Here is a 144,179-nt window from a genome sequence, read left to right as displayed (position 1 = left end):
TGCAGCCAGTGAACAGGCCTGGTTCGGTATTTCAGTTGACTTTTTTGGTTAATTTCACAAACACTGTTAACATAGTCTCTTTTCCCTTTTCTGTGATATGCAGGAAACAAAAAAGGTGGGTGACATTTTTACCAACTACTAGTTCGTATCTCCTGATTTTTCTTGACTGCTTAAGAAATTAGTCTTGAGTTAAACAATTTTAGTTACTTCCCCTTTTAATAGGCCTCCATCCCCTCGTTGGCTGTCTCCTGGACTTGGCCTTGCCCAGAGACCACAGGGTTACAACCTTAAACATAAAAATATTTGTATTGTGCCGGTATATTGCCCTGCACTTTGTAAGCCTGACTTTGGCCTCTGATCACTTGAGCTTCACGACAGGCTCACGCTCCATGTGGTTGGCAGGGCAGGGTGTGTTTATTTGTGTTATTTTCCTTTTTAATCCCCATTTTCCAGGTAAGGAAGCTGGGGGCCAGGGAGGAGATGTGACTTGCCTGGTAAAGGCAGAGCTTGGAGTGGGACCATTTTTCCAGCTCCCAGGCCAGGGCTCTGGGAGTCAGGGGTTGGGGTGCAAGGGGTGGGAAGCTGGGAAGGAGTCAGTGGGCACGGCACGAGGACGGGCATTCCCTCCAGGGCACGCAGCTATCCCACGGGCGCCTCCTCCCAGTGAACAGCAAGTCTTCTGCTCCCCCAAAGACAATGGCCCCTCTCAGGGCAGGAGGCTGTGAAAAGCCCCTCAACGGCCAGAGAAAACCAGAGGCCTGCCAAGCTCAGGCCCAAGGCTGAGACCCGCTCCAAGCCCAGAACAGAACTTCGCTTTTATCAAGCCATGAGCAAAGGGCCAAAGAAAACAGAACCGGGGGGGCCGCCCCCTGGAAGCCAGGCCCCTGCCCATGGCCTCTGCAGAGGGCTGGTGGCCGATTCCAGTGACTCACCATTCCCCAGAGAGCAGCCCTGGGAGGAAGTGGCCGCGGAGTGGACGGAGCAGCTTTGTATGGACGAACCTCAGGAAGGTCCCTGGTCTCCAGGAAGGAAAAACAGAGCAAGGACTAAAATCACAACAGTTGGCAACAGTGATAATCTCCAGGGTATGTGGGCGCTGGTGAGTGACGTGCAGGAAGTCCAGCGAGGGGGCAGGGTCCCCGTGGCCAGCAATCTCTCTGCTGACCACCCACCAGGGAGGCAGGAGGCGCAAGGATGGAGCAGGGCCCAGTGGGCCTGTCTGCTGCTGCAAGAGCAAGGCGGAGGGTCCACCGGCTTGGAGCGGCTCGCCCGTCTCTCAGTGATGCCTGTGGACACAATGACTCCGAGGTTGCACAGGTGAACATTTTTAAGGACTTACATTCTGGACGTCCTAACCAAAGAAAAGGCCATGGCCTGATTCTCCTCCCTCTCATTATTAAAGCCCACTTTTGCAGAAGGCAATGCCTATGGTAATGATAGAAACAAAGAAAGAATACAGACATTCAAACCCTTGCTCTCATTTTGCTAACCCTTGGTCCCAGAACCTCAAAGGTTTTATTGAAACACACATCTGCCCTCTCGGTGTTGGCACAGTCAGGAAAAGGGGATGTCAATGCTGGTGGTGCAGGGCTCCTCATTGAAAGCTACCTGCTTGAGAAACAAGAGGCAGAGGATGGGGCCCTTGGGTGATGTAGCACCGTGGCAAAACATATGCTCTGCCCAGCTGTACTGGGCCAGGAGGGCAGGAGTGGACACTTGGGAACAGAGCCCATACCAGGGTCCAGACACAATGCCAGTCACTGCCACACACTACAAACGGCTCCCTTTGGCCCAGAGCGATTCACACACCTCACACAGAGTCCCTCATTCAAATATGTGCTGTACACTACCCAAGCCAAGCTCCTCCCAGGGACAGGGGAGACTGGGCCCCACCACCAAGAATTCCCTGCACGAGCTCCTCTGGGATGGGCTAATCCCCATCCTTGGATAATGGATCACGCTTTTGGAAATAATACAGGTTTTCCCAACATTCGTTCATTCATTCGAGCATCCAGCACATGTTGACTAAGAGCCAGCACTGCTGTAAGTGTGGGAGGATTAAGGTGAACAGAAGCAGCCCCCGTCCTCGGGTAGCTGACATTTTAATGGGGGCAGATGGACGGAAAGAAGATTACCACAGTAGGCTTATTTGCTCCAAGTAAGTAAATGATAAAAACTAAAAAAAATTTTTAAAAAGATCATTTCTCATTAGGGTGCATGGTAGGAAGACAAGAAAAGAAGCTGCTGAGAAGGGTAGTGATGTTGTAAGGAGTGGAGATTAGGGTTAAAGACAAATCAGGGAGGATTTCAGGGAATCGGGAGAAATTCATGAGGCTACAGTGGCCTGGAAGGGCTCCCCCAGAGAAGGCTGCTGGGCTAAGGCAGCATGCTTAGAGGAAGTGTGGGTTCGCCTTGGAAGGGTCCGACGTTCCCTCTAGATGAAAGATGTAGTTAGTTGATTCTAAGATACCTTCTGACGCCAGATTTAGACATAAAGTTCTCTAACTTTCTATCTAAAATAAAGTTTTACAATGTCTTATTTATGTATATGTCTTTTCTCCCTAATTGATTGAAAATTCCTTGAACCACATGCATTTTTCCTTCTTTCTCTCCTCTCCAAGGCCTTGCACAAGTCCAGAAATGCATTCATTTCTTCCTCTGTTTGTGCATTCTTTCATTCTTTCAGGTGCCAATTGCCCTCTTGGTGCCTGGTGCTGTGCTGGGCTCCAGGATAGATCCAGAGAGGAACAGGACACATCCCTGCCTGCAAGGGACTCATGAGGCCAGAGGAAACAGACGCCCGAATAACACAGGAAGTCGGAACAATCCAGTGCAGAGCAGACCACGTGTTGTCTCGGGCACAGGGCCACAGGGCTGGGTGGCCAGAGCACGTGCCCAACATGTTCCTGTCCTGGGCCTGGCTTCTCACCGCCACTCTGCCTGGGATACCCACTCCCTGGCCCCCTGCAGGTCCCTGCTCAAATTCCTCTTTATCAAGGAGGCTTTCCCTGCCCTCGCCCCCACCACTCCCTCTCCCCTGACCCTGCCCTCGTGGTAGCATTTATCACCCCAGATACTGCTTTACATCAATGTATTGCTTTGTCCAGAATGTCAGCCCGTAAAGGCAGAGACGTCATCTCAGAAAAGAAAGAAGATGCTGTGACTCGCCAGCCCTGCAGATGTGAGGAGGGCGCCGGGTGGAGGTGCCTGAGGTCCCCTCTCACGGAGGATTGCCCTGGGGGGAGGGGGGAGGGACCGGGCAGGCCGGGCAGAGGGAGCAGCAGCTGCTAAGCCGCAAGGCTGGAAGGAACCACAGTGCTAAGTGCTCAGGGTTTGGAGCAGGCCAGAGGGGTGGGGGTAGGGGGCAGCTCCCGAAGGGCTTGGGGCGGCAAAGGCCTTCTGAGCTTTGTCCTTGGGCTGTAGAGAATCATGGAGAGCATTTAAGCAGAGGAGGACAAGGCCGATTTGTTTGGGTGGTGACAGAGTGGACAGGGAGTTCTGGGGGAGGGACAGAGGCAGGGAGAGGGGCTTGTTGGCAAGGGCCTACTTGATTAAGCAGCTTTCAGACCGTGTCAGCAGAGGCAAGTCCTAATGGGCCAGAGGGGCCCAGAGCACAGAGGACACAGCCCTGGGCAGGGTGTGAGAGGCTTCCTGGAGGAGGTGAGCCCTCCACAGGCCTCCAGAGGCCTCCAGACCTCATTGGAAGGAAGGGGTCAGCAGGGTGAGCTCGAGGCCAGGGGTGGGGGTGAGGGGTTTCAGGGCAAGATCCCAGGGGCAGAGCTCTCAGGGCCAACAGCTGGCCGCCTTCTCTGTCTCTGCCTTCCAGATTAACACATCACCATCCACACATAAAGCTGGGCCCACGGGGGTGGATCACCCCTGAGATGGATTTAGGCTAATAATTCAGCCCAGGAAACACCTGCTTTGACATGGTCGTGCATGTCTCCTGATGTGGGCCTGCCATTCATTGCCTTCTTCCTGTCCCCCACCCCTGCCTGGGTGGGCCTTGAGGGTTCTCTGCCTCTGCCTGGTGCCCTCTCAAGGCCAGGGAGGCACCCAGACACAACTCAGTCTTCCCACTCCACTCCCCAGGGCCCTTCCTTGGCTCCATCCCCCAGGCCAGGCCCTCTCTCACCCACCTTGGAGGAACTGGGGTTCGGTGATCTCCCATGGAAGCTGGGTCTGGGGGTAGGGAGGCAGGGGCTGGGTCTCCCGCATCTTTCTTCAGGTCCCCTCGCTGTATTGCCCTCCCTGATCCCTCCTGCCACCCCACACAGGAGAAGAGGGCGAGATACACCCCAACACAGAGGCCTCCCCTCAGAGCCACTGCCAGTGAGCCCCCCTCCCCCCACCCCATCCCTACCAGGAGGCCTTGGAGGAGAGACACAAACACCCTGAAAATTAGGAAAACCTGTAGGACCCCCCACCCCACTTTGGACATAGAAGAGAGACATATTTTTTTAAGCACTGCTCCTTGTAGCTCTCAAGTCACATTCTTGGTGCAAAAACATGAAAATGTATTATGTATGACTTGGTAACACATTTGATATATTTAGATAATTTTTCAGAAAAGAAAACCAACCAAACCTTTCTGGGAAAAAAAGTCTCTTTCCTCCACATTTTCAAGTTTTTCTCAGAGCCTCTTAAGCTCTCCTGGGGCGAGGGGCGAGGCCGAGGCACCCCGGGAGCCGACTCTGGGGAGGGGCCAGTGCAGGTCTCGGGCTGATCCCCACCCTCGGAGCAGGCACACCCCGCCGAGGGATGTCAAATTGATTAACTTCATCATGGTCATGAGCTCCCTAATGTTTTTCTTTAAAATGTCTTGGCTCTAAACGATCATGACCCAAGGCAATTTACAGTTACTTCCATTTTTTTTAATGAAGTCTGATTTAATAGTCGGAATGGTTAATGGCCTCGTCTGTCACACATAATAAAACAGAGCCTAATTGTGTTTTAAAAAGACCCTTTTGGTATGAACAGAAGCAACAACTTGATTGAATTGTGAGAGGGTTTGGTGTGTACTAAGATGGCTTCCCAAGGGCGACGCTTTCTTCCCGAGTCGCCCCATTTCACCCTCCTCCCGTCACCAGCTCCTCACTCCCACCCCACAGTCCTTTCTTCTTAAAGGGATTTCGTAATTCCCCCAACCGTGAAAACCCTGGCCATCCTGCCAGGTTCCTCAGGACGCCCCATTCACGGGTTCCCAGGGCTCCTGTACCCTTCTATAATTATCGTCCTCCAGGCCCGCCCACGGAAGAAAGTGGCCTGACACCCATTTTACGCCTGGGAAAACCGAGGCCGGCTCACCCTACTGGTCCAGAGCCCCAGGGCAGTGAGTCAGCAGCCCTGGTAGGCAATGCTGGCAGCTTGAGCCACTGGCACTGGCCCAGCCAAACGCCCCACAGGCCCTCCAGCCTGCAGCAGAGGGGGCCACTGAGGGCCATCCCAGCAGCGCAGGCTCCTGTCCTCTTCATTGGCTCTAAAACCCCCAGGGAAACTGAGGCAGAGAGAAGCGATTCACCCAAGATCCTAGAGCAACTTCAAAGGGACCTGAGGTTAAATTTGGGGTCATTGAACAAATAACTCACTTGCCTTCTGTAAAACACAAAAGCACCAGGGCCCTCCTGCAGGAGAGAATGAGAACCCCACAGAAGTCTGGCTGCCTCCCCGGGACCCCCATCCCCACTGCCTGCTCCTCCGCCCAGGGCAGACCCTGGTGTTCTAGCACTTTCTGAGGGAGCCCATCCAGGGCCCCTGGGTGAGGTTTGCCAGTTGGCTGAGGTGGAAGTCACTAAGCACACAATGGCTTCCCTTGGTATGCAAAGGGTAGTAGGAAGCAGGTTCTCCACCAAGCAGCCGTGCTACCTTGAGCAGGTGCTGCCCTCCCCCAGTGCCAGCTTCCCTATGGGGAAAAGACATCCTTGCCCTTCATACTCACTGGGCCACCCTGAGGATCGCTTGACATAAAGGCTGTAGGAATCTTATAATCAGAGCATGCTGTCACATGTCCCGTCCACACCCCACAGCCATGGGGTCATATACTCGAGGCCCCTGCCTGCAGCTCTGCCAACAGCAGACAAGGCCCACAGAGCCTGGAGCAGAGGCAGATTCCTGGGGAAGAAGTGCCCAGGCCAAGCAGGCGGCCAGGCTCATCTTTTGCAGGGAGCCTCTTTGACAACTGCACCCCAAGCAGGGAGGGGCCTCCGGGGAGTAACGAGTAAATACTCTCCCGCCCAGGGCCTATGGCTGCTCTGAGCCTGGCTGGGCAGAGAGGCCAAGCTGGGACCAGAGCTTGCAGTAAGCCCCTGGGGTCAGTGCCCAGCCGTCTGTCGTGAGCTGGGGAGCCTTCCAGTCCCCCGGCAGTAAGGAGGGGCCTAGAGTGAAACAGGCCCGGGTTGCAGTCGCCCAGCTTCCAAAATGAGTGAAGTGGAGCCTCTTTCTGGCCGCCTGGAGCAGAGAGCCAGTGACCAGAACGTGGAAGGAGTGGCCAGATCAGGCAGGGCCATCCTCATGCAATTGTCCAGGGAGTCTGCAAGAAGCAGAAATTCCCACCGGCCCAGCAAACAGGGAGAACCACACCAGGAAATGGGGAGGGAACTCGTACCTTGGCACCTCGCACACACTCACAAACATGCTCGCCAGTCTGCTTCAGTCTGGAAAGGACAAAGGCAAACGGGTGGCGGGATGGCTGTGGCAGAGAGCTGCTGGAAAGGAAAATTAAAATAAGACCTCTCAAGAAGAAATCTTGGTGACTCTCCATACTGGGTTGAATAGTTCAACGCCCCCAAGTTCATTTCCACCCAGAACCTTAGAAATGGGTTTGTGGAAATAGGGTCATTGCAGATGCAATTAGCTAAGTTGAGATAAGGTCATACTGGATTAGAGTGGACCCAAAATCTGATCCGACTGGTGTCCTTCTAAGAAGAGGAGAGGACACTCAGAGACACAGAAACTCAGAGGGAAAGTGGCCGTACGAAGATGGCAGCAGAGACTGGAGTGACACGGCCACAAGCCAAGGAATGTCAAGGATAGCCAGCAACTTCTAAAAGCCAGGACAAGGACGATTGTCTCTAGAGCCTTCAGAGGGAGCAGGCCCTGCTGAGGCCTTGGTTTCAGGCTTCTAGTCTCCAGAACTGTGAGGCGATGAAGTTTTGTTGTTGAAGCCACCAAGTTTGTGGTACTTCTCTATGGCAGCCCCAGGAAACTAAAACACGCTCTTTGTTGCCAGAAGTTCCAAATGGACAGAGGGACAGGAGCTGGGAAATGTGTCAGCCCAATTGCCCCGGGAAGACACGTTAGAACTAGAAGGGAAGGAGCCTCCAGGTGAGTCTAAGACTCTCCCCACTTCCCTTCCCACCCAGCTCAGGCTCCAATAAATAAGCCCTCAGTTTCCTTGTCCCTCCCTCCCACTGCCATGCCCTTCTAGCAAAACCCCAATGCTGGTGAAGTTCCAGAAGATGGTCCTGACTCCATCTTCCCTGCCCCTGCACTTAGGCAGGTGAATGTAACAAGAAAAATACAATCAGGCTGTATCAGTCAGTGTTGAGCTTGCTACAGTAACAAACAGCCCCCAAATCTCAGTGGCTTACCCTGCAAAGGGGCACTTACCACTCACAGCACAGGCCCACTGCAGGCTGCTGTGGCTCTGCTCCACGTTGTTTTCACCCCAGCACCCAAGGCGTCAGGCTGGGGCAGGATGGTCCTGGGGCGGAGGGGAAAGGGACCGGATGAATCCTGCTTTGTCTCACAAAGCTCCTGCTTGGAAGCGACACACATCACTTCCATTCACATTGCACGGATCAGAGTAAGTCCCATGGCCACACCTGCTGTTGTTAGGGCAGGAAAATACAGTTCTCCCTCAGGGAGGGCTGGGGAATATTATCACAAAATAATTCAGTCGACCAAACAGGCTGGCCTTCCCACTTACAAGGCATGCCCAGGCCCCTCAAATCGACTTGGAAGGCCTCCAGGCGACTCTTCTGCATTTCCCTGGTCCATTCACCTTCCCACTCTGCTAGATAACCATTTGATGCCTTTTCCAAATATCCAACACCTCCTCCATTTTCACTCCAGCTTATCAATACTTGTCTTTCTTATTTCACTGAGGAAACAGAGGCAACCAGAAGAGAACTTTGAAATGTTTTCACCACCAAATCTACTGGCTTAGCTGCACCTGCGTGCATGTCCTCTGCCTTCTATCATCTAGCTGTGCTGAAACCCTCCAAGCTCCCGCCCAAAGCCCCTTCCACTTGGGCACTAGATTTTATCCCCTCTATCTTCCTTCAGTCCTGTCTCCCTGACAGCTTCCATTTTACACTCCCTGCTGGTTCGTTCTCTTTAGGTCCTAACGTGTTGCCTCATCTATCTTTAATAAGCCCTTGCTCGGCCCCACCTCCCTCTCCAGCTACCACCTCATTTCCCTGATCCTCCAAAACATAGTCTCTATGGTCTGTCACCAGTTCAACTTCCACTTTCTCTTGGCCCACTCCACTCAGGATTTTTGTTCCCCACCCAGAGAAACTGGTCTTTTCAAATCACCAATGACCTCTGCGTTGCTAATCTAATGGCCAATCAGTTCTTACCTTTCTGATCCACCAGCATTTTTCAATGAAGACAATCATTCATCCCTTCCTGAAACTTTTCAGGTCAGGGAGAAGTTCTTTTGTTGACCTGTTATTTCACTGGTGACTTCTGCTCAGTCTCCTTGCTAATTCCAATTCATCTTTCCAACCCTTAAACTTTGGAGAATCCCAGGCCTTAATCCTTACACCTCCTTTCCATCCACACTCACTTTCCAGTGGGGCTCATCAGTCACCCAGCGTTAGGTACCACCTGCATCCTACTGATTCCAGATGGACATCTCAGCCCCTTATCTCCCCTAAATTTCAGATTTATATATCTGACTACCCACCCAACAGGTCCACTTGGATAAGTTAAACATGCCCAAAATTAAACTCATGATATTCACCCCCAAACCTGTTCCATGCCCCTCCCCCAAGTAGTAGTCCCCATCTTATTTAATGGCAGCTCCATTTTTCAGGTTATTCAGGTCAAAAGCTCTGAGTATTCTTTGACTCCACATCCAGCTCATCAGCAAACCCTTTTTGCCCCAACTTCCAAAACAATTCAGAATCTGACCACTCCTTGTCATTTCAACTTCTGCCATTGGGATCTAAGACCCCATCGCCTCTCACCTGGATACTTTTGCAAGAGCCTGGTAACCAGGCTCTCTGCTTCTGCCCTTGCCGTCCTCCAGGAAGGAGGACTCTTTAAGACCAATTTAAATCAAAGCAATCCTCTTCTTAAACCCTCCAAGGGCTTGCATTGCAGAGTAAAACCCAGTGTACCTACAAAGTCCTACAAAGTCCTACATTATCTGGCCCAAGGCTACTACCTCACTGCCTTCCCCTTCCATTATGCCCCAGTCATCCTGATGTCCCCAAGCTCACTAAACACAGCATACTTGCTCTGCCTTCAGCCTGGAATATTCCTCTCCAGGATATCTACATGGCTTGCATCCACAGGCCTCTGCTCAAATGTCACGTTATCACAGTGTCTTTCCTGACCATTCTATATAAAAGACTACTCACAATTGCTGTCACTTCATAGTCCTTTGCCCAGCTTGATTTATTTTTATGTCACTTATCACCATGCGCATGTTATATGTTTCAATTTTTTTGTCTCTCTCCCCCAAATAGAATGCAAATGCCAAGAGAAGTGATTTTATTTGTTTTGTTCACTGACGTATCTCCAGCCCCTAGAGCAGTGCCTGGCATGAAGTAGGCACACAACAAATATTTGTTGAAAGAATGAGTGAATGCATTGTGGATAAATTAATGGGGAATAGCCAAGCACTGAGGCAGGAAGTAACTTAGTCCCTTGCAACATAAGGCCTAGGCTACTTTGGGACTTCCTATGTTGTAAGACATTAAGCTTCCTTAGTATTTAGGCTATTTTAAATTGGGTGTCTGTTCTTTGCAGCCAAGAGCATCCTAATGGAATCCTTTCTACTTAGGTCAATGAACAGGTAGCGAGAGTGCAGAGGCCCAAAGCAGGGGAGTCCTGCCAGCAGCCAGGCTGAGTTGAAGTCCCTCCGTGGCAGTGTAGGGTGAGGGAACTGCCACCTCTGATATGGCTTTATGAGCCTCTCCCCGGGCTTACACCTCATCCAACAAGACAGTGCCTCAGAATCTGCTATCCATGCTAGCAGTGCACCACAGAAGCCAGTGGTCACCCAGGCTCTGGGTTCCCAGTAAGGAGCCCAAGGGAGGGGGAAGAGGCCACAATAAAATTTTGGTACTTTGCCCACGGGTCCCTAAGAGCAGCCCCCTCAACCCTGGCTAATTCCATTGGCAACCAGATCTGGCTCAGCTTCCCTCTAGACAGAGATGGGGAAACAACTAATAGTGGGCCATGACTAGGAGCCAAGCATGCGACATGCATTTTGTCATTTAAACCTTACCCAGGAGGGGGTCTTCCAGAGACCACAGGTTATCTCCCAACATCTACTCTGTTTTTTTCATTGGTTAACCTCTCTTAAGATCACTCTGATCATGCTTTTTCCCCATCATTCCACTAAAATAAGCTCTTGACATCATCACCAATGCTAGGTTGCCAAATCCAGTGATGATTTCCCGGTCCTCGTGTAACTTAACCTATGAGCAGTATTTAATGGTTAACCACTATCTCCTCTGGAACACCACACTTACCTGGTTTACCTTCTCCCTCACTGTCAGCTCCACCTCCACCCAATGCCCCAGTCTCCTTTGCTGGTTCCTCCTCACCTTCCAACCTCTTATTGTAGGAGCACCCAAAAGCCCAGTCCTTGTCACTCTGTCTCTATTCAGAATCACTTTCTTGGAGATCTTATCCATCTTGTGGCTTCATATTTACCCTCACATTTACCATCTCCAATGCTCTTCATCCCTTTCTACCTGGTGTCATTTCCATTCTGGCATCATTTCCTTTCAGCCTAAAGAACATCTTTAGCAACAGGCTGAGGACCCTTGCACAGTATAGTCTGTCTGCAATACCTTGTACATCTGAGCGGATACTTCAAAGTGACTACCTCTCTTGTCGTCCCTCAAATAAACAGCAGCATCTCTTGTGGTGAAAGGTAAGACAAGAGCCATGACAGCAGTTGGATCTGTTCTTATGAGGTCCAAAACCTAGGTACATTTAATGACACAACCAGATGATCTTGCATTAAAATTTTCACTTAAACATCAATGTAAACTGTTCAGGAAATGTTAATTCATTTGCTCATTCATTCATTCATTCATTCAAAAGATATTGATAGAGCACAAGTAAGTATTGGGCACAGTACTAGCACTAAGGGATTGCAGGTGTAAACAAGATAGATAAAGCTAATCCAAAGTTTCCAACTTAACACTAATACCTCTACCCACACAAGATTGCAGTGAAGATAATGGTGTTTAGCGGACATAATACATTCAAACCGGCACAACTGGGGGGAGAGGGACAATAAACAAATATCCATCATGTCACCTGGTGATATTGCTATGAAGAAAAGTAACAGAGAGTATGAGGGATAAAAAAATCAGAGTTGGGGGGCTGTAACATTTCATTAGTGTGAATAGAGAAAACTTCACTGACAGGGTTTCTGTGAAGGAACTCATTTCTGGCATTTCTTGGGAATTTATATGATTTTCTGAGTCCTGAGGAAAATCAGTAAAGAATTTGGGAAAATTAGATAAATCCAGTTAGAAATTACAGTATTATGGTTTTCCTTTAAGAATTAAAACTCAACAATCAACATAGAGAAATACTGGTTTGAAGAACTCTGCTGACATCAAATTGAAAGCAAAATCAGGAAACCCTGACAGGTAGAATTGAAGATTAAGGTCAACATATCTGGGACTGGGATAAGAGCATGGAAGAGAGAGGTGGTCACCATTTAATTAGTCTTACTTTTGTTGCCGTATTATGTGTATCGTCGTGACCCTCTCTCCTGGTGAAGGTGTCATTCTTGCAAATATAATAAATATTAATAAGTGTAAATGTATACGTACTTCATACAAAAAAGAGAACTTCTTTAGCATCTTTTGTATTGTGGATCTGGTAGAAACAAATTCTCTCAGCATTTGTTTATCTGCAAATGTCTTTATTTCATCTTCATTTTTGAGATTTATTTTTGCTTGATAGAGAATTCTACATTGACTTATTTTTCCCTTTCAGTTCTTCAAAGATGCCATTTCATTGTCTAATGACTTCCATTTTTTGGATGAGGTGTCAGCCATCATTCTTACTGCTGTCTTATATGTCTTCTTAATGTGTCTTTTATCTCTTACTGTTTTAAAGATTTTTTTCATTTTGGTTTTTAGCAGTTTGACTATGTGTGCCTAGATATGGTTTTCTTTGGATTTATCCTGCTTAGGGTACACTGAGATTATTGGATTGTGGGTTGTTGTTTTGGAAAATTTTGGAAAATTTTAGGCTAATATTTCTTCAAATATTTTTCCTGTCCCATTCTCTCTCCTCCTTCTGGTATTCCAATTTCATGTGGGTTACACTTCCTCATGCAGGTCATTGAGGTTCTATTGCTTTTCTGAAATATTTTTTCCTCTCTGTGGTTAATTTAGATAATAACTTCAAGTTAATTGAACTATTCTTTGGCTGTATCTAATCTTCTGATAATCCTTCTCATTTATATTTGATTTCATATATTATTGTACATTCCAGTAGTAGGATTTTCATTTCATTCTTTTTTACAGTTTCTGTATTTTTCCTGAAATTTCCTGTCCTCACCAATTAATCCATTCCTCCTATTGATTCCTTAAAATCTTCATCAAAGCTGTTTTAAAGTCCTTGTCTGTTAATTCCAGCATCCGAGTTATCTGTGTCTTTTTCTATTGACTGATTTTTCCCTGACTGTGTGTTACATTTTCCTGTTTCTTTTGGATTCTCTGTTGGGTATTATGAATAATATATTGCAAGGACTCTAAATTCTGTTATCTTCCTCTGAAGAGTTTTGTATATTGTTCTAGCAAAGCAGTTCCTGGCAGATCATCTTTATCATGAGATGGCTTGGTTACAGGTTCTATTAGGGTAGGTCTATTTTTAATTCTGGGGTGAATCTTGTAGTCTTGGGATGTGGGCTTTTAGAAATTTCAGTTGAAGTCTGAGATGCTTACCAAGCCCCTTTAACTTGGGAGGACTTGAACTGCAGTATGTAGCTGAAATCTTTGCTCAATGTTTTCAGCCTTTCAGCTATTGATTTCCCTTGGAAACCCTGGAAATTTGCATACACCCCCTCCCATGGACAATTGAGTCAGCCAAGGATTTGAAGGAAATTTATGAACAGATGATAGGGTTCCCTCCTCTATGAATCCTTCTTTCCTCCTCAATTTCCAGCTTCTCTAGAAACTTCATCACAGTAAAACTCTATGTTCTGCTCAAATTCTTTTTGCTATATACAGTGTGGACCAGTGAGTACACCCTCAGCAAAAAAGCTGTTTAAACACAGATCTCACCCACTGTGGTTCTTGCCTCTCAAGGGTTGAATCTCCACTGGTTTTTGCTTGCTTTTTGTCACTCTCCCATGCCTCTGGATTTTACACTTGCTATCAGCAGTTGAGTTAGTCTGATAAAAGCTACTCTGTGATTACAAGAGGTGGGAGATTCAGTCTTTCAGCTTTACTTACTATCTATAATCTGACAACTCCCCAATTTATTATATATATACATATACCCAATCCCTTCTGATCTTCAGACTTGTCTACACAACTGCTTCTGAAATGTCTAATAGGCATCTCAAACAAAAATGAACAAAAGTGATCTCTTGATCATTTCCTCCACAAAATTACTACACCTACAGTCTTCTCCATCTCAGTAAATGGTACTTCCATTCTTACAGTTGTTCACAGAAACTTTGTAGAAATCTTTGGCTCCTCATTTTTCCTCACATTCCACATCCAATCCATCAGCAAATTCTGTTGGCTCTATCCTAAAAACATATCCAGAATAAAATGATACATCTGAGATTTGCATAAAAATAAAATGGTAGATTCAAATTCTAGGTCTGTCACTGAAAACCAGGTGACCCTAGGCAAGTTACTCAGCCTCAGTGAGCCTCTGTTTCCTCACCTGGAAAACAAGGATGAAGTATCTGCCTTACAGGGCTATTGTTAGGATTAAACAGTACAGCTAAAGTTCATCCCCAGCACTCATGGAGGTTCATACAATGTAGTCCTCTTGCAGCTTCCTCTCTACCTTTTGATTCCCTTTGCATTTGAGTGTACCAGCTCTATGAGATGCAAATTAGAAGAAAGAGCCCCTGCCCTCATCAAGTATAGGAAATGTGACTATAAAATAATATAATCATTCTTAAATCAATAGACCTATTATACTGATGCCCTTCAAAGTGGAGAGAGGCAATGCAGTGTCATGTTAAGCTCTGACCTCAAAGAAGTGGGGAATCAAATCCCTCCTCCACCACTTACCAGATGAGTGACCTCGGGCAAGACATTTAATCTGTGTGTGTTTCAGTTTTCTCATCTGTGAAATGGGGTGTTGTAATAATTAAGAGAGATGATGTGGGTGTTCTTCTTTACTTGTATTTTTATTCTTATTTTTATTTTTTGGAGTAATGAAAATGTTCAAAATTTGATTTTGGTGATGAATGCACAACTATGTGATAGTACTGTGAACAATTGATTGTACACTGTGGACAATTGCAGAGTATGTGAATATATCTCAATAAAATTGAATTGAAGGAAAAAAAAGGCATGTAACCCACAGAGTAGCACTACAAATATATATATATACATAATATATATAAAGAATTGAGGGAAATAATGTGTGCAAAGTCCTTAGCATAGTGCCTGGCACATTGTCTACTGATGTCCTAAGACCATATTCATATCTGTGATGGTTTGAAGCTGTATGTACCCCAGAGAAGAATTATATTCTTAAAGTTAATCCATTCCTGTGGGTAGGCAGACCTATTGTGGGTGCGATCTTTTGATCAGGTTGTTTCAGTTGAGGCACGCCCCAGGTGGATTTTAATCCTTTTACTGGAGTCCTTATAAGAGGATGAAATACAGAGAGACACACAGAAGCTGACAGAGAAAAAGATACAGAAGCTCAGAAAGAAAGCCAGACAGAGCATCCAGAAGCTGAAAGTGACAAAACCCATGAGAGAGATGGACCAGTAGACGCCACCATGCGCCTTGCCATGTGACAGAGGAGTCCAAGATCACCAGATTGACTGTTTATGCCTTGGTTCGGACATTTTCACGGCCTCAGAACTGTAAGCTTATAAGCTAATAAATCCCCATTGGTAGACGCCAGCTCATTTCTGGTATATTGTTTTTCAGCAGCTTTAGCAAATTAAAACAATGGCTCAGTGAGCTTTGCTTTGTTCAAAATACTCCTGGACTTCTCTTTTAGAACTGATATCAGGAGTTAATTTATGATCCACAAACAAGAAATTTCATTGCTAAATTCCACCTATTGCGAACACCAAACAGCACCTGATGTGGTAATCAACTGAGTGATTCATGGCTGTTTCCAACAATCTGCCCACTGACCTGGCTCATACTAAAGAATTGCTAAGGATGCCAAAGGCAGTGCTCAGGAAGAATTCCCAGTTCTCAACAAGGGCATCATGGGAAGAAGCACCCAGCCTCCGCAGGCATCTTTGTGGGAGATGGTGGTGCATGGGACGCAGCAGTTCTGGTTTGCAGTGGGAAAAGGCAGTCTCTACTTCAGGGTTAGATGTTAAGCACTTTTCTTTCATTTTCCCCTTCCCCCACTCCTTTTTACTCTGTTCCCTAAAGCATATATGGCAAATGTTGGCTGGTGGTAAAGGGATGTCACAGTTTTCCAGGCGGGGACAGGCAGGGTCGGTGTGGGGGTAAGTGGATTAGGGGCATTCTGTATCCTTCAAACTGAAGACTGAACCAGATAAAGGTTGAGGAAACTGGGAGGGGGGTCTTAAAGCAGACCAGCCCATCCATATATGGGCATTCATGAAGAGGCCCACCAGGCCCCTCCCTGGGGGCCAGTGGACTCAGAATCAGCAAGACAAATAAGCACTCTCCAGTCTGCACCGGGTCTCCCAGACTCCTCTTCCCTCCCTACTCTAAGCTGACTTCAGGTCAGAGCTCAAGAAAGAGGCAGTGACTCCAATCTTTTAAGAGCTTTGTTGGATGACATCCAATTTTCAGTCTTGTTTGTAATTCTCTTTAAATCTTCTGAGGTTTCACCATTACTGAGCACTCCCCTACCCCTCTCCTTGACTAATGATTAAGCATTTAGGGATATGGCATTCTTTCCCATCATGTACCTATTATTTGGGTGGAGATTTCTTTTTAATTCCAAAAAGGACTACCCACTTCCTTTTGACTTATGGTCTGAAACATACCTGGATATGGGGTGGTGTGGACTTGCTGCAGAAAACACTTTAAAGAGAATAATTTGAGTATAATTTAAATGCATAATAGATTTCTACCCCATTGGCCAAAACCCATTGCAAAGAGGGCTGATATAGATGTTAAATGCTAGTAATTATATAGTTGAAACAAGTGCCCTTTCAGACCTGAAGCCAGAGGGCTTCTGCCATCCTGCCTGCCTAGACCAGCTGGTGTGAGCACAGTCCCAGAGGAGCTGCTGGGAAATACCAGAGCCCAGGGGAGCAGGGCCTGGGAAAAGGCTTCTCAAACTAGAGAAGGTCACCTGACCTGGGGATACTAAGCAGCAAGCAAATGCCAAACTGTACACATCTGAAAATTAAGTGGCCACCAACCAAGTCATTTACCTGTTCCAGAACCTCCTGGGCTTTTCTTCTTGCCCAGTCTGTCCCACCCCCCAGCACTCATCCACTCCTGATGTGTCGCTTCTCAGGCCAAGTTCTCCAAGTCCCCCTGTTTTCACGCTCCTTGTCCATCCTAATTGCCCCCTGTTGGGATCCTCTGGTACCTTGTTCATGCCACAGTCAGTGTTTTTGACCTATTGATTCCATGCTGCCTTATGATCTGCTCTGGTGGCCTCCCCAAGACACATCAAGGTCCCTCTAAATAAGGAGTATCTTTCTCCTGCAGTGCCCATGGTGCAAGCACAAAATCAGTGCTTAAAAAGACTGGCTTGGCCACCCAATGTAGTTTGATTTAGAAATGCATCAGCAAGAGTAGCCCTGGCTGCGGTTTGATGTGCTGAGCCCTCGATCATGGGACATGCCCTTATGAAGCTCGTTACCACAAAGGAGAGGCTAAACTTGCATGTAATTGTGCCTAAGAGTCTCCCCCTGAGTACCTCTTTGTTGCTCAGATGTGGCCCTCTCTCTCTCTAACTGAGCCACCTTGACAGGTGAACTCACTGCCCTCCCCCCTACGTGGGACCCGACTCCCAGGGGTGTAAATCTCCCTGGCAACGCAGAATGTAACTCCCGGGGATGAATGTGGACCCAGCATCGTGGGACTGAGAGTATCTTCTTGACCAAAAGGGGGATGCAAAATGAGAGGAAATAGTTTCAGTGGCTGAGAGATTTCAAATGGAGTCGAGAGGTCACTCTGGTGGACATTCTTATGCACTATATAGATAACACCTCTTAGGTTTTAATGTATTGGAATAGCTAGAAGTAAATACCTGAAACTACCAAACTCCAACCCAGCAGTCTGGACTCCTGAAGACAATTATATAATAATATAGATTACAAGGGGTGAAAGTGTGATTGTGAAGACCTTGTGGATCACACCCCCTTTATCTAGTATATGGATGAGTAGAAAAATGGGGATAAAAACTAAAGGACAAATGGGGTGGGATGGGGGGATGATTTGGGTGTTCTTTCTTCACTTTTACTTTTTATTCTTGTTCTGGTTCTTTCTGATGTAGGAAAATGTTCACAGATAGATTGTGGTGATGAACGCATAACTATGTTATCATACTGTGGACAGTTAATTGTATACCATGGATGATTATATGGTGTGTGAATGTATCTCAGTAAAACTGAATTTAATTAAAAAAAAAAAGAGTAGCCCTGGCTGAACCTTCACACTCTTGCACCATCTTCTGGATTCAGCAACATCTTCCTTGCACTGTAGAATGCAAATCATGGTTTTCTCATGCCAAAACAACTCCTGTACTTGTTCGGTTCTCTAAAGACAGTAATTATTTAGAGGGCCCCTCTTATAGAACTATCCAATAAGTTTTGATATTTGGAAGAATTAGATAGTCAACTTGGGATTTTTCTGTTTGAATGAGTAAAGCCATACCCAAGGAGAGGAATGCCATGGGGTGTCCACTAGGACCACACTGGAGTAGCTACAGCTTCAACCTAGACCAGTCTAATCCACAGCCCCTAGCCTAGCCCAGAACGTGCAGTAAAGAAGGTGAGAACTAGTTGCTGCCCACCTGACTTCCAGGGACAGGGTGAGAACTGCAGAGCTTACAGCCTCCCAAATAGGAAGGCCTATGCTACTTTGAAATGGAGCTAACTTTGAAATCCACCACAGCATTTCAGAACTCTTAAAGGACCACTTTACTTCCATGAACTGGACTGGGTTGGTGTCCACCCCCAACCCCCACCCCAAACACACGTGTCAAGTTTTGTCAAGAGCTGTGATCTACAAAGAGAAAATGAGAGCAGCTGACCAAGATGGAACTCTGGAAGGTAACAAAAGGGGGCAGGGAAAGGGGAGGCGGAGGAAGCAAACCAGGCATTTCAAGGAAAACAACTTAAAAATTAATGAGCTCTCAGGAAAGGAAGGTATCACAAGAGAATCAATCTGGTTAGATCTGCCAGTTGATCAGGAAGCATTTATTGCACACTTGCTATGTATAAAGCATGGCTGGAAATGCTGAGGTGGCTGCAAAGACACATAGGTAGCATATATTAAAATCTGTTTGCAAAAAATGAGTTAAATCTTTCACCTGAAGGAACATATAACCTAAGTGGTGCTAATCAAACTCAAATCACTCCTCCTGAAGGCCCCTATACTTAAGCAACCATTGTGTAGCTCACCAACTTGCTACATTGAGGTTTCTTTCAGATCTATGTCACTGTCTCCCCAACACCCCACATGCGTTCTTGTGTATGTATCCCATGAACATCCCACGAAGATACCAGCAGTAAGGAAGTGCTATAGCTGCCAGCATTGCTACCAGCTAGTGCTGCTACCAGTTACTCAATAGGGGTGGGTAAGGGAAGGTTTTGCAGGGGAGATAGAATTTAAACTGGGTCTTGAAGAACGGATAAATTTGGAAGCACAGAGAAAAGGCAGGAATGCTTTCCAAGGCAAAAAGGAGCTCACAATTTAGCAAGGAAATTAGTATACGTAGGTCTGATTATGTAACATGATGAATGTTCTCTCACCAGTATAAACAAATTATAAAGGGAGCTCTGAGAAGGGGCAATGACATTTGGGGCGAATGGGAAAAGGTTCATGGAGAAGGTGGTATCTGAACTGGGCTTTGAGGAATTGTTCATGTTATATCAGGGTGTCAAGGGAGGAAGGACATCCAGAATAGGCAAAAGTATCGAAGCCAAAAAGAGCAGTGAATAGAAGTCTGGGACAAAAGTGTCTATGTTGGGCCAACATGTTGATGATACTGAAGATTCCATTTTCCTCATACATGCCCCCAGCAGTCTTTCCAACAAGATTAGGCCATGAAGTTTCTAGTCTCAGGAAAGGAGAGGTGTATTTCAAGATAATAGCATAGTCATTGCTCAGTTCTAACCCTCAGAGTCTTTGTTTATTTTATTTTACTATTTTTTGGCATCTTTAGGAAGCCAATAGTCTTTTTGGCTTTATTAAGAATGAAAAGGGAGTTCTAGATTCTAAGGGCTCCATTCACATAATATTAGCAAGCTTGGACAATGAACACATTTTACTCTAAGCCATAGATGGAGGGAACTCAGGGCATGATGTAAGAAGAATCACTTCCTTTGAAAGGAAGTGGAATGACTCCTGGAGCAGGGAGAGAGAAAGATCCAGAGAGGAAGAGGAGGTAAAGAAGTAAGAACACCTGTGATTGTACCGTCCTTCCCTCTCATGGGTTGTGCTGGTTTGAATGTATTATGTACCCCAGAAAAGGCCATATTCCTTGATGTAATCTTGTGTGGGCAGACCTATCAGTGTTAATTAGATTGTAATTCTTTGAGTGTTTCCATGGAGATGCGCCCCACCTAACTGTGGGTGATGACTCTGATTGGATAATTTCCATGGGGGTACTACCCCACCCATTCAGGGTGGGTCTAAATTAAATCACTGGAGCCATATAAATGAGCTGACAAACAGAAGGAACTCAGTGCAGCTGACATTCTGAAGAGGAGCTACAGCTAAGAGGGACACTTTGAAGAAAGCAAAAGAGCTGCAGATGAGAGACATTTTGAAGATGGCCGTTGGAAGCAGACTCTTGCTCCAGAGAAGCTAGGAGAGGACAAATGCTTCAAGAGCTACCGAGAGTGACATTTCGAAGAACAGCTGTGGCCTAGAGAGGAACGACCTGGGAGAAAGCAATTTTGAAACCAGAACTTTGAAGCAGATGCCAGCCCCATGACTTCCCAGCTAACAGAGGTTTTCTGGATACCATTGGCCATCATCCAGCAAAGGTACCCGATTGCTGATGTGTTACCTTGGACACTGTATGGCCTTAAGACTGTAACTGTGTAACCAAATAAACCCCCTTTTATAAAAGCCAATCCATCTCTGGTGTTTTGCATTCCGGCAACATTAGCAAACTAGAACCTCAAGAGTGTATACGTGGTGTTGGGATTAAACAGAAATTGCCAGATGAGTGTGGGAGAGGCTTAGAGCATGAGGGTTAGTGGACAACTTCCCCAGGCATGATCTGGCATGGGGAAGTCTGCAAGACACTGAGTCCTGTTTGCAATTAGAGGTATAGCTAGTAAAGCATGGAAGCAACAGCAAGGCATTGGTGGAGAGAGTAGTCTAGTTAAGTTTGAGGGATACTGCTGGCCTCCCAGAGCTTGAGCAAGATGTTCAGAACATCCCCAAATTCCAACATCCTCCTTACCCACCCCGTCCCCAGAGGCTGTAGAGACGGGTAGGAATCCAAGCAGTTCTAAAGTTAGAAAATGGAGACCTTGAGACCAGCGGCAATGGCAGAGCTGTGGTCAGCAGCAGGGCGTGCCAACGTGAACAGAAGCCGGGGAGCCACTTACATCAACAAATTCAGCAAGGATAGTGGCCAACGAACAAGGAAGCAGAGAAAACTCCAGCAGTGGGACTGCCCAAGGATCTAGCACAAGCACAGAGAACCTGCCTCCCCTTCCACCCAGAAATCACTTATACTCCCCCATCCACCATCCAGATGCCATCACAGTGAGGAAAACAGGAAGAGGCTTTGAAAAGCTGAGCATTTATTCCAAGGAGGCAGTTCTGAACCTGAGACAAACCATTTCAATCAGAAAAGAATGAGTTATCTTTGATTGGCACGTTTAAGGCCACCCTCCTCTTCCCACACCCTCCCAAAGCCAGATGGGCTCAAGAGAAATATTAAATTAATGATATTAAATGAAGAAACTGCAATTTTCTTTCGCATGGTCTATGTGTGGGAGGTGGGACGAAGGAAGAACATTGATAGAGCAAGGTCTGAAAGCCCACGGGGCATGTGGTCTAAAGCGGTGGTTTAAAACCTGGCTGATAATCAGGTTGGGCTTTTAAAAAAACACAGATCTCAGGGCTCCATCCAACTCAAACTGCTAGCTCAGAAGCCCCCAGGTGAGGCCAGAGAACCTGCATTTTTAAAGTTCTCCTAGATGGCTCAAATCTGGAAATCACTTCCCTAAGCTCTGGTGCAAGAATTAGCCCTGGACAGGGCATCACTTCCCCGAGTCTGGGGGGAAGGACACGTGCAGCACCGAGTGCAAGCGCAGCAGATGGAGATGGAGAGGGGCCTGCGGTGAGTAAAGAGGGAGTGGGACAAAAAATGGAGGCGTTTGGTGTAAACTGGTCTTGGCACACTTGGCTAGGAATTGTAGAGGCGTTCCCAAGGCTGCAAAGAAGTTTTTTTCTTAATTTCTCTGTTGTCTTTGAATTATTAAGCCTATCTTCAGGATATAGGAAGAGACCAGTGGAGACTAAAATTGAAAGTCTCAGAGAAGGAATAACTGACGGAAGAGTTCTAGAGAATCTTGCAGAATTAGGGCTCAAAGCACATGGCCTAGCCCTGAAAGGAGAGAGAACTTTTCCTCTGCCACTGGGCTAGGGAGGGCTTGAGGAACAAGAAAATTCTGGAGAGATCCTGTGGGGATGGGAAAGGCATGCGTCATCTTGGGGCCTCTCAAAGCCTGGATTTTAGCTTCCCTTGAAAATGTTAGCACCCATTCCACATTTAACAAATACAAAAATACCAAAAGGCTTGCTTCAGAGAGGTAGTGGAAATGGGGTGGGATAGAATGAAATTTCTTTTTTTTTTTAGTGTATCTATATATTGTACAGAATTTTTTTTATGAGAAAATGTTCTTATGTAATTGTGTAGCTTTAGAAAATATCAAAAACAATTAAACCAACTTAAAAATAACTTGGAGATAGAGCTTAGCCTATTAACTGGCTGAACAATTTATCAAACATTAACAAGGAAGTAATGTTTTAATTAATATTACTAATTCATTAACTTGGCATATTTAATACAGTATATACTCAATATACTTCCTATGCTCTTTATATCTGAACACTTAATGCCAGCTGATCAATAAAATTCCTTGGTTCCACTGCACACATTTTGGGTTGCTTGCAAACAGACAAGAGAAAGAAACATTTGGGTCCAAAAATACATCAATCAAAGTGTACTCAATTCAGGGTAACTAAAAAAAAATCACACATGAAAATTATGTCTAAAGTATCTGTATTTAATTTCAAACACCAAATCTGAAGTAGACCAACACAGATCCTGAGGAGGCAGATAACACATTGCTCTGGTTTTAACTCACCTTCCTGGTGTGTATTTGAATAGGTTTCTATTTAATGCTCTATGAATTAAAAACACTTGAATCAAATAGGTGACTACCTATCAAGACCCAGCTTGGGATCTCTACACCTTATCCACATTTCCCATTCTTTGCTGGCAAAACAAGTACAACCACCTCTCAAACACAAAGCAGGGGTGTGGTAGAGTGATTGCATTTAGGGCCCCAATTCTTCATCCCTTCCTCTAGCCTCACCCGTTGTCATTTAACTCAGTAGTGTCTTTCCGCCCCGTTCTTAGCCACCTGCCTTGCTTCTAGAGTGCTGGTGAGCATTCAGCAGGCAGACTTGAGAAGTGCTTGTGGGACTGGACTTGGCTGCTGTTGCCCTCCACTACCTCCATGAAAACATTCTGGGTTAGTCTGAGGGAAGAGGCAGCACAGGGAAACGGGCTGAATTGCTCCAGGTGAGGCTGACTCCCCAAACTGGTAAGTCAGCCAGCCAGGACTAGAATACCTGCCCAGCCTCACTCGCCAACCAGTCAACTCATTAATGAAAATGAATGTTTATTGTTGTAGCCACTGAGGCTTTGTGGCTGTTATGCATGATTTTTGTGGCAACAGATAATTACTATGCTTGGTTTTAATTTGACATCTCTTTGACAGCTCGCTTGCAACTTTTCAAAAGAGGAAGATTTGGTAGCAAAGACCTTCACTGTTTCCATTGCAGACTGCCGATCCAGTCATCTAATACTAGCACCTGCTTTGTGCTAAGTGCTTTCATTTAATTCTCACAACTGCTCGGAAAAGCAGCCCCCATTTAGAAAATGAGGAACTTGAGGTAAACTGATTAAATGCTTTAGCTAATATCTGCATAAATTGAGTCCTGATTAGGACTCAAACCCAAGACCTCTGATTACAAGTCCAGCTGCATTTTCCACTACATCAGAAATGGTAACCAAGGCTTAAACCAAGCAGAATGTTATTCTGCCCAAAGTCATTAAAGACTGAAAGTCTGTTCAGACAAGGCAATTGAGAGTTGATTTTTAAATTCTATCATCCAACATAACTGCATTATTTGACCATTACAGGGCTGTTTTCTTCAAGCATTCCATCCTTAGCATTCTTGCTGGCTAAATGTCCTTTAAAAGATTACTATTCCCAGTTGAGAAATACCCAGACAACTGAAAAGGATAAATCTTACAGATTCCCCATTTTTTGCCAGTTTTCTGTTAAAGGGCTTTATGTTCAATATTCCTCTAGGGCCAATCACTGATTAAACAAGCCAGATTCTTAGACCTTTCTTTCCTGATTTTGGCTCTTAAAAGCAAACTGATTAATATTCTGAGATAAGGCAGTTTTCTAAGATTTTAATTGCAAGGAGGTAGGGGTAGACTGGAAAAAAAGGGATCAGGGTATACAGAAGAGGAAGGAGTAAGGTGACACTTGGGCAAATAAGTATTGTGCTACATGCTATATAGGCATTGCTAGAAACTTTGAACTCCAAAACTTAGTTTGTCAAATCTAGCTTAATTTTACTAACTTATATTTGATTCTATACTTATGTTAAATTTAAGCACTTGGATACTGGAATGATAAAGAACAGGAAAATACAACTTCAGTTGGAAAGTGGTTAAACTTTTGGAGTGTTAAAATTTTGTCAATAGTTTTCATTTTAGAATTTAAAAAAAATCAACTTCCCTTTGCCCCACATTTCCTTTATGCAGATAGCTCATAACCAAAAATTCACCCTTTAACAACTTCAGAGCATGGCAAGATACCACAGTAGCTTGCAGGCCACTAATTCTGTTACAGATGAAAGCATTCAATTATTTCTAGAAAATCCAATTCCTTACGAAATGTTTTTGTGATTGACTAAGTACATTTTAAAAATGTGGTGATACCACATGCTATTATTCAAGATCTTGATTTAAAAGTTGGAATGAAGTAGTTTGTAGTTCTTGGATAAAACAAAGACAGTAAAATTTGAGTTGTTTTTTTTTTTTTTTCTCAATATAAAATGGCAATCTATATATTCCTACAAAATACTTTTATTCCAGATGTTAAGCTAGGCTTGTTTGAATCTTTATCTTCCCAAGTGCAGCACATACTTTAAAACTGCAAACAGCCATTTAAAAGTGGGTCAGCATTTGTATTAAAATCTTATTTACATGGCACATTTAAGAGAGTGATCAAACACTGCCAATAACAAGTCAATAAAGTGTTTACAGATAAGATCTCACATGAAAAAACCTTACTAAGATTTAAAATCAGAGCAAATTAATTTCTATCTCAAGCTCAAGATAGGTGGTCTCAATGGAGAAATCACTGTAGCAGTGGTTGTTAATATTTTTCAGGTCACCCTGTGAGGCCTTTGATGATTGCTACTTCTCAGGAGAAAAATCCACATATACACAAAATTCTGCTTAAAATTTTCAGGGGTTCTCTAGACTAACAATTTCCAGCTGTAAGGGACGAAAAGGTTAATAGTTTCATGTAACACACACACACACAATTGGTGTGTATGTAGCAAACTGCCCCCATCCATGACCCCTCTGTAAACACGTAGCCCACCCTTGGCCTGGGGTTATGGCAGGAATTCTTACAGCTTTTGCCCCAAACTGTCTGCTCAGTAGCACAACCTCACTATAGATTATGAAACTCAAGGTGTACAACTATGGCTTCTACTTACCACCTAGGCTTTACTTTTAGATGTGTGCTTCACAGTATACTGCATCTACAGAGTTTGTGGTTGTTAGCTTTCTGCTCACAATACACAGCAATAGCTCGGTAAAGCTGTCCAGTTTTCCTGCACATTCAAACTGACAAGCAAGGGTTGTTCCAAATGTCATTTTGACTAGCTTCAAAAGTCTTCTATCTAAATTCAATGCATCCTTGAACAGAGCCAGAGCTTAAACTGTATTTCATCCATCCCTTCCCACATCATATTGTTCAGGAGCACTTTTTCCTTCCTTTGTGATCACATTTCTTTCCCAAACTATTTTTAAAAAATTTTAAATATACTTTATTAAATAATCTTATTACCACACGGTGTTAACAAAGGCACAGAGGCAGCAAAAAAAAACAAAAAAAAACAAAAACAAACCTAACAAACAAAAAACCACAGCCTACCAAGACAGATTGTAAAACTTGTGGCAATACCTTTATTGGACCATAGTAATGCATCCTTCTACCTTCCTAAAAAGCAAGACTAGTCTGTTGTTGGCTTATCATTGAACTTGCTACCCACAATCTGATTCAATGTTCTTGCCTTTGATTAATACAGTTGATTTTCAAGAAGAATGTAATCATTACAAGTCTTATTCTGTGCAAACTAACATGTTATTTGCTTTTTTGTTTGTTTTATAAATTGACCACCAAACAGATTCTACAAATACTTCTAAACCTATTCATTGTAGTAGTAAAATAAGACAGCTTTTGTTACATATGCCAGTGACTACTTTTGTTTCTTTTGGAATGCTGTATTTGTGAACTAATATTTAGGTTGGGTTCATCTTGTATATTTTAACGAAAATAAGACTTTGTTGAAAAGGAAGTTGGACTACTGCATAGTGCAACTGTGTACATAAGTAAATGAATACGGCCATTACTCTGACACTTGGACAGACCAGGTGCTTCAAGTGCACTGGAGTACATCCAGAAACCAATATGCCTGCTTCTTGCATAATGGGGCTTCTCAAACTACTTTGACGCAAAGGGGGAGAAAGGATATGCCAATGGGGATAAAGCCCAAACATATGCCATAATACTTCCCTACTCTTCAGCCACTTGACAAACATTGGGAATTAAGGATACTAGGTTTGTTACAAAAATCTCCCAGTGCAAATAACCAGTGTCACTACAGCAGGCTGATCGGCAAGAAGTGCTGCTTCCAAGGTGAAGTGACAATTCAGCAAACTCCTCTATCCATCTGTCAACTGAAGTGATGCTGTAGTGCAAGTTTAAGAGGTTCCTTTTAGATTGTTTATAGTTGTGTGGTGTAGAAATTAAAGTAGGATTTGTTTAAATGTTTTTTTTCACCAATTAAAAAAAATGTTGATAAAACCATTAGTCCCTGGGCTGTTCTATGCCAAGTACAGTACAGTATTTTAGCTTTTGAGGTCCCCTTTGCCTCATTCTAAGGCATGTCTGTTTAGATAGTTTGAAGAAAGCAGTCTGCTAATAAAGAAAATATTGATTCATCCACAGAATTGAGCTCTTGCAAGGCACAAAAGAAAAGTTTTGGTTGATCTGAAAAACTTCTCAACTATTTCATGAAGATAATATAACTATCAGTAGACTATGTATTACAGTAAATTTTTCAATGGAGCCTTTTTTTGGTAATAGTATTTACTTTTTTTTGCTAAGAGAACATTTCTATTTTGAGAGTAAGCATGAATTTCACTGTCTAATTTGTTTTTGCTTACAACATATATCTTATGTTTTTGGCACAGACAAACTGATACAGACCAAAATGCATAATTAGTAGCATTTGTGGGGTGTGTGCATTTGTGGGGGGGAGGGGTTAGACTAAGCAATGCATGTCTGCCTGCCAGACAGGTGGGAGGTGGGATAAATATTTTATGTAACACTTAAAAAAAAAAAGCACTCTTGAAATCATAATTCTATATGTGAAATATACACAACAAAGAAATATATGTTTGTTTCCATATAATTTAGGGTGTGGACCCCAAAATGTATTCTCCTTTAAAAATCAGTTTAAGTTGAAATAAATTAAAACAATGAAAAACTAGTCCCATAGTAACATAGTAAACAACTCAAATGGCTTTTTTTAATGCTAGGAAAGAAGTCACCTTTCAACGGTGAAAGTACTGTTAACACAGGTTGAGAGCAAACAAGGTAAAAAGTGAAAGCACATACATAGACACACAAATATATATAAAAATTGACCAGAAATCACAGGACATTTAAGCAATGTTTTCTTAAGCAGAACAACTGTTTTTTTGTACTTTAAATAGACTAAAATATTTGGTGTGGGTGGGGGGAAGGAAGTCAGTATTTCACAATATTTTAACTTGAAAACCAGCTACAATAAAGCCTCAGCTCATTGTTTAATTTAAAAAAAAAAAAAAAGAACCACATCATACTTTTGACAATCATACAATTAAAGCTTACAAAGAACACATCTATATCACAGTGCACAGAGGATGCAGTCACCAAGAACCACCATAGGAAAACATTAACAGACACTGCATCCATCAGATTGCATTACAAAATTAATGCCACACTAGAAAATTCTCACCTCCCACGGTCGGTGTTTTAGCTGGTAATGGAGGTTTGAGGCTATAAGAATTTAGAGCAACTGCTCGATCCGTATAAGGACAACCAATTCCTTCACCTGGCTATTGGATAATGCATTTAATAATTTCAGTACAACATTCACTGAAAATAAAATACACTACTACTTTCTGGCTTCTTGAGCAAGACAGAAAGTCTGGGAAATGTAGGAGAGACTAGAGCGCCAAAGGTCCTACTTTCCCTCAACAGAGAAGAAATTCATTAATCATACTTAGTTTTCTTTTACTGTGAAAGATTCAAATTTCAGATTAAATTTAACCCATTAAGGACATATGATTTGTACTTACATATACATACATATTCTGAAGAACTTAGCTATCTAGTTGCCTCTTCTCTGTTCCATTAAACCATCTGTTACCTTGCCTGGATCACCAAGTGCCTTTGGTCTATTTGTTATAAATCTTATCAACATATCAAGTGATTAGAGGGCACATATCCCAGTAAGTATTGGAAATGCTGATAACCATGGAGCAAACAAATTTAGTCCCAACTAATATAATGTAAGGGAGTGAGGGTAAAACACAAGAACATCTAGGGTAATCAACTCCTCCGTTGTGCCTGCCACATTCCTCAATTTAGCATTGGAACCCCAGTCGCAGGTCAAACAGAACAGTTGGCCACCCTAAGAATACCACTCACTCCTTCCATAGCATTGCTAGAGAAAACAAGGCTTTTCAAGAGCATAAGGCTACCTTTAAGGGCATCAACTCCCCAAATTTTTAGTAATGCCTAGTTCCTCCATAATTTCTGCTTAAAAGGCCGGAAGTCCAGAAATATAAAAGTGTCAATTTTAAGAACACTTGGGAGTACAGAAGCAAAACAATGAGCAGCATGTAAAAGTTCACCCTCAACACCTGTTTTCAGACAAATCTTCTAAAGTGGAACTGGTCTGATAATTAGCCAGAGGTTCTTCTGGTTTTGTCCAGTCATATAGTGTTTTACTTTACCGTTGAGATTTTCAGAGCTAAATGAATAATCCCGTTTTGTATGCCTTTTCACATTCTTTGTTTTAGGTGAAAATATTCTATGCCAACTATTTCCCACATCCTTGCTTCATACTGAAAAGACTGCCAACTGGAGATATTTCCCTCAGATAACAAAGCCTCAGAATTACGTTAATTTTAACCATGCTCCATGAGCAAGTCTGGCCTTGAGAAAAGATGGCAAAAAGAATATTCTGATATGAACATTTTTATTTTGCCCACAGTGCCGTGATCTAGTTCAACAACTACAAGACTGCTTCCATCTTCATCTCTAGTTTTTCTTTTTCTTACCCTTTTGTATAAAAGTGTTACAGCTTTACTGTCAATAATAAAGATATAAATATTTTTGCCTTAAAAGTTAGGGTAAAAAAGTAAAAATAAAACCTGAGGTAAAGTTGGTTATTTTGAGTTCTGCATTTTGCCAAAACTCATGAATGTTACCTATTTGCTGCAGGTGATAATTAGTTCTCCTGGTTTAAATCATTCTATATACTAGTTACATAAACCAACAAATGACTACATTCTTAATGTAGGTACATATATTCACCTTTCTTACCAAAACTTTTTTTCAGTTTGAACAATCCACGAATATGAGTAATGAATGGCAAACGTATTTTCTTAGGGACTTATTGAGGAAAAAAAAAAAGTCTTTTTGGGAGAAAGAACAAAGACTTTAGTTACGACTTCTGTTCCTACAGTCAAATGTTGAAAATCAACTTTATGCTACGGCATTATAAAGAGTAGAACTTAACGCAGAACCAGTAATATGGGAGGTTACCTAGTGACTATCACTGTAAAAGAGCCAAAAACTTTGAAGCCACAGGGAGAAAGGAGAGCAGTTGGGTATGAATTGGAAAATACATAAAAGTATTTTTATAATTTTAAAACTTCATTTTTGTCCTTAAATCAATATATTATGGATTTTGTTTGTTCAATAAGTTATCTTTGTTAATTAGAAACAAGAAGTACACCCCCATCTCCCACCCCAAAGAGCAAACTGCAAATTTTAGAGAAACTAAGAGTTCTTTTTTTGGGGGAAAGGGTAGGAGAATGTTTCTTTTCTTGAAATTTCATAGAAAAATTAAAAGTCCTTTGTGTGGAGTTAATGAACTCTTCTCACTCCCATGGCAGCAGCATTATTCTTCCAAGAGGTCTTTACTTCTCAACCCATGGTGAAATTCTGTATCCATTATGGTTCTCAAGGCAGCAAACACAGTGACACTGAAGTTACCTTAGGCCAATACGCTCTGGCTAGATGCTTGCTCTGTGAGTCATGGATGGCCCAAAGAACCCGGGAAAGTTCCTTTGTGTTAACCACAGCTAAGTCAGGTGTGAACCACCTTCAGGTTATCCTTAAATAAGGAGAACTTGACTTGGTAGTGGTACTTCCCAGGGTATCTTAAAGCAGCAACCTTACTTACACTAGCAGGAAAAACAACAAAAAAAGTTAACCCTAAGTTAGTACCTTCCAGGGACCACTGGATGTATGATTTAGTGGAGGGGTATACGGCAGAGCTTTATTTCATGTTAACAAATTCCAGTTATCCTTCTTAGTTGTCAACCTGCCTAAAAATGGTATACTAATTAAACTGCCAAATTAGCACTCTGGCAGAATTACCCAAAAGAAAAAAAAAATTACTCTGATAAATTTCTGTCCATGAAAGGAAAATGTCTGCAAACAAATTAAGAATGTTTTACTGAGATCTGAGATTTAAACAACTGACTGATTCACCACTCCTAAAATGACCCCTATTAGTTCTTCTGAGTGTATAGGTATATATGTAAATTCATATACACACATTATATATTTTATTTCCTACTAGAAAGATTTGAGGCAGTTCTGCTATATATATATATATATATATATATATAGTTAGCTATAATATCCAAGGTAAAACAAATCTGACTCAAGAAATTATGTGAACACATTAGACAAGTTCTTATCATAAAAGCTATCATGAGGCTATCTAGAATAGCTCACATTTCCTGGTTGAGATGGTCAGAACACAGGAATTCCATTCCACGAGTTTGCCCCCCATTCTCTACACATAAAAGGTAATATGAACAAACAACACACCCATGAAAACTTGAAAAGGAAGATATAAAAGGAACTCAATAGCAGTTGCTGACTACCTCTGGAGAAACACTCTGACATCATTACTCTTGATTACAATTCAATATGCCCCAAGACAGAAATAGGGCTAGTATAATAGGGAAATCATTGGCTACAATTGCCAGAGAAGTTCATAATCCTAACCATAATTTAAAATAGAATCTAATGGTTTATGCTATTTGCCAGTTACAAAGACATTCCACTGGATAGAATTTCTGAGTCACTTACTGTAAGATTTAAGTGGTTGACCAATCTGAACAACATCAATCCTCATGGGGAAGAAATCAGGATTGACTCTGGGCAGAAAAAGCGCCCCCCTTTTTGGTCATTAGGAAAGTTCCAAGGAGAGAAACATTCTGATGTATGCAGATAAAACACACTTTGCAGGGGAAAGGGCAACTACCAAGTACCACAAGGGTACACGTATGTTGTCAGAAAGAGAGGAAGAATAAAATTCAGTTGATGAATACAAAGGATTTCGCAAAATAAAGCATATGAAGGAAAGAAATGAGGCAATGAACTGGATAAGTCTAAACATCAATGCATTAGAGATCAGAGTAAGAGAAAAGATCATTCTTTGCTCATGTCCACAGATCACTTAGTTCTCTAAAGATACTAGGTGGGAGGCAGACGGGGGAGAGGGAAGAGCTGTGAAATTGGAATGTTTACCTATTAAAGCAAAGACTGTACATAAAGACTGATTTAAGTACAATGAAGATTGTCTTGTGTTATTTTATACTACACCATCAACTCATCTCACCCTCAGCTCAGGAGGCTGCCTAATATTGAATAAATGATCAAAGTATTTAGTTATTAAAAAAAAGACCTTAAAGATATATCTGGACCACTTTTGGCAGAGGTAGAGAAACCAAGTGTGTGTGTGTGTGTGTGTGTGTGTGTACATACACATACGTACGCTCTTAAAAGTTTGCTTTCAACTAGCAAGAGATTGTTTTTCATCTTCCAAGTCTTAGTCTTGATGAAAATTGACAAAAGGCACAAATAAAGTGAATTTAAATAATATTTTAAAAGGAGAAAATCTGATAATGTTTAAAAGATAAATGAGGCAAGCAAAATTGGATATGGTTTAAAAGGTTAAAAAAACCTAAATATTAAACAATTTACAAGTATATATTTGGAATATAGAATAAGAACATTCACCTTTCAAGAAAAATTAGGATAATTTCTTTCTGGCAGTGACAGATCCTTAGAGAGAGAGAGACAGTAATTAGACTAAGCACAGCTTGAGAGTAAGGACCACATTCTATGCATCTTTTACCACAACATCTATCACAGTGGCTGGGTAAAGAATAGGCATCAATAAATGTTTACTGAATGAATGTATATCATAATGTATAATTAGCCAAGATGTTCTATTGGTATAGTTCAAAGCGAATAAGGAAAGCTTCTTTAAAGATGAGAAAAGAGCACAATCAGTGGTATTCCAAAAGGCTGGCCTTAATCTGGTTACATTTCTTAATTTTAGCGAATGATTTTAAAGACTTCTCAAACTTCTTTAAAAAAGCAGTGAAACTTTTTATTCAAAAGAAACCTTAGGTGGAACTCCAATACAGAATTAAGATGAAGACGCTACTGGTTAGACCAAATTCAGAGGGAACTCCACCAGCCTCCAACCCCTCAAAGCTATACCTAGGTGTTCTCTGTGGAACTCACTTTGAAAACTGTCACTGATCTTAGAAATGTGATAGAAAGCATGGTCATTCATTTCTCATGTTATTAAACTGAGGAAATTACTAGCACTGTAGAGAGTAAATTCTAAATAATGCTGTTAATTTAAAAAAAGACAAAATAAACAGAGAAGACCCCTATCATTAAGTGAAAACAATCTCCATGGGGTGGGGGGCAGGGGGGATGAGATAGTAGTACGTCATAGTAGACAAAATGGAATGCTAAAACAGCATCTCACTAAAAAGAAAATATGATTCTTAAACATAGTCACACAAATGTTAATCACCACTATGAAGTCAACTGTTACATAAGAATAACTGCTCAATACAACAGGTGTTTCCAAAGAGTTGAGTCCTGGTTTCATATTGTACAGGAAAATCTCACCAGAGTTGTAGATATGTACTCCACTACTGAAATGCCACTTAATGTAATGAATCCAAGAGTAACTACCACGACCTTCCACCACTTTCAAAGTTGTTCCTGCTTCTTAACATTCCTACAAGTTATCAAGTAAAAACTTCCAAAGAAGTGGTAGAGGTTCTACTAGTTTTCTCCAGTAGGTATGATGGTGGCAAAATGTGACATATTTACTGTAATCACAAGATGCATAGTAGCAGTAATTCACTGATGGCAGCAGGAAGTCTGATAGCAAGCAGCTAGTCACTACAATGGTGAAAATTTGCCCAAAGGAGATTTAAAGAAGGGGTTGTTAAGTGGTGTTGACCTGGTGCAGATGACAAATCTCTGCAGCGAGGGTTTGAGGAGGAAAAAAAATTAGTGAGAATGACAAATGAAACAGTATATCACAAAATAAGGCCACCTTCAACATATTATGAATTATAGAACCATTCTGATCCTCAAGTTTGGATCTGTATAGAGGTTTGTACATAAAGCATTGAAACCTAATAAGTGAGTTTCCTTTAAGATGATCCTTTGTGTTTGATGCTGTTTGCTGCCAGGAATGCCTGTCTCTTTTGGGTATTCATTTGGCTTGTCCTTCTGTCAGGTGTTAGATCAAGTCTCACTTCCTTAGAGAGGCCTTTCCTGACATTCTTATCTGAAGCATCCCCCTCTGTTATTTTCTGTCACAGTACCCTGTTTAACCCCTTCATGACAAATAAGATGATTAAAGGTTAAAATAACTGCTGTCTCAGCAAAAGCAGGGGCCATATCTGTCTTATTCACCTTTACCAAAGGCTAAGGAAGTTCCTGGCACATGACAGGTGAACAATAAACACTTGTTGGAATGAATAAAAAAAATTACTTTGCCAAAACTGACATGAACACATGCATATACACACAAATATAGGAAACTGGAGAGTATTCAAAACAATCAAATGCTCAAAATATTGAAAATGACACCTGTGCATACAGGTGAATATGGTTTCGAAGAACAAGTACCAAAGATACCTATCTTCAAAAATATGAAAATTTACTAAAAGGGAATCAGGAGTGGTTATTTTCCATTTCTACTGAGATGAAAACAAGAAAAAATGTTTAAAATGCAATGAGTTAACATCAGACATAAGAATTATTTGCTGCATAATGGACTACCAAACACAGTTCTGGAATTTTCTCTTACTGCCAAGCATAAAATATGGTTGGATATAACATCAACCACATATCTAAGATTAGTTTAGAACAGCTCAGACTGCAGGTAATTATAACTTTAAAAAACAAACAAACAAACAAAAACTGGCTAAACTGATTCTCCCCCAACTTTTTAATTCTGAATTCATAGTTATATAAAATAACATAGATTTCATAAATTGAATACAACATACTTTAAAAACAGATGGCCCTTATCTGCAGTTCATACCTCAGCATTACTTTTCTAGGTATTTTGCAGGAGCAATTACATTTACAAAAGGTCCATTTCATAATACAATCTGGTAACTAAATCAAATGAAAACAACTCAAATCTAAGAGTCAAGGTCTGCTGCTGAAATATTTTAAAATACCTTAAAACAGGGTATTTACACCTGCAGACAGGCTTTTAGAAAAGGATAAATATCTAGCATATCCCTGAAAATAATTATACTGCCACTGTGCATTTTTTATGAGGTGTAAGAATAAACCAATAGACTGCTAGATTTACACAAGTCTATTATTATCTATTAAAATTTGGTTGTAGGACAAGGAGACTTGCTTCATATGCATTTTTAATATACCCAGAATTAACTTGAGCCGGCAGTTATCAGTGCACCATCACTGGCGAGAGATGTCATCCTACTCTGTTTTGGTATCAGGACAAAAATGGGAATGGAGAAGAGGTTTAGAAAGATTTTCAGTATGGTTTCCATGAGATTAGCAGTAAATAAACAAACACAAAAGGAATGAATGGTTAAACCCCACTGAACACATTAAGGTAAGGATTTAAAAAGTTAATCCACTTTTCTCCCCCACTAGTTTATTTTTGGTAAAAGTCAGAAAAATTAGTTTTTCTACAAAGAAAATCTGCTTCTAAATGATAATTTGAAAATCTTGATATATATTATATATTAAAAAAGACACAAAAATAACAGAGAAATGGGAGTAACAGATTAGGTACTGTAACTTTATAAAGGCTTGCCTAAACCAAGAAGCAGCACACACACACCTAATTTATGCAAACTAAAAATGTATATAAACAGTACAATACTGTGATACTGGATCATGATACATTACCTGTACACATAACTACTACTGCTATTAATAAACCTTTGGGACACTGAGTTTTATGCCCAAGAAGACATCATTAAGTCTTTAAAATCTTCTCTTCCTCCTTTATGGGAGGGTATTTCTAGACACGAATTTTCCCATCTAATATTGGAATATAGGAAACAGATTCCACAAGGTGCTTTAATTGATGAGACCTCAAGTGCTGTTTTCTCTCTTGAATTTCTGGACAATAAACAGTCCATGGGAACCATACACAAATACTATGACAGAAGAGTTGTTACATTAAGTCTTTTGATGGTATTGGATTGGTGATGAAGCTTTATGACATGCTTGAGCAACGCACTGAAGGGGATCCCATCTGAGTTAATACTTTGTCCAACCACTGTAGAGGTCCATTCAGATGAAGTTCAATCCAGCAAGGAGTACTTGTTACTGTCTGCCTTCTATTAAACAGAATACAAGAAAATAATTAGGAAATTGAAATAATAATATGGTTATGTCTAGGTACATGCATTAAGAGTTTAGAGAAATTAAAAGGTCATATATACTATAATCTAAATTCATTTGAACAAGTATTAAATTTGGATCTTTATTATTATTTTGGAAAATGTCTGGTGCTAAGGTCAAAGTACTTCTGTTGCCTTTTTTTCTCTTAAAGATATCTATAAAAATATTCTTTTCCCTCAAATTAAAATTTATCAGTAGAGTGACATTACTTACTATCCAAAATAGGATACTTATGAGACAGAATGCAGGCAGTTATTAATAATCAGGCCAGGACAAGAGAGATTAAACCAGGACTGTCCTAAGCAAACCAGGACATATGGTCACCTGACTTAGTAATCAACCACAGTATAGGGATACTTAATTATCAAACTGAGTCTAAAGAGAACAAAAATTCATATTTAAAGACTAAAAAAACATAATGGAATTCTGACCAAAGCTAAAAGCTTATCACAGAAGGTTAAGAGGTAGAGTTCAACCTTCTCCTGCAAAGCCTATGAGCAACTCTCTGGGAATAACAAATTGCTCAATGACATCATGTCACTTCCATGTACTGATTTTTTTTTTTTTTCAAACTGATGTAATTATTTAATGACATGGGGAAATACACATCATGAAATATGCTGGTTATTACAAAGTAATGGGTAGAGGATAACTTCACTTTTGCTAAAAAAAAAAAAAAAGTTAAACGTATCAATCTGCCTAGAAAAACTGTACAGTTAAATACTCAAATATCAGCAGTGTTTTGTTCTGTTCAGTGATTAAATATTTGTCCTTTTGTGTTTGTGTCTTTCTCGAAACATGATTATTTCTGAAATAAACAAACAGAATAAGCTACTGGAGGGAAAGTTATTAAATACCAGGAGTCGGGAGCCCAGCAGCCCAGGTCTGATCTCCAGGAGGCCATGTACTGATTTTACTTTGTCCTATATGCTCTTTAGAGTAAGTCAGTAAGTCTGCTTGCTTCTTCAACATGACAGCCCTTCAAACATGAGAAATGTCCACCTCTGAGTGACAATACAATGCCCAATATAATTTTAAAAACTGTATTTCAAAAGATGTGGTCTTCTGTAGCAGGTGGTATCAGTGCCCCACCTATATCCTTTCAGATTTTTTAGTGTGCTCTAGCCAATTTCCAATCGCAGGTACCGGAATTCTAGGCTGAGAACTTCTTTGCTCTGTTCACATGTGCAGCAGGGAATTAACATCCCCAGGAGCTGCTTCAAACAATGACCAGGAAACTGGCATTTAAATACCCAGAGATCCCTTTTCCCCTGGGTGGGATAACTAAATGTTCTGTACTATTTCTCAAAGTTTCCTTGAGAGAATAAGCTCCAGTGACCCACCCACCGTGGTGGATAGCTTCATAATGATACTTGGCTGCTTTCCACTCACTGCCTCACTTCCCCACTTCCTCCTTTCTTACCCACGTTTCCTATATTTCCCAAATAAACTACTTTGTACTCAAATCCTTGCCTTGATCTGTTTCTAGGAGAACCCACACAAAGACATTTTAATATCTGATTTCTAAAATATGACACACAGAACATAAGACAACAGTCCTAAATCTCATAACTTCATTGCTTTATTTTGATTTAGATATATATTTCTATTCATGCAGCTTAAAATTACACTAGCACACTTCACATATTGAGTCATATCATCCCTGAGGTATAAGCAACACTGACTTTTCTCATCTCCTCCTCTATTCTTTTCCTCCACATAATGTTTCTCCTAACTTCTATCTTTCCCTTAGATCAGGACTTCTTTAGTACTGATGTCAATATCTCTTCTAATTTTGATTTTGCCATTTGCTGAGTTCTGTGTACTTTCCAGTTTGTTTTTAATCAGATCAGTTACTTAGCTTAATTTAGCCTTCAGGAATAATTGTTAATCCAGGTCACCAAAGGGGAGTAGGTTTGGCTGCCACTACACTTATTTGGGCACAGAATGGCACCAGAGGGATTATCCACCCCCCTACCTTGTTATTCATTTTAGGTACTGATTTACTCAACTCAGACATATTTCTCAATTAATTATGAATTCTTCACACATATTTCCTGTTTACTATATTTCCTGATTTTTATGCTGGCACTTAAATTGGCAATAAGGCAATTGAAAAACAGTTTAGAAATGTAACTATTAGGTCTACTTTCCCAGTTCCCATGTCATTAGGACAAAAAGTTCCTGGTGGCTACCCACAGTTCACAGATATATGGGTATCAGATGTTATTTTGATCTGTAAATGTTAAAGGAAATTACTTTATTATCTGAAGTCAGATGTACTTGTCTCCAAATACTCACAAAAAAATACTGTAAATCACTGCTTCTCGTAATTGCAAATTTTTACTTTTCTCTGAGTTAGAGAATGGCAGAGCCCACAATGAATAAAAGGCAGTATCTTTCTCTTCCAATTAAAACTGCTCTTAACAGAAGACCTACAGATACATACAGTCTTCACTGTCTTATGTAGTTCATTTTTATCCATTGAATTCCTACTGTGTTCTGAAGAAAAAAAGTTGCCTGGCCTAAAAACTTAATATAAGACAGTACCATTTGAATCTAATTTTAACATTGCGATGGTTAATTTTATGTATCAACTTGACTAGGCCATAGCACCCAATTATTTAATCAAACACTAATCTAGGTATTGCTGTGAAGGTACTTTGTAGATGTGGTTAACATCTACAATCAGTTGACTTTAAGTAAAGGAGATTATCCTTAATATGGTGAGTAGGCCTCATTTAATCAGCAGAGGGCTTAAAAGCAAAAACTGAAGTTTCCAGAAAAAGAAGAAATTCTACTTCAAAACTGTAGAATCAAATCCTGCCTGAGTTTCCAGCCTGTTAGTCTACCCTACAGGTTTCAGGTTTGCCAGGTCCACAATCATGTGAGCCAATTCCTTAAAATAAATAAATCTCTTTATACATACATAATGGTCTCTATTGGTTTTGTTTCTCTGGAGAACACTGACTGACACAAATATCAACTTAGGTCAATTCAAGCCCAAAGGGGAAAAAAAATAAGCATTCAGCATTCCTTAAAGGTATCAAATTTCAAAAGGGAAATGATTAAAACAAGAGAGTACAGAAGAATCATAAAATCAAGTATTCTACCAATATAACTTCAACAAAATAATAACATGTCTTCATTGGGATATAAATACATAAAATACATGTTTATAAAAGTATTCACTAGCAGAATTCATATCACACCATCTTAAAAGCCATACACCTCACAAAACTTATTTAAGATATGCAATCAAGTCCAAAGCAAATGAAATAAATTCTGAAGAAGGGCCCACATTGCTAAATGAAACAGGAATACTATTATGTGAATATTTTCATAAGCAGGCATTTAAAGAGTAAGCAACTTGAGCTGGAGAATGACTAAGTATTTTACTTATTGTTCTATCCTTTAATATGCTGAAGAAGTATTCTGTTACTATGATGTGGAATCCAACCTATTGCTTAATTGAGAAATAACCTAGTCTATTTTATACACTGATGCCAAATTAGTTTTTATAAAACTCAATTACATAACTGTTATTACTATCCTCAGAAAAGAGATTAAGAGTCAAGGAAATCTCTCATTCTCATAACTACAACTTACAGTGTGATCTTAGAAAAATTATCAAAATTTTCTAAACCTATTTCCAAATATGCATTAATAGGAACTGTTTTTTTTTTCACCTACAAAGATGGCAATTTCATATATTTCAATCTTATAAAGAAAAAATAATAGCAGTAACAGCAATGCTTAGTCTTGTTGAAAGGCCCAAGTGAAATACTGCATTTATACTAGTACCCAGTACCTGACACATGGCAAGCAACCCTTTCTGCTACTGAATGAAGTTCTAATCAGGTCTCAATTTATTTATCCAGTCTTATGTTTCTCTACTTCCTATAATCCAAACTAAACTGCTCTTCTATTAGCAGGATTATCATTCCCCAACCCCCAACCACCCCCACCACTACCCCCCAAATATCTATGCCTACTGAAATCCTATTCATCCTTTAGGACTTAGTTCATGTGTTATCTCCAGCAGGAAACTTTCCCCTGAAGGCCAAGTAAAAACATCCCTCCTTCCATGAACCCTTAATAAAGACCCTTTTATGGTAGTTAACACTCTGCATTATGTTAAAACTCATGTCTGTGCATGTTTTAATCATATCTCTTGATGCTAGAAAGTTTTGAATCTGGAGACCCCTGATTTTCATTCATTATTTTACCTAAAAATCTGCTGATTCAATAACCTAATACAAGTGAACTCCATATCATGCAAGGAATGGAATAAAAAATAATTACTTCTTGAAAATTTAACAACTAAACATGTATTTCATACCGGTATTCTGCTCCCCACCCTTTCACAAAACTCATTCTTATGGTGCACATTCTAGTTAGCTGGTACACGGCTTCAAAACCCTGATTAACAGACTGAGCCAGAAGAGCAGCAAATTCCTGGTTGTTGAAGATCTTCAGATTACAGCCTATGATTTATAAAAAACAAAACAAAACAAAAAAAAAAAACAACTGTGTAATAAGAGTATCATTATTACAAAATAATTTAAAACTGGCTAGAAATTTTAGAATAAGAGCATGCACATCATCTCCTGATTCCTAAAATTATTAGCAACTAGAAAAACTAAGCAATTTGCCGTGACAGGTTTATTTACATTGTTGCATCCATACCTGGTGGAATTTTACACACTGTTGCAGGGTGCCAGCCGTATCTCTGATTACAATTAGGGCTCTGCACAAAGATTGCACTATCACTTAGGCACTCAGCAAAAACTTCCCCACCTATGTAATATAAGCGCACTCCTCTTCCTATAACAAAATACAAATGGGGTTAGTTCTATAACATTTACTATTTCAGTGTGATTTTGGAAGAAGTCTTCTTACAGGAATACTAAATTGATACAAAACACTTCCATGACCTTTTGCACAGCTATGCTTTGAAATACATTCCTATGTGTAATTTTTTAACAATGATTTTATTAATTTGCAAAAATAATACATGCTTATTAAAAGTATTTCAACAATGCAGAAAAGTACAAGGATAGAAAAATTTTAAACAACCCAAACTCCCACCACCCAGAAATAACAGTCATTTATATTAATTAATATAATTTTCGCTGCCTGTACATTTATTCAGATTGACGGAGACATAGACTTTCATATAAATTACATATTTTTAAATAAGTAAAAGAAATTGAGTTGATTTAGAAGGAATTAACTAAAGTTTAGATAAGTCTATATTCAATACAATAAACAGTATTTCCTTAATGATCTCACTAAGGCTAAGAAAAAAATACTAAAAAACAGTATAAGGTTACAGTCATTTGCCTCTTTTTAAAACTATATGTTATGGTGGCAACCAAATGCATAGATATGTAAGCAGAATTAGATAAGAAAAATTATATTGGGAGATTTTAACATACTTCTTTCAAAATTAACAGATCAAGTACACAAAAAATATTAGAGAGATAAGGATTTTAAGAAACCAACTATGAAAGGTAGAATTCTAAGATGGCACCTATGAGTTTCACCAGTTGGAGTGCATAAATCTTTTCTATTATTCAACCAAACACATAATAAGATGCTAATGTTAAGGGACTTTACATATGTAATTAAGTCCCAAACCAGCTGACCTTAATAAAGGGAGATTATCTTCAGTGGGCCTGAAGAGTGATCCCTTAAAAGGGACTGGGCTTTCCCAGGTGAACGGGATTCAAAGCATGCAAGTAATTGAATTCTGCCGCAATCACGTGAGACTGGAAGAGGACCTCGATCTCCAGATGACACCATGACTTCAGCTTTGTAAGAAGAGTCAGCTAACCCATGCCTGGACTCCAGACCCAAGGAAATTGTGGAAAAACAAATTTCTGCTGTTTTAAGCTACTGAATTTGTGGAAATCTATTACGCAGCAAAAGAAAACTAGTAAAACAAACAATCAGCCAGATTTAATGTATACAGGCAGAAGCTGGTACCCTGTTTTCTTATGGCTGTGGAATCTTTACAAAATAATCAATCATGTACTCGGCCATTAGAAAAACATTAAGTCCAAAAAGTAGGCTACATTTTCTGATCAAAAGCACCCAGTAAACTAGAAACCAAAAGCAAAAAGATGATCTAATAATTACAGCCAAAAGTTTAGAAGAGAAGTAGATAGGACAAAGGAAACCTGTCAAACAAAATTTTATGTAGAATCCCAATTTAAAAGACAGAAAAAAACGAGAACTGTTTAAGTAGGGAGCAGATATTCAGAGGCCTCACTCACCTACAATGACCCCTGGGTTCCTTAACAAGACTATCCAAAGTTTATACATCAAGGACTTGAGAAACTCTACATTTAGCCAAATAACCTGACTTCCTAGTAACCGGCATTTTGCATTTTCACAACCACTCTTTACTAATCAGGATTATTTCTTACAGGAGGTGATGGTCACTCAAAGGGAAAAAGACACAAACTACTGTAAAGTTACTTAAAGGTGATAAAAATAACCTCCAATTTTATCAGTGGCTCTCAAATATTTTTACTATAAAAATTACTGATGACCCCAAAAAGATATTCTTTATGTGGATTATATGGAAATTTACCATAGTAGATATTAAAACTATTTTTAAAATTTATTAGTTCATTTAAATATAAAAATAATAAATCCATTACATATTAACATAAATGACATATTTATGAAAAGTGACTGTATTTTCCAAATAAATAAATAAATAAATGAGTGGCAATGTTCTACATTTTTGCAAACCTCTTTAACATCCGGCTTAACAGAAGCAACTTGGATTCTCCTATCAGCTTCTACATTTAATCTCTTGCAAAATCATATGTCACATAGTCTCTGGAAAACTTCGCTCTATGCTCATGAGAGAATGAGAGTGAAAAAAGGCAAATAGTCTTATTATCATTGTGAAATAGTTTTGATTTCATGAACCTCCTTGAAGGGTTTCAGGGACTCCCAGAGATCCCCAGACCACATTTTGAGACCCTCTGAATTATACTTTGAACTACATTAAATGGTAGCTCTTGTTTCAACATCTTGCCTCAGATTAATGTTGGACAGATTTCATTTACTTTATGAATCACTGAAGGGGAAAGAAACCAGAAGATGTAAACAAACTGAAAAACATTCATGATTTGTTAAAATTGTAAACCCAAAATCTGAACACGGCAATTTTATGACTGGCAGAGGCTCGACACATTAAGTTATTTTAACACATATTGACAAAGGACTTAAAAGCAATGAAGCCTGTGCACTTAAACACTTAAGACAGTACTTGACTGGCTGAGAAAGGATTGGCTATTTTGCACAAAATGCTTAACATTATGTATATATGGTACTGGTTTTGGAAAGGCAAAAGATTACCAGTATCAGCTAGAAAATATGCAGCAGTCAGGAACAACTTTTGAATTCACACGAGGAAACAAAAACATACCTATGTGCCTTCTTGTCATTTCTACTGTAGCATTTCGGTTGACATTGGAGAGTAAACCTAAACAGAACCTCTCTGAATTTGATGGATCTGTAAAGCCATCTACAGTCAGTGAGGGCTGTGATGCATGGAAGGTCTCTCCAACCCTCTGGTTTAATTCATAATATGCTATTGAACACCAAAACGCAGGTTCTGAGTAAGTAACCGGCTGCAAATCTGAAAACAAAACATAAAAGTACAAAATACCGTGTGAACAATTCAAGCCACAAATAGCCTTCAAATGCTCTATGCCAGTCTACGTTGGCAAAAAATTATGAAGCAGACTTAACATTTACATCATGGACTCCAGTTTCCAGAGATCATTCCAGGTTTCCAGATTTCCCATATCTCAAAAAATCATCCAATTGTCAAACATCTTTCCTAGACTTTAGGTTGTATCATTTATTCTACACCAGAAGTTTCACTCTAGATCCCATTTAAATATAAAACAAATACAGGAAAAGTAAATCAATTGACTATCTGCCTCAAGTTGTACATTTCTCAATTGCATAATAAGCTGATTTTTTTAATTGGATGAAGTGGAATAAAGCTAAAGCAAATAATTTACCTAATATGAATGATGAATGTTCAAAAGCCAGGAGAATAAAAATTTTATGTCATAATAAGGGGATGCAAAATATGACATATTTTTGACATTTGTATATTTTAACACGAAATTCTCGGTGAGTTACCCTATTACAAAAATAGAAATCTCGCACATATGCAAGAACAGGAAAGTAAAAAAATGCAAAGTTTGTAAGCAGAAACACACATGGAATCAAAAGAGTCTACATACTACATGGGAAAACTAGGGCTTTATGTATTTCACTTCTGTAACTACTGACTAACCTGAATCACAACAAATAGCATAGAAGAAAAAAAAATGATTTTTATAGCATAAATTCCAAAGGTGTAGAATCTGAGGAGAAATTGTGAAATAATTAGGTAAAATGAGGGACAAGAATGAATGCACAGTGATTAAAGTGGCAAAATTTTATGTTTTATATATATGCTACCACAATTAAAAAAATAAACTTCAGAAATGTGTATACATATGACATATGCACATATAGTCACATATATATAGTCACATACCACATACATACATATTTATGATATATATCTATATCTCTTTTATATATATATATATCTCATATTAAAAATTGCTATTACAAAATATAAGATAAGCATACCCATAAAAATCTAGCCATAATAGGTCATAAAATTTTCCATGAATAAATAAGAATGATTTCCATGAATAAAAATACTAATTTCTTAATCTCATATGTGCCAGCAGGAAAGTTTTAATAATATTAAGGAACATTATCAATACCTTTTGTAAAAAAGCACTAATACAAACCATCTGAACAATTATTTGATTATTCATCATACTCTCTCTCATATATGTGAAAAATAGTTACCAGGGAGGACATTTTACTAAATGTATGTAAGAATGGTGGGGGGGAGTATTTGCAACTTACCCAAGCTATGATTAACTGGGGAAAGAGTAGTAGGAGACAGTTCTGCTGGAGATCCTGAAACAAAGAGATTCAATTTTATAATAGATGCTGAAGTATTTCCAGAACTTCTGACCAAATAATAAAATTGGTTGTATTTGGTTGTAATTTAGTGATTGCAAATAATACACAAGTAATTTAAATTACAACATTTCAAAATACACAACTGCTTTGTTTTAGTTTATTGGGGGGGGGGGGGGTTTGCTCACTACATAAAACATACTCCTGGCTTCCCGCCACCAAGCTCCCCTCCCCAAAGGCATCCAATATTACCAGTTCCTTGTATACTTTTCCAGAATCACTTCATGAACCATACAAACAAACGTATTTCTGTTCTGTGCCCTTTTTTATATACAAATGCTAACATGCGTTTCCAAACTTTCCTTTTATAACACTTATTCTATCAAAGACTGTTTATGTTGATACATATCCTTATTTACTCTTCTATGTATTTACTGATTTTATTCACAGCTATTATTCACAACATTACATTATGGTCCCATATCCATGGATATTCAGGATATTTCCAATATTTTGCTATAAGAAACAGGACTGCAACATTTAACCTTGTACATTTTGCATACTTTTAGGCAGGATAAACTCCTAAAGGGGCAAGTGCCAGGCAAAAGGGTTTGTGTATCTGTAATTTTGATAGATTTTGCCAAAAATGGCATCCATAGAGGTTGAACCAGTTTATGCTCTTGTTAACAGTGTGTCTCATGATGTTATTGTTGAGAGATGAAAATGTGCTCTTTCAGTGAGTATAGTTTTAAGTTGCATTTCTCTTATAGGTGAGCATGAGAAGCTTTAAACTTGTTTTGGTCATGCAACATTTAAAATTGTTTATTTGATTTATCAATCATTTTGGGGTTTATGTCACAGATTGCCAACAGTGGGTATTTTTGTCTTCTTCTTGACTTTAAGAGAAACCTTCTATAATCGTCCCATAAGCACAACACAGGCTGGAGACTGAGAGAGAAACAATTACTTTACTTCGAAGTTTTACATCAGTATTCAAGCAACATTGGTCTATAGATTTTGTGTTTGTGCTGTTTGCCTGGTTTTGAGACCAATGTTATGCTGCCTCAAAAAGACAATCTAGGAGCTATTTGTAAAAAAAAAACAAATAGTTTAAATAGCACTGTGATAATGCATTCTTTAATTCTCCTGTGGAATTGCTACAATTAATAATTTTCTAAGGTACACTTTGAGACCTTTATTTCTTCTATAAAAGACTATTAGGATAGCTCTACCACGTGGAGTCAGTTTTGGTAAATTACATGGTCTTGGAAAATTATTCATTTTTCCAGTTTAAGATAAGTGAGCTAATCTAATCAAATAGGGGGGTGACAAGTATAAATATGCAAAATAAGAGAAAGAGGGAACAACTACAGACATAGTAAATAAGAATTATGAGGCTACTTTGCTCAATTCCATGCAATTAAATTTTAAAATACATTTGTTGTAAATGTTGTCAAATGACCTTATTATAATTACAGGATACATTTTATGTTTTATGATCATCATTCTCTACGCTTTGGGGAAAGTTAGTTATCTAACAGAGTATGACATACAGCTACCAAGCTTCCAATGCACACTAATAACACAGATGTAGAATAATACAAGTCAGACCCCCTTGGGTGTCGCCTGCCCTCCCCCAAACTCCAAAACACATACCATTATAACCATGAGATAAAATACCAGGCAAGAAAGGTAAAATAGCAGCCCCTACATAAACTGACGAATCAGAAATAGAGAACAGGTGATAATTTTTAGAAGACAGAACAGTCTTCTGTAGCAAAATTAAGTTTCTTTATGTTCTTTTTTTGTTCCTCAGTTTGAAAAATCTGTTGGCAAACTAAGAAAGGTCAAAATATATTTAGAACAATGAACTAAAACTCACTGCTGTTTCCTGAAACAGATATAACATAAACAAAGCCACTATTAGAAATGGAGGAAACTGCCCAATTATTCATATCTTTTAACTGTTTACTCATCTGTTAAATACTCAATATAGAAGTAACCAGAAAATCAGTAGGGTCACAGTTCATAAGTTAGACCAATAGGAATTCAGTCAGACATGATAAAAAATTAGAATTATAAATTATAAAAAGAAAGGTTCATTAAAACACACATAAAATAAAATTTAAATTAAGCAAACAATTTGCCAGGTATTAGAAGCTTTGAGAATGTTTAAAAAACTGAGGCAAATAATTTATAATTAACCTATTAATTATTAAAATATAAATGTTACTACTGAATTCTGGCCTACCAAGGGACATCCAGTTATGAAAAAAATATCTTCACAGTTTAAGGGCAGTTCAAATCAGTGATTTGTTACTTGCAGCTAACACATCTAGAGAAATCACTGGCGCATGCATCTTTGTATACAAATTTGCATGTTTGTAAAATACATTCATCAAATTTGTCAAAGAAGAAATATTAGATCAAAAGGAATGTGCTCAATTTTTATAAATAAGTGCTAAAATACTCTTCAAAAATTATTTTGTCCCACCAATGGATGAGTTAATGTTTCTTCACACCCTATCTTCATTGTCAAATAGGTTGACATCTGCCAACCTGAAAGTTTTAAGAGGCAACTCTTATGTCTTTGTTTCAAGTATATTCACGTTCTTTTTGGTCCATTTTTCTATCAACTACTGTCTTTTTCCTTTTGATGTATAAGAGTTTTTAAACATAGAAATCAATTATTAGACCTGTCATCCCTCTGCAAATATTGCCCCTAGTTTTTTGTTTGTTTTCTTATATCTTTCAAGGTTACATTCTTAACCTTACTTTTAATTTTTTTCAAATTTACCAATCTCCTATGGTTTTATGTCTTGTACATTTCTTGCTCAGATTATGAAAAACATTATTCAATGTCAAGTCCTAGAAATTGTAGAGTTTCATTTTTCATGTTTAAGTGTTTGCTTCAAATGGAATTCATTTTGGTATGAGATGAGTTACATGTTTAAGATTTATTTTGAGGGGTATTAAGTTAGTTCAAATTTCCTGAACAAAATTAATGGTAAAGAAATATATTGTCTTATAAGCTTTAGTGTATTAACAAAATCATAAATTAATATCATACAAATGAAAAAATAAAAATACTTTCATTCTTTCAAAAAAGCAGATATAGTAAATACAGGCAGAAAAACTAAAGGACTCACAATCATTTATTTTATCTCCTTTGTTTTCATATTACAGAAATATAATCCTGAAGAACTAACATTCAAAAAAGGTTTAAAATATATGCTTAAAAAAATCTAATTTACTGAGTAGAGATCAATTACTTTCACAAACCTTTCAGAAAACTGGGAATCATGCTGTGTTAATCCTATAACCTTGTCCCTACCTAAACATCAATTGAGTCCTAACTCAGAAACATATCTCAAAAGCACTCATTTCTCCCTGTGTCATCTGAAAGTAACCAAAGGTAGTTCAGTATAGTAGTAGACACCAGGCTTTCTAAAATCTGACATCCTAGGTATGAATTCCTCTGTCACTTTCTAGTTGTTTTTCTATGATGTTCATCACAATGCTGATTTTCTTTTAGTAAACACTCAATATTTTAAAATTAAAATTATTGACAGATGATATAATTACATGGAATGCTTACACATCCTTCTTTTACCTAGCTGTGCTTTCTAATTTTTTATACTGAACATCCATTTGTTGTGTAATTCAAAATACTGTGTCATAACTAATCTATAAAATACTGTTCAACTTTTTGACATGCAGTAATGGTAGAAATATGAAGGTAAGCTCAACTCTCCCCAAAAAGGAATATAACATTACATGTAGTTTTATCTATAAAAGAATCTACAAAAATAATGGAATATGTCAAAATCCAGCTTGACACACAACATATGATCATTTTCCTCATGTTTCTTTATTATGTTCTATGCATTTCCAAGTTTCTATGAGCATGAATTCTGTTCATGATGAAAACAAACTTGCTTTTCCTTTTTTTTTTATTTTCAAGAACTCCTACAGTATTCCAATTATTGTAGAAGACTGGGAAAAACCCTTGCACCCATAATAAAAATAAGAAAACATCAAATAAGCTAAAAAATCATATTTTTCTTTTAAGAGAGCTATGGATGCAAATAAGTCTAAAGCTAAATAAATTATTTAAATCATGCATCTAATTCAATTAAATAAATGCATCTAAATGATGCAAATAAGTCATTTAAGTTTAAATCCCTATACAGAGAGAGATGAGCTCTTTCTAGGCAAGGAGAGAATGATAACCACTTTCATTCTTGGGGGCACCTGCCAGGTCAGGATACAGACAGCTGCCAAAGGAGAAACTAACCAAAATTTTAAGAGCCTCCCACAGGTAATCTGAATCTGAGAAGCCCTAAGCCCTAAGACAGTCCTCTTTACTAGCCAATCCCAATCACTACATTTTTAGCTAAGTATATCGCAACACAAGAAGTTTTGGGCAGGGGGCAGGACTCCCACCCCAAATCTAAGGTGATCTAATACTAAATGAAGCATCACATCATCAACCATTCACCTCAATTCCTAATTACCCCTAAGAGATCAGCTCCTCAACCTGGCTGGCTGAAATGGCTTCTTTCAGAGGGAAAATATTGTCTGCACTACTCTCTACATTTATTTTATACACAGTATCTGGTATCAGATTTTTAAAAATGAGAACAAGAAGTAAAAATTGACTCATAGCTAAGAGAACTAACAGTCAAACAGAAGCAGACCAATAAATAACCAAGACACTAGAATTAGCATATAAAGACTTTAAAATGAAAATCATAAAACTGGAAAATAGAATATCTGAAATGGAGAATTCATTAAATGGACTGAATAGTTGACCAAAAGTTAGACAGAGATAAACATTATCACTAGATTTTCAACAAATGAGCCAAGGCTAATCAATGGAAAAAAGAAAGTCTCTTCAACAACTGGTGCTGAAACAAATGGATGAATGTCTCCAAGAAGGAATGAAGAAAACAAAGACAATAAGAAGAAAACAAACAAAGACAATAAGAAAAAAACTAACAAGACAAGAATCAGTTCTTGAAAATATTAATACAATTGATAAATCTCTGGAAAGAATTAGCAAGAATAAAAGAGAAAACTCAAATTACCAATATTAGAAATAAAAAATAGGACATCAAACATTTAAGAAAAAATACCAATCTTACATAAACTTTTTCAGAAAATAGGAGAAAACCCTTTCTAATACGTTTTATGAGGCTAGATCATCCTGACATTAAACTACATAAAACATTATAAAGAAAAGGAAACCACAGACCCCAAATCCCTCATAAACATAAATGTAAAAATCCTTAATAAAACATTAGCAAACCAAATATATAAATATTTTAAAAGGATAATTCACCATAACCAAATAAGGCTTTGTCTGTCATTGAAAAATCACTTAAGTGGAATTCACCACAAAGAATAAAGGAAGAAAACCATATGATCCTTTCAATAGATGCAGAAAAGCACTGGACAAAATTAAACAATCATTCACAAAAAGACACTCAGAACACTAGGAATTGAAGGGAAGTTCCTCAATGTGATAAAGGAAATCCATGAAACATCCAGAGCTAACACTGTACTAAATGGTGATTAACCGAATGCATTCCCCCTAAGATCTGTGATGATACTAAATCTCCATTCTTATGCCCTTTTTTTCAACATTTTACCAGAGAGTCTTACCCAGGACAGAAAAAGAAATATGACATAAAGATTGGAAAGGAAAAAGGAACACTGTCTTTATTCACAGATTACATGGTTGCATATATAGAAAACCTCAAGAATCTACAAAATATACTAGAACCCAAAAGTGAATTTAGCAAGATTGCAGGAAAAAAGAGATCAATATACAAAAATTGATTTTTTTCTATATCCTAGGAACAAAGAAATGAAAAATAAAATTTATAAATAACATAATAAAAATGCAAAATACTAAGGAATGTATCTAAAGTAAGATATGCTAGATATCTACATGGAAAACTACAAAACAGTGCAGAAAGATGGCACAGACAATAAGATTATTATCTGGAAGTTCTCAAAACAGACCTCTCAATCTTGACTAATAACCTACTTTCCTACTTGACAGAGGTGATCCTAATCATGAAGGTGAAATGCTTCTGCCTCCGGATGTCAATTCCTCATTTTCCTTCAAATCTTTGTATAATCAATTTTCTTCCTTTTTCTTAAGGGTTTAACCTCTTATACACTCATATAGTATAGTATGAGCTGGGAATACTTTTATTTGCTTTATAAATATTAACCCTCTTAATAACCCTATGAGTTATGTGCTATAATTATCCTTATGTTATAGATAAGGAAAATCAGTGTCTAGGCTATCCAGCTACTATATGGAAAAGGTACAATTCAAACACAGGTACTCTGGCTCAGAGTCTGATCATGCCATCCTAATTATATGCATTTGGTTTTAATAGCGGTCTCTTAAGTGGGGTATGTAAACTCCATCTAGAGGCAAACAAAATGATTTCTTGGCTTACAGGAAGAAAATAATAAAAAAAATAAATTATTTTTATTTATTTCAACTCATTCTTTAATTTCTAATTTGTGTGTAGGCTTTAGAATGTACAGTAAGTACATATTTAATTTATAAATACTAAACATATGTACATTTTTAGTACATTCGCGTAAAAACTTACCACTGACATATACAGAATCAAAAAACATATGGATCCTGCACTATTATATCCTAGACAAGCACAGTTACATTTATAATTCAAAATTATTATTCAGATTCAAAACTGAACAATGGATGTTGAATTCATATCTTAGTATCCATTAACAGACACTATTTCTCTGTATACCAGTTTGAACAAACATTTCCATAAAAATCAACCATGAGTTGAAAAGGGGCTGTTCACATCAGACTACAAAGGTGAATCCAACTTTTAAATTTTTATGATACCCAACCTGATCGCTAATGTCCAAAAGACTTTAAATGAAGACTTGACCAGAGCAATTTAATAAAAATAAAAAGCAAAACAGTAATAGGTGCTGGTTCATACTGTTCCTTATTCCGCTTAATTTGTCCACTGACAGACCTTTTGAAAAATATTAACTCATTCTATCCCAAAAGGGGGTAAAAGATGAACATTTAATTATCTTCCTCACCAGGGGACGTATGAACTGGAGAGTTTAGAAAGAGGCCAATTTTGTTCTACACTGGGGCCCTGAACCAGTTGGAACTCTTTCTTGCAGTGGCACTGTGAAACAAAATCAATGGCAGGCAAAAGACCGATAGGCAAAATGCCTTTTGGCATTTCATGAATTGGATATTCACATTATCATTATAGGAAGTAACTTTAAATGTGTCATTTTGAAAGTCAATAACATTTCCAGCTGAAACAGCATAAGAAATATTAGCTTAGGTTTCTAAGAAAGCCCCCAAAATTTGATCAATTTTGGCTGATTCAGCTTGTTTTCTTTTTGATTCATTTACCATAAAGCAGTGATTATACTCACTGATCCTCTCATGTTCCATCAAGGAGGTATCTGTGCATCAACTGGAATCCTTGAAGCCTTTTGTGCATGGTTTCTTTCACTTAACAATATGATTTCAAGGTTCATCCATGATGCAACATGTATGAGTACTTCATTCTTTTATATGGCCAAATAGTATTCTACTGTATAGACATAACTCATTTTATTTATCCATTAATCACTTGATAGACATTAGCATGGTAGTATTCTACTGTATAGACATAACTCATTTTATTTATCCATTAATCACTTGATAGACATTAGCATGGTTTCTACTTTTGGACTATTATGAATAATCTGTTATGAACACTCATGGACAACTTGTGTGGACATACTGCAAGCAAGAAAATGAAATTTCTCTTGGGTATATAGCTAGAAGTGGAATTGGTGGGTCTTAAGGTAACTCTTTCATTTTAGAGAACAGCCATACTGCTTTCCAAAGCGGCTGCACCATTTCACATTTCCACCAGCAACACATGAGGATTCCAATTTCTCTACATCCTTGCCAACACTTGATATTGTCCTTCTTTTTATTATAGATGTCAAGCAGTATCTCAGTGTGATCTGGATTTGCATTTCCGTAGTAACTAACTGTGTTAAGCATCTTTTCATGTCATTCACTTTGAAATGCCACACAGGTTCAGGGAGACAGTTCTTCAACACCCAGTCATGTTAGCAAGGTAGTTTTTGAAAGCCAAATATAGACAATTGCATTAAAAACTTGCAACATATTATTTCCAGTGATTGTCAGTTATCTACCTTTCTTGGTTATCTGATGCTACCAATAGCCATAATTATGATTAGCTACAACAGAAGCTTCTTTACCTGGGAGTCTAAATAATGGAAGGATTTAAACAATAGATTATTATAAAAGCCCCCCACCCTTTTCCAGTGTTAATCCATTTAAAAAGAACTTAGATTATAATAACTGTAGAATGGACTAAAATGCGTAGAAAGGCTTATGGTATTATGATATTAAGGTATTCAACCTTAATAAACAGACAGGATAGATATGGATCAAAATAGAAAATTGCAATGACATCACAGCTACTTCACTGGTAACCTTTCAGTTCTGGTGGGTTATACATTTTATTATATGACAACTATTTTAAAGCTTTTTCATCATCACTGTGTTTGGAGTTGAAATATCAGAAAATTATCAGAATCAGGACAGGTATAAGGTATTTTGTGAAAACTATCTTCTACTGTAATTAAGGATTTTCCATTAAGTTAAAGAACACTGAAAAAGTAATCACCTCCCTCACTCCCAAATTCAACTGAAAACCTGTTATCAGGCTAATTAGGGTATTTATCACAAAGACACGTTTATTCACAGGGCAACTAAAACTTTAAACAGAAGCACAGAATACTTAAAACCAAAAAACATCTGAGTGTCCGCAAATTTTCATTTACTCTCACAACAGATAATCTAATAATTATTCTGCAGGGTAGCATAAGTTAATTTTTCACTGACACATTTCCCCACCCCGACACCCCTCCTATGACGGCTCAGATATGATTTGATAAAGATAAAAGATTCCTTTTTTTGGTTCATTTCCCAACTTCTCTAAATTTAAGAGAAGTAATTCTTAGGAGTTTTTAACAAGGCAAGAAATGTATATCTAACTATTGAGGAATTTTGAAAGACACTGTTTACCTGTATCCATGCTTTGGTTCAACTGTTGATCACTTGTTTCTCCATCTTCACTGATATATCCAGGAGGTGGCGTTTCTATAAAGATTAAGCACCAAATCAAGTATAACTGCAACTTAATCTTACCACCTTTTCTCCCAACTATCAAAATAGCCAACCAATCACTCCAAATAACACATAAGAATGTTACATAAAAACAATATTGGATGCTAAAGGTTTCTGATTCAGTTTTTGATCCAAGCCTTGTAGGTAAATCATTAAAACGTACCTGTAATATAATCAAGCTCTCTGGGCATATTTTCCTAGCCCTTATTTACACATCTGGCTAATTCCCAAATGTACATTTTCTGGGGCAAGAGCCAAAAATGTAACTTGAAAGATGCCTCAGTTCTGTATCAGTATGCTTCAAAGACATTAGTAACTACAGTGTTTTTTAACTAATGGACTTCATGGATGGGTACTTAGGAGATGATTAAAGGATATACCACACACACATAATTTCAGATTACAAGAGAAATAAAAATGTTTTTACACTAAGTTTTATAGGGCAAAATATGGTAATATGGCCCAAGACTGGTCTAGCCTGAATTCTACCTAAAAAGTACATTTTCCTAGGAATTTCTAACTGGTGAATGATGAATGTCTGAAGCAGGAAATTAAATTCAAATATAGACTCTTGCACAAAACATAGGTAAAATAATCCCTGAAAATAAATACTGGAATTCTAATGGGTCACTTCCAACATACTTTATGACCAAAAAATTTATGTTCAGGAATATATGACTTCATAACTAAGTAAGCTTCAAGTAATATAAAAATATTTATACAAAATTTCTTCCTCTCCACTGATTACAATTTCAAAGAGGTAAAATAAGTTGAAATGATTTTCAGCACTTTAACATTGCTGGACAGTTTTAAGCAATTCAAGATAATGCAGACACATAACTAACTTTTCAATTACCAAAAGGGGGAGCAGGGAGATGTGGCTTAAGGTTTTTCATTCATTGTCCCTTTACAATCTCCCTTTAAGAAGTTAACCCATAAATTTTATCTTAAGTATTAAACCTTTCATTCAAATGTCAGTACCCCAAAATTTTAAATACTGCGATTCTAAAAATAAATTAAGATAAGTTCATATAACTAAACACTACTAAAATGACACAAAACTGAGAATGATAATATACATTATTAGCATAATTTTAAAGGTTAAAGCTAATAAAGAGTTAAGTTTTTCCAGTTTAACCATCAAAGTCTCAAAGGTCTAAATAAAAATACTCAACTTCAAAAAGCTTTATTCTATTGCATTAAAAATTTTTTTCTCCATTACTATTTATAAAATATTAAATAATAAAGCTATTACCATTTTGGAGAAAGTGTTATTTTGAAATAGAATAAAAAGTGAACCTAAGGTCTTGCTATCAACTAGAGCTGGTAAAGCCCTAATGTCCAGAAAAGCAAACAGGTATAGTTCATTTTTTATTTTCTACTTTGCAAAACATCCAAATCTAAATAAATAAAATAAAGAAGAAAGGAAATATCAGCCCAAATGTCTCCACAAGGAAAGCCATTAAATATTGTGATTAACATCTTTCCAAATAATTATTGGGCATACGTCTTACAAAACTGTATGCTTACACCTCACTTTTCTAATATCGTTGAATAATACTGATTCCTCCAGACTTAAAACGCCTCTTATGCTCCCCCTCTACATACATACACATAACTCCATTCCCAGACAAGTCCATGAAAGAAAGACCAAATTTTTCTACCTAAGAAATGTCCTATTTTATGATCCTGCTTTTTTACCATCATCCTAGTACATCACACTATATCCCAATCTACCCTCTTCTAACTTCTCAAAAAGTCTGTTTCCCAGTTACCCAAAAAGCAGTCTTAAATCCTTCTTTAGAAAATAGTAATCAAAGAAATGCTCATTAAAACAATCAGAAATCACTCTCCATTTGTAAAATTAGCTATTGAAAAAACAATTTACTCTTTACTTATGTTGTTAAAATTGTCTTCAATGAACAAATATTATTTCCATGATGAGAAACATTAAATATTTTTAACGTACTTGAAACTCTATATTCTTTACATATTTTCAGTTGTACAAACAGAAACAGGAATAGAGAAACATTAGCAAAGAAAGGAGAAAAAAAGACACTAAAAAAACAATTTATAGCTTAATCCTCGTCCTAAAATAATACCTTCACTTTTGCTAGAAACAACAACAAAAAGAGAGACAGACAAGGAAAGTAAGAAAATATTAGGTGATCTCTTAAAAAATAGTGAAAACAAAATGAGCAGTTACTGCATTGTGGAATATTACTCAGCATCACATACTACAAGAGTTGGAAGAGGAATTTGAGAACCATTAAGTAAGAACATTCACTTTTCATCAGGAGTTACTGAGGCCCAGATGAAATAGAACTAAAAGAGTTTTCCTGTTTTTGTCCAACATACAAATGTCACTATGTCTACAGAACTAAAATATTTATTTTATCTCCTGTAGGAATGCTAAATGTCTCTTTATAATCAAACTATCAAAGAAAAAGTGATAATTTTGTCAATTCTTAATTTCCTTTGTTTCAGGAATACTTTTTTCCTGTACCATTTATTTTGCTTACATTCTGCATCTCTCTCAGCTTCAACAACTGAGACAAACTTACTAAGATCTTTTCCTTTCTGCTTCTCACAGTACTTTGATTAAAGCCACTGCAAAAGAAAATGAAATATAAAGTAAAACTTTCTCCAGACAAAAATGTTTAAAGCACTAGGCTTACACAATTCACAAAATAATGCCAGCAAATCATATTTTTTCTATTCAAAATCTAAAAGCATTTTATTTAAGTCAAACCACAATTTACTAATATTTGAATATTACGAACAAAATTTGTATCAATACCAAGCTCTGGAAGATTCAGAAGCCAAAACGTACCTGGGATATAATTACTCTGTGGCTCAATTCCTGCTGGGAAATTAGTGTTTTCTGGAATGGAATGGGTGTAATCATCTAGAGGTGGTAATTCTGTTAGGATTTCAGTGTGCCGAGGCACTAATACCGGAGGCAAAACTGAAAGGGTAAAAGAAATCTAAGTTAATGGTCAAGAGTTAAAGGGGGGGGAAGTTTATTAATAAAGTCTCTCCCTAATCTCATCATATTTCCCTCCACCCCCAAAAAGGAAACTGGCTTAATTTTTAAAAGTTAGGATCCATCTATTTTGTATTATCATAGCTAGAAAGAAATTGACAAATCTGATTATAACCTTAACTTAACATGTAGTCCACAACCTAAATTTCCAAGTGCCAATTTATCCAGCACTCTTGGGGACAATGAGAAGCTTGGAAAATTATTTTACCATAAAAGTTCTTAAGTCCCCCACTGGAAAAGCTGAGGAAAAGATCTCTGTGAATTTGTAAAGTCAGATTTAGGGAATTTTCTAAAAATATAGCGACAAGTAATTCTTATTATTCATGGTAGTTATGTCACTACCAATACTACATTAGTGAATACTGAACCACTCCTCCTAGGGGTTTAGATTCCTGAGAGCCTCTGTTCACAACATGTCCATCAACTGACTGATACACAGCCTTGTTTTATGTGAGTTTCTGTTTAAAGACACTTTATTTAATATACAGTTGATTCATTATCACTGAACTCATGGCCAGCAGCACTGTAACTCATGCCTGAACAAAGCTTATCTAACACACATATTTTTCTCCAAATAATATAATGAAGTTAAAGTGATTTATGAGAATTTTACACTAAAAATTTCTCTGGGTCACAAAAGTATCCAAATATAGTTAAGTTCAAGCATTTAATTAAAAACAAGGAAGTAAAACTGAAATTTTCCTACCTGGTGTCTCAACTCTCTGATAGTGGTAAGGGTTTACGCATACTTCATCCTTTTTAAGGTTAAAAGCATATTCACAGTTTTCTATTGCTTTGAGTTCATGATGACTGTGAAGATCAGGCCAGCGCCATAACCGGCAGTATATAACATGTGGCAATCCTTTTCGATGAGATACCTGAAGACGGCCATCAAGAGACCTGTTGGGAAGCAAGGGGAAAAGAAAGGAGGATCTTTAAAAAAAATAGGTGTAGTATATTGGGCTAAATTATTAGTACAATAAGAGTATGAAGAAAGGAATGACAGACATTTAGTTAGTTACAGTAAGAATAAGGGAGAAAAATGTGTACTATTTAATGGATCTGATATAAAAGTAAGCAGCAGTACTAGCAGATGTTTCTTATAAATATGCTTCACAATGGTTCAAGTGTCAATGAATGGCTAACCACTTTGGAAAAAAATTGATTTTTAAAAAAGAACATCATATAGTTATATCTGAAAAACTTTTTGTCAACTTCTACCTTAATTTAAAAATCAAACTCTGAGGATGCTTTTAAGGGCTTTAATTCTGCAAATGGCTGAATATCAAAAAAAGGAATTAGTGTGAATAATGGCAAATACCAACAATGATGTGACAGTAAACTTACTCAGACTAATGTAGTCCATTACCCAGCTGCTGACTGTTTTGAATACTAAGGTATATTTATACAGCTCACACAAAAATGCAGATGGTGATGAATATGATGAGATGAAATGGACAAATACCAATATGCTCAAAAAGGAGAATAAAGTGATTGATTTAAAATCAAAACAAAACAAAAAACCACATTAGCCTAGTGTTAATTGTGATATAAGGGGTTCAGTAAATAACTTTATCTATTTATTAGTATAAAGAAGATGATATTTAGATGATAGCAAGAAATTTAGAGAAAACTAGTTACGTATCTACTTAAAAATTAGGCCAACAACAGATTATAATCTAATCTCAAACTAAAATAAGTTATATTGTTACCAAAGCTCCTATTCTTTAGGGGATATAATGTTTTAAAGAAAAATCAAAACTCCAATTTCATTGATCAAAACATCAGCTGAAACATTTACTATACTTTTAATACTGGCAAGCAGATATTTTAAATGCTATGCCAAATTTTACATAAAGGAAACATCCTTAGGCAAAATTATACTAAGCAACCCACTATGGGCCTCCAAAACACCGCCCCCTCCCACAAGATCTCTAGGATTTGATAGAGGGCAGAATATTCACCTGGTTTGTTCAGAGAAGCTGTAAAGGCCTGTTGTATCCCACTGATCTATCGTATTTGGTGTACTCAGTCCCCAAATTTCAGAGCAAGTGCTGTGCATAAATTGAAAAACAAAAAATTGATGTGAACATGGAAGCATGGTTATTCAAAATACCATGATGTAAAACATGGAAAATGTACAGAATACTTCCTTCAACCAGAAAATATACACTTCATTTTTTCACAGGCATTTAGTACCGGTTACTATATTTTCTATATGAAGGAAGCCAATAAAATGAACATGTGACTCCAGCTATGATCATGCTTTTAAAATGTGAACACCAATGTCCTCTAGCTTAATGAAATTACAGCTATTATGTCCTCTCCAATTTTCTCTATCCAAAACAAAAGATTATTTAATGCCATTACACCTACTAACAGTGAAATCAATCAAGATTTTTTTTTTTAATTATCTAATTTAAAAATGGATGTCACCTGGTATTTTTTAATATAGGAAAAATTCAACTTAAAATAGACACATATTCACAGTTAAGAATTTCAGGTTATTTTGGCTGAGATATATTCAGTTTCATTTGATATTATTATTGCTCTTTTATCACTAGAAAGGACAGAAAAGCAGATTTCAAAGTCATTCTAATATAGTACCACCATAAAAGACAAAAAATTGCTGTGAGAACTGAACAAGGTATGTGAGTGCTTCAGTTAGCTGAAAGATAGTATGAATATGAAAATTTGATACATCCCAGTTTTTTTTTGTTTTTTTTTTTTTAATCAGTAACACCTAAAAAACAAAGATCTGAAGATCTTGAAGATTTTCTTCTATGAATCTTTCAGACCATGGGCAGCCCAGAGAATAATTCTGCCTATTTTTCCTTCAACTATTTCATTTCAAAGTAACTTCCAGTCTGTGGAAGAAGGGAAGAAGAAAGAGTTTAAAAGGCAGTTTGGAACGGAACTTCTGACTGCCAAGGTCTTGCAGGTAATAAGTTGTACTTTTTTTAGTTAAAAGGAAATTTCTGCAACTCAACTCCATCTCTCACATATTTTAAAATCATCAAGCTGTCAAGGAGGAAAAGGGAAAATTTCAAAATAACTTCTGAAAATAAAATCAAACAATTGATAAAATTCCAAATTTACATATTGCTAGTGATCTAACTGAATTAACATTTCAAAGGGCAAGGGTGAAAACTGCTGACTTCATATGGCTGTGCAACACAACCTCATGTTATGCTAGGCTTCAGTGCTACCTGGACGACCTGGATGCAGGAAAATTTTATGCCCTGCTTTCAGGGCTACAGTAACTATGATACTAGATGTTTCTATTGATACTAGACTTTTCAGAAACTTTCCAGCACCTTCTTGAGATATTCTGCAGGTTCTCTTGCTTTTTAGGCTGCATTAGTTTATCTTTCATTTATTTGGACTACAAAAATCAGAAAAGCCAAGAAATTGGAAGATGATTAAGATATTCTTTTTTTCTCCAAAGATGTACACTGCCTTAAAAACCATGATATAAATGGTTCCTTTATTTAAAAAACTTTCATCAAATATCTACTGGAAGTATAATATATAGCATGATGTAGTTTAAATCACAACAGAAACAATTAAAATCCAGAGTCTTGTGAATCTGACTTTACCTCAAAATGAATAGCAAACATAAATTTAACGTTCTGGGAATGCCCAAGAATGACTACAGTCTGTTAATTTCTGATGAGTATGGTAGGAACAAGTTCACAGAAATGTTGCTATATTAGGTTACTTTCTTGGGGTAGAGTAGGAACATGTTGGAAATAAAGTAGTTATCTTAGGTTAGTTGTCTTGTTCTTACTCCCCTGTTGTGGTCTGTTCGAAATGTTTTTTATTGTATTTTATTTATTTATTTGTTTTTTATATAGTTGGTTTAAAAAAAAAGAGTTCAAAAAAAAGGAATAGTAAACAACTGACTCTTCTTACTTGGAAAATAACTAAAAGAAAATGACTAACAAAAATACAGATCAAGAAGCTATTCTTAAAAAAAAAAGATTCTAAAAGAACAAATAAAATTGTTTTTATGCCAAAAAAAAAAAAAAACAAACAAAAAACAAACAAACAAACAAAAACCAGCATCTATTCTGCTCTTATGAGACTAGTAATAATATTTCACTCAAGTAGCTCTGGGACTAACAAAAAAAGAACCAGAATCTAAAGGAGGTATAAAGAACTAAACTTGAGATTTATTTAACCCTTGAAAGCAATCAGAGAAGAATAAACAATAGTCATAAGGAATATATAATCAACCTAGAGGCAGAAAGGCCTGGATTCCTAAGTCAGCCACTTTCCAACTGACCTACATTACAGGTACATTTATTTAAGCCTCAGTCCTCTCATTTATTGTAATACCCCCCTCACAAAAATTTTTATTGAAAAATATCACATTATCTTCTGCCTAGTAAAATTTTTATGCTTGTTTCTGCAAGAATATTTTTAAAAAGAATCCAATTCATAACAAAATATACACAACACCCAGGATAAATGTAATTAGAAATGTGTCAAAACTACACAAAGAAACATGTTAAACAATACTAAAAAACTGAGAAAGAGACTGAGCAAAGAGACAAACATGCATGCTCCTAGACAGGAAGACATAATACAGATTTCAGTTGTCCCAAATTTATATACTAATGCAATCCCAGTAAAGGTATCAAATTGTTTTAAAATTCAGACAATATTACTCCAAACATAATATACCAAAATAAACAAGAATAAGCAGGACAACTCAGACAAAGAAAAGCACTCTGAAACACATTATACACAAACAAATAAAGTAGAATGGAGATTCTGCTTCCAGTACTGACGGAATAGCCTCTATTAGGCTAACCCACCTTCAGATAACGATAAACTCTTGAAAAAATATAATCAATTATCTGAAAACACTGGAGAGAGAACAAAAATAGACAAAAATTGAAAGGGAATCAACCTGTAAAACAAAACTGTACCAGGTGAGAGCTGCTTTTATATAGCTTTGTACCTGAGGGCACTCCCCAATCTGAGCTATGCAGGGCACTTATACTCCAAGTAGAAAACAGTTTTACTGAGCTGTAGATTCAAAGGATGGATTTGAGGCTGCCAGAGAGACTGGGAAGAAAGGGGTGGGGGTGGAGGGGGGCAGGAAATCCTGTAAAGAAGGGAGCCATAGGAGAGTAAACATCAATATATGAGTGCGAACTCCGGCCCAAATCCTTCACTGAGCCCTAAACTGTACCCATGAAGAGACTCTGTAGGGCCTGCTGAAAACTAACACTTGTAAGGCTAAAAGAATTAAACTGAGATTTCAGCTTTGCCTAAATACGAGGCAAATGTTTAAGATTTTGAGGCCACCAAAGTTAACTACCTACTAGAAAAAAAAAATCAACTTTTCAGAGGAAGACAACAGATTTCAGAAGTTCTACAATGTTTCATACATAATGTCCAATATACAAACAAAAATTACTAAACATGAACAAACAGAAAAATGTTACGCTCTAGTCAAAAGAAAAGTCAACAGAAACAGACCCTAAGTAAGCAAGATGTTAGAATTAGCTAACAAGGATTTAAAATAACTATTCGGAGTATGTTCAAGGATTCATGAAGAGACATGGATACTAAAAACGAACCAAATGGAAAATCTGTAACTGTAAATTACAAAATCAGAAATTAAAAATTAACCTCATGGTTGGAGATGGCGTAAGAGTCAGTAAATTTGAAGATGTACCAATAGAAATTACCTAATCAGAAGAACAGAGAAAAAGAAAAAAAAACTGAATAACAAAATGAACAGTCTCAGTAACCTGTGCAGTTCCACAAGGAAAGAGAGAACAGATCAGAAAAAAGATATCTGAATGGCTGAAACACTTTCACAAAACTATATAGATCCAAGAACTTCAGAAAACACGAAGCACTATAAATACAAAGAAAACCACACCTAAATAAATCACTGTCAAACTGCTAAAAACAAAAGATAAAAAGAAAACCTTTGAAGCAGCCAGGGGAAAACAATCTATTACACATAGGGCGTAAAGACATGAATAATAATTTCTCAACAGAAACAATGGAAACCAAAAGACAATGGAACAAGATCTTTAACGAGTTGAAAGAAATAAAAAAAACTCTCAACTTAGAATTCTATAACCAACTATTGGGCACTGAAACATATCCCTCAGAAAAGGCATGTTCGGGTCCCAACCCCTGGTTCTATGGGTGTGAACCCATATGTAAACAGGGGCTTTGAAGATGTTATTAGTTGAGGTCTGCCCCAATGGAATGAGGGCGGGCCTTAATCCAATATGACTGAAGTCCTTATAGGCAAAGGAAACTGGATGCAGAAAGAGGAAGCCACAGGAAGAGCAAGAAACCAAAGTCAACAAAACCCAGAGGAAAAGGAAAAGACATCACCATGTGCATCCCCGTGAGACAGGAAAGATGAGAAGGAACACCGGCAGCTGGCTCCAGAAGGCCACAGTTTTGGGGTTAGAAAGCACTGCTTTCTGATGTTTCAATTTTGGACTTTCCTACCTTCAAAACTATGAGGCAATAAATCCCCACTGTTTAAACCAACCCACTGTATGGTGTTTGTTTTATCAGCTATGAAACTAATACACCAACAAAGATATCCTTTATAAAAGAAGTCAAAATAAAAGCATGCTCAGATAAACAGAAACCAAAGAATTCATTTCTAGCAGACTTGCACAAAAGAAATGTTAAAGAAAGTTCTTCAGGATGAAGGGAAATGACACTTGAAACTCAAAGTAACAGGGAAAATTAAGAGCACTGGAAAATTTGTAAATGTGTAGTAAATATAAAGGCTATATTCTTTTTTTTTCTTCTCTTAATTATCTCCTTCAAAGGAAGATGACATTTTGGCAAAAAGTATAACAAAAAGTATATGGATGTAGTTTATATGCAAACAGTAGCACAAACAACAGGAGGAAAGTAAAAGGAACCACATTTTGCAAAGCTAAAGATGAATACTGCAATTCAGAAAGCAACAATAACAAAAAGGGCAAAGTAGCTAAAAAAACATACAGAAAAATAATACTAAAAAATAATTAATTAATCCCAAAGAAAAAAGGAAAGGAGAAAGAAAACAAAAGATAGATGACACAGAAAACAGAGTAAAGTGCCAGGATTAAATCCAACCATATCAATAACAATAAACATAAATACACCAAATCCTCCAATTAAAAGACAGACTTTGTTAGAATAAATACAAGATGCAAAATGCCCTCAAATGATGTACTTTACATTTAAAGACATAGATAGATTGAAAAATAAAAGAACAGAAATAGGCCATGTAAGCAATAAGCTTAAGGTGCTGATGAAGGTACACCGGTATCAGAGTCAAGACTTTTAGACTTTAAAACTGAGACTATTACCAGAGATAAAAAGAGACACTTCATATAAGAGGGTTAATTCATCAGAAGATACAACCAATCTCATATGCATGTAAAAACAGTTTCAAAATACATGAATGAAAAACTAAGCTCTAAACAGGAAGAAATGAACAAATTAACAATCAAAGCAATCTCAGTAACTGTTTGGACAATTAGACTCCCTCTGCAAGATTTTAAAAATACATACGTATCATAGAAAATCTGTAAAATATTATCAATCACCCTGACCTAAATGACATTTATAGAATTCTTTTCAAGTGCACACGGAACATTTAAAAAATAGACTACATGCTGGGGCCACACAGACACAAAAAAAAGTCAATGAATTTAAAAATTTTAGAATCATATCGATTATGTTCTCTGGCCACAGTGAAATTAAATTAGACATCATTAACTGTAAGATATTTAGAAAAGTCCCAAATATTTTGATGCTATTTACTGTGCAATGAACACAGATGTTACAAATATGTGTTCAAGTAAGAGTCAATAGACCAAAAGTCACCTAGGAAGATGTCACTGCATCAATACTCAGACAGCTCAGCAAGCATAATCGTGTTATAGTATCTAAGGAGTTAGTAATAGTATCCATATAAATCTAATTTTTGTAAAGAACACGTTTCTTAAAGGCAGATTATCCCCTCTCAACTTAACTTTCTTGCTTACATATCTAGCTTGAAAAAAAACTTCGGGGAAAAGAGTTGGAAAAGCCATAAAACCATCAGGACACTAATGCGTCTAACAAGGTAGTATCAAGTATATTTTTAGTTGATCACTGGACTAACCAGACGACTTGGTAGTAAACCTGGCAAAAAAATCTAATCTGTTTTCCCTCATATTCATTTTTACAATTTTATCAATAAAATTAATACTTTAAAGCTCACCTATGAATAAACTCACCTACGAAAAATGAAGTTACAATTTAAAATCCAGTCTACAATTTACCAATTATATACTCGACAAGAATTTTTATCACACATCTAAATTAACATCTTACACTTTGTTTGGCTCAATCATTCACAGACATTATATGTTTGGATTCATATGCTTTTGGTATGAAGGAAATGCCTATTTATTAATGTATTTGTTATCAGGAGACAAAAGACAAGCAGTGAAAACTAAGTATAAGAAAACAGAAGACTGACTTTTGGCAAAAGAAGGCCCGTATCACAGAATCATATAAAGCATTAAACTGGTTTTACTGTTCCTGAATATTTTCATTATTTACTGCAATTATACAACCACTGTCAAAGTAATAAACCTCATTGATTTACTAATTTATTTTTCATGACTTTCTGCCTAAAAAGTATATATCTCTTCTACACTTCAAATGGAGCAAGGATCCACACTGTCACTGTGAAAAGATTAAAACATGCTGAACATTTTGAATAAAATCAAAAAGGTTAACAAATTAGCAGAATGGTAACACAAGAAACTTTACTTAAGGCTCTAGCTGTGGATTACTGATGTGCTCATGAAATAATGGACTTCCAGAGAATCATTTATACCTACCCATCCATAATTATTTCTACTTACAAAAGAATGTTCCTTTCATTTTTATATAGAACTAGCAAGACCAAAACTGTATTTTAAATAGCTCAGCACACATGAGCTGAGTGACACGGATCATTCCTAAGACAGACCACATGGTAGGTCACAAAACAAGTATCAATAAACTCAAAAACTGAAATCAATCTACCTTCCCCGCCCACAAAGGAATGAAATTAGAAATTAATAACAGAGACAGGAAAATTCAAATATGTGGAAATTAAACAATACACTCTTAAGGAAATAATCAGTGGGTCAAAGAAGAAATCACAAGGGAAATTAAGAAATATTTTGAGGTGAATAAAAATGAAAAAACACAGCACACCAAAACTTATGGGATGTAGCAAAGACAGTGCTAAAAGGGAAATTTATAGCTCTAAATGCTTACATTAAAAAAGAAGCAATATTTCAATTCAGAGAAGTATCTCAAACATCACAACTGGAGGATCTAAAAAAATTAGAGCATACTAAACCCAAAGCAAACAGAAGGAAGGAAATAATAAAGATTAGAGTAGAGATAAATGAAATGGAGAATAAAAAGAGAGAATCAACAAACCCACAAGTTTGCTTTGAACAGCCTAGTAAAATTGACAATCTTAGCTAGATTGGCAAAGGAAAAAAAGAAAGGATACAACTAAAATCATAAATGAAGGAGGTGGGTGGGTGGGTACATTATTGCTGACCCCAAAGAAACAGAAAAGACTATAAGAGGATATCATGAACAACTATATGACAACAAATTAGATAACCTAGGTACAGTGAAAAAATTCCTAGAAACACACAACTACCTACACTGACTCAAGAAGAAACAGAAGCTCTCAACAGACCAATAATAAGTAAACAGACTGAATCAGTAATCAAAAACTTCCAAATAAAGAAAAGCCCAGGACCAGAGGGCCTCCCTGGTGAATTTTACCAAACATTCCAAGAAGAATTAACAATTCTTCCTCAAACTTCCAAAACATTGAAGAGGGAACACCCCCTAACTCATTCTATGAAGTCACCCTAATATCAAAGCCAGATAAAGAAATCACGAGAAAAGAAAATTACAGACCAATATCTCTTATTAATTCAGATGTAAAAAACCTTAACAAAATACTAGCAAACCAATTCTAATAGCACATCAAAAGAATTATGCACCAAGATCAAGTGATACTTATCACAGGTATGAAAAGGTAGTACAACATTAAGAAAATCAATAATAGATCATTTCAATTGACACAGAAAAGACATCTGACAAAATCCAGCATGACTTCCTGATAAAAACATTTAGAAAACTAGGAATAGATGGAAACTTCCTCAACATCATAAAGGTCATACATGAAAAACTCACCACTAACGTCATCAATGGTGAAAAACTGAAAGCTTTCCCTCGCAGATCAGGAACAAGACAAAGATGCCCACTCTGACCACTGTTCCTCAATACTGTACTGGAAGTTCTAGCCAGAGCAATTAGGCAAGAAAAAGAAAGACAAGGCATCCAAATTGGAAAGGAAGAAGTAACACTTTCCTTATTGCAGATATGATCCTATATTTGGAAAACTCTGAAAAGTCCACAGCAAAGCTACTAGAGCTAATAAACAAATTCAGTGAAGTGGACGCATACAATACCTACTACGAAAATCAGTAGTGCTTCTATATACTAGTAGTGAACAATGTGAAGAGGAAATCAATTAAAAAAATTCTACTTACAATTAGCAACTAAACAAATCAGATAACTAGGAATAAATTCAACTAAGTTTATAAAGGACCTGTAGATGAAAACTATAAAACATTGCTAAAAGAAACCAAAAAAGACCTAAATAAATGGAAGGACATTCCATGTTCATGGGTTGGAAGACTAAGTATTGTTAAGATGCTATTTCTACCCAAACTGATTACAGGTTCAACGCAATCCCAATCAAAATTCTAACAGCCTTCTGTGCAGAAATGGAAAAGCCAATCATCAAATTTATGTGGAAGGATATAAAGCCATAACGAAAAAGAAGAACAAAGTCGGAGGACTCAGACATCCCAATTTTAAAACTTATTAGAAGGTACAGTAATCAAAACAGTATGGTACTGGCACAGGACAGACACACAGACCAATGAAATAGAATTGAGAATTCAGAAATAAACACTCACATCTTGGGACAACTGATTTTTTTTATTGTTTATGGTTCATGTTTATTTCATTTCCCAACAATAAATAACACCCATTTCTAAAGACCAAACATTCACTAGAGTAAAGGTAATGTGTGTGTAGTGTAAAAAAATAAACAAACAAAGTAAAAGGATATTATGAACAACTATATAACAAAAAATAAGATAACCTAGGTGCAGTGAAAAAATTCCTAGAAACATACAAACTACCAACATTGACTCAAGAAGAAACAGAAGACCAATAATAAGTAAACAGACTGAATCAGTAATCAGAAACCTCCAAATAAATAAAAGCCCAGGACCAGAGGGCTTCAATGGTGAATTTTACCAAACATTTCAAGAACAATTAACACCAATCCTGCTCAAACTTAGTGCAAAGGTTTGGAGTATACATACTTTGCTTATTTGCCAGAGTATGGATTAAGGACATGGGTGTTTTGTAAAACATCCACGCATCAAGGAAATTAAAGAATTTTTTAGCGTATTTTAGGATCAACTTTTATTTTTTTAAATATGAAAATATACAAAGAAATGTGGAAATAAGCCAGCCAGTCCGCAAATAGTGGCCAATTGATTTTTTTTTAAATTCAGTTTTATTATATATTTACATATCTTACAATCATCTGTAGTATACAATCAACTGTTCACAGTACCATCATATAGTTGTGCATTCATCACCCCAGTCTATTTTTTGAACATTTCCCTTATACCAGAAAAAGTAAAAATAAGAATAAAAAATATGTTTAAAAAACACCCAAATCATCCCTCCTCCCACCCTATTTTTCATTTAGTTTTTGTTCCCAATTTTCTATTCATCCATCCAAACACTGGATAAAGGGAGTGTGATCCACAAGGCTTTCACAATCACACTGTCACCCCTTGTAAGCTACATTGCTATACAATTATATTCAAGAGTAAAGGCTACTGGGTTGCAGTTAGATAGTTTTAGGTATTTACTTCTAGCTATTCCAGTACATTAAAACCTAAAAAGGGTTATCTATATAGTGTGTAAGAATGCCCACCAGAGTGACCGCTCAAACCCATTTGGAATCTCTCAGCCACTGCAACTTTATTTTGTTTCATTTCACATTCCCCTTTTGGTCAAAATGTTCTCAATCCCACGATGACAGGTCCAGATTCATCCTCGGGAGTCATATCCTGCATTGTGGCCAACTGATTTTTGACAAGAGTGCCAAGTCCGGTCAATGGGGAAAGAAGAGTCTCTTTAACAAATAGTGCCAGGAACACTGGATATCCATATGCAAAAGAATGAAGATGGACCCCTTATCTTACACCTTATACAAAAATTAATTCAAAATATGCCTAAGACTTAAATATAAAAATCAAAATTAGAAGAAATATAGGAAAGCCTTTTTCGGATCTTGTGTTAGGCAATGGTTTCTAAGACTTTGTACCATAAGCACAAAACAGAAAAGAGAAAATAGAGAAATGAAACTTCATCAAAATTATTAACTTTTATATATCAACAGAATTCATCTTGAAAGAAAAAATATTCAGAATGGGAAAAAATATTTGGGAAAACATACCTGATAAGAATTTAATAGCCAGAATATATCTACAAAGAACTTCTACTACTTAACAAAGAAAACACAAGACCCAATTAAAAAATTAACTTGAATAGACATGTCTCCCCCCAAAATATACAAATGTTCAACAAGTACATGAAAAGATGCTCAGTCATTAACCACTAGGGAAATGCAAATCTAAACCACAATGAGATATCATCTCACACTCACTAGAATGGCTACTATTACTAAAAAAAACAGCAAATAAGTCTTGGAGAGGATGTGGAGAAATTGGAACACTTGTATTTTAATTGGTGACAACATAAAATGGTGAAGACACTGTGGAAAACAGTGTGGCGATTCCTCAGAAAGTATAAAATTACCACATGACCCAGCAATCCTACTTCTAGGCATATACCCAAAAGAACTGAAAGCAGGGACTCAAACAAATACTTGCATGCTGCTGTTCACAGCAATATCATTCACAACTGCCAACAAATGGAAGCAACCCAAGTGTCCGCTGAACAGATAGATAGACAAAATGTGGTATATACATACGTTTTAATATTACTTGGCTGTAAAAAAAAAAAAAAATGAAGTTCTGATAGATGCAAGAACATGGATGAAATTTGAGGACATCATGTTGAGTGAAACATGCCAGACACAAAGGGACAAAAACTATGATCTAGATTAATAGCAATAATTAGACCAAGCAAACACATAGAGTCAGAAAATAGAATACAGGTAACCAGGGGCTGGGGTGAGGTAAGGAATGTGGAGTAAATGCTTAACTGGTACAGAATTTCTGTTTGGGATGATAGAAAGGTTGGTAATGGATGGGGGGTGATGGTAGCACAACATTGTGAACATAATTAACAGCACTGAATTATATATGTGAATGTGGTTAAAAGGGGGAAATTTGGGGTTTTATATAGGTTAGCTGAATAAAAATTTCAAAGAAAAACATAGGACTCTACAACACAAACAGTGAACCCTAATGTAAACTATGGAATATAGTTCATATTACAGTTATAATATTCTTTCATTAATTGTAACAAAAGTACCACACTAATGCAAGGTATTAATAATAGGGGAGGTATATGTGAACTATTTTCTGCATGGTTTTTCTGAAAACCTACAGCTTCTCAAAAAAAAAAAAGAGTAGATATTAAAAAAATTTTATTGAGATTGGATCCTGCAAATGGCTTTCCTGGTGATGTTTCCATGAGCACTGCCAAAGAGTGTGTATTTACTGATGTTGGGTTTAGGAGTCTATAAATATCAAGTAGGGGGCTGATACCATAGCTTAAATATTGTGTGTCTTTACTGACTTTTTTGTCTAGTTTAACTCTCCAACTATAATTACAGATTTATGTTTGTCCCTTTCATTCTCTAAATTTTTGCTGTATTAAAGCTCTTTTATTAAGCAGATTATGGTTATGGCTTCCTGATGTCAGCACTTTAAAGGTATCTCTCTTCTGGCCCTACTGCTTCTGATGAGAAAACATTTGTCATTCATATCATGGTTTCCCTGTGTGTAACATGTCATCTTTTACTGGCTGCTTCAAGATTTTCTCTTGCATCAATTTGACTATGATAAGCCTAAGTATGGTTTTCTTTTCATTCATTCAGTTTAAGTATAATAATGAACCTGACTCTATTTTTAACATTTGACAGCTGGTAGGTTTCAAGTCCTACCATTCCTCTTTTCCCTTTTACCTCAGAAATGGGAAAGCTGATAAGAAAGCCCACGTGCTCTCTTCTCTTCCACTGGTGGGAATTTCAAACCAGGCAAGCCACGGCATGCATAAAAGCATGGGAACCCTCATCCCAGCCACTCAGTCTCCTTTCCCTGCTCTTTCAAGTCATTTTCAGACCAATGTGGGAGTCTGCCCTATTTTCCCCCAGAAAACTTCATTCTATGAGCAATAAATCTTTTCATATCCTCTTGGTGAGTGTGTGGAGTCACCACTCTCCTATGAAAATCAAATTTTGGGTGGAGGGCCATCTCACCTCTGCATGGTGACCACAGCTCAACGGTGCTAGACTTCTATAGACTATAAATTTACACCTTCACCATATTTGGGAAACTTTCAGCTATTCTTTTCTCAAGTATTTTTTTTCTGACTGGTTCTTCTCTTCCTCTCCTTCTGGGACTACAACTTCATGTATGCTTAACCATTTTATATTGTTCCACAGATCAATGAGGTTTCCCTCATCATTTATTCACCTTCTTTTCTATTCTTCAGTTTAAAAAAATTTTAACTGGTGTATGTTCAAGTTCAATGACTCTAAATTTTGTACTTTACAATTCTAGAATTTCCACTTTTGTAATCTTCATTTCTTGTTTGAGATTTCCTATCTTTCCCTTCAAATACTGTACTTTTCAATTCTAGAATTTCCATTTTTGTAATTGTCATTTCTCTTTCGAGATTTCCAATCTTTCCCTTCATCACAAGAATATTTTTGTTTTCTAGACCATATTTTTAACCTTCTGCTTTAAAATCCCAACACTGCTATCAGTTTCCATTAATTGTCTTGTCTCTTGAGTATGGGTCATGTTTGGTTTTTTTCTGTGTTTGGCTAATAATTGTCTATAGCATCCTGGACATCATGAAACATATATTGCAGAGACCTTGGATTATTTTACATTATCCAAAGATGTTTTTGTTTGTTTAAATCAGCAGTTAACTTGGCTGGACTCAAAATCCAAACTGTCATCCCTGTGGTGAGTAGCAGATAAAAATTCTATTTATTCTTTTAGTCTTAGTTGTGCTGTTTGAACTCTGACCCATGCATACATTGTCCAAAAAAAGCCAGAGATTTAGACAGAGTTTATATACAAAATCCGGGACTCTCTCCCTGGAGCTCTCTCCTTTAAAGCATTTCCCCTCTTAGTTTTCAACTTATGTGGTCACCCTGAGCTTATCCTCTGGTTCCTCAAGTCAATGAGACAACAGGAGACTACCCAAGTATTAGCTGCCTAGCAAGCAGTCATCTAGGCTCTGACCTTGGGAAAAGGTTCTAAAAAGAAGCTTTTAAGGATTGATTCTACTGCAGTTTCTCCTCCAGTGCCTTCAGATACATGCTTTTAACTTTTTCATCTAGTGTTTATAGTAATCATCTGTGCAAGAGTTAGCCCAATAGCAGCTTTTCTACAATAACTAAATACACAAGCTTTTTGTCATATTCTTTTAAGCATTTTATGACTGATTTTCGATCAGATAAAAACAAAATTCTTGTGCTTTATAAGCTGTAGAGATGTTTTACACGCAGAATATAAACTATTAGTATCTATCTCGATGTTACTGTGAGGTTTAATTAAGATTACAGGTAAAGTGATGATCCTACTGAAAATGCTACTTTATAACATTTCCCTTTTAAATGGCCTCATTGAGGACAACTTCTGCTTTATTTTTACTCTTTATACAAAGGGTAAAGGAAAGGAACAAGTACAAGGAGATCTATATTGCAATCAACTTTGTTATTGGGGTATAGTTAGTATTTTTTGGTAAACAGGGGTAAAAACCCTAAAGGTTTAACAGGAATATTTGAAAAAGTACCTTCTAAGATTCAAAGGCTTAGATACTGTGCCAGTTTGTATATATTATATCCCCCAGAAAAAGCCATATTCCTTGATGCAATCTTGTGGGGGCAGATGTATTAGTGTTTAAGCTGGAACCTTTGGTTCAGTGTTTCCACGGAGATGTGACTCAGTCAACTGTGGGGAGACCTTTCATTGGATTATTTCCATGGAAATGCTGCCCCACCTATTTAGGGTGGGTCTTTACTGGATCATTGGAGTACTTTAAAAAGATCCACACAGGCCCAGACGCAGAACAGCTGGGAGCAACTGAGAGTGACATTTTGAAGAGCAGCTGCAGCTAAGAGAGGACAAAATGCCGCAAGAGCAACACTTCGGAGAAAGCCATTTTGAAATGCAACCTGGGAGCAAGCAGACACCAGCCACGTGCCTTCCCAGCTAACGGAGGTTTTCCAGATGCCAATGGCCTTTCTCCAGTGAAGGTACCCTTTGTTGATGCCTTACTTTGGACATTTCATGGCTTTAAGACTGTAACTTTGTAACCAAATAACCCCCCTTTATAAAAGCCAATCCATTTTGCAAAAGGGCAGCATCAGCAAACCAGAATAGATGCCATCTCTCCATGCCCCTACCCCAAAATTTTTGTATTAAAACTTCTCTGGAAAGAAAATACTGCTGATTACCATGCAGAAAACTTTTCTTCAAAACAAACTTCTTTTTAAATGAGGGAAAAGAAGAAAATACTGGTAAAAATAAGACTGAGTTTTCTTGTCTCTAGATATGAGAGTTACAGCTACATAGTTCACACTTGTTAACTACTTACCAGGGTTACCATACTTGTTAACCACAGTACCAGGCACAGTACTAAGCTGTAAGTTTATTAAGTCATTTAATCCTCCAAAAACTCCATGAATTAAGTATTGTTTTGACAAATGAGGTAAGAGAAACAGACAAAATAATATATCCAAATTCACATAGCTAATAAGTGGCAGAAAAGAAGATACATACTTAATTACTATTCTGCCTCTAAGAAAGTTACTAAAAGGAAACAAGTAATAAAAACACAGCAAGTCAAAAGTAAAACAATAACTTCAGTATAGACTATCCCAGATAAGTAAAACACTTAAAGAATGTGCTTAATTAAAAATTAGAGATCTCACAGTAAGAATCATTTTCTCACGAAAAAAGAATTTGTTTGGACAAGTGAATTGGTAGTGCCACCCCAAATTAAAACAGGGGGAGACAATACAACTTCCACTGAGTTACTGGAGAATAAAACTGATATTTTAATCTCCTTTGATTGGGTGCAGCCCTTCTTAGAAACAGAGGTAAGAAGCAGAGGGTGATAACTGAAAAAGTTTTCTTCAGCATTTTTCACCTCTATGTCCAAATATGTTGCAAATGCTCTTGTTGCAACAACTGGGGTGCCGGGTGGGGGCAGAAGTGGGGAAATCTTGTGAGAAGACAATGGAAAGCTATGGAAGTAATGAGATCCAGATGAACTAAAACTCTGGAGAAGAAAAAACACTTTCTAGGAGAACTGACAACTAATCGCCTGCCATTTCCTCCCTTGGGGTCATTTACAGATTCTAGGAGCAGGGTGAGGATCAAGTTTGGCCCAGGAAGAGGATTCTACTGAGGCAAAGAACATAGAACCTTTGACAAACAGGAGTCTCCCTCTTTAGGATGTCTGCCCGATTTTAAAGCTGCAAGCAACAGGGAAAGGGAGATGCGAACCTCCCAGTGTTGGAGGGATTAGGTGACAGGAATCTGCCAGGCTTTCAATCAAAATCCCAAGAGAGCCCTGCCCTAGGAAAAGGTATGAGCCAGTGGTAGAATAAGTTAAATCAGAGTGGCAACCCAGCCCCAACCCAGCTCAATGCTTGATTAAATTAAGGTAATCAGCCTCACGTTCTCTACCAGACATAGGAAAGGTCAAATACTCTTTGGGGAAAACATTATTTGCTGCATCTGTTCTTTTATATGCAATAAAGAGCATACAATCAAATATGATAAGATACGTGAAGAGGAAGGAAAATGTGAATAATAATCAAAAGAATGAACTGACAATAATAGAAGCACACTGATGGATGATCCAGTGCTTAGGTTGGCAGGTCTTCAAATAATTATTATAAATACATTAAATAAAATTCAGGGGAAACAGATAAAACAAATGGATGAAAAGATGGAGAATTTCAACAGAGATTAGACTCTATAATATCAAAAAGACATACTAAAACTGAAAAATATATTTGAAATTGAGAACTTATTGGATAACAGCAGGCTGCACACAGCAGAAAACAGCATCAGAAAACTCAAAGATAGGTCAATAAACTGAAAAAAGGAAAAAAAACTGAAGAAAAAAATTGAAAGATAGAAAAAAGAATGAAAAATAAAATATAACAAAACAGAGCATAAGAGACATGTAAGATCCAGTCATTTTAGCCCAAGTCCAAGAGAAGATTTAAAGCAAGATTATAAGATATTCTAAATTACTACTTTAATATTATTTTATATCTGGATAGTCCAAATATGGTACTGTTGATTTCAGGCCTCTTAGATGATCTACCTTATTTCCAGGCCTGGAAACACTCTACTACAAGACAGGTAGGGGAGGGATTTGTCAACCTAAACATAACAAATTAAGCTGCAAGGCAATAAAGGCATTTATTTGAGGTCTTAGAATTGCAATTCAGGGAGCAGTTTCAGGTAGCAACCCATATCTTGTCTTGGCATTTCCAGGCAAGGGTTTTTAAAGGAAAAGATTAGACAAGTTGATTGTGGTTGGTGGATATTTGGGGTACTCTAATTGTCCTTCAGGTTAGATAGTTAACCAGAGTTATTTATCTTGTGGTTTGTTTATTGTGTCTGGATGTCCTTAGGGTTTTGAGGAACATTGTTGCTTGAGGCCTTGCATACTTTGGCAGTTTGTGTTATCTGGCTGATATCTATTTGCTTAAGAGTAACCTCCAAAATGACCTCCGGACTCCATTTTAAACCTCTTGGCCATAGTAGCTTTATTTTTTTACTTCTTTTAACAGAGTAAACAGACACTATGGCTAAGTGCTATCCCAAATAATTATGATCATCCCAGAATATAATAAGTTATATCGGAATGGTCTGAGTGAGCAGGAATGGCTCCAGATAAGACTGGAAACAGACCAAGGAGGCTGGGAAAACAAAAAGATGGTTGAAACTTTTTTAAATGCCTATTATTTTAGCTAGGTTGAGTTCTTTTCTGAAGCCAATACATTCATCTAATAGCATAAGAAAAGTAACATATTTCTTATTGCATCAGGTGGCAAATATTAAAATTACATAGAATAATTGTTTAATCTGGGTATAATTCAGTAATTTTATAAAGGACAAAGGTTCTAGGGCAGGTAAATGTTTTCACCGGTAAGGAAAATGACTTAAAAAGGTTCTATGTAAAAGAATATATCATCTAGTCAAAAAAGGGTCCTGGAGGAGGAGTCCCCTCAAAAAGTCAACTGTAAATACAGGCACCAGAAACCTTAAAGGTTAAGGTTCTAGCAAAGTGCCTATTTAACTGTTTCACAGAAGCCTAGACCTCTTCAGAAGTGCTTTCATAACTTAGAAAAAGAATACATTCAAATCTGTTACCTACCAAATTTAAAAGACAGAAGACTACCAATGTTCCTTAATTCATACTATCTTAAATTTGTTTCAAATAAATGAATAATTATCATTTTTTCCGTGTTGAAAAGTGACCCAAAATTGCAAGACAAGTTGTTTAAAAGACACCATCAATAGCAACTATTTATCTTGTAAACAAGGGCCTTTTTGATACTATAAAACCAAAAAAGAAAATGACAAATTGGATACTTAAAGCTAGTAAAACATAACTATTATCCATAACCTCAAAGTTCTAACTGCATTTACAAAAAGTTTCACTGTTCTGACTGACTTTATGAATAAACTGTATACATCTGAATAAACTAAATTATGCATAAAAACAATGTTGCCTGGCAAAAACTTTTTCTAAGCATAAATAGACTATACAATTTAATACCTACAATTTAATATGAGTTTCCTTGAAAAAATAGAAGGAAAACGAAGACCTGGAATATATATGAATATTTCACATAAATATGTAAAAGTTTTCTGAAGTATCTTTTTTTTGAGCTTTACAGCTTAAAAATCACTTGAAAATACATTTATTTCAATGGATTCAAAAATAGTACTGTGAAAGTCCTCAAATAGCAACAACCCCTTTCACAGCTAAGGAAATAATAAAAAGCATAGTTACATTCCCCACACTCACCAGTATTAAAGAAGCCAACTCAAAAACGGGTTATCAATCTTCAAATTTAGAGTTCCCTCCCTCATGGTACTCTATACATATTATGATACACAGACACAAGTAAGTCTGTGTATGAATGAGGAGAGAGAATAATAATAGTCTTTGAAATAATGAAAAAGCACAAATTTAATAAGAGTTGAAGAACTCTACAGTTTGGGGTTTTACAGGATTTCTCTGTAGCTCTCAACCAGATTAACCAGTGAAATAAAAGGTTAAAAATATGAAGTAAGAAATAAAAGTTGACATTCCGCATAAAGCTTACTTTGATGTTTAAAAGCTTAGAAGACGCTAAATAAAACCCAAATATCAATGACAGCATTAAAAAGAAACATATTATCCTGGAAGAATAATATAGGGGAGGGAAACTGAGTGACAAGAGAACAGAAGTGGGGGGAGACTAATTTTTCCGCTGTATAATCTGTGGTTGACTTTTGAATCATGTACACATCCTACCTTATGTATGTAAGTAATGTACTTTGGAAGGCAAAAACAGTCCTAAACAAGTTTTTAAAAAACCAATGCATGCTAAGAAAATGAAAACAGAATTACCCTTCAACAGGAAAAAATTGACTTCAAAAGGTAAAAAAGTAAATATAAAATTAAATAGCCTAAGCATCACACAAAAATCCTTTGTAAACATTTAATTGTGCTGGCCAGAAAAGTAAAACATACTTTTATATGGAAATATTAGGAAAAAATAGAGGGTATTTTGTTTTGGGTCATCCACAGATAACCACTGTTAAGAATTTGGTGTATTTCTAAAGTTATGATTAAATGTGACATTTTTAGAAGCTTATCAAGTTAAGAAAATCCCTATTTCTAATTTTTTAACATGAGTAAATGGTTAATTTCATCAAACATCCTTCCTAGATCCATCAAAAGGATCACAGGGTTCTTCTCAGATGTGAATATGTGGCATCTTTTATTAATAGATTTCATGGGGTGAATCAATCCTGATATTCCTGCAATAAATCTTACCCAGCCACGGTTTTTATGGTATTGTTTTCAGTAAGTCACTAAAATTTAGCTTCCGATAATTTATTTATAATTTTTGAATCTATTTTTATAAATAAGATTGGTGTAAACTTTTACTATCCTTGTTCAATTCTGGTATAAAATGGCTTGGGTGAGCTTTCTTTATTATTAGAGTTAAGAAAACTAAGGGTTAGGATTAGGTCATTTCTAATACTTTGCTATGAAAAACATACTAAAGTGACATCAAAAATCTTTGACTGTACTCCTGAGTGTTTCTTTAGTATGAAATACTAAAATTGTGATTACACTGTCAAAGGACCACCTTAGGAAAGCCCTTATAAATTATTTATTAAAACAACATAAATCCTGCATTCTTAACAAAGGGAATGATACAGCATTTTATATATTCACCCTTAAAAATGATTATAAATTTGCCATTTTACACCCCCCAGTCCCTTGCTTTCAACTTTACGGAATCTCCATTGCCACCTCTTTGTTGTAAAAATAATTTGTGTATTAAAAGCCATTTTTTCTTCATATGTATGAATCAAATGTCACTCTGATTTTGTGACTGAGCTGTCTCCTGTTCCTCAGTCTCAGAAAAGTCTGAAGTGGAAAAGAGTCAGGAAACTTTATTTATACTGTTCAGCTCACTGCAACTCAATAGATAAGTTCTACCCACAAATTATTTTGTGCCCCCACATACAACAGGGGAAAAGAGGCAGTAGTGACATTTCTGTGTATATAGCTTTCAAAACTTCAGAGTCTATAAACAGTAGAGCAATTAGATGAGGAGGTGGGAGGAGGGATATGATTCTGCCCTAACTTTAGTCCCATCCTAATATTGGGAGGGGGGCAGAGGGGAGATTTCAGTTAACAGATATTTTTAAATTAAGTAATTTAGGTTTCATGTTCATCAGATGAGCTTATTTGCATTTTTAAGTTTGTAAAACCATAAGGTATTTTATTAATACTTTACTTGCAATTATTTGCAATTTTAAGTAAATGTATACTAAATCCACTTTGTAACACCTTTTAAATAGTTTTTTTTTTAACAACAATTTAGATTTATCCATAATCAACCTTTTTTACCTTCACTCCCCATCCTTTATACTCTACATAATTAAGAGTTACCCGAATTCCAAGTAAAATTTCCTGTTTTCAGGAGATTTTAGATAAGAAATGCCTAATAACCTGATACAATGTAACTGTTCCACTAAAAATAAAGCAAACTTTATAAAATATATGGCACCAAAACACAGTGTAAGAAGCTTAAGTTTTTTGATAGACTCAACAATCATTACGAACAAATCAATATCTTGCAATAGAGAGAGACATAAACACACAGACAGCAAATAGATAAGCAAGTTTCTAAGCTTCAATGATACTGAAAAACAAGGTAACAGACAACCACCACTTTGCTTTGTAAAGGGGATTTGGTTAAATTATGAAGGAAGCCCTAGAATATGAAAAGAAATTACTAAAATAGACTGTAAAAGAACAGGCAATAAGGAAAAGAAATATGACTAAGGTGATTCCTGTAATTTTTATTTAAATACTCACCCAATGTAATTTTAATCTCCCAGGTTGCTACCTACTGTTATCTCCTTAGAGGACATAATCCCAGAATTCTACTCTTAGGCTCTGCTTTGTCGATAACCTCAATGCAATGGCAATTTGAGCCTTAGATGAAACTGTACAAAAACATGGCTCCATCTCTTCCCGCATCACAGCTCTCTATGATGAGGGAGATAGCCTACTAACTGGTCTCCCTGCATCCCACTCTGTGACAGCTTCACAAGGATCTTCCTCACTGCAGCCAGAATGCTGTGCTCAATCTGATTTATGATTTATGATTTATTACTCTCCTTAGGTAATAAGGTGCTCCAATGACCCCACCCTTACCCAACCACACTCAGGTTAAAGTCTGAATTTCCTATTACACATCCGTCACTACCTCTGTGGACTCATCTCCGTCATTTCCCTCCACTCACTTTAAACCCTAAGAACAATAGCTTCAACAGCTTGCTTGGAACACTTCATTCATCTTTTCCTTCCTACAACACTCTCAATAACACTAATGAAAAAGGCTTCTGAGTAAAATCCTCCTTTACTTCAATCAAGACGCAACTCAGGCACTGGTCTTACAGAAGGAAAAACCTCCTGCAAGCCAGTAGAGGAGGCAAAGTTCCCTTCCTCTAGACACAGGCTCTTGAACATACTTCTTTCATAATACCTACCACACTTTATGAAATTATCTTTTTTTTCTTTTTAGTTTATCTCCCTCACTAGAGAGCAACTCAAGAGCAGAAACTATATATTAATTCTAGAGAGGAAGAATATATCAGGAAAAGAGTAGGCATTTAATACATGTTTACTAAACTGAAATGCCTCTCACTACACAATGAAAAATTAGCAATTCATCAGCAAGTCCTGTCAGTTCTCTTTCCAAAACACATGCCAAATCCATCCACTTCACTGTATCACAGCCACTACCCTAATCCCAGTGTCCATCATTTCTCATTATATTCTCTGAACTGATTTCTCTGCTTCCAGACCTACCAATCCACCCTACTCATATACACAGTATTATCCCACCATTTGTCTCCAACAGCTAGGCTGATCTTTGTAAATTATAAATAAGCTGATAACACAACACAAATCTTCAACTGCTTCCCATTACATTTAGACTAAAATCCAAACTTTCACAATGCCCTATATGATCTCTTTCCAAGTCTTTTTACTCATTTTGAACTCTTCCACCCTTATCTCCACTGCACTCCTTTTAGGTCCTACAGCACAAAAAGCCCTTTCCCACTTCAGTCTTTACACTGGCTCTTCCCTTAGCTAGATGATTGTTCTCAGACCTCAGCTCAAATGTCACAATCCAATCCAAGCACTTTTTAATCCCTCAATCATTCTCTATTATATCACCTCACCTGTCTTCTTTGCACTCATTACCATCTCAAATTATATTTAATTCGTTCACTTATTTATTGTGTATATCCATTCCTCATGAGAGCAAGGATTCTGTGTTTTGTTCATCACTACATCCCCATGTGCCTAGAAACAGTGCTTTGCACATAGCCGACACTCAACAAGCATTTGTAAAACAAAAGAATAAACAAAGAAAAGTGACTCTTAAGATTATCTGAAACAAGTAAGGTAAAAGAAATGGATAATTAGTTCACCAAACAAGGAAACATTCTACTATTAGCATTTGCAAGTAGAAGAGCTGGTCATCTCTGGGATTTTTCAGAACTAGTGCCAGTAGAGTATTTCTTAATGCTTATTGCAAACATGTCAAGTAGGATGGTTTTACATGTTACATGCTAGCCAAATATTTGATACTGCAAAAAATCATTCTAGAAAATTCTATATTTTGACATGCTCAAAAAACCCTGTAATGTATACAAAAAGTAGTAAAACATATTTAAAAACCACATGCCACTTTATTTAAAAAAAAAAAAACAACAACAGTATTTCTGACAATGGCATTTATCTGTAAATGACTGAATTTATAGTATTAAAAGTTCAACCTCTCAAGTAACAGGTCCTTCAAATACAAGAGGTTTGTCTTCAAGACAGGTTCTACTGACACCTACATCTGAGACACTACCTCAACATTCTGTTCTTTCGTGGAAGTAATGTTAAGCTTTAACCAAGAGGGGAGAAAATTGTCAGTCACTAACCAGCAAGTGAAAAAAAAACAAAAGGTTTTGATTCTTTATTCAAATGTCATTCAATTGCAGAAATTAAGATCTAAATATTTTATATTGATTGATTAAACCATACACTGTTGAAGAAAATTATTTTTTTTAAAAAGTCTTAACTAGTTAAAAAAAAAAACAACTATGGCAGGTTAAAAATAACTGTCATATGGTAGCAATCACTATTTACAAGTAACTTGAAAGTGACAAAAATTTCACTAACTTGCCTTCAGAGTCCCTTAAGCACTTTTCAGTATTATAATCATTGAATTTGATGATCTAAAAACACTTACCTTGGTATGGTAACACATTTAGTATTACAATTTTGAGTGGTGATAGCTTTCTCAAGCTCATCTAATCGTCCTGTTTTCTTTAGCTTCTTCACCAAACTTTTAACTGCTTTCTCACACCACTTTTCTTCCTGTCCATTCTGCTCTCCTCCACCTGCTCCTCCAGATCCCCCAGCTGATTTCTTCCATCCCAGCAGTCTCTTCACAACTGGTGGAGTGAATGGCAAGATGGACGACATGTTCTTACCAAAGGCAGCAATCCACACTAAGAAAAGAACCTCCTTTATCTAACCTAGAAAAGATATTGAAATGATAATTTAGAGACCAATTTAAAATCAAGTAGTAATTTCCAAAGATTACAGAAATCAAACTGCAAAACAGAAATTCTACATTATTACTTTCACAACAAACTTTCAGAAGTTTGCTTCTCCATCCGTGAAAATGTTGTCTTTACTAATTTAAATGAATTTTAGAAACAAACCCTTCCATACACTGTACAACAAAGCCTTGTGGAGTCTTGTGGACAAATACAATTTGCAGGTAATCTTTAAAAACTCAACAATTTGATGAACAACTTTATCACTTTTAATACTGTATTTTTAACTCTTAATAGTATCCATAAAGTAAAATATTTTCATCAAAAAAATTAAATGTTTTTCTTACTTTTTGAGTACTTTATCCTCAAAAGACATACATACATATATATGTGTACATATGCATAATATCATAGTCAGTGGTGAAAGACTTAAGGCTTTACGCCTAAGATCAGGAAAGAGACAAGGATGCCCACTTTCACTACTGTTGGTCAATATTGTAGAAGTTCTCGACAAAACAATCAGACAAGTAAAAGAAATAAAAGGTATCCAATTGGAAAGGAAGAAAGTAAAACTGTATTTGCATATGACATGATCTTACTTGAAAACCCAAAGGAATTCACAAGAAATCTTTTAGAGCTAATAAATGAATTCAGCAGTGTCAGGGTACAAGATCAACACACAAAAAAACAACTGTGTTCCTGTACACTAGCAATAAAAAGTCTGAGAGGAAATTAAGAAAAGAATTCCATTTATAATAGCATCTAAAATAAAATATCAGGGAATAAATATAAGGATACAAAAACCCTGCATACTGAAAACTATAAAACACTGCTGAAAAAATTAAAGAACTAATAAATGGCAACACATCCCATGTTCATGGATTGGAAGAGTTAACATTGTTAATATGTTAATGTTACCGAAAGCAATATTCAAATTCAAGGCAATCCCTATTAAAATTCTAGCATCCTTTTGGCAGAAATGTAACAACCTATCCTCAAATTTATACAGAACTGCAAGGGGCCCCAAATAGCCAAAACAATCTTTAAAAAGAAAACAGGGTCAGAAAACTCGTATTTCCCAATTTCAAATTGTATTACAAAGTGACAGTAATTAAAACAGTGGGGTACTGACATAAAGACAAGACAAATAGATCAGTGGAACAGAACTGAGAGCCCTATGGTCAAAATCAATCTATCATTAATTGATTTTTTTTAAAATTAGAGCAGTTACAGGTTTACAATCATGCAGAAAGCACAGTTCCCAATGGGATCTTCTATTTCTTCCAGAATCACTGTAAGTAGTTTGTTTTTCTTTAACTTCTTAACCAAACTTTTAACTGCTTTCTCACACCACTTTTCTTCCTGTCCATTCTGCTCTAGGAATTTGTCTGTTCTCATCTAGGTTACCTAATTTGCTGGCATACAGTTGTTCACAGATCCTTTTGTTTTTCTGTGGAGTCAGTAGTAATGTTCCCCACTTTCATTTCTAATTTTAATTGTGTCCTCTTTTTTTGTCAGTCTAGCTAAAGATTTGCTGATTTTACTGATTTCTTCAGAGAACCTACTTTTAGGTTTGTTGCTCCTATTTTTTTTTTTTATTCTCTACTTCATTTATTTCTGCTCTAATCTTTGTTAATCTAATCTTTCCTTCTTTCTGCTTGCTTTGGGTTTAGTTTGCTATTCCTTTTCTAGTTACTCCAGGTGTGCCGTCAGGTCTCTGACATCTTTCTTCTTTTTTAATGTAAACACTTAGGGCTATAAATTTCCCTCTGGGCACTGCCTTCGCTGTGTCCAGTAAGTTTTGATATGCTGTGTTCTCATTTTCATTAGTCTCAAGATATTTCCTGATTTTCCTTGTGATTTATCTTTGACACATTAATTCATTTAGAATGTGTTAACTTTCATATATTTGTGAATTTGCCAGTTTTCTGTCTGTCACTGACTTCTAGCTTCATTCCATGGTGGTAAGAGAAGAGCCGTTGTACAATTATCAATCTTTCAAAATTTATTGAGAGTTGTTCTGTGACCTAACATGTGGTCTATCCTGGAACATGATCCATGTGCACTTGAAAAGAACGTGTATTCTACTGGTTTGGGATGCGGTGTTCTGAGTATGTCTGTTAGGTCTAGTACATTTATAACACTGTTCAAGTTCTCCGTTTCCTTATTGATCTTCAGTCAAGATGTTCTAACCACTGATGAAACTGGGGTACAGGCATGCCTCGAAGATATTGCGGGTTCAGTTCCAGACCACCACAATAAAGTTAGTATTGCAATAAAGCAAGCCACGCAAATTTTTTTGTTTCCCAGTGCAAATAAATGTTATGTTTACACTATACTGTAGTCTATTAAGTGTGCAATAGCATTATGTCTAAGAAAAGTTTACATACCTTAATTAAAATGTGACACAGAGACATGAACTGAGCACACAATGTTGGAAAAATGACATGCCAATAGACTTGTTTGAAACAGGGTCGCCACACAGCAATGTGAAGTAACAATAAAATGACGTGCACCTGTACTGAAGTCTCCAACTATTATTACGTAACTGTCCATTGCTCCCTTCAGTTTTGTCAGTGTTTTCCTCATTTCTTTTGGGGCACTGTGGATAGCTGCATAAATGTTTATGATTGTTATTTCTTCTTGGTGTGACAGCCATTTTATTAATAAATAGTGTTGTTTTTTGTCTCGCTCCAGCTTTTGATTTAAAACCTATTTTGTCTGATGTTAGTTTAGCTACCTCAACTCTCTTCTGGTTACTACTGCAAGGAATTTTATTTCTAGCCTTTCTCTTTCAACCTATTTGTGTCTTTAGGTCAAAGGTGAGTCTCCTATAAACAAGATATATATGGACCATGTTTTTTTAATCCATTCTACTCTTTTCTTTTAATTGGGGAATTTATTCCATTTATGTTCAGTGTAATTATTGATAAAGACAGGACTTAACTTCAACTATTTTGTCCTTTGTTTTTGTATATGTATTATATCTTTTTTTCCCCTATTTTCCTTTATTGCAGCCTCCTTTTGTATACAGATCTTTTGTGACATAACTGATTGATCCTTTCATCATTTCCATTTCTGTATATATTTTAAATACCCTTTGTGGTTACCCTGGTGTGTGCATTAAACAACTTAAGTCTATAACCTACTAGTTTGAAAAGATATCAACTTAACTTCAATGGCATACACAGTCTCTGCTCCTATATCCCTCCATTTCCCTCCTTTATGTTGTTTTTGTCACACATTACCTCTTTATATTTACATATCCATTGCAAGGAAATATGATCATTTCCTATTCAAATGTATTCTAAACCTTATAAGACTGACAATGCAGTACTACTGGGTTTTGCATTTACCCATGTACTACTGGGTTTTGCATTTACTCATGTAACTACCATGAACGGATGTAAAATGTGGTACATACACACTATGGAATTTTATTCAGCTTTAAGAAAAAATGAAATTATGAGACATGCTGCAATATGGAAGAACCTGACAATATTATGCTCAGGGAAATAGGCACAACACATAAGGACAAAAATTGTAGAATATTACTTGAAATAAATATCTAGAAATAGTAAACTCAGAGATAGAAAGCAAATTAGAGGTTATGGTGGGGGAGGGAATCGGAGAAGGAAATTGTTCGTTTGTAAAAATAAATCATTCAAGCTTTGAAAACCAGTAAGTAAAAGAAATGGAATCAAACAAAATATATATATGTAAAATTAGAAGTCCACTCCCCCCAAAGTTTTAAATTTTCATAACTGATTGAATACGTATTGTTAAAATAAAATCTCAAGTTACAAGAAGGGAAAAATGTATCAAGCATGAAGTATAAAACAAGAATAAAGAAATAAAACTAAACAGTCTGTGGAGAAGAGATTTGGTTCACTTTCACTATCGCTTGGGAGGGCTTTTTATTAAGCCTCTTTTTAAAAATATATTTTTATTTTTACCTAAGTAACAATGTACACTATAAGTAGTCAACTATAATTCTTCTCACACCCAGCTGCAATTCTTTCAAACAGTTTAATATTTTTAAATATTTTAATATTTTTCTCACTTATTCCTGAATAATAGGTTTATAATAATATCTCTTGATATATCAAGTTTAGGTATTATTGCTTTTCCTGTGGAAGATGATTTAGTTCTTTACAACCACCATCACTTAATTCCCTTCCAAAAATAATTATATCCCAATTGTAATTATGTAATTATGCATACTACATTGCTACCTAAAGAGTCCAACAGCCCCTCAGTTAAATTTTCCACAAAGTAAATGCATCAGAAATCAATTAGCTGTATTTCATTCCCGGAGCCCTCCCATCATGGAGCCATGTGTCCTATCACTCCAAAATGGACCAACAATATTCTGGTCTCCTGCATTACTGCTGTCCTAGATTCACTTCATCTCTTTCTAGGCTGGATACCTTATTCTTACTACTGCATCTTCATCCTTCTTTGTTCATTAAATCTGTTTTTTCAAAAGAGTAGATAATTCCTGAGAAAGATGTATGGGAGTTAAATTTGGAGACAAAGTATAAAAGCCTTTACTTGACCTGATAGTCTGACTCAGTATAAAAAACTATGTTGGAAGTTATATTCATGCAAAATTTTATTTTTTTTTCAAATAGCTTTTTTTTTTCCACTTTTAAAAGTATCATTTTTATTTTCAAAAAATTCTTATACTACTGGCAAGTAGAAGCCACTATTTATCTCATCACTTATATAAAAACGATTAAAACTGTGGTCTATCACATTCTTTCATAAAACAAATAAAGCAAATCTCAGATATTGTAATTTCACCTCTGTAAAATTTGGTATCAGTCAATTAAAAATATGGACATTTTTCTTTTATAATCATTATCATTCCCAAGTCATATTCAAATTTCCCTGGCCAATTCAAAAAATTTACACATATCATTTGGTCATTTTGTGTCCTAAGGTTTTCTTTTTAATCTACAACTGTCCCTCTTCTGTTTTTTTTTCCTTTATGAAATAAATCCAGACAAAAGCCAGCTGTTCCCCAAGATGTCCTACACTCTGAATTTGTTTCCTTGTGGTACCATTAATTTGTTCCTCTATCCTCTGTTTCTCTAGTAAAATGGACACTAGCTCTAAATACTTAATCAGATTCAATTATTTGACAACAGATGCTGTGCAGTTCATATCACATCACACATCAGAAGGTTCACATTGTTTGGTTGTCCATATTAGCATTGCTAAGATTGATCAATTTGTGACAGCATGAGTTTTTGCACTGTAAACTTTCCCCACCAATCTTTCATTTAATATTTCTCATCCATTAATGGTCATTGTCTAGATCTATTATTTTATTAGGGTTGTTTTCTAATTCTATTCCATCCGCATTTATTAGTTGGAATTCTTTTGCAAAGAACTTTCCCTCATCAACTAGGACTCTATGTGGTTATTCTAAAATACAGTTCCTTCAGGCAAAGACCAGTTAAATGCTTGAGGCTTTCATTTTAATTGTTAATTTTCAGAATCAATTAACTCCTTACTTCAAATGACATCTAAAGGGGATTTTGCATGTTTGTGTGGGGGTGTCATATCATTAGGAGCTAAGGAGTCTTATATATTCAATGTGTTTCAACCAGTTTTTGTAATTCTTTTTTGTTGTTCTTTCTGATGATCAAATCTTTGGCCAGTGAACCCCCTTCAAATTGCTCTTTTTAACATGACTCCAGCAGTCTAAGAGCCCCCTTGTTTTCTGCTACACCCCAAATATTGCAAGTTCATCTTATATATTTCCTACTCTCAGATCTGAACAGCTATTCCTCCAAAGAAACCTTGCTGCTTCTTAGTGAAGAACGGTATATAGAAACCACAATTTGGGCATTAAGTGTGCTCAATGCTTTAGAGTTTTCATTATTTCACTTTTTCAGTGAACAAAGCTAGGATATATATAATCTATGAAGAAAAAATAATAACACAACCTTCATAAAAATATTCCTAATTCTAAGGATTTTACTTTATGTCTGTAGTAGTTTTCTGAGGCTTCTGTAACAAATTACCACAAACTTGAGGCTTAAACAACAGAATTTTATTCTCTCACAGTTCTGGAGGCCAGAAGTAAGGGTCAGCAGGGTCACTCTTCCTCTGGAGGTTCAAGGGGAAAAGTTCCTCACCCCTTCTAGCTTCTGGCTGCTGCTCAGCATTCCTTGGCCGTGGCTGCATCACTCCCATCTCTGCCTCTGTCTTTACAGTGCCTTCTCTGATTCTCTGCTTTTCTTCTCTGTGTGTCTCTTCTAAGGATACTTGTCATTATATTTAGGGCCCACCCAGATAATCCAGGATGATCTCATCTCAAGACCCTCAGCTTAAGTATATCTGTAAAGATCCTGTCTGCAAATAATATCACATTCACAGGTTGTGGGGATGAGGATGTGGACACACTTCTTTGGGGGCCACTATTCAACTCAATACAATGTCTATGATTTATTCCTGTTTCCCTTTTCTCTAACACTGAAATCTTCATTTTGTGCAAATAAGCACAATCACTTACTTGCATTACCCTACCAAATACATAAAATAGTTTCAAACAATAACCAATATTCGGAGAAACTAAGATGGCAGCTAGGTGAGACGGCAAAAAACACCTCCGTGAAAAACACTAGATAAAAACCAGAAAGTGACCAGAATACTGGTTACAGCGATGCGCAAGCTGGATGAGTTCTGCTAGTATCACAGGGGCCGTATACTTGGTGAAACCGGGAGTCTGCATTCTGAAACGAGAAAGTTGGCTGGAAGACCCGCAGCCGCGCAGCGTTGTGGGCAACTCAGGGCTTGGCATTTGGAGACCGACTGGCTCTTAAAAAAAAAAAAAAAAAAAAAAAAAGGAAAAACCCAGGAGTGGCTGCAGTTGCAGGAGTGGGAACCACGCAGTAAAACACAGCAAGAGGGGACTGGGCCAGCCTCTCGGTGTCTGGCCTGGAGGATAGTCCACTGCAGATACCCTCAGGGCTGGGGGAACGGAGGGGAGAGCCAGAAGCTGAAAGAAAACCTGCGGCTCGCAGCCGGCTCCCCGGAGGGCTGGATAAACTCCTGCCTGGGGCCGTGCCCACAGCCCAGAGCCCCGCCAGTTGTCCCGGAGCTGGGAAGGAGGAACTGTGCGAGGAGGACGGGGTTGAGACGCCCGGTTCGGCCATCTTTGCTTCAGGCTGAGAGCGCAGCTGCACGGCCTGGCGGCCCGGGGCTTCCCTTGAGGGACGGTGCATACTGGTGACGTAGCACAGCATTCCCTCGGCTGAGCTCCTGGAGGATCGCAGCTGGGAGGGGGGACCCGCTAGGAGAACCCAGGGACGCTACGCCAAGTCCGGTGGTTTGTGGGACAGCAAGAGAGAGGGTCTGGGGCTGAAATGAAACGAAGGCTTAGACTCTTGCGGTGGCCTTGAATCTCCAGGAACCTGGGGGGTTTGAATATTAAAGCTGCCCTTCTTCTCTGGCCACCCGTACACACACTCCACATTCAGGGCAGATGGCTCCAGCAACACACCCAGAGTTCTCCAACTGAACTCCACAAGAATCATTTCCCCACACACCGTGGGAACAAGGTTGAGAACTGATTTGAGGGGTACAGGTGACTCACAGATGCCATCTGCTGGTTAGTTACAGGAAGTGTACGTCACCAAACTGTGTTTCTGAAAAATTAGATTGCTATCCTTTTTTTTTTTACAACTTGAAAGAACCCTATCAAGCAAAACACATGCCAAGAGGCCAAAAACAACAGAAAATATTAATGCATATGATAAAACCAGACGATATGGAGAATCCAATTCCAAACACACAAATCAAGATATCAGAAGAAACTCAGTACTTGGCAGAATTAATCAAAGAACTACAATCGAGGAATGAAAACATGGCAAAGGATTTAAAGGACATCAAGAAGACCATGGCCCAGGATATAAGCGACATAAAGAAGACCCTAGAAGAGCATAAAGAAGACACTGCAAGAGTATATAAAAAAATAGAAGATCTTATGGAAATAAAAGAAAATGTTGGCCAAATTAAAAAGACTCTGGATATTCACAATACAAGATTAGAGGAAGTTGAACAACGTCTCAGTGTCACAGAAGTCCACAGAACAGAAAATGAAAGAACAAAAGAAAGAATGGAGAAAAAAATTGAAAAAATCGAAATGGATCTCAGGGATACGACAGATAAAATAAAATGTCCAAACTTAAGACTCATTGGTGTCCCAGAAGGGGAAGAGAAGGGTAAAGGTCTAGTGAGAGTATTCAGAGAAATTGTCGGGGAAAACTTTCCCAACCTTCTACAGAATATAAACACACAAAGCATAAATGCCCAGCAAACTCCAAATAGAATAAATCCAAACAAACCCACTCCGAGACATATTCTGATCAGACTCTCAAATACTGAAGAGAAGGAGCAAGTTCTGAAAGCAGCAAGAGAAAAGCAATTCACCACATACAAAGGAAACAACATAAGACTAAGTTGTGACTACTCAGCGGCCACCATGGAGGCGAGAAGGCAGTGGCATGACATATTCAAAATTCTGAGAGAGAAAAATTTCCAACCAAGAATACTTTATCCAGCAAAACTCTCCTTCAAATTTGAGGGAGGGCTTAAATTTTTCACAGATAAACAAATGCTGAGAGACTTTGCCAATAAAAGACCTGCCCTACTTCAGATTCTAAAGGGAGCCTTACCAACAGAGAAACAAAAAAAGGATAAAGAGATATAGAGAATTTTAACAGACATATATGGTACCTTACATCCCAAGTCACCAGGACACTCATTTTTCTCTAGTGATCACGGATCTTTCTCCAGAAGGGACCATAAGCTGGGACATAAAACAAGCCTCAAGAAATTAAAAAAAAAAAAAAAAAAAAAAAAAAAAAAAAAAAAAATTTAATATACTCAAAGCACATTCTCCAACCACAATGGAATACAAATAGAAGTCAATAATTTTTGAACTGTAACTCCAGTATTTACTTCCTACATGATACAAAATACACAAACTCTAATGACAAATCAGTGGTTTTGAACTCAACGTAAAATATGTAATTTTAGACAACTATATAAAGGTGGGGGAATGGAGGAGTATAGGAACATAGTTTATGTGTCCTATTGAAATGAAGGTGGTATCAAAGAAAAACAAGATTGTTATGGATTTAAGAGGTTAATTTTAAGCCCCACAGTAAACACAAAGAAATTATTAGAGAATATAACCATAGAGATGAAAGGTAGAGTATGGGTTAAGAGAAATGGGGGAAGGGGCAATGGGGAGTTAAGAAATGAGTGTGGAGTTGCTGTTTGAGGTGAAGGGAAATTTCTAGTAATGGATGGTGGGAAAGAGCATTACAACATTCTAAATGTGATTAATCCCACTAATGGAAGGCTAGAGAGGGGGTGGAATGGGAAGATTTAGACTGTATATATGTTTCCACAATTGAAAAAAAAAAAAAAAGATAGTCTAAATAGATGACAACTGAATGCCAAGGATGAACCTGGATGGGATTGGAGGATGGAGGACAGGAGGCTCAAAGGGTCACAGCTGAGATATACGGAAAAGGAAACATAGAAAGTAAGCTTTGTATCATTGTTGAATCTCTTGTACTTCTTAGCTGCACTTAATGGGATTGCATAAAAGAATGTTCTTATTCATGGGAAGTGTATATGTGAATTATAGTGTTTGTTCAAGGGTGTGAGCAGCTAACTCTCATATGTTCAGAAGACAGAGCAATAGATGATGGATGATAGGGAGGGAGGGTGGGAGGGGGGAGGGAAAGAAATAGTGATGTGACAGCATGTTAAAGTTGGTGGACAGGGCTATCGGGGGAGGGGGGTCAGGGTATGATGGAATTCTGTGTATGGGGTTAGTATTGTTTTTGTAACTGTTCCTATAACTTTGAATTTATTTCAAAATAAAAAAAAAAGAGTGAATAGACAAAGGAAAGCTGGAGAGAAAGAATACAGACAACTCTTTTAAGGAGTTAGGATATACAGGAAAGAGAGAAATTGTGTTATAGCTGATATCTGTTTTACAACAGATCTCACTGTTCATTTTGTATTTAAATCTCTACTTTGAGGAGAGTGTTAAGCACATATGACAAACAATTAAAAACTGTTGACACTAAAAAAAAAACCAATATTATTTCTCACATTAAGATTAATGAATAAAGTTTAAGAATTCTTCATAGTTGTATCTGTCCACTAAAATCATACAATCAAAATACTGTGTTTAATCATCACCTGAAATAATTCTTTTCTATGTGGTTGTCACCAACTTGAAATACAATTAGGTCCATTCATCTCAGTATTTTCAATTTTTAAGGATTCTTCATTTTAATGTAATTTGATAGGATTCCAAAGTCAAGCCACACAATAATATACAAGGTATTCAGCAAAATTTCCTCTCCATCCACACTATTCCTGTTTTTTAAGTTCCATTTGGATTACGTTGTTACTTTGTTCAGTGTGGTTCTGCAAATACATACACCCATATATATAATATATCCACATATTCCTACCATCTTGTTCTTACACAAAAGAAGCACATTATATATAGTTGTTTACTTTGCTTTTTGCACTTAGGAATATTTCCTGGCAGTCATTCCTTATAAACTCACACAATTTTGAAAGCAGTGCCCCATTTTCTAGCATCCACTATTGACACTAGTTTAAGTCCAAAGTAATTTTTATTCCCGATCCTTTAACTGGCATTTTTATTGTTTTCTCTCCAGAAGATTTTAATATCTTCTCACAATCTGTGGTGTTCCGAAATTTCATTATATAAATGTGGATCAATTTTTCCCCCCATTGACTGTTCTGGGAACTTGGTCCTAAAGCTTTGACAATTTTATTTTTATTACTTCTTTATTTTCTTCCCTCTGTTTTCTCTACCTTCTGCAGGATTTTAACTTTCCCAGCACTACCATGCCAGTTAACACATTTACATCTGTGATTCAAATTTCAAAATGTGGGTAATCTCTCTTCCATTGTTATCTCTTCTCACATTCTCTTAATCCTTCAGGATTTGTGCTTTTGTTTCCTTTCTGTACATTTTAGTGAGATTTGGCAGAAAAGGAGAGAAATACATGTGCTCAATTGGCCATATATAATAAAGTCTCCAAGAGCCTCCTTTTTTAGAAAGTAAAGATGTTTGTCAACAACATCAAATAAACATACATACCAAATACTAAAATCTTAGTTTTATGTGTATTTTTATGAAAACAATGATGCTTACAGTTTCATTAGTTAGGTCCTTAACAATCGTAACAGTCAGATAATATATATATTTTTGAAGATGTTAATGTTAAAGAAAACCTTAAATAAAATAAAATTTATTTAAATTAATGTATACTGAAATATTTTCTAGTCAAAGAACTGGTTAATTTTCATAAATCAGATAGATTAATTTCCAATATACACAAACTACACTCCTGCCCAAAAAAGTCTATAATGCTAACATTTCTAGTTGAAAAAGAAGTATATTCCCTAAGCTTCTACCACATGTGAGGCATTATGCTAAGCCACAGAGGATAGACGATTATATTTTTAAAAATTTCTTTCTCAGGATGGACAAAAGAAGGAGACTACCACAGTTAAAATAAACATGACAACCTAAGAAGTTGTAGTAGGAATTAAAGGGTACACAGAGAAACACCACCTATCTTTGCCTCAGGTATCAACGAAGGCTTTCTTGAAGAAAACATTTCATTCTTTAAGGCAGCTTGCAATTTATTCATTCCATCTTGCATTCGACAAATTTTTTGCACACCTACTATGCCTATATTTGCCTGTTTACTCTCAGATCCATTTTCCTGTATTCACTGGCAAACTATACTTTCCAGCTTTTGGCTGGGAAAGGTGAGAAGAATAGAGAAGCCCTCTGTAGCTAGGGTCGGGCAGAGAAGGGGAGGAAAGGGGAGGGAAGGGAAGGGAAGAGGGAGAAATTTTTTAAGGGTAGCCAGCAGAGAACTGCAATATACAGAAGGAAGAAAAGATACTACGGAGATAGTATGGTATAGAATCTGATAGCGAAGAAAAAGAACAAATTACAGGTTCTTGCGTGAACAACAGCTGAATCCAACTGGGCAAAATACGTAGTACTGGAGGAATGTGGGTAATGTTTTAGTAGAGCTGAATCTGATGTGCCTGTGAAACTTCCAAACAGACGTACCCCGTAAGCAAACTGGAAAACACAGGTCTGAAGTTGAGCAGAAAGATATATAAGGGCTGAGTAGTAATGAATATCTGGCATACAGGAGAAACAATTCAGGGAGAATAAAAGAGGACCAAGTTCAGAGAGAAAAAATTCTGATAAATAATTGTAAAGAAGTTTCCAGAAAATGGGGAAAGAGGCAGGTGATTAGGGGAGAGATAAAGGTCCTGGCTAACATAATAGGATCACACAACTTTTAAGTGTCAACACTGAGACCTGAATGAAGCAGCATGTTGCCAGAGAACAAGTTCTTCATCATGACAATACAGTGCAACACAATCTGAAGCCAGTTTAGAGAACAAAAACGAAGCATTTTTCAAGCTTATGCTCCTTATACAATCACAACTATCTGTGCCTGATGAATAAATCCATTAGACAAGATCAGAACGAAGCACTTAGCTCCAACTCCTTTCTTAGCTACACTATTGACAAATAATGTAACTACTGTCTCCCAACCTCCACCGTCTACCTTCTTTGATTCAAACTGCATTCTAAACACAAATCAATGTCACTTCCCTACTAAGAATCCTCTAATGCTTGTAAGAAATGACAGGAAAATAACTTAAGAGCCTTAAAATATGAAATACACATACACAGTGGAATGCCTAAAAGAACGCACCCTAAAGCCAGACCGCGGGTTTGCTCCCAGGGATGCAATTTACTAGCTGCCTGGCACCTCTGTGCACCTGTTTTCTCAGCTGGAAAATGGAGATAATGATAGTGACTATCTTAGAGTTAATACACCAGCCACTATAAAAACATGATGTGAGCCACATATGTAATTTAAATTTTCTAGTAGCTATGTTAAAAAAAAGTAAAACAAAATAGGTGACATTTTAATGTATTTTATTTAACCCAATATGCCCAAACATTATCATTTCAATATGAAATAAATATAAAAATATTAATTATATATATATGTATGTTTGTACTAAGCCTTCAAAATCAAGTGGGAATTTTATACTTACAGGACCACTCAATTAGGACTTGCCATATTTCAAGTGCTTAAAAGCCACATGAGATTAGCAGCTTACCATAGTGGACAGCCCAGCTCTAACCACTCAAAATTCCTGCCTTACACTCCCCTACTATATTACTGGCATAAAATTGTTCATAATCTCTCCTTACTCTCTATTTAATGATTATAGGATCTGTAGAGACATGCACTTTTCCATTCCTGATAGGTGTAATTTGTGTTCTCTCTCCACTTCCCTATCCTTCTTTTGATCAGTTTTGCAAGGCATTTATCAATGACATTAATTTTTTCAAAGAATCAACTTTTAGTTTTGTTGATTTTTCTCCACTGTACAGTTCATTTCTATTTTCACTAATTTCTGCTCTTCATTATTTCCTTCTTTCTAACTTTCTTTAAGTTTGATTTGCTATTCTTTTTCTAGCTTCTTAAGAAAGACTTTTCTCGCCTAGTATGTGGATTTAAAGCTTTAAGTTTCATATTAGAATTATGCGGCATTCTAGAGTAAAAATTCTTCATTTTCAATCAATTCAAAAATATTTCTAATTTTCACTGTGATTTATTCTTTGAACCATAGATTATTTATAAGTATAGTGTTTAACTTCCAGGCAGTTGGGGATTTTCTAGTTATCTTTTGTTATGGGATTCTACTTAGTTTCACTGTAGTCAAAAGGAGATACTCCGATTTATCAAAATCCAATGAAATTTGTTGAGGCTTTATTTATGGCCCAGAGTATGGTCAATTCTGACAAAACTTCCATATGCAAGGGAAAAGAAAGTTAATTCCATCATCAACAGTTTCAATGTTCTATATATGACAGATCAAGTTTGTTAATTGCTAGTATGGCTCTATGTACTTGCTTGTTCCATAAACTTTTGAAAAACATCTACACAGTTTCCACCATGATTGTGTATTTGTCTATTTCTTTTAGATCTCTCAATTTTTGATTATTTAAGTTAAGCTATGTTATTGGGTAAAGATTTAGGATTATGATTAACTCCCCAGGGGAATGATGCCTTTATATTTACAAAATGTACTTCCCTTTTTCTACTAAATGCTTCTTATATTCAAGTTCACTTTGACTGCAGCATAGCTACAACTTCTTTCTTTTGGTCAGTGTTTCTATGGTATATCTTTATCCACACATTTTCGTTCAACCCTTCTGGTTCATTATTTAAGGTGTGTCTCTTGTAAGAAGCAAATACTTGGGGGATTATGTGGAGAAGTATGTTTATTTATCAAGTCTGATTAATTTTAGTCATTTACTTGGAATAGTGAGCCCATTATCATTTAGTAATTACTGATAATTTGCCTACCTGTTTTTATGATCACTTTTTCTCCTTTCTTGCCTTTACTTGGATTTATCAAATATATTCTATTATTCAATTCTCCTCCCTTAATCACTTGCTATACATTCTTTTACTTTAATTTTTTACTACCCTAGATACTTCCTCATTATCCTTCACTTATTTACATTTCATACATATACTTTTACTACTTACTCTATAATGTTAGAACCAGAACACTGCTAAGTTCTTTGCTATGAACAAAAGGCCTCTAGTTTGTCCCCTGTTCTGAGGATGAGGCCTTGCAGAGCTTTCATGTGAAAGTCTAGCAGATCCTTATCTTCTCAATACCTAGATACTCTAAAAATTTCAGGTCTGCTTTTAAAAAGACTTCCAATTTAGCTTTTCAGTCTCTTATTCTAAGCTTCAGAATTTGGCAAATGTCTTCAGGGAGAAGAGGCTGGATGGGCTGGAAATCCTAAGAGTGTATTCACCACTTCCTCAAGGGCTTTCAAAGGGGTGTAGGAAATATTTTTTTTTAAATTGTTTTGAGGACAAAAACTGAGAGCCCAAATGAATCCCATCACAAACTTATTTGGGGCACTGAGGGTAAGGTTGTTTTAATAGAGTTATATACTTTCTAAAAGAAATGTAAGCATAATTCTCAAAAAGCACTCAATTCTCAAAAAATGATCTTCCAATTGAAGATAAATAAGCCTTGGCATAGTTTGCTAGAAAATAATGGTGACAGCCTAATTAATAATCATATTCATTTTCATCAACAGGCAAAAATAATCACTGGGTCCCCTAGTCCAATTTGGTAGACTTTCCAAGGGTCTCCTAGAAGAGGTACTATAGTATATTAAACTTCATAAATGCATTTGGTCATGGAAATCCTTTTTGAGGGGCCTCTCAGGGAACTCCTCATGACAACAGTGCCTTGGCACCCTTTAAGAGACCAGCTGTGGTTTAAACACTAAAAATGTGAGAGGAGCCAACAAGTAGGATTCTGTGACTTTAATTTAGCAATATAGCAGAAATGGGAGAAAGCGAGATTTGCTTAGTTAGGGAATTATAAATCAAGTAAAGAAGTAACAGTATCAACTTGACATTAGCACTGTTAAACTGTACATATAATACATCTAAATAAGTACTATAGTACATAAAGGTACAACTTGACAAAATAAAGCAAATACACAAAACTCCACCAAACACATGTAATGATCCATCAGTAAGAAGTTTGGGACTACCAGGCACCAAAAGGCATACCTGGCTACCTTTGGCCTCCAGATCAGAAGTATACTCTGGGTCACAAAGAATGCAGTAATAGAACCAGCTATATAAACTACAAAGGGAGAGATATCACAAAGTGCACCATGGCAGAAGACAGAAGAAAAAGGTCTGAAGAGAGTTTAACAGGAAGAACATTCAGCATGTTGTCTAGAGACTAGAAACATTTTTAGAAGCTACAAAAAGAATTCAGGTATTGCTAGAGTATGGAGTACAAGGAAGCAATATGGTTGAGATGAGGGATGAGTAAGGTCAGCCCAGATTAAAAAGGACTCTAAAGATAGAAGTTAGCTCTTACTAGAGAATGGTAGTGGTAATGACAGAGAAACTATTTATTCTGTTATTTCAGAGACAATTCACACGCCTTATTGATCAACTAGGTGTGGACAGTTTAAGGAAAAGAAAGAGTCAAAGCTAAATAAACAGATGTTGCAAACTAATATAACTGAGCAGCATGGGATGATACAGAACACAGAAAAAGGAGAAAACCCAAAGGCCAACATTGCAGGGTCAGTTTAATATACACATTTAGATAAGTAACTAAGTTCAGCACAAGGCCAGGAGGCAGTAGAAAATATATTGGAGCACAGGAGAAAGGTTAATCGGTACACAAATATGTGTGTGCCCAAGCGAGGCAGAGACAACTGTAGCCCTCAAGAAAACAGAGCAGCCAGGCCCCACACTTAGTTTCTAAGGACTTTCCAAGTCCTGTTCCATCTCCACACCAACTTTATTTACAGAACAAATCCTCTTTTTTAATTAGCATGACGGATTCTGTTCTTTGTGAAAACTGACAAAGCAAAATATAACAAGAATCTATCCAAAGGTGCCTACACCATTAGCGCAATTATTTCCATTCATGAGAATTTAACCTAAAAACATCAATAAAAATTAAAATTTCATGTAAATCGCAAATATGAAAGTGATACCTAGTATTAGAATCTGAATAAACAGGATCTCTGTTATACTTCCGTTAAGAGAAATGTTTCTTAAGACTCAAGATGTATTCTTGGGGATCTAATAATTTTCTATAAAACTTTTTAAATTTTTTTCCTTTATTGAAACAAAAACAAACAAAAAAAAAGTTAAGCCTTTTCTGGGTCATCTGTATGACCCCATGACCTGGTCCTGCCACATGATTTCAGTGTCCATGTGTCTTACAATAGCTTTACAGTACTTTGAAGCAAATGATCACCAAGTTAGCAACCTGAAATTTTTATGTCTTAGTAACCATGGCTAGCTGACAACTGGTTAGTCATCTCTGGAGAATTTTCAAATTATATAATAAATTGTATGTTCCAGTATGACAGTAGATTTCAAATAGCTGAGCATTTATTTTAAGTAGCTAAGTCATCATATTTAACCAAAAATTTCTGAAATGTGAATAGACTGAATGTAGGTTCACAAAGAATAGATGGCAATATGCTCCAAGATGAAGACAAAATTGAAGTGATAAGAAAACTAGATTTATGATCAGATTATTTAAATGATGTGAATGAGACATTAATAAAATATACAGATTTCCTTCAATGTTGTGGTAGCAAGTTCTAGTGAAGCTAAAATTTTTCTTCAATATCTGCAAGAATTGAAAATAAAGTTCAAATACAAAATCTGCTCCTAATTCCAGCAATAAATGATACTTATATCACAGACATTTCAAAAGAACAGGAAGACGTTATCTTAGAGCTGAATAAGAAAGCATATCAAGTGATAATTTAGTAAAACTGTGATTCCAAAATCACTCACTGGAAAGTTTTAGTTAACTAAGAAGCCTAATTATCCTAAACTAGCAAATAAAGCCTTCAAGTTATGAATAACTGCATAATACAGTGGTTAATACAAACAGCATTCTCAGCATGTTTGATTAAACTATAGTTCAGATTCTTTGTAGCCTTCAACTATGGTTGTCCTCAAAAAGGATAGTTTAATAAAACCCTATCACTGAAATGTGTATTACAAAGTCTTCCAAATTGTTAGTATGTCCTTTCACTTTATGCTGTCTTTTGGAATACAGAAATTTATATTTTAATCTCAAATCTTTTATGACACAATTCTGTTTCTTTTTAAAGAAATCCTCTCCTATCCCTACAGCAGGAAATGATTATTGAGTGTTTACTATGTGGCACGAGGCATTAAACTAAGAATTCATTAATTATTGATTCATTTAACTCTCGTAAGAATCAAGTGGGGTAGGTACTATTACTTACAAATGAAGAACCTAAGAGACATACAGGTACCCTGATTTTATCAAATATTGCTTTCTAGATATTCACACATTTTAGTTTTGCTTTTCACATTTGGGTTTCTTAAATAGCAGAAATTTGTTTTTATTTAAGGGGTGACATAGATCTAACCATGCCCCATAAAAACAGCCTATAGTATCAGCATCATTTATTAAATAGTTTATCTTTCCCTTAATAATTCATAATGCCACTCCTGTAGCTATTATGTCCCTTTAAATGAAGGTCTAATTGTGGGTTTTCTATTCTGTTCAGTGATGTATAAGTTCATCCCTACACCAATATCCCAGGATTTTAATTACTACTGCTTTCTAGTAAATCTTAGTATCTGGCAGGATGAACACCCCACTTCTTATTCTTCAAATATATGCTAGTATTGTTAGTTATTTTAAATTTGAATTGTCAAGTTACGTTGAATTGTGCCTGAAAATGCAATGAATTTATATTCATTCAGGGAGAACTAATATATTTAAGATATTAAGTGTACCAATTCATGAAAATGGAGCATTTCTATTTATTTTAGACTGAGTATCTATCAATAAAGTATAAGACTTTCTCCATAAAGCTCTCATACACTTTTGCCTCAGGCTATTCTTCAGGCTCATTATTAGGAAGGCTAAGCTTTGAAAGACAGTACAAGAAAAAAAGAGAGTCAATCTGCAAAGACTATGAAAGGTGTTTTTGTTTGTTTTTGTTAGTACCTAGCATTCAAGAAAATCTCTATCAGATCACCAGATGGATATAAATTTAAGAAAGAGACACTTCAGGGACTAAATTCCAAAGTTAACATATTAAAATATTAAAATGTCAAGTGTACAACAAAAGATTACAAGGCATACAAAGAAACAGGAAATGAAAGCCCATCCAAAGAGGAAGAAAAAGCATAAGAAAGCATCAAAAAGAATACCAGATATATCAGACAAAGATTTAAAAATTGTCTCGATATGCTCAAAGAGCTAAAGAAAAACACAAAGAACAAAAGGATCTCAGGAAAATGACATAAGAACAAAATGAAAAAGTCAATAAACAAGTAGAAATTATAAAAAGGAACGAAACAGAAAGAAGGGAGCTGAAGACCACTGTAACTGAAGAGGGGTTCAACAACAGGCTGAATTGGCAGAAGAATCAGTGAACGAGATGATATGACAATTGAAATTATTCAGTCTAGAGGACTGGAAAGAAAAAAGAATGAAGAAAAGTAAAGAGTGCCAAAGAGATTTGTGGGATACCATTAAAGGTGCCAATGTATGCATTATGGGAGTCCCAGGGGGAAAAGAAAGAGAGAAAGGGGCAGAAAGAACAGTGGAGGAAATAGCTGAAAACATCCTAAATTTAACATCCTAAATTTAGGATGAAGAAATCCCAAATTTAACAAAAGACATGAATATACACACCCAAGAAACTCAACAAACTTAGAACAAGATAAACTCAAAGAGATCCACATCCAGACACATTAAAATCAAACCATCTATGATAGTTAAGCACATGTGTCAACTTGGTAGTTGACACATGTGTCTAGCTATTTGGTCAAGCAAGCACTGGCCTGGTTTTTATGTGAGGGTATTTATGGATTTAAATCATCAGTCAGTTGATTACACCAAGGCCGATTACATCCACAATTAACAAAGCAGAGTGCCTTCACAATGAAAGAAGTCTCATCTGATCAGTTGAAGGCCTTAAAAGGAGATTTCAGAAGTCAGAAAGAACTCCTACCTCTACTTCAGTTTCTCCTGGGGAATCCATCAGAATTTTCACTGGAATTCCGAACTTGTGGCCTGACCTACAGATTTCAGACTTGCCAAACCCTGACAGTCACACGAGCAAATCCCTACAATAAACTCTTAATATAACGAAAAACAACAGGCTATGTACAAGACAGATTCGATAAGATAAAATTCTGATTTTTTCATCAGAAACTATGGAGGCAAGAAGGCAGTGGGACAACCTATTCAAAGTGCTGAAAGAAAATAATTGCCAACCAAGAATTCCACATCCAGCACATCTCTTTCAAAAGTGAGGAACAGGCTTAGACATTCCTGGATAAACATAAGCTAAGGATGTTTCCTCTAGACCTGCCATACAAGCAATACTAAAGGGAATTCTTCAGCTTGAAAGAAAAGGACACTAGACAGTAGATCGAAGGTGCATAAAGAAAATTATAATGACAGCAAAATTGTATTTTTGGCTTGTTACTTAACTTTTTTCTTTTTACAGGGACTAAAACGCATAAAAATTTCTGATAATGCTATGGTTTTGCACACACTGCAGGAAGATATAATTTATGATAAGAACAACATAAAGGAGGGGAACAGACGGATACAGAAACACTAGGTTGTGTAGACTACTGAAGTTAAGTTGGTATCAAATCAAACAATAGATTTTCTTATAGTTTTAGGATGTTACATATAAGTCCCATGACAAACACAAATATCTGAAAAAGTTACAGAAGGAAATAAGAGATTCCAAATGGTTAACCACAAAAGATCAACTAAATACAAAGTAGGTAGTAATGTAAGAATTGAGGGGCAAAAAGGTAAGACTTACCAAAACCAAACAGAAAAATGACAGAATAAACTCCTGAATTACCAGTACCTAGTTTAAATGTACATAGATTAAATATCCAGGCAAAAGGCTGAGATTGGCAGAATGGACTTTTTAACAAAGCATGACTGAACTATATCCTGTTTAAAGAGACTCACCTTAAATTCAAAAACACAAGTAGGCTGAAAGCAAGACAATGGAAGATGATATTCCATGCAAACATTAACCAAAAGAGATCCTGTGTAGCTATGCTAATATCAGATAAAACAGATTTTAAATTAAAAACTATTACAAGGGACAAAGAAGTACACTATATACTGATAAAAGGATCAACTGATCATCAAAATATAACAATTACAAAGGTATATGTACCCAAAAGCAGAGTTCCCAAAATATATGAGGGAAATACTCATAGATTTGAAGGGAGAAATAGTTCTACATTAATAGTAGAAGACTGCAATACTCAAATTTAAATAAATGATAGAACGTATAGACAGAAGATCAATGAGGAAACAGAAGAGTTCAACAATACTATACAACACTTAGATATCACAAAAATATAAAAAACACTTCACCAAACAACAGCAGAGTACACACTCTTCTCAAGTGCACTCAGTTCATTCTCCAAGATGGACTGAATGTTAGGTCACAAAACAAGTCTCAATAAATTTTAATAGAAGATCAACATCATACTTACCGTCTTCTTGGACTACAACAGAATGAAGCTCAAAATCAATAATAGAGGGAGAACTGGAAATTTCACAACTATGGGTAAATTAAACAATACACTCTCAAACCACCAATGGGTCAAAAAAGACATCACAAAGGAAATTAGGAAACATCTAGAGATGAGTGAAAATGAAAAAGTAACATAAAAAACTTATGAGATGGAGCAAAGGCAGTGCTGAGGGAGTTATGTGTATTGTAAATGCTAACATTAAAAAAGAAGAAATATCTCAGATCTGTAACCTAACCTCACACCAAGAGGCATTAGGAAAAGAAGAGCAAACTAAACACAAACACAGCAGGAAGGAAATAATAAAGATTTGAGTGGGAAAAAAAATGAAATAAAGAAGAGAAAAATAGAATCAATGAAACCAAAAGTTAGTTCTTTGAAAATATCAATAAAATTGACAAATACGTAGCTAGACTGAAGAAAAAAAGAAAGAGGATGCAAATAACTAAAATCAGAAATCAGAGTGGGGGGGAACATTACCACTGACTTTACAGAAATAAACAAGGATTTTAAGAGGATACCACGAACAACTGTACACCAACAAATGAGATAACCTACATGAAATGGACAAATTCCTACAAACACACAACTTATCTAAACCAAAGAAATAAGACTATAACTGACCAATAAAAAGAGATTAAACAATCAATCAAAAACTTCCCAACCTAGAACAAATGTATGACACAATTATAAGAAGTCAATAATAGACTGATATACTAGAAAAAAATGCACTGCTGCAAACTATAGACTATAGTTAACAGTAATATCTTAATATTCTTTCCTCAATAGCAAAAAAACGTACCACATCATACAAGGGGTCAATAATGGGGGTAGGGGTAAGGGGTCTGGGATGTTTTGGGCTTTTTTCTTTTTATTTCTTTTTTAAAGTTTATAACATTTTTGGAGAAAATGTTCTAAAATTGATTGTGGTAATAAATACACAACTATATGATGACACTGTGAGCCATCGATTGTAAACTTTGGATGGATTGTATGATGTCTGAATACATCTCAATAAAATTGCATTAAAAACAGAAAATAAACAAACAAAAAAAACTTCCCAACCAAGAAAATCCCAGGACCAGAGAGCCTCACTGGACAATTTTACCAAACATTCCAAGTAGAATGAACACCGATCTTGCTCAAACACTGTAGAGGAGGAACTCCTCCTAACTCATTCTATAAGGCAGGCATCATCCTAATCAAAGACAGAGAAATGTATCACTAGAAAAGAAAATTACAACCAATATCCCTTATGAATATAGATGCAAATATCCTCAGCAAGTAAAAGGATTATACACCATCATCAAGTGGGATTTATCCCAGGAATGCAAGGGCAGCTCAACACTAAGAAAATCACTTAATGTAAGAATAAAGGGAAAAAAACACATGATCATTTCGACGGATGCAAAAAAGGTATCTGACAAAATCCAACACCCTTTCTTGATAAAAACATTGAGAAACTAGGAGAAGGAAAGTTCCTCAACACGATAAAGGCATATATGAAAACCCTAACATCATACTCAACAATGAAAAACTAATAATTCCTCCTCAGATCAGGAACAAGATAAGGATAACTACTTTTACCACCATTATTCAACATTGTACTGGAGGATCTAGCCAGAGCAATTAGGCAAAAAAAATAAGTAAAAGGCATTCAAATTAGAAAAGAATAAGTAAATCTTCCCGATTTGCAGATGATGTGATACTATGTATAGAAAACCTGAAAAACTACAAGCAATCTAGAGTTAATAAACAAATTCAGCAAAGTGGTGAACATACACAAATAAGTCGTATTTCTAGAGAACAGCAATGAGCAACCCAAAAGGGAAATCAAAAAAGCAATTCCATTTACACTAGCAACTAAAATTTAGAATCAAAAATGTAGGAAAAAAATTAAACAACAATATAAAAAGGACTTGTACACAGAAAACTACAAAACATTGCTGAAAGAAATTAAAGACATAAATAAATGGAAATACATTCCATGTTCATGGGTTAGAAGACTAAATGTGGTTAGGATGTCAATACTATCCAAAGTGATTTACAGATTCAATGCAACCCTGATCAAAATCCTAACAGCTCTCTTCACAGAAATGGAAAAGCCAATCATTAAATTCATATGGTAGACCAAGAGATCCAAAATAGCCAAAAACATTTTGAAAAAGAATAAAGTTGGAAGAGTCACACTTCCCAATTTCAAAACTTATTACAAAGTACAGTAATCAAAACAGTGTGGTACTGGCACAAGGACAGACATAAAGACCAATGAAATAGATTTGAGAGTTCAAAAATGAACCCTCACATCTATGGCCAATTGATTTTTGAAAGGGATGTCAAGTCCACTCAGGGTAAAAACAGTCTCTTTTTAAAATGGTGCAAAAGAAAAAAATAAAAAATGATGTTGGGAAAAGCTGATAACCACATGCAAAAGAATGAAGTAGTGGAACCCTACCTCACACCATACACAAAAATTAACTCAAAATGTATCAAAGACCTATATATAAGAACCAAAACTAAAACTCCTAGAAGACAGGGGACCTTGTGTTAGGCAATGGTTTCTTTGAGTTATGCCAAAAGCACAAAGAGAAAGAGAAAAAAGAAATAAACTAGACCTTATAAAAATTAAAAACTTTTGTGCATCAGAGGACATTACCAAGAAAGTGAAAAGACAGCCTACAGAATGGAAGAATGTATTTGGAAACTATATACCTAGAAAACACAAAGAACTCCTACAACTCAACAGTAAAAGGACAACCCAATTTAAAAATGGGCCAAGGACTTGAATAGACAATTTATCCCAAGAAGATATATAAATGACCAATAACTACAGGAAAATACGCTCAACATCACTAGCCATTAGGGAAATGCAACTCAAAACCACAATGCAATATCATCTTACACTCACTAGAACAGATGCTATTTAAAAAGAGAATATAACACGTGTTGGCAAGGTTGCAGAGAAATAGGAGCCCTCACACATTTCTGGTGGGAAGGTGAAATGGTGGAACCACTGTGGAAAGCAGTTTGGTAGTTTCTCAGAAGTTATATACAGAATGACCATATGATCCCACAATCCTACTTCTAGGTACATACCCAAAAGACAGATATATATACAACAATGGTTATAGCAGCATTATTCACAACAGCCAAAAGGTAGAAGCAACCCAAGTGACCATCAACAGAAGAATGGATAAACAAAATATGGTATATACACACAGTGGAATATTATTCAGCCGTAAAATGTAATTAAGTTATGATACATGTGACAACATGGATGAACCCTGAAGACATCATGTTCCATGAAATAAGCCAGCTACAAATGTACAAATATCGTATGACTGCACTTATATGAAATAATTAGAATATACAAATACATAGAGCCAGAGAAAGTAGACACAGGAGCCAGGGTGGGCACAGGAAACAGGAGTCAAGGCTTAGCAGATACAGAGTTTCTGTTTGGGGTGATGGAAAAGCGTTGGTAATAGATGATGGTGATGGTAGCACAACATCGTAAATATACTTAAAACCACTACATTGGTCCTGCCCCCACGTGGAGCTGCGGAATGGAACCTGAGCTCCAGGCGGCCCACAAGGTGAGAGGTGACCCCAGCGAGAGCGTCGGAGAAAGAGCAGACCATGACGAAGGCGCACAGGCAGCAGGGCCGGGCCACGGGGAAAACGGCCACCAGAAAGTGGGCGAGAGGCTGGGCAGGAAGCATGAAGCCACTGAGAGGAGAAGCGACACGGTGCTGCTTGAGGAGTATCAAGTCATCCTGCCTGTATCTGTAGATGAGTATCAAGTAGGACAGCTGTATTCTGTGGCTGAGACCAGTAAAAATGAAACGGGTGGTGGTGAAGGTGTGGAGGTCCTGGTGAACAAACCCTATGAGAAGGACAGTGAGAAAGGTCAATACACACACAAGATCTAACACATTCAGAGCAGAGTAACCCACATTTGCTCCAATGCTGGCCCCAAAGGGAGCCCTGAATATACATGAAAAAGCATGGAATGCCTACCCTTACTGCAAAACTGTTATTACCAAGTAGAGTACATAAGAAGATTTTCTGATTAAAATTGAAACCTGGCACAAACCAGATCTTGGTGCCCAGCAGAATGTACATAAACTGGAGCCTGAGACGTGGAAACATGTGGAAACAATATATATAGACATTGCAGATCTGAGCCAAGTACTCAGCAAGGTTTACAAGGCAGAGGAAGACCCAGAAAAATTTCAATCTATCAAAACAGGACGAGGACCCTTGGGCCCCAACTGGAAGCAAGAACCTGTAAATCAGAAAGACTGCCCATACATGTGTGCATACAAACTGGTTACCGTCAAGTTCAAGTGGTGGAGCCAGCAGAACAAAATGGAAAGCTTTATACATAAGCGAGAGAAGTGTCTGTTTACAAACTTCCACAGGCAACTGTTCTTTTGGCTCAATAAGTGGGTAGACTTGACCATGGACAACATTCAAAGGATGGAAGAAGAGACTAAGAGACAGCTAGATGAGATTAGACAAAAGGACCCAGTGAAAGGAATGACAGCAGATGACTGAAGCCACCCCTTCCTTTCTGCACTGTATGTACCGAATTTCTCACTGTGCATGCCATGGAAGCTAACAGTTTGTGTCCTCAAGGCCTCAGCAACACACTGCGGAGTCAGAAAACCTAGTTCATCCCTCATCCTTGGTTTAGTAATGACGGGATGACTGCCATGCTAAATGCGCTTAGGCTTTAGGTCACACTGACCAAGAGAGTTGACTATTAGGACATTTCAGGGACAAGTTTTATAAGGAATCACCAAGAGAGATTCATGAACAGGGTATGGACTAGTGGGAGTGTGGCAGGGGCAGAGGATGCAGAAGCAAAGCTTATCTGCTATTATTTACTCTCCTCTTCTCACAATGTGAGCCACTTTAAGATAAAGCCAAAGCATCTCCTATACTCCCCATACCAGAACCAGTTCCTAGATCCCAAATGCTGGCATTCCCTGCCCTTCCCCTGGAAAACTTGCTGGCCAGACAGCTTTCCCTAGTATTGGCTATTATTTCTGGTATTTCATTGCCTTCCTGTTATACATCCCTGATCCCATACTAAGTAGCAGTCTTCACCAGAGGTAGCATCTTTCAGGGGCTGGGACAGTGCTTCTTCTCAGGTCACAGGGCCAGGACAAGCTGTCCCTTGTTTCATGCTATCACTCTTCCCCAAAGCCCTTCCTTCCACTGGATCCCCAGCGCTGGTTCACCAGTGCCTGCCACACCTCCAGACTTGCTCTTATTCCAGGAGCTTACCGTAATCTTGCTCATGGAATGAACAACCTGGCTCTCCTCCCCATCAGGTTCCTTTCTGTCCTCAAGCACTAAGGAGCTAAGGGGGCTCAAGCATTCTCTGCCTGCCCCATATTCTTGAAGCAGCTTCTGGGAGACAGAAGAGTAGGGAAGGTAGGGTTAAGTAGATTGTCACCATGCTAGCTTCTCAGTCACTGCTCAGGCCTCAAGTGTCCTCCCTTCCCCCACCTCCCCACTGACTGGCATCCCTCCTCCTTTTGAAATTCCCCCATTAAAGATGACTTACATTGTGGGGGAAAAAAACACATGCTGCATTGTATACCTGAGAGTGGTTAAGATGGGAAAAGAAAGGTTGCGTATGTTAGCACAGTTAAAAAAAAATTTTTTTGAAGCCTCACAGTAAGAAATAAACTTTACATTACAACCTATTGTAAACATGCTCACATACAATCAAAACAGACTATTTTACCATATGTTAGCATTCTGCCATTTCTGCAAGCTGATGGACATGAACCATTAGTGAGTATGAAATCAACTTAATGGATACTGAGAAATATCCTTTATAAAAAGAATAAAGAAAAGTAAAAATAGAAGATGGACAAAAGCAAAATGAAGATTAACAAATAAGAAAAAAAGGAAAGAAAAACAGAACACAGCAGAAAATACAGTATGCAAAACTATTCTTTTTAAAACTTTCAGTTTTTATCATATGTAAAACATATTTCCCACAATGGGTCTGTCAAAAAAATATGTAAGTCACTGCCTTAGGACATATATCAAGGAGTGGAACTATTGCATAGTAAAGACATTCACATGCAGAGTCAAAACAGTTGACTAGACACTATTTGATCCTTCTTTAATATGTGCCAATAGAATAGGTATAATATAAAGGGTTTCACTTCCCTGAATACTAAGGAGTTTGAGAATATTTTCATATTTATTGACTATTCAGGATTCTACTACTGTTCATCTTTTTCTTCTTAATTCACAAGTATTATTTATACACTCTGGATATTAATCCTTTGTTAATTACACACACTGCATAGACCTTCATCCACCAAATGACTTTTGATGACCTTTTTTTATACCTAAGTATTTCACTTTAATGTGCTCAAATTTATCAATATTTTAAATCCTATGTGACATGGATATTTGTATCTTAAGAAATCCTTCTATATCCTGTCATTTTCTAAAACTCATTTAATGTACTTGGAATTTATTTTTGTTTCTGGTGTAAGGAGGTTAACTTCCTCCCCAACACAGATAACCAGGATGCTAGCACCATATACTCAATCCTTTCCCTACTGGTTTATGATGCTACTTCTGTTTCTGGGTGCTTTTCTTTTTCCTCTTGCATTATTCTATATCTGAGGAAAATACCATCATGTCTTAACCACTAAAGCTAAAGAATATGTCTTATCTGATAAAGTGAGCTCACTTTCACCTGCTGAGACTTTAACTGGAATGACATTTAATTTATAAATAAGTAGAGGAAAACTGACATCTTTATGGTACTGCCTTCTCCTCATATATAAAAGTATGTCTTCTTACAATTTTCATAAAGTCTTGAAATTTTCTTCTAATTTTCTCCATGAAGACCCCACACATATATTTGGTTTCTTCCTAAGTATTTTATCGGGAGGTTTTGTTGTTTTGTTTTGCCATCTGAAATTGTGGCTTTTTAAAAATTAAATTTTGTTCACTGCTAGTATATTAATTCTTTTAACAGTTCTTGAGAAATTTATTACCATCTTGCATATACTGATTTTTAAAATCAACTTTATTGAGCGTGTAACTTACACACAATAAAATGCACAGATGTTAAGAGTACAGTTCAATGAGTTTTGAAAATGTATACATCCACGTAACCACCATTCCAGTCAAGATACAGAATATTCCCATCATCCCAGAAAATTCCCTTGTGTTCCTTTTCAATCAATCCAACCACCCTGTTTCAGTTTGCTAATGCTGCTGTTATGCAAAATACTAGAAAAGAATTGGTTTTTATAAAGGGGGGTTATTTGGTTACAAAGTTACAGTCTTAAGGCCATAAAGTGCCCAAGGTAAGGCATTAACAATATGGTACCTTCACCAAAGGATGGCCATTGGCGTCCAAAAAACCTTTGTTAGCTTGGAAGGCACGTGGCTGGTTTCTGCTTGCTCCTAGTTTGTGTTCCAAAATGGCAATCTCCAAAGTGTTGCTCTTGGGGCATTTTGTCCTCTCTTAGCTGCAACTGCTCTGCATCTGGGCTTTTGTGGCTCTTTTTAAAGTTCTCCAGTGATTTAATTCAGATCCACCCTGAATGGGTAGGGTAACACCTCCATGGTAATTATCTAATCAAAGGTCTTGCCCACAGTTGTTGAGTCACATCTCCATGGAAACACTGAACCAATAAGTTCCAACCTGAACAACACTGACACATCTGCCCCCATAAGATTGCATCAAAGAACATGGAGCTTTGGGGGACATAATACATCCAAACCGGCACACACCCCATCCCAAGAAACTAATGATCTGATTTGTATTACTGTTGATTAGTATTGCACAAGAGTGTATATGGTATGAATAGGTATTTGGTTTTTTAACTAACATCCTTTAATCAAGTTAAGCAAGTTCTCTTATATTCCTAGTTTTCTAAAAATCCGTTATGAGTGCTGAATTTTATCATATGCTTCTGTGTTGGTTAGAAACTGTTATGTACCCCAGAAAAGTCATGCTCTTTTAATCCAATCTTATGGCTGCAGACTCATTGTGGGTGGGATCTTTTGATTAGGTTGTTTCCATGAAGATGTGAACCACCCAATTGTGGGTAGGACCTTTTGATTAGATTATTTCCATGGAGATGTGAACCTACCCATTCAAGGTGGGTCTTTACTGGTTTACTGGAGTCCTTAAGAGAGCTCAGGGAGAGAAACAGAGAGAGAGAGAGAGAGCTCAGAGACAAAACAGATCCAGACACAAAGATGTCTGAAGATGCTAAAGCAAGAGATGAAGCCCAGAGTTTGAGAAGCTACATGAGAAGCCACAGATGCTTAAAGAGAAAGTCACTGGAATCAGAACCTGAAAGCAATGCAATGTGGGAGCAAAGAACCAGCAGAAGCCAGCTACACACCTTCCCAGCTGATAGAGGTGTTCTGGACGCCATAGGTCTTTCTTCAATAAAGGTATCCTCTCGTTGATGCCTTAGTTTGGACACTTTTATGGCCTTAGAACTGTAAATTTGTCACCTAATAAATCCCCTTATAAAAGCCAATCCATTTCTGATATATTGCATTCTGGCAGCTTTAGCAAACTGAAACAGCCTCCCACCCACCATTAACCTAGATTATCACATAGCTTTTCTCCTTTAATATGGTGTTATAAATTTCATTAACAGGCTTTCTAATGTTAAGTCATCCTTACATTACTGAGGCAAATCCTAATCAGTCATGGTATATTTTGTTTCAAATAAATGCTAACATTTTACCTAATATTTGTATTGCCATCAGCATTAGTGAGATGTGACCTATAAGCTTCCCTTCTTATACTATATGTCCAGTTGGGGTACCAAAATTACAATATCCTTGCAAGATAGCTTTTTCCAGTTTCTATAACACTTTGTATAAGGTTGGAATTACTGAATACTCATTTATTTAATACAACTTTCCCATCTTGGGTTTGGTTTTGCATTTGGGGAAGTGAAGGTAAATTTCTAACTATTAATTAAGGTTTTTAATTACTATAATCTAGTCAGATTTCTTGTAGTTTCAGAACCTCAATTTGTCCATTTTAAACTCCTTTTTCATTTCTAATAGATTTTTTACTTTCTTTTTTTCCTCTATCAATCTTGACAAACTTAGTCTTTTCAACTGAGCACATTTGGTTTATTTGATCTAATTATATCTATATTCTATTTTTTCATTAATGTCTTCTCTTAACCTTTCTATTTCTTCCTTTTTACTTTTTCTAACTCATGACATTGTACAGTTAGCTAATTAATTTTTAGTTCTTTACTAAAAATATGTAAAATAATAAGTTTCCCATGTAGGCAAATGGACATTTGTTATATCCCATAACAGGCAGAATTTTCATCATCCTGTTACAAGCAAGCATTTTCTAATTTTCATTATGAGTTGTACTTCATACCATAAATTTAGAAATAAGTCTTTTAGTGTACAAGCTATGGATCTGTAGGTTACTGCTGTTATCCTCATGTTACGTTTCTAACTTAGTTGCACTAGGGTCCAAAGGCGTGATCTGTATGGTAGAAATTCTTTGGGATTTGTCAATACTTGCTTGTAGGTCTAGTAGATGACCAATTTTGGTAAAATTCCATGGGTGCTTGAAAAGAATACATCTTCTGTAATTGTTAGATGCTTGTAAATTGTACTCTACCAATCCTTTAATAACCTTACAATTTTTTTATTCTAATGGTTCTTAAATTACTGAGAAGTATCTGTTAAAATCTCCCAATATGATTACAGATTTGTTGATTTATCCATTGATTTATCCTTATAATCCTGCCTGGTATATTTTTTTTCCATTCTTTAATTTGAAAGTGTATCATCATATGTTCAGCTAGATTTTGCTTTTATTTTTCATTCTCTTTTAACCTGCAAGTTTAATCTGAAATTATGTATTGAATTTATAGAGATATTTAAGCTTATTTTCTACCACCTGTGTTTTCTAATTCCCATACATTTTCTTCACAGGAACTAAAGAGTGAAGAGGTAGAGGGAAATAAAAATAGGCAGGATTGGGTGAGAGCCATTTGAGAAGCAATTACATCCTTAGATCTGCTCCTCCGATCTCTCCAGAGGACTAAATTTTCATTCTCTGCTGAAGATAAGACAATATCCCTGGACTCAGAGATGATCTGGGTACACTAAGGAGAGCAGAGGAAGTAAATGAACATGAGCACACTGCATGCTAAATGCAGATTCCCAAATCCCTTCCTCCACTGGGTTCTGGCTCCCAAAATACTAGCAGCCAGGCTTCTATCCTTTCAGTCAGGAGATCAAAAGACTCTTCTCTAGAATATCTGACTAACCCCGGAGGAAAGGCTTACAGTTACTAATATTAAGAGTTTACCAACAAATGACCCATTCAGATCATCCCATAGTGAAACTGAAAGACAAGCCTCACCCACATGCTCAGTTTCGAATCAGCTTTTTAGACCCTACCTTCTTAACCAAAGTTACCAGACATCTGAGGTAATGAAGAAAACAGAAAAATGCAACTTGAAAAAATCGAGACTATACAGAGAAGGGAACATGCTATCAGTATAGCCAAATAAATAAGAAAAGACACAGCAACCCTAAAGCAAGAGCAGCATGCTATACAAATGGAGCATTGAGAAAATAAAAGAGCAGCTCATGGACAGCTCAGTAGGCCATGATAACAAAACTGGAGGGAGAAGGAAGGGATCAATAGAAGGGTTGGAAGATAAAATACAGGAAATGTTCCAGAAAGAAGAACAAAAAGAATGATAGAAAATTAGAAAGAAAAGCAAAGAAAATTAGACAACCACTTCAGGAGGGCTAATGTCCAAACAGGAATTCCAGAAAGACATCAGAGATAAGGGAGAGGCAAGACAAAGAAATCTGGAAAAATCCCCTGGACTAAAAGAAACCTCCAGATTGAAAGGGCCCATCAAGACCCAGCACAACGGATGAAAATGTCCACATCAAGGAAGATGGCTGGGAAACCAGAAAGCTTAGGACCAAAGTAGAGCCTAAAAGTCTCCAGGGGGGAAAAAACAGGTCATATAGAAAAGACAAAGAATTAGAATGGCATTAGTTTTCTTAAAAGGAACACTGTAAGATAAATTCATAGAGCAATGCCTTCCTAACTCTGAGTAAAAACATTACTTCCAACCTAGAATTCTATTACCCAGCCAGGGTAGAGTAAAGGCATTTTCAGACATGTAAGAGCTCCAAATATGCATCACACACACACCGTTTCAGGAAAGTTCTGGAAGGTATGTTTCATCCAAGGAAGGGAGGAGTAATTCAAGAAAGAAAATCCATGACACAAAGAACAAGGGATCTAACAAGAGAAAGCTGAAGGAATTCTATAAGATGATGGTGAAGGGGGAACCCAGGATAACTGCTGTGTCCTAGGTATAGAGGGCAACTACTACAAACTGGAACAAGTTCAAAAATGTGTGGCCCAAACATTGAGGACTGACAGCTTGGTATGCTGAGCCCTCTATCTTCGGCTTGCCCTTATGAAGTTACTACAAAGGAGAGGCTAAACCTGCTTATAATTGTGCCTAAGAGTCTCCCCCAGTACCTCTTTGTTGCTCAGATGTGGCCCTCTCTCTCTAGCTAAGCCACCTCAGCAGGTGACTCCCTGGGGTGGAACTCTCCCTGGCAACAAAGGATACGACTCCCAGGGATAAATCTGGACCAGGCATCATGGGATTGAGAACATCTTCTTGACCAAAAGGGGTTGCAAAATGAAACAAAATAAAGTTTCACTAGCTGAGAGATTTCAAATGGAGTCGAGAGGTCACTCTGGTGGACATTCTTACGTACTATATAGATAACCCTTTTTAGGTTTTAACATATTGGAATAGCTAAAAATAAATACCTGAAACTATCAAACTGCAACCCAGTAGCCTTGACTCTTGGAGACGACTGTATAACAATTTAGCTTACAAGGGGTGACAACCTCGTGGATCGCACTCTGTTTATCCAGTATATGGATGGATGAGTAAAAAAACGGGGACAAAAACTAAATGAAAAATAGGGTGAGATGGGAGGATGATTTGGGTGTTCTTTTTTACTTTTACTGTTTATTCTTATTCTTACTCTTTCTGGTGTAAGGAAAATGTTCAAAAATAGATTGGGGTGATGAATGCATAACTATATGACGGTACTATGAATAGCTGATCGTACATCATGGATGACTGATGTTATGTGAATATAACTCAATAAAACTTAATTTAATTTTTAAAAAAATGTGTGGCCAAGGGACAATGCCAGGCTTCTCTCCAAGGTGAACGACATCATAAAAGTCAACGGAAGCATCATGTTCGCTGATGAGACCCACAATGATAACGTAAATGGCTGAGAGTGAATGATGACACAAAAAGAAAAACCTGGAACCTATCTTTTAATGGACATCTTAGCAAGAAGAGTTCTGATCCCATAGATTACAATGCAAAAGAAAAAAAAGCCTAAGACGAATTCGCATGTATTCATACATGTTTATTATATGCACAGAATTTCTTTAATCCAATGTTGTCCAACAGGATAGAATGCCACACATGTAAATGTAAATTTTCTAGTAGCCAGATTTAAAAAAAAAAATAGGTAAAATTAACAATTTCAATAATTTAATCCAATACCACCAAAATAATATTTCAGCATATAATCATTTACAAAGGACAGGCTGACAAAGGATATTTCACTGTATATCCTCTTGTACCTTTTGAATTTTGAATTACAATAATGACTCACCAATTCAGAAACTCATCATTTTATGAATAGCTGTGGATCTGGTTTTATTTATTCTGATTGGCCTTCATGTGATATTTAAGTCCATCTAAAAACCAATTATCTTCCAGTTCCTCTACAAATAGGATTGATGCTTATTTCTCCCAGAGGCCACAGATATTTCAATGACACTGGGACCATTTTATGTTTGTTTGGTTTTATTTAGCATATAGCCCCCAGAGTTTTATCTCCTTTCCATGACTGGCATTACAGTCCAGTCCCCAGCTTCTAGATCCTTTATCTAGCACAATCCCCAAAGCCATCTTTTTGTTAACACTGACTTTGATTTTTCTGTTTTTAGTACCTGTGGACTTCCTACTCTCTCTCTTTTTCAATCTCAACCATATACGTAAAAAGAAAAGTTGTCCTAAATTTTATCCAATATTTTCAAGAGTTGCAGCAGAAGGGCCTCAACTGTGTCTGTTCCAGCATGTCTGAATAATTTTTAGAAATCTGGATAAAGAGAAGACAGTCAATAGTGACAAACACTGAAGAAAACAGTATGATAATTGAGAAAAGACTGCTAAACTTAGCAGTTACAAATCCACTGATGTCTTCCGAAAGGGCAGTGAGAAAGAGAACAGGAAAGTGGCAAAAAACTCTACCGAATGGGTTGAGAACAAAGGAGTCATTAAATACAGAAAGCAAGTGTAGACTGCACTTTTAAAACGTATGGAGGAAAGAGAAATTCCAAATATCTTCATACTGCAGGGAAATATAAAACATTCCTTTAATACATATATACACTTTTATTTCAAAGAAAACCAAAGTTAGATATTTTAACATAACCAAGTACATAAATATGATGGTGCTACCTCATATAGAACACCTTAGGTCCCACTGGAAATAGTATGAAATCACTGTTTTAGATTTTTGGCAATCCATGTTCAAACATGCATCACACCAAGCGAGAAAAAAGCAGCATCTGGATTTTACAATTGTTTTAGTCAAAGAAATCATTAGTAACCAGAACAGTAGGAAAAAAAATTAAAATACATAAAAACAAATTTTTAAAAAACAGATTTCCTAATTCTCACTCCGTTTTTTCCCCCAAAGTTGTAAGTTAGTAAGGAAAGGCGCTGCCAATTGAAACCTAAATTGGTTCCATGGAGAATGATGGTAATGTGCCTATTAAACAAAAGCAAATAGAAAACCTTTATGCGTTCAATTTTATGGACTACCAAACCTAATCTTAGGGCTTGAATTTAACCCTAAAAGTCGTTAGTTCAGTGAAAGTCCACATTACATAGAGGTTGCTATATAAACAGAATACCTGTTCTTTACTACTTAGGAGTTATATTCCTTTCACCTTTAATGAGCTGTGTGGAATCCACAGCCCTATAAGCAGCTTATAAACATACAAATTACATACTGATTTATCATTCCCAGTTTATAAAATAGTACCTATCAGGGCAATCCACAAGCCGAGACTTTATAGTCCAACTGCCCTTCCAATTCCCAGAATCTATCTTGATCCTCTCAGACAGCAGGAACTCAAACCCAAGTCAACATGTGTCTAGGATCCTCACACAGGGTTTAAAAGTTCAAGTAAAGCAAAGTCTAGACTAGCACTGTCCAACAGAACTTTCTACAATGATGGAAAGGTCCTATACTTGTGCTGTCCAATTCGACAGCCACTAGCTACATGTGGCTATTTAAATTTATATTAAAATTAATTAACATTCAGTTCCTCAGTCACACTAGTCACATTTCAAGTGCTAAATAGCCACATGTGGCTACTGGTTACCACACTGGACATTGCAAATCTACAGCAAATATTTTTCTCTAAGACCTATTGCTCCTCAGTGGTGGTTCAAAGTCTTCTTGGGGTTAAGAATGAGAGGAAAACCAAGCAAGCAGGGACTCAGCAACTGCCTACCTCTTCTCCATCCCACCCCAGGGGCTCCTTTACTTTTATCTGTTTTATATTTTGAGATTCTGCATAATGGTTCTTTTTTTTAAGGCGCTTTCTGGTTACTGTTGAGTACATAGGTGTATGTGTGCTTTAAGTTTCAAAACTATAGGTTTAGAGCAGAAATGTCCAAAGCACAAATGTCAGGCCAAAGCTGGACCCTGCTAAATACTTAAAACGTTTAAATAAAAGAAAAGTTTAATTGGCCAGCTAACATGAACTCAAGCCTAACTGCCATTATATGAGGTGTAACGGTCAAAATATGGAAAATTTTCATTCACTGTCATAGATAGAGCATCTGCAGTCAAAAAATATTAAAAAAAAAAAAAAAAACTCCAAAAGTTCATTCAAGTCAAGGGAGAAGTGTCATGGACCCAGCTTCCACTGCACCATTCATCAGGAATTTACACTGTGAATTTAGCAAGCAAGTCAGATTCACAGTCCCACATTTTGTAATAAAGGATGTGATTAAGATAGAGTATTTTCTTACCATTTACAAGACCTTAACCATTACTTCTTTATAGAATTTCTGGAAATAGCTGAAGCGGCATATGAAAGTACAGTTTAAACACATGCAAGCTACGAGATCACAGATTTACTATGCTACTTACACAAGATAAAGACTTTTTTTTTTAATTAGAAGACTCAAGGTAATGAACTTATTGGACTTCAGTGGCACATTCAAGATAAGATTATTCTTGCTTACTAACTGAATACATTAAACCTGAAACTATCCAGCCTCCCACCCCAAGAAGAGAGGTAGAGCACTGAGATTATTCAAGGAAATGCAGGTTTTCAGACGCAAACTAGACAAAAGTATTGAGCAGATGGCAAATGAAATCTACAAGCACTCCGCGTTGCCCTACAGCCCTGAGGCCAACAAAATCCCCAATTTTGAAAAAGTACAGAACTACCTCAAAGAATTAGTGACAATTTCATAGCAAATTTACAACTTTTACTGACAATGAATCACACGTAAGGATTTGTTTTCTCAAGAGTACAAACCTAGAGATCCATCTGAATTACAGCGCATCTGTCCTATCAGCTGGCTGGGTTATAAATAAGAACCAACCCATCGAGCCAAAGGAGAACCGCCCCTACTCTTGAATGTGAGGCAAGCAGGTAAGTCACAGAATTACCCTAATATTTCTGGCTATCTGGCCAAGTTAGTGGCAGTGTCTGAATCTGTCAACCTTGTCAAAATTACATTCTCCCTAAATGAAACTGCTGAAATCGAAGCTGAGAGCTACCTTGGAAATGTGACTCCAGAATCAGCATGGAAGAACATCCTAAATGAATACATCAAATCTAGAGACATGATCAAAATTAATCAATGACTAGCAATACGCCTCTGTGCATGTGTGTGTGTGCATGTGTGCATTTTTATATGGAAAAAAAAATTTGGATTACTTTTATACTACTGCTAAAAAAAATTTTTTTTTCTTTTAATAGCCAAGGCTACATGTTACAAGGTCACCAATAAATGTTTCATGGACAGAATGATTAAGAGAGTAACTCTGAGATCAGAAGGAGGAGGATCCAAAAAAATTATCAAAGCTAATATTAGGTAAAGTCACATATAAGAGGCAACAGACTGAGTGGCCCACTGTCCACACTTGCTGAGTCCTGGAAATCTCTAGCACACTAACTCAAAGCCTGAGTGAAGAGTAGCTTAACACTCCAGCAGTCTGACAAAAAAGTCTGACCAAAAAAAAAAGACTGCCTTACTCTGAAGAAAAGGTATGGGATGGAGTGCTAGCCCCCATTTAGTTCACCTTTCTTTACTACTGGCCTAGCATAAATGATTCCTCAGTCTGGAATCATTGGCTCTACGGATGGCAAAACAAACGAAAAACTTCTTGGTCATAGAAGGTACTTTGGATCTTTCATGAAATAAATAATTTGATACTTCTGAGTGTTTTACCCCTATAGGAACATTTGTTCATCATCCTGAATGATGATATAAAGTATATCATGTAGATTACTGCACTCTTAAAAAGATTTTCCCAACACAATTTAACCTAATTGATGAACATTCATTACTATGCTTTCAGGTCTGGTCCTGCACTGAATGGCCCCAGACATACTAGTTAGGTTTTGAATATTTGTTTTTATGCCTTGTAGATTATTATCTACATTACCCTCACCAGTCTGTTATCTGTTTTTTCTTACAATAGGCAGTAGACTAACAGTTCCCCATCCTCCTACCCACCTAGACACACTCTCTCTCTCTCTCTCTCTCTCTCACACACACACACACACACACACACACACACACACACACACACACACAAACTCCCACACTAACCACAATCTACTTGCTTCTAATCTACTGTGGGCTAGGAAGCCAGATAACTACACTTGTTAGAAACATTTTAAATGCCAACAGGCTCTGATTAGGGGTCTCAAAAGGCTCTCCTATGACTAAAGCTTTAAGTTACGAACTTGGAAAATTTGGCTTCGCCAGGTCTTTTTTGCTTAGTGCCTGGTTCTCAAATGTATTTTATAATAGGTAAAGGATAAGGGTGTAGGCATATCTTAGAAAGAGCACAAACTCAACACCACAACTAGAACAGAGCAAGGGAAGAGATCATTTAGGAGTTTGGGAGGACCCTTTATGTCTCAGGCAATGTTTTAAGTACTTTAATAGTGATCAATTAATCCTTATAATAACCTTAAGAGGCAGGTGTTATCTCTCTTTTCAGTCAGAAAACCAAGTCTCAGGAATTAAGTAATTTGCCCAACATAGTAATTGAGAAGCCAAATATTAGCCTAGGTCTCTGACTTTCTTTCCATCACCTTTCCACTGCATCAGATTGCTGCCCAATCCTTATTCTCCATTTAGCTAATTGTTTTTACCCTGTTCCTGATTCTTTCACTGGAACCTAATTGAAGTTTGCTTTCTTTACCTAACCAGTTTCTATAACTAAAGAGCAATGGATAATCAAGCTTAACTTTACATGTGTCCCTCCATTTAGCAACAAACAAGAGACTGAAATATTGGCCATATCTTCAGTTTGTATAGCTAGTACAAAATGGTGACACAGGTTCCCACTCCCCCCCTCCCCCAATTCCCTGGCTGTTTCCAGTGACACTCTGAGTTAACACTTCATATCCTCCCTAGTGCTGTGCTGTCCTCTACCTCTGAAAGAAAGCAATGCAAACATATTTTAGGATTTGGCTCAGTAATGAATTTATTACATGCTCCCTCAATTTGTACTCTAACATAAATTTCTTGCTGTAAACATTGGGGAGGAGGAGGAAGTGGGCATGAGGAATTTCTACTTTTCTAATCCATTAAGGATCAGGGGTATACCTGTTCACTGACAGATACTTTATTGCCTAGTCCAGGGCATGACAAACAATAAAAAGGCTATTTGTTGGATAAATGTTATTTGCTGAATAAATGCATAACCTGTCCTGAATTCATCTCTTTTTTTTTTTTTTTTTAACATACCCTTGCAATACTTAATGGAAAACATCTTCCCTCATATAGAAACTGAGGGCCTAGAAATGGATTCTCTACTCCCATCAAGACAAGGAACCAAAAAGAAACACTCCTCTCCACCCTCTAAAAATGACTCTTGTCCCAAGAATATGAATAAATCTCCATCTGCCAGACTGCACTAAATACAGCTTTTATATGCATTACAAAAACACCTGTGTGAAAAAGCTGCTACAAAACGAGGCTTTTGGAGTCCTGAGAATCGAAGCCAAACAAGAATAAGGGAAGCTTTTAGACCTAAAGGCCAAAACTGAAAAGATTTGCAAAATGCAAAAGTTCAATAAGTCTCTGATCAGCAGTTTATTCAACGAAACTGTTTTCCATGCACATATTTTCCCACAATGTAAAGTAATGAAATTACAGCAACATGATTCTAATATTTACAATAAGAAAATTTAAAAAGCACCTCTTGGCATCTGGAAATAGAAACAACCTTTGTTCCTGTTAAACAGAACTTCTGCTGAAGTGGGTGCTTGAAATTTACAAAACCATCTCCAATATTGGTACTGAAGAGATAAAACCCATGCCAAGCCTGATACAGCCACAAACAATAGGAAATTACCCAGCAGAGTTCCTTGGAAGCCCAAGGTGTTGCTACAAAGTATAAAAACCAAGCTCCCTCAGAGAGCAACTTCTTACTAAAACAAGCCCAGAAATGGATATTTCCAATCATGTTACATTAATTAACACTGGCTCTATCAGCTTCTTTAAACTCAATTACATCAGCAGATTTTAACATTAAGAATATAAATGGTGTACTTCAACTGATGAATGGATAAACTTGTAGAATACTACTCAGCAATAAAAAGTAACAAATGATATATACAAGAACATGATTCTCAAATGTGTAAGAGAATGAAACAAGACTAAAAAGACTACATAATCTATGATTCCACATTCAACATCTGGAAAAGGTAAATACTATAGGACTAAAAATCAGCAGTGGTTGAAAGGGGTTGAGGATGATTTACAAAAGGCATGAGGGAATTTTTAGGAGTGATAAAACTATTCTTTATCTTGACTGTGGGGGTGGTTTACTGCAAGGTACATTTTTCTAAACTCAAGAACTGTACATCAAAGACTGAATTTTACTGTATGTAAATATTTTTTAAGTAAATTAAAAAAAATTGTTTTAATTCAGATAAAAGACAATGAACTCCCTCTCTCATTCCAGTCAAAAAATAAGAGTATAAGGGGACACTCACCTTAGAAATGCCCAAAGACATAAACTATTTTTATTTTCTACAAACTACACAGTTAATTTCATGGTGAAAACTAAGAAACTCTCAAAATAAAATCAGTGTTACTTTCTGAAATCAACATAAAAACTCTGCTAAATAGCCTTTTGGTGCAGGAAATTCTTTAAATATCCTATGATTTTTTTTTAAAGCAACTGAAAAGCACTCAAACTATGACACATTTAACAAAATCCATTTTCACTTATTCCTCCCGTCTCTGTGTTGATTTGATTCACTTATTCATATATTAAAACTTTTCAAATTTCCTTTAACTATTTGACTTAATCCTCTATATAAGAGGGAATGTTTTTAAGGGGGTCAAAACTAGAATAGCAAATGTATTTTCAGCTTAATAATAGCAAATTTATTGTTTCTTAGGCTCAAAAAAAACAACCCTACTATCAGTGATACAGGTTGAATTCATATGAAATCAGAATAGAGAAAAAAATGAAAAGGAGAAAAGATTAAAGTATCATTTAGAATTCTAGAAATTAATTCCATTTTCGAAAAAATGAAATTACTCCAAGTAAGTTTGCAAGATCATTTATTTATTTATTAACAAATATTTTACACATGTAGTTCTAAAAGTTAAAACATCAAACTAGAATACTCCAAACTGTAGCAAACAAGACATTATTTTGATGGATAATTCACTTTACCTAGAGATTCCTTTTAATAAAGACAACAAACCTGTAGTATTTGGATTTCAAAGGGTCAAGAGGAAGGAATAACAAAACCAACCTAGATATTGTTTTTCTTTTGTTTGGGATCAAAAGGAAACCATAACCGCATAAAAGTAAAGACAAAAAAGTACAGGACCCAAGGGCAGTATCCCCCAGAAAAGAACAGAATACCTGAAGATGCGATTTTGAAAACCAAGTGTTAAATACACGAAATCAGTGAGCGTGCTTTTTAAAGGCATGATAAAAACTAATAGCCTCCACTCACAGAGCAACTTTCACAAGTGAGTAAAAAATGATCTCGACAGAGTATCAGCCGTATGCGTGTTCTTTTGAGAGTACCCAAGAGCAACTCAGAACCCGAGACTACTATGGTTAACAAAGGCTACAGGACCCAAAAGAAAAAAAAGTGGACCCGAAGTATCACAAGCTCCTAAACAAGGCTTCGCAACAACTTCGGAAATCAGAGCTCTGTCCCTTCGGCTTGAAAAATCGGAACCACAAACCATCAAGTGTGTTAGCAGTAGAGGGGAAAGGACACAATCGGCCCCCGCCCCGGACCAGGCTGGGCCGGCAGCTCCAGGGCGCTGAGCGGTGACATTCGGCCCCTTCCCTCGCTGCTTGTCCCTGGCCCCTACGGTCCCCGCACACCCGAGAGCCGGGCTCACCCACTGCCCCACTCTCGCCACACCCCAACCCCCAACCCACGGTGACCATGTGACACGCGAATCTCCCCGACCCAAGCCAAACACAAACACACCCCTAGCCCCGAGAGCCCACCGGGCACGGAGGCTTTACCTGGACGGAGGTTCCAGGTCCCGCCCCGTGAGACTCGGGGGTCCGGGACCTTTTGTTCCTTCCTCTTCCGAATGGGATGAAGGAGGCTAGGAGGGGAAGAGGGGAATGGTCGACGTGAGGCGGAACTGAAAACACTCTCCCCGCCACCCGTCTTCCCGCCCCGCCCCGCCCCCTCTGGCCAGTGCCCCGCCAGCAGCCGGGTGCTCGGGGAGGGGTCGCCGGGCCGCGGCCGCCGCCCGCCACCGAAGGAGGGGGTGGGGACGCGCGCGCCCCGCCGCCGCCCCTCCTCCCCTCACGCGCGCGCGCCCGCATCCCTCTCACCGGCCGCCCGGCCGGCCGAGCCCACCCCCGCCGCGCCCGCCGCCCCACCTCCGCTTCCGCCCTCCGCCCTCGCGCCACCGGCCGCAGCGGCGCAGCGCACCCACCTCCGGGCGGCTCGCTCGGCGCTCGTTGCTGCTGGCTGGCGAGCTGCTCCTCTGCCGCCACGGCCGCGCGGGTAAACCCGCCTCCCACCCTGGGCCGCGAGCCCCGCCGATTCGCCGGCGCAGCCCCGGGGCTGGCACCCTGCCGCCCGCTGATTGGTGTCCCCACCCGCCCGTTAGGGCGCGAGGAACGCCGGCGGAGCGGAGCGCTCCGCGCGCACAGAAGACGGAGGAGCCGGAGGAGAGAAGGAAGGAGGCCGGGCGCGGAGGGAAGGGCTGGGGGTGAGCGAGACACGCAGAGTCGCAGGCCACTACCTCCCCACCTCCCTTCTCTTCGGCCCTCCCCCGCGCCCTCCCGACTGGACCGGCGGCGCCGCCAGCCAATGAGCGCGCGGGGTGGCCGGGGTGTGAGCCGCGCGTCGGGTGCCTTGAATCGGAAGGGAGACGTCGCTCCCTGATTGGTCCCGCCTCCCTCGTAGAGCGTGAGGCGAGGCGCGGCCGGGCGGGCTGAGGACGAGGAGCGGTTGGACGCGAGCGGTTTCGGCTGATTTCGTCTCCGGCGCGCTCCCAGAAGAGACTCCGGGGAGGGGAGGGAGGAAGTGGAAGGCACGTAACCTGCCGCGCTGGGAAAATAATCCCGGCGACCACCCTTCTGTCTTCGCCTCGGCCCTGGGCCCCCTCCCGGGTTTCTCACCAGCGCCATTGGGTGGGGCCTGCTTGGGGGCCGCCGGCTGGTCCAGTTTCCGTAGTTAAGCCGGGAGTGGACACGTGCTCATTCCCCGGGGAGGCTCGGGCTCGCCCCGAGGATTGGACGAGCACGGGCAGAAAGGGGGTTCCAGAAAAACCCCACGGTACCGGACCCGCACCTGGACGCTCCCACTGGCGAAGGAGGGGCGAGTGGGCGGGGCCCCTCGTGGTGTTAAGCGGGGGCGGGGTGCGAGTGTAAATAAGCAGAGAGCCGGGGATCTCGTGTGCATTTAGGGTGAGGGTGCCAGGTATTGTTTAATCGGAATGTTAGTTTCATCTTCAGTGAAAGTGGTGCTAATGCACGCTCTGTACAGTCCTTCTGAAGTCTAAAAGATAAGTCCCCGGCACGATGCCTCGTAATGGTTGCATTATCTCGCCTTCCTCTTCATTTCTCCACTGTTCAGGCGCTCCTTCCTTAGAGCTTTCAACGGGGATGTTCCTAGATGAGACCTTAGCACATCTGCGCTACAGAAGGCAGCAAAGCCCTAAGCTGCTGACTGCCCAGGACTGGGGCGTTTAACCGCCCTCAGGGTTAACCTTGTTTCTTTTACTTTAGGACACTCTAGCCCATGCTGACGAAAATATTGAAGCTAACACATGATGACATCGAGGATTTATTAAAAGCACATATAACTCTGTTAGGCAGGGAGCACCATAGAACTGAAGTTGAAAAGAACCTGACGTCTCACACAGGTGGCAGAGACAAGACTAGAACACAGTTTTCATGGCTCCCTGTCCCTCACTCTGTACTCCTTCACGGATTTAACTGAGAATGCAAGATAAAGAAGCGGGAAAGCATCACTAGCAATACAAATCAGTAATCAAGTAGTACCAAAGGAGAATTTAAAACGCTAAGAGTTCTGAAAGTGTACTCTTTCATCTCAGAAATGAAGACTTTGCAGAAGAGAAATTTTTCACCATTTCCTGAGTCTTACAAGTTTTCCAGAGTTCCTTTCAAAATCTCATTTCCACCATCTCTCTCTTCTAGCATGGAAGTACTTTTCTCAGAAACGTTGTGATGAAGAGCATGAAACCTGGAATTAAGCAAATTGTAATTTTAAAGGCAGCTGTGTTCCAAATCTGTCATCTTTGGCAAGAGGAACTCACCTGCACTGATACCTACTTAAATATAGTTGTGTGATGATTAAATAAAATAATATGAAAGTGAGTAGAACAGTATTTTGAAGTTAAAGTCAATAAATGTTAACTTTCCTTCCCTTCTGTTGCCTGCATTTATTTATGCAAAGATGAGCCCACTCAGTAGAAATGCTTCCTTCAAAAGTTTACTAACAGGGTAGTATCTTGCACTGTCAGTTTTGGAGGCAGCTTGATTCACTCCTTATTAAAAATAGCTTGTGAAAGAGACCCAGGAAGCCAATCGGTAGAGCTCTCCCACCTGTGCCTTCTGTTTCCAACAGCCACTGGGGAAGTTGGTCTAGGGCAAAGGGAGGTGGTCAAATGAGAACTAATACTGGCAGTTCAACTTTGAAATAGGAAAGTAGTTCCTGTTTTTTCGTTTGTTTTGTTTGGTTTTGTTTGGTTTGGTCCTTTTTCCTACTAACAAGTCAACAGTTTTAAAATAAAAAGGGCTGTTTTGGTTTGGTAAAGCTTCTCTGAAGACAAGCCAATGGCATCCAGGATTCCTCTGTCGCATGAGGTGTGTGGCGGTTATCTGCTGGTCCTTCTCTCCTGGCTTCTGGTTTCAATGGCTGTCTCCCAATATCTCTGGGTGTTTTCTCTCCCTTATCTTCATAAAGGACCCTAGTAAAAGGATTAAGACTCACTTTGAATTGGGTAGGTCACATCTCCATGGAAACAACCTAATCAAAAGTTCCCACCCACAATAGTTCTGCACACACAAGAATGGATTAAAAGAACATGGCCTTTTGTGAGGTACATAGCAGTTCCAAACTAGCTTAAGGCCTAAAAAAGCTGTCTGGAGTCACACAATTCTCCTGTGTTAACAGAGGATGGATTTGGGTGTCCATCTGGGTGAGTAAGGGTAGGAAAAAAAGTAGGCCTTGCTAGTACTCCAGAAGAATCTGAGCTCCATATGGGGCAGAGGGAGTAGTACATTAATTAAATAGGTTATATGCTTGAGGTCTCAGACCATGTCTCCAAAGTGTCAAATTTTGGATCCCTAACTTCCATTTAGGAAGCCTTCTAGGATCTGTAGGATTGAGGAAAGGGGAGGAGAGGCAGTCTGGTTACCAATGCAGTCCCCAAGTGGTTTAGATATGGGAGCATGCCTACTGTCCTCTCTGCTGAATACACATCTAAACCAAAGTGAATCAAGACAGATACTGAAAATAGGTGGGGCAGAGATTGCCATGGCAACAATCAGCTTGGAAATCCACTAGATCTCTTAGTAGGTCCCTATTGTATAAATTATATTGAATGAGTCTTATATGTATAGACACCAAGATTAACCCTTCATTATGCATGACACTGCAAAATCAATGAAATCAAAATCAATTCAGAATCCATTTAAAAGTAGTTAAATCCACTGGAAAGGTACATAAGAAAAATGATAATGGTGATTGATTTTTGGAAAGAGCCTGGAAGTCATCATTTAGTTTCTGTTTTTTTGTTTGTTTGTTTTGGTCCTTTTTCCTACTAACACAATTAAATTTCATCATTAATTCTTCTGTAGTTTGATTTAAAAAAAAAAAAAAGAAGAAGAAACTATATCTCTGTCATATTTTTCCATAAGATACAACTCATATTCTACTTCCTCCCCATAAATCTCTAAAGCCTTTCCTGGCTTCCCCAGCCCAAAACTGTATCACCCCTAAACTGTCTCTTATGGTCAGAATGATATACATACCATGACTTCTCTTTGATAATGTCTTGATCTGTTAGTTTAGTCTTGTACAGTTATTTAACTTATCATGTGTGTATATTTTGTCTCCCCATTTGGATTATAAATTCCTGGAGGACAAGGACAGCATCTTATTCTCAGTTGTCTTCCCACATCCTTATCAAAATACTCACTAATTGAGAAAAAGTGAAATACAGCATTTGTATAGCAGAAAAATGCTTTGGGTATCCTAGGTCTGCAACGTAATTCCCAGAATTCTGCACAGCTTTTCCTCATCCTTCCTGATCCATTTGTTCATCCCAGTGGAAATAAGTTGCAATGAGCCTTACTACATCTTAAGGAAAGATCTAATGAGATAACATAAGTGAAAACTGTAAAGAACTAATAAGTGGGGTTAGTTTTATTATAAGTGATAATGAAGGCATCCAGCACCAGCTGAATTTTTATCTTAGCACAATGAAATTTCAGGTTTAATGAATTTATGTTGAGGATGTGTACACAGACCTCTACACACACACACTGTCCTTATTCACATATTACCTTTTGATACAAATCAGAAATATCTAACATCTGATAGGAAATGCTTGAGAAAAGAATAAAGTGTAAACAAGAAAAAACATGAAATTCAACAGATGTTATCAAGATCTGCTATGTGCGTACCATAAAAAGCATTGGTTGATCGTGGTGGTTAATTCTCATCTTATGGCCAGAATCACTCAGGAGAACAAGACATGCAGGTAGAGTTTGTGTGTGTGTGTGTGTGTGTGTGTGCGCGCGCACGCGCGTGTGTGTGTATTTTGGTTTTGTTTTTTTTTTTAATTAGAGAAAGAGATTGAGAAAGAAATTGTCTATGGTTGAGAGAAAAATATTTAGTAAAACCTATTTATTTTTATCATCATTCTCCAGGTTTCTGATAATTATTGTAATTCTTGTCTATACATTTGAAGGTATATTGATCATAGCTAATTCAATGATTGTTTAAATATTACTTGTAATATTACAATGCAATGAGCACTCCCATAAAGACATTTAAATATTATCTGAGACCTGTATTTCTTGGATTAAAAAAAAAAGTACTAAACTGGGACAATGTGGAAGCCCTGAATGAACAGTATGCAAATTATTTAAAGTTCTACTGTGAGGGGGGATAATTCAGTTGTCGTATGTTAACAATAGGGCCTTATGCCTTGATTATAATTGTCTCTGTGTGACAATATTGACTGAGACAGGCAGGATAAGTGTATGAAGGTATGACATTCTTGGAAAATTCAAGCACATTAGCATAATTGTGCCAATGAAGACTGAAGATCTTATTTTACATAGCTGACTAGAGTAGACAATAGATGCATAATCAGTGTCCTAATGATTGAATTAATGAGCCCCAATTGTTTGTCCTGATTATAAACAGTCCTTGGGGATAAAAAAGACATTTTGCTGAAGGAGTGTGAGAATTGTGTTAGCTGCTGAGTAGCCAGAATATAACTAATGATGGGAGAGGCCAATTACTGTTGGGTCCTAAAGACTTCAACAGTGGGTTTTAACAGGTAAATTATATGGCTGCATAGAGGTTTCATTTCAGCTTCTCCTTGCTTTCATATAATCATGGAGCTAATTAAATGCTCTTATTTTACAGTTAAGGAAACTGAGGCCCAGGCTTCCCCCAAAGTCCTTATGACCAGTTAGTGCCAGAGAATATGTATATAGTGTCCGCCTTCTCTGCTCTGGCACTGCCCATTCACTCTTCTACCTCTCCCTGTTCTGTACCCTTACCCATGCCCCCAAACAACCTTTGCCACTCTCTTTAATCTGCCTGTTCCCATGACTTTCTATGGATAAGTCCTCACCAACTATTCCATAGTGAAAATCAGGCAAATTTCCTAACCCACACCAGAACACCGAACCCTAGACAAATGTATCCGTCACCAAACCCATTCTTCCAACCAACTCCTGTGGAAGACTTGCTCCTCCTCCTGGAAAGGTCTATTTCCTCCATCTATTCTCTGGATTCTGACCACCCAATCTAAATTAGCACCCACACACACACCAATCACTTAAATTTTTCTTTAAAATTCTTAGCAGTATTTGGAATCATCTTGTTCACTTTTTTTTGTACTTGTGTATCATTTGTTGCCCTGCTCCACTGAATATAAGCTCTACAATAGCAGGAAACATGGCTGCTTTGTTCACCACAGTATGCCTAACTCTAGCATACATAGAAACTCAATAAATATTTCTTGAATGGATGGATAATTTTCATTCAAGTTCATTCAAACTCAGCATGTTAAAACTGAACTGATCATCTCCTTCTGTTTTCCTAATCCAGACCTGCCCTAGCCCAGTTCCCTAGAAAACAGACCCTGATGCAAGGATTAAGTGCTGATGCTTTGTTTAGGTGGTACAATCTGAGGGCAGTGGCAATGAGGAAAAAGACAAGCAAAAATGAAGACTATGATATAGTGATGCATTACTGCACCAAACACTGCTTAATGACAGGCCTTGAAGAAATGCAGCCAGTCTCTTGGCAGGTGCAATGTCGTGGCCACATCTCCAGTCAGGCTATGTGGATAAATCATGCCTCAGAACAATACGAAGAAGAGAGGAAATTTATCCTCATGTCTCTTGTCTCCTATTGGTCAAAACTTGTCCCACAGGAAACTAATATTCCCACACTTGCCAATTGTGTTATCCATATTCTTTGATAGCCACTCAAAAAGCCAGGTCGCATGCCCTGGAGTCGGGAAGTGGCGAGAGGAAACTGGGGTATGGTTTGTCTGCCTCAGGCAGTCAAACCACAAGGGACTCAACTGAGTAGGTCACTCTTGGTGGTGGTCAAAACAGAGCAAGAGGCCAAGGGTCCCAGAAAAGATGAGACCTGGAAAATCTGAGAGGACAAATAAACTGAGTCTGATATGAAGTAACTGTTACCACAGCAAAGGTAGGGCCAGGTTTCTTTTATTTACTGTATTATACCAAACACCTATCACAATAAGTACTAATTACTAGTTTGTTGAATGAACAAACACATGCATAAATGACATCACCACTTACCAACTTAATTAAAACAGAAAATTTAGAGTCATCTATGATCTCCTTTTTTCTGTAATTCCTATATATCAAAATGAGTACAAAATTCCTCTTGGCTAAACCGCCTTAATATATCTCGGGTCCAATGTCTCCTTTCCAAGTTCACCGCCTTGATTCAGACCTTCATTGTCTTTCAAAATGTGAATTATTGCTATGGTTCCTTAACTGGTCTTCCTATCTCTGGTCTTGCCCCCTTCTATTCATTCTCTTCCCTGCTGCCAGAATTAATTTTCATTTTTTCTTATAGTGTATTTTCTAAATGCAAATCTTATAATATCACTACATTGATTAAATCACTTTAATATTAGTTTTCCAATTTTTTTTTGGGGGGGGGGGCGTAAAATCAAGGCTCCCTAGCATAACCTAAAAGATCCTTCATAATCTGTCCCAGGCTAGTCGCTTGTGCTTCATACCTCACCACTTCCCACCTTGCTCCTTATACCTGAGCCAGACTGAACGCCTGGAAGCTTTCCCAATACACCATATTCTCTCATTCCTCAGTGCCTAGACTGTGCTCTTTATTCTGCCTGGAATGCACTTGCCCCTTTATGCCTGGCTAACCAAGGCTGCTCCTTCAGAACTCTGTCACAATATAGCCTCTTCCATTCATCCATCCATTCATCCTTCCATCCATCCATTCATCCATCCATCCATCCATTCTCCCACCCACCTAGTAATTATTTTAACATCTAGGGTTCTTAGTTGCAAGCAAAAGACAAAACTGACTGACTTAAGGAAAAAGGGAACTAAAAACCTTTGAACTGTACCCTATAAATGGATGAATTGTATGGTATGCAAATTATATTTCAATAAAGCTGTTTTTAAAACAACAACAACAAAAAAATGGATAAGATAGAAAAGTCTCCCGTTCCTCAAGGAACTGACATGCTTGTCGGGATAGTAAACAATTAACAAGAAAACAACACAACTTCAATACATGGTAATGCCATGGAGGAATTTAGAATGCTTCTTGCCCATCTCTACCCCTTCTTTCTTCACTCCCCCAAAAGAAAAGTTTCTCTCCTCTCTGACATGGCACTTAGATCATATTTTTTATTTTCTTTTGCTGAACAGTAAGCTCCTTGAGGCACAGTCTATTTCTTTAATGTTTGGGTCCCCAGGGGTAGGTGCAGTGTCTGGCACACAAAGCTTGCAATCGTCGTTTGTTGAATAGTGAATGAATGACACAGGCAGGGCTAGAACCCAGAGCCCCAGGTCAGCACTCCATCCAGCTACTCCATTCTTCACTAAAAACTGGTGCCTGAAAAGAAGACTCCCCAAATCTGACCACCAGCCAAAGAGAGGTCTACACAAAACGAGTGTTTTCTATAAGCTGTCATTTTCCTGGTATATGTTTTACACTATAAAAAGTAATTTTGCTATTTCCTTTGTAATTATGCTGTGTTCTTTGAATAATCTTGCCACCCACCTCATTTACAGCTCTCTCCCTTGAGCTCATCAGACAGCATTAGCTTCACTGACATCTCTGGCATCTTGTAATCATGACATCTCACTCCTTGGCTGGTCAACAGGGTCTGAGCTGCAGCAAGTGGAGCTTCCAGGCCTGTGAGCACAGGTTTCAAATGCCTAGATTTTATAGATTTGGTTTTTCACTTATCAATAAGCCCCCAGAAGAACTGTTACAAGTAAAGCTCATTTAGAAAATTAATTTTTCACAGCCTTCTGCAGTTTTATTGAGATATAATTCACATACCATACAATTTACTCATTCATAGTTTACAACTCAATGGTGTTTAGTATATTCACAGAGCTATGCAACCATTGCCACAATCCAATTTTAGAACATTTTCATCATCCCAAAAAGAAACCCTACACTCATTAGCAGTCACTCCCCATCCCACCCCTTCACTCCCAGCTCTGGCCAACCACTAATCTACTCTTTGTTTTTATAGATTTGCAAAGTCTGGACATGAATTTCATATGATGGAATTATACAATGTATAGTCTTTTGTGACTGGCTGGCTTCGTTCACTTAGCATAATGTCTTCAAGATTCATCCATGTTGTCGCCTGTATCAGTATTTCATTTCTTTTTATGGCCAAATAATATTCTGTTATGTGGATATATCACATTTTATTTATCCATTCTTTAGTTGATGTTCATTTGGGTTATTTCCACTTTTTGCACTTATGAATACTGCTGCGTGAACATTTGTGTATAAGTTTCTCTCCTACTTTTTAGACCAAACTTTATTCTAAAATTTCCTGTACAATCTGATTCCCTGTCTCTATAAGTACTTTGCCCAGCAGTTTATAAGTTTCCACCACAAAACTTAGAATCAAAGTTTTCAAATTTGGTATCAATTTGTAGTAACAGTAAAGTTTAAAGATAATTTTCTTTTATTACTTGACAAATATGTGTTAATTCCTCCTACGTTTTATAATGGATTATTAATGACTATTGACATCCTAGGGTTTACCTGGAAAACATACAGTTTTGCTGCTATTGGAACTGGTTACCGAAATATAAAATATTTCACTGAACTAATGAAATGATGGTCTCTACAATGACATTTTATGAGTTCTGTTAAAAGAAGCTAAGCTTCCAAGTTTTCCATTCCCTCAACAAGTGGTTTGGAGAATCTTCTCTGTACCAGGGACTGTACACAGTGCTGGGAAGACAAGGCATAGGACACGGCCCTTGCCCTCCCAGACCTGCTGTTTTGTTGGAGGAGGCAATCGTGGGGCAAGCAGTTCACCTGGGCTTGGAGGTCAGGACAGGCTTCCCAGAAGAAAAGACAACAGCTAAGCTATGGCACCGGGAGCCAGCCAGGCCACCATGCCAAGAAGTCAAAGGACAGCACGTGCACAAAGGCCCAGATGCGAGAGGAGTGTCTGGATAGGAAGAAGGGAGGAAGGGACGGCTCGAGAGAGAGGGGTCTGAGGGGCAGTGGAAGGAGATGAAGCCGCACAAGTAAACAGGGCCCACATTGCTGAGGGCTTGGAATGCAGGCTAAGGAAAAGATGCCGGGCTTGAAGGGGAAGGATTCGAAATTCAACAGAATTAACTATTCACCAAATGTTTGGCCCTCCAAAAAACAAATACAAAAAGCTTGATGAAAAATGTACAATACAAAAAAGAATTCATTAAATGCCTCTTTTCAGCCTTCAAATTAGAAACATCTATGTTTCTGTTTAGAATCAAAGTTTTCAAATTTGGTATCAACTTGTAGTAACAGTAATGTTTAAAGATATTTTCTTTTATTACTTGACAAATATGTGTTAATTCCTCCTACATACAGGAGACTACTCTGATCTCTGAAGCTACAAAATGTTGTATAATGCTTGGAACTCCTTTCCAGGGGTTAAGTAGTAAATCAGGTAAGATATGAAGACAAGAAAACATAACAATATTTTATATAGTACACATATTTAAAGAATTACTTATTTAGAAGAACAGCTCTCACAAAAGAATTCAAATAGCATCAGTGCTAGTCTCATAAGCACAATTATGATTAATTCAATTACATTTTTTAAAGACCAAGGGATCTTCATAAACAGTCAAGTTGCTTCAGAAACCTCTGTATCCTCTGGTCCAATTCAGGGCAGGAACACTAGGAGTATAATAACTAAACATTTATTAAACATTTCAGGCGAAGTACTGTCCTTTGGGCTATGAAGAATATAAAAGAGCGGTAGCTATGACTCCTTCCCACAATGACCTTCCAGTTCAACTGGCAATATGGTAGGTGATGTGTGGGGGAGAGGCAGAGAGCAAACATTTATTGCTTGCTTCCTGTGATTGTGCAAGGTTTTAAAATTTACTTTATCTCATCTAATCTTTAAATGACCCCATAAAGAAGATATTTTTCTCATAAGCAATAAAAGTCCCCACAGAGGCAAAAATAACCTGCTCGGGATCAACAAGCTATAGCGGATAGTTCCAATTGACATGAAAATCAAGAAATACATATCAAGTGCATACATGTGTGCATCTGCCCAGTGTGGCTGAGAGGGAATGGAGCTGGATTGTCTTACAACTGACCTTCAGGGCTCTTTTTTGCATATCTGCCCTTTATCTTTGGAAATGGCGATGGAAAGACTTTCTAAGACCTGGGTTTCGAACCAGCAGGAGGATAATATTGGCCTCTGAGAAGGGCAATGGTCCTACTCAGACCAGGGCCTGGGAAGCAGCATGGACTTACAACTGCCCAGGCCTTGGGTCCCCTCTGTTGAGCCCGCTTGTGTCCCCAAGACAGGGCTAGAAACTGGGGCCCAGGGAATTCAGGGATTATGTGAAGAGATGGGACAAGAGCTGCAGCTGGAGGCAGAGCACTTTTGTCTGGATACAAGAGCAGTGCAGCCCAAAGGCTCCAGAAAGCAGCAGTGGGACCTGGGAGCTGCATTTCAGAGGGGCAAGAGGTGGAACTGGCCCCAACAAGGAGCCACTGAAGGCTGTGAGACTTCCAGGTTATGGACGCAGGGGAATTGCCTATTGCCGTGTTTCAGCAAGGCCCTGCCTGGAATGGAAGAGCACATCCCTGGACTGGAAAGTCATTCATTCCAAAATATTTATTAGTCATCTCCTGTGTGTCAGGCACTACGCTAGTTTCTGGAAAACAGCAGTGAATGAAACAGACAAAAATCCATATCCTCTTGGGGCTGGCCTTCTAGCTGGGCGAATAGAAAATAAGTAAAATTTAAGTATCAGGAGTAAGTTTGATGGCAAGAGATAAAGCAGGGAAGGAGAATACGGTGGGAGTGCAGTGGCAGTGGTGGTGGTGGGACATTTGCAGTTTTCCACAGGTTAGTCAGAAAAGTCCACCCTGAGGAGGTGCCATTTGAGCCAAGACCTGAGGGAGGTGAAGGAGATGGGTTGGGAGCCGAGCTCTGTGGCCCCGAGGCAGCAGCATGCCCAGCCTGGCCTGTTAAAGGCATGGCAAGGAGGAAGGTGTGCCTGGAGCAGAATGGGCCCAGGAAAAAGTAGTATCGGGGGAGGAGGACTGACTATCAAGGGTCTTGAGAGTCGTTTTAAGAACTGTGCCTCTTAATCTGTGTGAGATGAGCTTTCCAGGCACACTCAGCTCTGAGCTTGTGGGTATGGAATAAGAAAAGAGTTGGATTACCCAGGGCTGGGCTTTTGCCAGGTGAATATAAAGCTCTGGGAGAGGAGCAAGTTTGTTGAGGAATAATTATAATGGTGGACCACCTTGGTTACCACTGCTGTGTAACCAACTCAACACACAGAGGCATAAAACCACCACGGACAGATTCTGTGCGTCAGGAATTGGAACAGGGCACAGTAGGGATGGCTTGTGTCTATTCCACAATGTCTGGGGTCTCAGCTGGGAAAATCCAAAGACTGGAAGATGACGGAGTGACTCAGCTGGTGCATGTCTTCACTCACATGTCTGGCGGTTGAGGCTGAGTGTTGGCCAGCACACCTACACACAGCCTCTTCATGCAGCCCAGAGAACTGCGATGTCCTGCCTGCAGCTCAGGGCTCCAAAGGTGAGTGTTCAAAGAGAAAGAAAGGGAAGCTGCTAGTTTAAGGCCTGGGCCTGGAAACTGACCCAGTGTTACTTGTGCCAAACAGTTGATTGACCCAGAGCCTCCATTCAAAGAGAGGGGACGTAGACCTCCGCCTCTTGATGGAAAGAGTGTCAAAGAATAAAGATGTTTAAAGTCATGAAACTCATTGAAAGCAACTAAGAAGAGAGAGTAATTATGGACAAGAAAAAGCCATAAGAACATAACCTGAATGAGCACTCCATCATTTAGAAGCAGGAGATAGGAAGAGGGTCCAGCCAAGGAGAGTAAGACGGAAGGAGGATAATTAGACACATTTAGTGTTGGCTTCAAGGAAGAGAGAAAGACCAACTGTGCCTAATGCTGCCAATAGGTCAGCAAGATAAGGATGAGAAATGACTTTTGGACGTGGCAAGGTGGAGACCATTGAAAGCTCTCTTTGAAAGGGTTGAAGAGAGAATTAGGGAGAGGAAGGCAAGACAGCACAGATGGTCATGTCTTGAGTTTTTCTGTAAAGGGAATAGAACAACGGGACAGACTGGTGAAGGGAGATGCAAGTTTAAGGGAGGATTTTAATAAGATGGAACATATAAATTTTTTCTTTTTTTATTTTAGAGCAGTTGTAGGTTTACAGAAAAATCATGCAGAAAGTATAGAGTTCCCATATACACTGACCACCCCTCCCCTGAATTTTCCCTATTATTAATATTTTGTATTTTGTGGTATCTTTGTTATAATTGATGAAACATTATTATTATAGTTATTCTATTAACTATAGTCTACAGTTTACCTTAGGGTTCACTCTTTGTGTTGTACAGTTCTATGTTTTTTTTTTGTTTTTTTTTTTAATCTGATAACATAGATACAATCCAAAATTTCCATTTTAACCATTTTCAAATATACAATTCTGTGATGTTAATTACATTCACTATGTTGTGCTACCATCACCACCATCCATCAATGTTCCCATTAAGCATTAACTCCCCATTCCATACCCCAACTCCAGCCCCTGGTAACGTGTATTCTAGTTTCTGACTATGAATTTGCATGTTCTAATTATTTCATATAAGTGAAATCATACAACATCTGGATGCTTGTGTCTGGCTTATTTCATTGAAAATGATGTCTTCAAAGTTCATCCATGTTGTAGCATATATCAGAACTTAATTCCTTTTTATATCAAATAATATTCCATTGAATGTATATACAACATTTTATTTGCCCATGTTTATCATTTGATGAACACTTGTGTTGCTTCCATATTTTGGCAATTGTGAATAATGCTGCTAGGAACATTGGTATGCATATATCTGTTCGAGACCCTGCTTTCAATTCTTTTGGGTATATACCTAGTAGTGAGATTACTGGGTCACATGTTATTTCTATACTTAACTTTCTGAGGACTGCCAAACTGTCTTCCACTGTGGCTGCACTGTTTTACATACCTACCAACAATGAATGAGTGTTCCTACTTCTCTGCATCCTCTCCAACATTTGTAATTTTCTGGTTTTTTTTATAGTAGCCATTCTAGTGGGTGTGAAATGGTATCTCACTGTGGTTTTGATTGCATTTCCCTGATAGTTAATAATGTTGAGCATCTTTTCATGAGTTTATTGGCCATTTTTATATGTTTTTGGAGAAATGTCTATTCATGTCTCTTGCTCATTTTTAGTTGGGTTGTTTGTATTTTTGTCGAGTTTTAGGATTCCTTTATATGTTCTGAATATTAAAATGTTATCAAATATGTAGTTTCCAAATATTTTCCCCCATTCTGTAGGTCTTTTACTTTCATGATGAAGTTCTTTGATACACAAGAGTTTCAATATTGAAGTCCTATTTCTCTATTTTTTCTTTTGTTGTGCATGCTTTTGGTATGAAGTCTAAGAAGCCATTACCTAACACAAAGTCCTGAAAATGTTCCCCTATGCTTTCTTCTAGGAGGTTTATAGTTTGGGTTCTTATATTTAGGTCTTTGATCCATTTTGAGTTAATTTTTGTATATGGTACGAGGTAGCATGTAATGTTTTTGTAGGCTGAAGGGAATGAGCTAAAAGAAAGGGGAAATGATGGTACAGGAGAGAGTATAGATAACTGTGGAAATGATGTCCTTGAATTAATTAATGAGAAGGTCAGATCCAGTGTGCAGTGAAGAGTTCAGCCTAAGATGGCAGCATGGATAGCTTGTCTGTTGCATGCATTCTCGATGGGGATAAAAACTGGTTCTCACTCTTGTATGAATAAAGCACAATTGTACATACAGTACATACAGATATATAGAGTATATCTGTGATATTAAAATTTCCTGTGGTGTTGACTAGGAAAAATAATATCTAAAAAGACTCCCTGGGGGGAGGGGCGATAATCAAAAAAGGTTCAGAAACACGGATCTATTGAAACTGAAGGAAGGTAGAGTAAATGGGTAGATATCAGGAAGTGTTTAGATGTGGTGACAGAAAACATATTGAGTTCTCTCCTGATATCATCTATTTAATTCATGAAATAAGGAGCAAGAAGAACTGAATGTGAAGAGGAGAAAGGGAGTTTTGCAGGTTTCACAGGGATGTGAAAGTGTGGAATTGGAGTCCTGGAGGGTAGGAGAGGGAATTAACTAAAGACTAGCTTTTTGTGGATGGAAATGTTTAATGTGAGACCAGTTACTCTCTTTCGGCAGAGAGTGGGTTTCACCAGGATTGGGATTTTACTAGGGGAATACAATGGATGGAGATATGAGCAAGAGAGTATCCAAGACAGTGATTATGATAACCATCAGTGCTTGCCCCCTCAGCACTCTCCATAACAGCACATGTTGTCCAAACACAGCAGCTCTCCATCTGAGGGCTTCCTGTTGGCCCGGGTTCAGGGCAGGCCGGTACTGCTGGGAAGTTAATGCCCCCAGGAGTAGCTTTCAGTCAATGATGAATGGGGTGCCAGTTTCCTTGTCCATTAATGGGGATTAGCTAAGAAGGGTTCCATACACCTGCTCAATAAATGCCCTTTATTCACTTCCTTCCCTTACCTGTCTCACTCCCTCACACTCCCACAAATGCTTCCTTGGTTCACCTCCCAAGTAAAATACTTGTATTCAGACCTTTGTCTCAGGGCCAGCTTCTGAGGGAACTGAAACTAGGACAGTGATGAACCATAGATTTTAAGCCAGGGAAGGAGAGAATTAAAGGTATGATGTTACTGGGGGAGGGTTGATGGACAGTGAAAAGTGGTAGGAGGACCCAGTGAATTCAAAGAACGATGGAGTCAGGGTACTATAGAGAAGAACCTGAAAAAATAGGAAGTAATGATTGGAGAGTGCGATCCTTTAAATTGAAATTATGCTGTTATTGGTGAAGACAAAGTTTAGGGTATTATCGTGGAATTATGTGACTTGGTAGAGGGGAGGATATCATCACTGCAGGTGAGGGGATCAAAGAATTGAGAGGTCAAGGCCAAGAGCAAAATCACCTATAGAAGAGTAATTATTTTAATTGCCTTCTACTTCTCTCATAGGGTTATTCTGAAGATTAACTGATATAATGCATAGAAAGCCTCTTGCATAGAGCTGGTATATAGTAGGTACTTAATAAATGTTAGTAGAGGTCCTAAGATGGGCACATGATCCAAGCCAGGTCAATCAATCCTTCCCAAGGATTGTTATAACTGGATCCATTGAAGATGAGCTCTGTTTCCTCTTTGCTTAAAAGGCTGTGAAGGTTGAGGCCTGGAGCTGTCTGTGGCCGCACTCACTACCCCACAGAGAAAGTTCATCTGCAAAAAGAAGGTGTTAGAGCAACACAAAGACAGAATTAGAAATAAAATGGAGAGAGGATGCTGATAGTGTTTGATTCCCTGGAGCCATTTTCTCTACAGCCAGATCTACCCTGCCTTCTCTAAAATTATTCATTTTGGTTTCATGAGCCAATAAAATTTCTGTAAAAATTCTTATTTTGTTTTGTATAAGCTAGTTTGAGTTGCATTTTTGTCATTTGCAAAAACAATAAAAACAATAAAATGACTAATAAGGAAATTCACCTCTTGCCTCGTGCCGGCCAAAGTGACTCAATACCAGGATCACGCATGGAGATCGTAAAGAGAGGTTTAAAAAACATCTGACATGTGCTGAGCCCTCGAGCATGGGACTTGCCCTTATGAAGCTCATTACCACAAAGGAGAGTCTAAACTTGCATGTAATGGTGCCTAAGAGTCTCCCCCTGAGTACCTCTTTGTTGCTCAGATGTGGCCCTCTCTCTCTCTAACTGAGCCATCTCAACAGGTGAACTTGCTGCCCTCCCCACTAAGTGGGACCCAACTCCCAGGGGTGTAAATCTCCCTGGCAACGCAGAGTATGACTCCCGGGGATGAATGTGGACCCAGCATCGTGGGACTGAGACTATCTTCTTGACCAAAAGGGGGATGCAAAATGAGACGAAGTAGTTTCAGTGGCTGAGAGATTTCAAATGGAGTCGAAAGGTCACTCTGGTGGACATTCTTATGCACTATATAGATAACACCTCTTAGGCTTTAATGTATTGGAATAGCTAGAAGTAAATACCTGAAACTACCAAACTCCAACCCAGCAGTCTGGACTCCTGAAGACAATTATATAATAATGTAGATTACAAGGGGTGACAGTGTGATTGTGAAGACCTTGTGTATCACACCCTCTTTATCTAGTGTATGGATGAGTGGAGGAATGGGGATAACAACTAAAGGACAAATGGGGTGGGATGGGGGGATGATTTGGGTGTTCTTTTTTCACTTTTATTTTTAATTCTTGTTCTGGTTCTTTCTGATGTAAGGAAAATGTTCAGAGATAGATTGTGGTGATGAACGCATAACTATGTTATCATACTGTGGACAGTGGATTGTATACCATGGATGATTGTATGGTGTGTGAATGTATTTCAATAAAACTGAATTTAATTAAAAACAAAACAAAACAAAACAAAAAAACAAACAAAGGACTGTTGAGAGAGCGCAGAAAAAAATCACGAAAGACAATGAGCTTGAGCATTACTCAGTAAAGTTAACACAGAAGTGATCAGACAAAACTCCAGTAAACAGTGGGCCTGCTGGGACTCAGGTCCAATTTGGAATGCACACCATCTGAGAATCAAACTTCCCGACTCTACAACCTTGGATTAGGAACATGTACTTTGTGCTACTTGGCTTCTTCATCTGTCAAATAATTTTATCTGCTTTTTTTTTTTTTTTTTTTTTTTTTCATTTTTATTGAGATTGTTCAGATACCATACAATTATCCAAAGATCCAAAGTGTACAATCACTTGCCCCTGGGTACCCTCATACAGCTGTGCATCCATCACATTTAATTTTTGTTCAATTTTTAGAAACTTTTCATTACTCCAGACAAGAAATAAAGTGAAAGATGAAAAAAGAAAAAAAGAAAAGGAAACTCTAATCCTCCCCTATCCCTAACCAACCCCCCTCAATTGTTGACTCCTAGTATTGATATAGTACGTTTGTTACTGTTTATGAAAAAATGTTGAAATACTACTAACTGTAGTATATAGTTTGTAATAGGTATATAGTTCTTTCCTATATGCCCCTCTATTATTAACTTCTAATTGTATTGTCATACATTTGTTCTGGTTCATGAAGTGATTTCTAGTATTTGTACAGTTGATCATGAACATTACCCACCATTAAGAATCAGACAATACCACCAATGTCAAGTGTCTAACATGCCTCCCCTATCCCCCCCTCTTATCTGCATTTACCTTAGTATATCACCTTTGTTACATTAAAGGAAGCATAATACAATGATTCTATTAGTTACAGTCTCTAGTTTATGCTGATTGCATCCCTCCCCCAATGCCTCTCCATTTTTAACACCTTGCAAGGTTGACATTTGCTTGTTCTCCCTCGTAAAAGAACATATTTGTACATTTTATCACAATTGTTGAATACTCTAGATTTCACCAAGTTACACAGTCCCAGTCATTATCTTTCCTCCTTTCTTGTGGTGTCTCACGTGCTCCCCATCTTCCTCTCTCAACCGTATTCATAGTTACCTTTGTTCAGTGTACTTACATTGTTGTGCTACCATCTCCCAAAATTGTGTTCCAAACCACACACTCCTGTCTTCTATCACCCTGTAGTGCTCCCTTTAGTATTTCCTGTAGGGCAGGTGTCTTGTTCACAAAGTCTCTCATTGTCTGTTTGTCAGAAAATATTTTGAGCTCTCCCTCATATTTGAAGGACAGCCCTGCT

At 37.7% G+C, this 144,179-nt stretch overlaps 1 protein-coding gene and 1 pseudogene across 1 annotated transcript; one reads left to right on the top strand and one right to left on the bottom strand.

Annotated features, from left to right (window-relative positions):
* Nucleotides 1-27,650: 27,650 nt before the first annotated feature.
* On the bottom strand, nt 27,651-125,517 carry SMAD2 (SMAD family member 2). Its single transcript, XM_037805489.1, has 11 exons — nt 125,393-125,517; nt 82,898-83,186; nt 59,433-59,522; nt 58,175-58,368; nt 57,256-57,390; nt 54,321-54,395; nt 45,128-45,181; nt 43,611-43,823; nt 40,850-40,987; nt 40,503-40,647; nt 27,651-36,096 (listed from the first exon to the last, which is right to left on the bottom strand). Exons 2-11 carry the CDS (start codon nt 83,131-83,133, stop codon nt 35,973-35,975), a joined length of 1,404 nt encoding a protein of 467 aa, XP_037661417.1. The 5' UTR covers nt 83,134-83,186; nt 125,393-125,517; the 3' UTR covers nt 27,651-35,972.
* Nucleotides 108,052-109,045, top strand: LOC119511264 (annotated as a pseudogene).
* Nucleotides 125,518-144,179: the final 18,662 nt, after the last annotated feature.

The sequence above is a fragment of the Choloepus didactylus genome, chromosome 16 (genome assembly GCF_015220235.1).
Source record: "Choloepus didactylus isolate mChoDid1 chromosome 16, mChoDid1.pri, whole genome shotgun sequence".
NCBI lineage: Eukaryota > Metazoa > Chordata > Mammalia > Pilosa > Megalonychidae > Choloepus > Choloepus didactylus.
Note: the sequence above shows the minus strand (reverse complement) of the source record. Positions and strands in the feature narration are given on the sequence as shown.

Coding starts and splice junctions, on each gene's coding strand:
- SMAD2 (XM_037805489.1), bottom strand. CDS start 83,133: ATGTCGTCCATCTTGCCATTCACTCCACCAGTTGTGAAGAGACTGCTG. Junction 58,369..59,432: donor AGCTTCTCTGAACAAACCAG/GTGAATATTCTG, acceptor GCTTCCCAACAG/GTCTCTTGATGGCCGTCTTC. Junction 40,648..40,849: donor AGTGTGTAAAATTCCACCAG/GTATGGATGCAA, acceptor TATAAATCATAG/GCTGTAATCTGAAGATCTTC.